Genomic DNA, 141,327 nt, shown 5'->3' on the forward strand with positions numbered 1-141,327 from the left:
TGTGAAGTCATTTGCGAGCCACGCTTTGCTCAACGTTCGGCGAGTTAAGTAATTAAATTGTATCATTGCCGTTTATTCGGTTGTAATGATAGCGTTAAACCGGCATGAGGGTGAAATTTGTTTACTCGGAATTGCTTGACACGCTTTTCTCAACCGAGATATAAAACTTGACGAAGAAATAGCCTTGTATCTGAAACACATCTGGATTAACAATAATTACCAAGTCATTCACAGTATGATTTCGTATAGTATTCTTATGTATTGACTGACAAATATTACAATAAACATTAGATTAGCTATACAAATGCAACAGAATAAATTTCACTAATATTGTTTTTCGTGTTCGTGTTTTGTGTATATGACAGTGTATTATGCCTCGTTCGTTGGGTACCGGTATCTCCCTAACTTACAATTTAGTATCGATATGTATACACATAGTCATACGTAATTTTTGGTTCTCTTCTTTCATACAAAACTGAACACAGTCATTCATCGATGTATAACACGTTAAAATTGCCTATCTCGCATATTATATAGTTTCCTCAAATTTCCATGCTACTTTAAATATGTTATTAGCTCACTATACTTCTTAACGAAACAAGAAATTATGTATAATTTATTGAACGATTCACAGTACATACAGTATATCGCGTAATAATTATTAAATTATATCGTCAGAAATCGCAAAAATGTCACTTTTTATCGAGCAATTTCACTCTACGACTCCATGTATCATTAAATATACAATAATTGTATGAATATTTTCTTAATATCCCCTTAAAGTTTCGCTCGGTTGATAAGACTATTAGCTGGATCGATAAAGTAGAAAATCATTGCGTACGTGTAACTTTACTTAAAATATATTCAATGGTAGATAAACGCATTCTCGATGCTGCGTTTGTAAATGTATCGGTAAAGCATGTCCGATCACTTTATATACAATTATAGAGAGCGAAATATTACAAATGGAAATACACTCTGTACAATATAATATAATAACAACAACAATAACAATAACAACAATGGTAATAATTAAATCGATCAAAACAGAAATTAGATATAATTTCAATAATAATTATAAATCGCTAAGCGTGATGAAATATTATCGAAAGAATAATACCTCAGGTCCGATAATCACTGGATAATGAACTTTTTTAACTCTACCATGCTCGTTACAGCTATTACGTAGGCAGAATCTTAAAATACGATCTCTTAATCTCAGTAGAAACATAAAATAGTATTATTAACGTTATCTCATATTTGGTTCTCACGACCGTCCAACTTCATTCCGGAAGTGCCGGCACGTTATTATTAAATTAGACTATACAATATCATTTAATTATGGTATACATATATATATATTACATCAGTTAGAGATCGATCGGTAAAGCAGAAGTCTTTCGCGATTAACCGAGTGATGAGAGGCAGGGGAAGAACAAATTTTTAGAAACGAATGGTCCACGTATCACAAATGAAACTCGGTGCATCCAAGTATCTACGCCCTTCGAGCTGTTCGTATCTTCGATCTCTGTGCGCCGGCAAGAAAGATCTCTCTTCGCAGTTTCTTCATACTAAATGTCTAATCACATCGACCTCTTTCTTAGATCTCTTGACGGATTTCGCTATCTGGCGGGGACTCCCGTATACTTCAAGTTGACTCCAATACTCCGCCGGCAAGTTTGGTCGCGTACAAATTCAATGCCTTCAAAAACGAAAAACATTCATAATTAATTATAAAAAATAATGTTAAATGATTATACGCCTTATTATTGGAATAAACATAACAAATTCATGGAAACGACGGATGTAATATTGTTACATGCCGAAGCAGTAGTATAATAGTGTATAATATTTTGACGTAATATTTTGTTAGTAAATAGAGAATAGGAATATCGGGACTATTATATCTATACTACCTTGTATATGAAAGCATATTGTTCCTTTGTTTGCACAGCGCCAGCACGATCTCGTCGAATAATGTAAACCACTCGAGGTACATCGACCGTCCTAGTGATCTCGTATTGCCTGATGCCAAGATCGAGGGCTATCAAGGTGCCAGTACGGCCTGTTCCTGGACTGCAATGAACCACAATCGGACCTGGCCCACTTCTCTGTAGTGCTCTGGCCTCCAGAAGAACCGCGATCAATCCTGTCCCGTCGGATTGCTCTCCATTCACCGGCCACAAGTACCAAATGTGATATACCTCTCGGAACGTATTATTTTCTAGATTCTGCAAATATAGCATCACAATTATATATACAAATAGTATAATTTATCTCGTTTTCCGCTTCACTTTAGCAATTGTACGAAACATTATTACAAAATGAATATCTTGCCAAGCTTACCTTCAAGTGAAGCGTAGAAATGGCATATTTCTCCTTAGTCTCTCGTTTCTTCAGAGTCACTTGAAAGTCACCGTAGAGGCGATGGCAATCGGTAACCTCGGACGGTGGAATGTATTCTGTGCACTTCTCAACACCGCTCTCCACGAGATCCGTCAGCATTATAATCACTTTTGATTGTTGCTCCCAAATCATTCGCCAAAAGTCAGTCACGGTTGATTCTATCGGTGCCTGGCAGGCTATGTAACACTTTGTGGCATTCCTTGGCCCCTAAAAATTCATTTAAACTTAAACTAGTGTTATATCGCAAATCGATATTCCAAACAGATATTGAATCGCGTAATGAGGATGATACAATTGTTTCTTTCCTTTTTAGTTTGGTTTTTTATTCGACTTAATAAATACGATTGAATTGATTGTGCAACATACGGTAGCCTTTAAAATTTAAATCAAACTAATAAATATAGAGAAAAATTTATTGGGTATCTGGGTAGCAGCTGATTAATTGGTAAATAGCAGAAACTTCGCTAATATCGGTCGGTTCATATTGAGAGATTAAATTGTTGCATCGATATTTCTTCAGTGCACATGAGACTTAATTAATCAACCCATACAAGAGGACACTGTTCGTTACTCCGTTATTTGCAACTCTGTGCACTGTTTCACGAGAAATAATTCACTGTTGTCGAGCAGAGCTCAACTGAACTCAACTATACCTCCAACATTTCCAAAATGACATAGTGTACCGTAATTCCTTTGTTTCTATCAGCTTTTCCCCCCTTATTATTAGTTTAACGTACCCTCTAAACTAAATTTATTGAATCGCGTGTATGGCTTTCCAATATGATTAATTATTAGAGTACGTTGTGTGATTTATTTGCGCTTTTCACAAATTTAATAAATTCTCTCGATGAAATAAATATTAATTTGGTAAATTATCAAAATTAAAGAGAGTATTCCGAGATTGCAGTGTATTTCTATGATTTACAAAAGGAAGGTAATACAACTGAAGCAAAGTGAAAATCGAAGAGCAGAAACCTATTTCAGATGGGGCCAATGGCTTTTGCCACTTACTCGAACGTAACTGGCGTTGATATATTCCGTCAGTGGATCATTATTCAGTCTTTGGAGTGGTACCCTTGTTTCCGGAAGTGGAACTACGTTGGCGTATCTATTCTTTACCTCTGCCCCTGGCGGAAGTTCATCTATTTTGCCTGAAACTTGCGGGATGCCGGAAAATTCATCGTTGATCGCGTTCATGTCGTTGCAGAATGACGAAAGCCCAGCGAAATTCAGTGGATGGGACGGTATGGCACTCTGAAATGCCCCATAATATTTTTCATTAAAGAATCTCCCCATTCAGCCTTATAATGGCTGGTATACATAATCAGTGTCCAAATATTTTGCTCGTAAGAGCGAATACACAAAGTACTGAATTATTTATTCCAAATTTGCAAGCAATTATTAAATGGACGAAATTGGAATAGTTAATACAGAGTTCGTTTGGTCAAACTATCGTAGTGTGAATTGGCTCTAGAACATCTGTGATAAGCTGCTTCTGGTGCAAACCTTTTTAATAATTGATTACTGCAGCTCCTTTTCTGTCTAAATAACAAAATTTAAAACCTGGATAAAGGAAAGCACTAGCCTTGCCTACAAAGCTTATCATTTATTCACTAGAAATGAATCTTTCACAAACTGAAAAATTCTTTTACCATTAACCTACATAGTAAAAAGGAAAATCTTTGTCATTGTAAAAGAATTTTTACGTTATTCGTATTTTACATGATGTGCCAAAACGTATAAAGCTATTTGTACTCTCCAATCGTTGTTTGGCGAACTTTAAGCGGCTTTAAGATAATTTGCATGGGTGTATAAGCTATATTTAGGCTATTAAAAGTCATATAACCGATTTCTACTTCAATTTTAATGAAGCATATTTCGCAGAAGCAATAAATCTTTCTTCACTTTTAGTTTTAGTGACTCACCAAACTCTTAAAAGTCGGATTGTAAATACCAATGTGGCGACGCCTCATTAAAAAAATCAAAGTTTACAATTAATTAATGTTGGGAATGAAAAAGGAAAAAGAGTAGGAAGTTTTAATAATGTTTGTTTCAGTGGAGATATATAGATAAAGAAAGAAACAGTGAAAGAAGCACTCACCGAATCTTCGAAAGTAGGATTTCCGTAGCTTCTTTTGGAGGATCTCGCGGCTCCTTTGCGTCTTACGCTATTGTAAGCAGAGACACTGTCCAGGCTGTAAGCATCCAAGGACACCGGTCGACAGCGTTCGCCGTAGTTGAACCTCGTTTGTCTTTTTCTCATTATGAACTGCAAACAGTTTTGCCTAAATTAACAAAGGCTCGGAGTTCCTCTTGCATCACGACGAAAAGCGTTCTAGCCTGCTATGTATAATAATTTCTTCCCTACTTTACTCTAAAATTATATTGTCTTTCTCTTTTCTAGTAGTACTTACAGATGCCCTAATCGTCCTCGTGGTTATCTTTGCAGCCACGTTCCGTGCCGAGTACTGCAAGAGTCAATCTCTTTTACGCTCGGAATTGCTTTCGCGCAAAATGTCGAAATAGAAAAAAAAGTAATCGCAAACTACAATGAGGAACGCCCTTGCGATATCAAAAATGATTGCAACTACTGAAATAAATTTGATGGGGAATATTTGAAAAATTGCATGTCGTAAAAAACAAGATCATGACTGTCGAGTGAATTATTCAGGATACTTTCTAGGAACATCTTGGATCGGTATTCGTTTCACGAGTGAAAACAAAGTTTTCGCGATTTATCTAGTTCGGAGAAATTCAATCGTGGTAAATAAAGTGATCTAGGATGTAGAGGAAAGATTACTCCGGCGGGATAGCCAAGTATTTTCAAGATTGCACGTATAGCGATCTCGCATCAATTGCATAAGTCCGAACAAATGCGTGGTGATTTATCTAATTTACAAAAGATACGTGTTGCGCCATGCTCTGGAATTAAACGAAGGTGGACGAAGTTAAGCGGAGTCAAACGAAGTATCGTTGGACCACCAGCCAGCACACTATATATATATAGGAAAATAACGCACGAGTGAGAAGTAAGAAGCACGAAGCAACGGTGATTGCTGGTCAATCTAATCAGCCACTCAAGGACGGTACTGAAAGAAATATTTTCGCTTCTTTAAAAATACAATTCTTCCTCTCTTTTTCCATATTTTCTTCCTCGCGGCAAAGCGCGACTGCTCATTTTCATGTCCCATCAAACATTTTCCATCGGATTCTCAGAAAGAAATAAGTTTTCTTTCCAGCTAAATCATATATCTTGATCGTACTCGGCGCAAGTAAATCGAATTGTTTTGGAATTATACTCTGGCATTCAGTGAAAAAACATAGTCTTTGCTAAAAATCATCTATATTTAATTTCCTTGGAAACAGTGTACGAGTCTTTCCTGTCAATATTCTTCGATTATTGAAATTGTGCGCGCAGAATGTAATTAGCGTATGCCAATTATCTTCGTAATGGAAAAAATAAATCAAGAAAACGTTTTTTTAGCCTTTTGCTTTGCATGTAGATGAAATATTGCGCAACACCTGCCTATAGCTGTAGAAAAATAATTTAATGAATAACGTCGAATTGAAACCTTTGTTCCGCCGGAAAAAAACTGGTATGAAAAAAACGTGCGAGGTTCGTGTGCATTTTTGATGAAAAATAAAGAAGCGATAAAAAATTATACAATCCGTCACGTTGACAGAGGCTGTTTTATTCGTGAGGTACATTATCAAGCCGGACATGGAGCATGCATGAATAATGAAAGAAATGATCGATTACGTACAGTAGTGGCAAATAATGAGTAATTTATGAAGTTGTACTCTAGGACATGGGCAAATATTTCGTTCGCCTTGCAAATGAGACGGAACAATATTTCAGATAGTGTTAATTTTCGTTGACGCGTCCATCGGTATCTCAAATTCGATTGACTCATCAGAAAAGATAAATAAGAACCTAACGTCGCTCTATCGAAGAAAGTGCAATGAAATGTTTTGATTAACTTTTTTATGGCAAAATTTCTTACCAAAAGTCCAACTAGAATAATCAGGCAAACAAATGCCACGGAAGAGATAACGATCACTGCTATTGCGTTTCCGGAATCAGCTTCCTGTACCAAAAGAAAGCTGTGAATCTGTAAAAGGAAAAATTACATTTACTTTAATGAATCTCAATAAGACACTATGCGATTTCATGTAATAAATCTCAATGTCTATGAAATGAATTCGAGCCATTTCAAGGAATCTCTATGAGATTTTCCGTGAAATAGCAATTTTATATTTTTCCTGATTTCTTCGATTGCGTTAACTTACTGTAAATGGGAAGTCTTTAGCGGACACCTTGTTATATAAGCTGGGCAAGATTTTCGTCATGTTTTCATCGAATACACCATTCTCGTTCACGATGTAAATCAAAATTGGAGTAAGCGAAACTTCCATAGGATTCATGGAGCTTTCCGGGCGAGTACAGGGGCTTTGATGAATCACGATCTGTTTCGCTGATATTTGCCTGTAATTAAGAACGAGTTCCGCTCTTTAGATACTCTCGCCTCACCGGTCACTAATTAATCCCGTTAAAGGCAATAGAAAAAAACTTTTTCTATTCCCTTACACGCCTTTAAAGATTTCCAAAATTATATAAATGGCTTTCGAGTTAAATCGATTAAACATAATTCCCAGTAATAATTACTAGAAAGATTGTGAAAGTCGTACCTCGAGACTTCAGCAGACATTAAATCAGCGAGTGATTTTCGAAGATCGGGTAACCTAGGGCAAATCTCGCTCAAGCTGCCCTCGATGACGATTCTAACCACCAATGGCGTCTCTTCTGGCGACAAGGTCACTGGAACTTCCGGCAATTTTTCACTAGTCTCTTCCTTAGGACTGGTAACGCTAGGCACGATTCTCGTCTCTATGGAATTCTTCTCATCGGTCCTCCCACCTAATCCGTTAACGGGACTCCCCGTCGTGGTGCTCGTGTTCAAAATCGGAGCCGGAAAATCGGGCATCGTTGTAATCTCGTCGAGCTCGGTGATTTCCGAAATCGGAAGAGTCGAGGTGGAAATAATCTCGGTAACGGGGTAGGTCGTTGCTTTGTTCGTGGAACGAGTGAAATTCAAGGTGGTTTTACGGTCATCGTCGCTTGACCAATCTGTCAAAGTGGTTTCATCCGTAATAGTCGTTGAGACCGTGGTGGTTTTCTCATCTCTATTCGTAGTCTCGAAAGTTGTCGATTCCGACTTATCAGTCACCATCGTGCTTCCCTCATCCACGTAATCAGTCGTAGTAGTCTCTCGGGCTATCTCAATTTCGGGCTCGATGATTTTCGTCATATTCGCCGACGTTGAACCTCGTTCGGTCGTTCCTACGACGAAATTGCTCGAGGTGGAGTTTGATAAGTTCACGGGAGAGGTCAAGGTCGTTGGTGGATTTTTTAAAATTGCAGCTGTTGAATTATTTAGGTTGGTGACAGTTGTAGTAGGAACCGGCTTTTCCGTTGCTGAACCATTCGAAGAACGGGCCAAGCCAACGAATTCATATTCGATGTTATTTGTTGTTGTGGGGAGTGTCGTTTCGTCAGGATTTAGGATAGTTTCTTCGGTTTTGCTGGTAACGGCGGTTGGTAATCCTTCGGTGGGACTCTCGATCGAAGTTGGTTGAGTGGTGACATTGACGTTGATGGGTGGAACGGTGGTTGCCTCCAAAGGGACCATCATCGAGTATTGAGTGGTCGAGTTGACAATTGCAGAATGTCCTTTTGTCACAGGAAACTCGATAGACGGTTCACTGACGTTGAAAGTCGAACGAATCAACAAAGACCCATCCACGTTGGTTTGAACGTCGATTGGATGAGAATTCGATACTCTCGTTTCCGATTTCAAATCCATCATCGTCGTCTTCCTCATTTCCGGTTTGAACTCCTTCGTCGTGCCAGACTTGGTCGATGCTCCTTCGGCCGAAACTCCCAAAGGGCCTGACGTAACACCTTCTCGACTAGAATTTTCCACCCTCCAACTGATTTCCGTTATTCCGTTTCCGGTTACGTCCACGTTCCCGTCTTTCTTCGCGTTATCCCTCGGTACGTCGTTCTCTATACCGGAAGTTGATTCTTCGTTGAGTTTGACGCCTCCAATTCCCGTATCGTTTCCCGCAGAATTATCCAAAGTGGAAATCCTCGAGGATTTATTGCCAGATCTCTTGTCGTGATTCAATTTCAGCTGCTGTATACTATTCTCTACAACGACCGAAGGTTCCGTCACGACGAATTTTTTCTCCAGTTGTCTCCTGCCAATAGTGTTCTCATAAGCGGAAGCTTCCTCGGTTACAGGATGATCCAAGATTCTCACGGTGGTTTCCGGGAGATTCGAGGTAGATTTCAAGTAAGGATAAGGCTTCTGTTCGATGCTCGTATCGAGCACATATTTTCTCGATAGCTCCCCAGACTTTTCCCCGTCCTCCTTTATCCCGCTCTTGGCATTCGAATCAGAAAATTTATTCACTGCTGAGAACTCTATTGTACGACCTTTCGGCACGGGACTCGTGCTCCCATTGCCATCAATTTTTCCCTCGTCGACCTTGAAACTCGAATCAATCCCGAAATCTTGTTTCTCTTCGTTCGAACATTCATTGGTAGAATTACGCGAGTTTCCAGGTTTTCCCGCTTGCTGATTTTCCAGTTGGTTTTCCGTGCGCGTTTCATTGCGACGCGATTCTTCGAGGACGAGTCTAAGAATGGTGGGGTGAGTGACGCTTTTGAGAACTTCCACGTCCTCCTTCGGATCCTTCAGAGCATTCGCGCTCAAGTTGTTCAAGACCGTCGAGTTCCTCGAAACTCCAGGCTCTTTCTCGTCGAGAGGTTTGAATTGTTGTTTGTAATTCACGTACGTATCTTGGATCAAGGATATACCGTCGTTCCTCGTCCTTTCTTTATCGTATCCACTGTTCAAGTCCTTCACTTCGGACTTTTCACCGAAATCCTCAAGATTCTTCTTCGAATCCCTCTTCAGGCTCGACAAATCTTTTAAATCCTTCTTCTCATCTTCCAGCTCCTCATCCAAATTCTTCCTCCTATTATCTTTATTCCCCTTCTCTATAATTTCCCTCGGCTCAACTGGGACTTTTGCAGCAAATTTCTTCGAGTTTTCCCTTATCCTTCGATCATCCTTGCTCTCCTCTATAACCTCGCCGACTTCCGTAATTCCCTTCATCTTATTTAAATTATCTCCCAGTTCTTCCCTTTTTTTGCTCTCTGTCGGCAATTCCGCATCGCTAATTCCCTTATCTGCAGTTTCGTAGTTCCCTGAAATCTCTTCGCGTGGTACTTTCGTAGCCTCCGTGCTAATCTTGCTGATTCTCGATAATCTCGGAGAGTCCTGGAAAATTATCTCGGTAGTAGCGCTTTTCTCCGGATTTTCATCAGTACTGTCGTTCGCTTTCGTTTTGCTATTGGAATTAAATAGTTTTTCGTTAATTTTGGCTAGAGTTGACCCAATAGGCACGCTCCTCTCCGTGCTGGGAGTTTGACGAGCGTCGATCGATGAACCAATACGAATCTCGTTGGGCTTGTCGACCGTTTCGCGATCGGCTGTTGTGCTGCGCTCAGTTGGAGCCTCAATAATCCTCGTCGTCTCTTTTATCGAGAGAAAATTCGTAGATTCCGATTGGTGGAAAGTCGACGACGGGATCGTCGACGCTTCCAGCGCCGTGGCGAGGCCATTACTAAAAAGCAGCAGTAGTGTACCTGTACAAATATAACGATTTCCAATATTAAACAAATTTTACCCAATTTGCAAAATTTCATTGATTCGATCACAGCTTTAATTAAACGATTATCGCACCTTCATCTATAAGTAACTTTAGCCAAAGTTTCAAAATTTGGTGAATTTTGTTTTACTTATTCATACCTCAATTACACTACGACTATATATATATATATATATATATATATATATATATATAATAAACTCTTTCTAATAATTACAAAGAACGAATCGATGTCAATGACACAGATAGCAAAAAATATCACCGGCCGCCGTATGTACGTCGATTGTACCTTTTCACAATTTTAGTAAAATAAATAGAGAACAATTTTCAAAGCAAACTTTGTTCCGTTCGACGACGATTAATCAAATGTTCTTTTCTGGAATAAGGAAAGATTTTCAGGTATATAGAAGGAGCCTTCGTAATTTTTCATCGTTACGCAAGAGGAGAGGTATTTCTTGTCCGAATATAAATGCATTAAAGATGGCGAGGTAGAGTAGATGAGGCGTTTAATGGATCTAAAAACCGGTTGCTCGGGGGATTACCAGACTGGCTTGGAAAGTATTCAGGAGATTCTACGATACTACACTTGTCGCGGCATCTAGACTAGAATTCTCTGCTGTGGGACTTAGGAGTACACTTGACGACGTGCTGGAACGCGTGACTCTGAATATTTAAGCGACCTCGGAATTATACAGAACATATGCCGTACCTGTGCTGGTCTTATTAATCATTAGGCCGAAGTAATAGAAAGACACCGTAATAACGCATTAGCTTATTGATAATCGATATATTCCTGTTTTCTTAGAGTGAGCTTTTATTCTACTTTATTTATCAAAAAATTCCAATGAATTCTTAACAAAAATTTACCGCATTGATCCTTCGACTCAGGGGTTTCATTGGTATTGATAGAAGATAAAAATTCTTACCTATACATAATCTTGACGCGCTGACAGGTTTTCTCCTTCGCGTCATTTCACCGTTTTAATCTACTCGCCAATCTCCTGTAACAAAGAACGATTCATTCCATATAATATCGCACCGCATTGGGTCCCTCATAAAGGATTCGCTGTATGTATAAACACAAGGGGATCAGGACCAGGTAGATCATAAATGCGCTTGTAGCGCGAATGACTCGGGGCTGCGAGAGTTCACGTTCAATGTAACAGGCTATTAAAGCCCACGTAGAGACTCTCTCGGTCCTCGGATAGAGATTGCACTTGTGCGTATGTGTGCATATATGTACGCATATACGTTCATTTCTGAGGGAAACGCATTCTGGCAAAACGATGGCTAACTATACACGAAATTTCTATGTAAATCTTCTCCGGAGCTCGTTAAATTTAAATGCAAATAGCTGAAAGTGGCGATGGTCGAAACTTTGCTTGCACTTCTAATCGGAGAGTTCCTCGAGACAGTAGGAGATGAAGAGGGGTATTAGGAAACAGGAGACTATTAAAACTCGTAGGCGTAATAACAATAAGTCGTTTCAAGTTCACCTTCAGCTACTCGTTAAACATAAATACATCACACACGAATTCTTTCTTACACTCCTTTTTTACCTCCGCAATATGCATTTTGTAACTCGAGCTTAGAATTGTATTAGTGAAACGAGTATATATAGGTATATATTTCTAAGATATTCTTCTGACATTTGAACGAAAATTATTATCTATAGGAGACGAATAATACGGATGTAATAAAATTTTATGATAACTGGAAAACTCGGCAGTTTAGTAGTACTAGTATTATATTATACGAGTGAAGATTTTACGAGCAAACATTAAATCAATATTATCGAAAAGTTTCGGCTTAATATCGTATAAGCTTTGCCAATTGGGAGTACCAAATCAATAATAATGTGATTGATTTGAAAATCGTAGGTGCGTAATGATAATAAGCCAATTTCAACTTCATTTCCAATGCTTTGTTAAACGTATCCCAACTAGACCTTTCGATCATCGTAATATCCTCACAATTACCGACGCGTATTACGTCAAAGCGTGAGAATACACCCCCTCCCCTCTCCCCATCAAGATCCACCATTAAGTCGTTAAAATTAATTAAGCGATTACCCCGAAGATTGATTTTCATTTCCGCAATTCTCTACGAAAAACCTTTCTCGCCTCAAACCTTATTACATTTAATCTCCGTATTTTACGATACACTAAGTTTTACTAGCAAACTCGCCAAAAAGAAACTCATCTTGTTACGTTAAAAGGCAAAGTATAGATGCTAAAAATCAAAGAGCAGAAATTGCGATAGAAATTATGAGCAATCTTTCTTGTTCCCGTGCTCCACTAATTAATGTTTTATGAAGCGGAGAATATGGGTGTCAAGAATTAATGAAGATTCCTGTTGCAGGCATAATGTACCCCGGATTTTCCTAATGGATCTTTTAGAATTTCATGAGGAAAAGAGAGAATAGGGCTTTAAAATTGTTAGAGATTCTTGTTTCAGGCATGCGAGTTACATAGCGTGTCTCATAATATTTGGTTAAATATGATTTTTCAACATTTTTACGAAGCATGGAAAATGAAAACAACGAATTGTTGAAAATTAATGTAAAGTCGTATACAGAGGTATTACTTCGTTAATTAGTTTTTGAAAATTTTATGAAGCAGGGAAATGCTGATAAATCGGGAGCTTTTCTGATTCTTGTTACGTGCGTCTACAGTCACATATGTATAGAGATCGTAAAACGACGTTCTGCGAACCGTCGGCTGATAACGAGAATGGGAAATTATGGTATTGACGACGAAAGCGCAAACGCATCATTGAGGGCGCTTTAGCGTTTCAAGGGAGTATTCTGCCCCATGTATTCCTGGAAAGGGGCGTCGCATTTTGCCTCTTAATTAATTGTCTTTACTTATCGAGTTTCTGGTGCATGCATCTTTGACTATAGTACCCTTGAAAACATTTCCAATAGCGTCACGAATTGTCTTTGCATCAGGCTACCTTATATACGTTAGATAACTAAATTCTATTAAACACGATTATATTCAATAGAATTAATTCAATGTGTATATATTATTAAGGAAATATTTATGTTGTTTACGATGTCGTTCAAAATACGACAAAACTATGCAGTTTTCCTCTTTAGACTTATACGTGTGGGTATCCCTTCAATCTTCGATTCCCCTTGGATCAAATGCGAGCAGGGTCAAAGGTTAACTAAAGGAAACTGTTATTTGACAAACTGGATTAGAAATCATAAGCGCTACTTAACTCCTATTAGGAACTATCTAATACTTCGATTCTTGCCACCCTTTCTTTTCGCATCCGATTATGTAATTGAAAAAAAAAGGAATAGTTTAGTTATTATTAACATGTTATATTTAATAGAAAAGTCTTAACTATTTTGTGTACAAAAAGAAAAAGAATTTCCCGAAGACAAGAAATTGATCGCAAATGGCTTGTAGGAAGAAGTTTAAAAACATGAAAAATTATTTTAATGTTTATAAGTATAGAAAATTGAACGAAAAATTGTTTACGACTGAAAGACTAACAGTGTTACGAGGACACCGAAATTTTATTCGTCCGAATTAAGATTTTAACCAAGTCTACGAGCTTACGTGAGTAGTATAATAAATAGTATTTACTATCGATATCCGGTTGATTGTTTATTCCAGCAAAAGTAAATGCGGAAGCATTTGCACTATTTGGATGGTACAGTAAATCGGTGTGCAGGTGTAGATACCGACGAGAGAGTGGTTGTGCTGCGTTATGGTTCATTTGAGCGATACTGAGTCGTAGAGATCATTTGGGTATAGGCAGTCATATAAAGTAGAGGTTGACCTCAAGACTCGTCAATTACATTACTTTGAGTAGGCAGCTTCTAAAATGAAGTCTGGTCTCGTGCGACAGTGGTGAGCTAGTCGTGCTTGGAATTTCGTTCTTTGCCTCTCTGTGAAAGTAAATTCTGCCCCAAAAACACCACCGGGACAAGGCTGAACTTGACGATATTTTAATAATATTTATATACGATATAATTTTCTTAATATTTTCCCAGTGACATAAGACCCAATGAAAATTGTGCAGAATCAGATTTACAGTTTTTCATTTTTTCTATCTTTGATGAGTGATGTATTTTAACTAAGGAAAAAATATATTTTTGCGGAGATAAAGAAAGAGACAGATAAAATTAATCAATTGAAGAAACGAATCAATTTTGTTAAAGATTATATTCCTATATATATATGTTATATATTTTTATTCAGTGCAAACTTGAAAATATAACGAACGATGATAGAACCTGATGGCAAAAAGGGGAAAATGTGAAAAGCTTAAAAAGAGAGTTTTCCGGTCAACCATTCATTTTCTTTTGTATTCTTTGTTCCCGTTGATTGGATGCTCCCGTCTCGGCGATAAAAATCTATAAAATTCGAGATGGAACGTTGTCCGGGACTATTTGATTCTACTACCTTTTATAAGTCAAGAATTCTCAAACTGTGCCATAAAAATATTCGATTTAACTACATTTCTGTTGCGCTTTATTCTAAATGAAAATTTCAGCAAAGAAATTTCGAGCATTTTTAAAAGGATTCCAGGATTAATTGCAATGGTATTATTTGGTTATGAATATTAAAAATGACATATATCCAAGAGTTTTCATAAATTAGGCCAATCATATTATTCTAATCAACCATCTGGTAAATGAAATTATCGTGCAATTCAATTGATTATTGGGAGGAGGGAAGAAACGTGTGCTACTTTCTCTCCAATATCCTTTATAAAAAGATGCATTTATTTTCAAGATGGCGTGTCGATATATATATATATATATATATATATATATACACGATTAGCCCATTAGGTGTACATTTACTTCAGTTCTGAATACAGCGGAAGCCTTTAAGCAGTTGCACAATTGCTTCGGGCGAAACTTTTAAAACTTTCTTGACATTTTCAATTAGCTTCTTCAAAAGCTTTCCTTACTAACAACTAATATGTATATATATATATATATATATATATATATATATATGTAAACTTATTTAAGTTTTTATTTGAAAAAAGTTAGCCATTACAGAGCGAGAATCAAGATTAAAACTTTCGTCGATTAAATTCGTCTATTCGTTCTGAGCATTCCTTGACAAGTCACGCATATAATTTTACGCATTTATCCGCTTGATATTTTCGAAAATTTTTAATACAAAATAATTTAACCATGACTGTAATTTTGGAAAAATAGCTGTTCATTAAGGAATAATAATTATAAGAAAGATATATTCACTAAACAGGAATTATTCAGAGTTCAAATAAATCTTCTTTTAATTCATGCAAACGAGAATATTTTTGTTGTTAAAACAAATAACTGATTGAATTGGAGAAAAAATGATTTACGTATTATTCAAGGTAAAATTTATTTAGATTAAATAATATTTTTCTCAGTGTAGAAGAAAGAAACTATTTTTTTCATGTACGCGTTAAAGAGTTTCGTTTGGGAAAAATTTTTGAGCGATTAGAGAACACAGTAGGGTAACAGCTGTTCTCCAGCGTTGTTTCCATTGTTACTAAACAGTTTGGTGTGGTGTGGTATGGTATGGTATAGTTTAGTGTGGCGTGGCGTTTCGCCGGATATTCAGCACACGGCTTTATGCTCCACTAACTTTCCCTGGCGTCTTCGTGTCTCTAGGTGGCCGTAGGCAGCTCGATGACCGAAGGAAAACTCGTCGTCCCTGCCGTTCACTTTACCGGACGTACCATATTTGACTCTTAAAACCGTTTCCCAGCCACAGAGAGTTATCGTACTCATGAACCTGACGAAGAATCTACAAAATTACGGAAGGAATGATAAAAAATGTTCCAGCATTCATTATTTTAAAAGCCACAGTTTATAATATTTAATTGCATTGTCAAACGAAACAAGAGCGTTCTTTCATCAATTGTGTAACGCAGTTCTTTGTTTTTAATGTTCTTGAAACCGCACAGCCACAGTTAGTGTATATACTAATTAATTTCATATTAATGCATTATTTTATATAATGACAAATGGAATTAAGAAACGCAACGACAGACGAATTTGTGGTGTTGTTCGCGTTATTTCGGATTGTCAATCGATTTAATCCCGTCGCTTGACGAGGTTTATTGTGCTCTGTCGCGTCTCTCGTTCAAATCTCCCGGTAATCCGACCATTCCCGTGATTATGTGTCTCGTTACGCAAATTGGGCATCTTCCTGCTCGCTGAGTCCGTGGTTTAACGTGAATCGGATGGAACCATCTGTGAATAATATGAATTCAAGAAAATCGTGCAACGCTAGCACACAGCGTCGGGTATAGAAAGCGTGAAATATGACTAAACTGCTGGAAATCCGACAAAACTTGCAAAATCTGCTGCATACATTGTACGGTTAAGAAGGTTCGATAAAAAAGAAACAAGCAGAAAGTTTCCTGAAGAAATTGACAAAGAAAATTAGATTTCATGTAAAAAGGGATAAAAGAGCAGTGGATTTGTGCGACGTGAAACTTTTCTGTCAGTGTTCGCTCCAACTGTATCTAATTTACAACGGGATTTTCACTTCTTTGCGAAAGCGTAATGTAATATTGTGATAAAGCTTGGATGCAAAAAGAAACAAGCAAAAAAGAGAATTACTGCCACTTTCTCGTTTGCTCGAGAAATCTATTGCATCATGCTTCAAGCATTGTAATAGTTACTTTATTGGCTCAAACGGTTGTTTATCTAGCCAAGTCGCTTCTTCCTTTCATCCAGCCAGGAAGAGCGAGCGTCTTTCACAGTCTTTCAGGTTTCATCGAATTTTATCACTCTGGGTAGGAACTAAAATGCTGAAAAACTTCTTCCTTCCCCACGTGTCTGTTTGAACAGCCGGCTGAACTTGAAAATGACACCTTTATTCCATCGCGCCACTTTTGCCTTGTCGCACAGCGTTGTCCAAGTCGAGAATAAACACCTGTTTACGTAAGTTATAAATGTCGAGACCGACTCTAAAAGTGCTCAGCCGGGACTTTTTAATCGATTGTTTACGTTCTGGAACTTTAAGCTCGCGATTTACTTGCTCGATAAAAATTTATTGTCAAACCAACGATTTATCGTTCCTTCGATGCCGAGTCAATTGTTAGCTCCTAGTCAAACGTTATTTGTATGGAAACTTAATTTCGACAATATTTTCAAGTTGTGTATATATTTTTCTGCATATATGTTTGGATTGCTCGAAGAGGCTCAAGAATGTTTCGAGTAACGATATTTCCTGGGGCTTGAAAGCTCATATGTGCTCGCATATGGGGATTTACCGCTACGTATATACAAACAAGAATAGCGATATTCAACGGCATCGTATGCTTTGCCCGCGCCGTTGAGCTTTCAATGATTTCAGGCGATTATTCCATGAAGAGCATTGCAGCGGAATACCAATGCACCAAGTATGAGTGTCCAATTATCCAATGACGAACCACGCGGCCTTGTCTTGCCTTCCGAACAATGACGTCCCATTAGGCTCTTTGAGTTTGTTTGCCAGCACTCCGACTGGATTGTTCGTGCACGAACTTCTAGCTGTACCAATCAACCGATCGTAATGCGACGTTCAGTTCAGGCATCTTTCACTCACAAATTCTTTTCACCGTCCTTCAACCATACGTCAGGTAAAATCATACTCAGCCATTTATTAGTCTCTCTTCTCATTATTAGTTATTCTGACAATTATGAAAATTAATCCATTTTCTCTCAAAGGTACAAGTATTTACCGTCGAGTCTCTGAATAAGCAGACTAATTAATGAGGAAAGATCCTTTTCATCTTTGACTGAATGAAAGTTAAGGGGAACATAGAGGCATAAATCTGATCCAACAGGAACAAATTTACAGAGAGAGAGAGAGAGAGAGAGAGAGAGAAAGGTGAGGAATGAGATGGCATTGAGAGGATCGTAAAATGAATAAAGAGGAAAAGAGAGAGAGAGAGAGAGAGAGAGAGAGAGAGAGAGCCATCTCCCTTTTCATTAAAGTTTAGTAAACTCGCTTTTCACGTAGACTAGGCATCAGATGGAAGGTCGTAAAAAGGCAAGCATTGCATTGTGTCAAGGAAACAGAAGCTCCTGTCGCGTGAAAACTGTTGCAAAATAGCGTTAAAAGACTGCAAATTACCACCATCGTCTCCCAAATACATAGAAGAAACCAATTGTTTTGGAAATGCCGGGGAAAAAGATTAATCAAAGTGCAAAAGATCTTCACACGAGGCCGAGATTATGAGTCACGCGTACGATTCAGCGATTAATCCACGCGTGATTCTCATTGCGATTATTGTTGATTTCAAAACCGGATTCTCCAAGGAGACCCTGAGACTCCTTAAAAAACTCAATCCTATATCTATATCAGAATCTCTTTTCAAATAAAATTTCCTTATCCTCAATACGTGCCTGCAGAGTGAAGTCATTTTCGTAATTTTTATACTTTTTCATGCAATGTTCACATTTTAAAAATTAATGCCTTCCAGATCGTTCCATTGCGCAGCTCTCACCGGAAATTTGCCCAACCATACTTTTACACGTTATGCTGTCAGCTTTTATATCGTAAAACCCGTGCTAGAGCGAGCCCAAAGTGTTAAATGTCAAATAAATTTTAGATGAAAAAATTTATAAGATTTGATATACATAGAGTGCTTCTTTAAATAGATCGAATTATAAAAGATTATCGTATATATGCAATTGACTCGTAGACGTCCATTGTTTACAAAGAGTCGATCTGAGATCTTATTCATGCTATTACTACGCAGTTCCCATGTTGCTCATCGTTCATCAGACAAGTCTACCTACACTGCCATCTCCGGAATCTCCCAACCATTCATATCTTTATCATGCAAGCACTAGTATACGTATAGTATAGTATACATATACCTTTCTAACTTTTCACTCTTGCCACTCACTTTTTCTATTAATTATCAATTAATTGTACAAAAGAAATATCTTGATAGAAAGAAACAATAAAATGATTGGTGACTCTGAGTCACATTAAAAATTACTCATATTTTCCAAGCAATATTGTGTATATACGTTTCGTGTTCCAGTTTAACATTGCCAATCAGCGTAAAATAAAACTTAAAATGGTAGCATGCCTTTTGTTTGGTTAATGTATCAATCCTGAGGGTTCGAAGCTTCATGATGAATGTCAGATCAGAAAGATTCTCGGAAAGTGGTGATAAAAGACAAGACGATTAAGCTGGATGAGAAATGAAATGGGAAAATTGTGGTTGAAGTTACACAAATTAGCGTGTAATTAAAAAGCTGAGTGAAGGCTAGAAAGGCGGAATTTGGTTTCCCTGTCCTCAAAGTAGAATAGTAATCCAATGGACTTGGATTTAAGAGCTAAAAAACCGGTAGACTTTCGTCAAGGAAATAACGTATATCGCGGTCAGTTTAATGGGGACGAGCAGAGCGAATAATAAAATCATTTAATTACAGCTGAAGATGATTAATGAAAAAAGAATTGTGGGACATGAAAGGCCTGGAAATGCGTCAATTATTTAGTCAGCTGCATTTCCTCTGCAAAATTCCAAACTGTGCACTCTCCATCATTAAACGAAACCAATTGAAAATTTACTCTTCAATAATATCCAATAGGAATTATAAAACATGTTAACATATTTTTTTTACCTAGTAATTATTAAAATTGGTATTTGGGTAAAATTAAATAACCTCGTGGGCGTAAATACTGAACAAATTTTTCTTAAATTTGACTAGATTTTTTCGGGTGTAAATACGAATTTGCTGATGCATTAAGTAATTTTCGTTTGCTAGTCCAGTGACGGGGAGGACGTTGACTCATCCGATCCCACCGCTCGAGATTCGATTTCTCCACGAGTTGTAATTAAACCGGCCTGTAATAACAATGGTCGTAATAACACGGATAGCTGTGACGTAATTAGCAGGCATTGCACTCCAGTCTACGCAAACGTGTGTGCGAGCGTACGCTTGTATATCCTAATGCGTAGGGGAGAGAGATACAAAATACGCACAGACTCTCTCTTTTCGGTAAAACGCAGTGAAAAGCCAAACAATGGGAACAGATGAACGACTCGTGACGAAATATATTACCACGACAATGAAAACTTTCCTCGATCGATTCATCGAAGATAAAGCATCATACTGGTCACCCGGAAGAGCCTGATAACGATAATCATGCGAATTGTTTGGATAAACAAACAATTATAATTTACCATCAATGATAGTAATAAACTCTATACATAAGAGCGAATAAATAATAAAAAAGGAATGTGGTTCTTTGAACATTTTCATGAATTATTTATATATACAAAGTAACGTTGATTAAAATGATGTTTTCTGGAACTGTTCCACCAAAATGATATTGTGCAGTTAACGAAGGTTATTCAGCAATCTCATCGAGTGAATGTGTGCCGAGACAGCCAACGGTTTACCGTGAATGACTTATCAAAATATGCTCGTGTTATGTACACCCCTATACAAAAGAAGGTTTTGAAGAAAATGCTATTGATATTCACCATACATGTAAACCAGTAACATCCGTTTCTATTCTTGAAACTTCTTTACTACTAAACATTACAAATAATTAAAGTAAGCTATCTATACCTTCCAAAGGTTATTTATTATACTCGTGATTCTCTCAAGGTCCATTAATACAAATAAATTATAAATTTCTTTGCATTGCAAATTAGATTTCTGTTATCTTTCTCAGAAGGAAAATTCTTAGGGATATATATAGTACAGTCAACAAATATTTATAATATATTTTAAGAACAAACATTTTATCCCTCTATATTTACGAAAGTTGTGGATATATATATATAATAAGCATTGCCACACACATTTCGGCTATGGTTTCTTGCATTTTTTATTTGATCAGTTCCAATCACATAAACTTGTTCTGGAAGTAAGGTTAATCTTCAAGGTCGGTTTGTCAAATGTCTGAATTCAGTGTGGATTCTGGTGGAGTCTATATAGGGTCTAGACTCTAGGCCATTTGGAGATCTCTTAATAAAAGATAAGCTTCGAGAATTTATCTGCTATCGTCTACATGATACGATAAATTTTTGGCTTATTTCGTATCGAAATTTTTCCAAACTACATAATATTGTTATTTAGTTAAATAATAAACAATAATTCAATACCCTATGTATTAATCAACATGATATAACTACCGTACTGTGTCGAATTGATCGTACATTCCTTTGTTTAGAAAGCAACTACTGTAACTCATGAATATTCTACTGCCGTCAATTCAAGCAAACAAGATTTGCTTTGGATTAATGAATGACACGTTTACAGGCAGTCACTCACAGCTATTATAGACATCTATAAAGAACAACTAAATAATAATTAAGCATTTAACAAACACAGGTATCTAATCAGTCCGTGATAAAATATAAAAATAACAAATAATTATTGGTAAAAAACTTTTTATTTCAACCACAAAACAATAAGTGCTGTCCCATTTACTATGTAGTGCAAAAATTAACAGCTAATAATTATATTAACTTGATGAGGATTTGGTTGCAATTATTTCAAGACCATTGATAAAATTTGTGATTATATGAATTATCGGTGTGATGAGAATAGCCTGTAATTAGGAAGAGAAAGAGAGTCAGGCTTTAAACGAGCAAGTAGATAGGAACAGTCGAGGTGAATCAATTATCAGGTAGGAACGAAGCTACCGCAATTGTATAATTTTCAAGTACACGCGGTAGGAAGGCTTTATCTTATCGACAATGCGATTTATTCTGACGTTCAAGCAGACGCCTGAATCTCGTAAAATCACGTGGGGTAATAACGTACGGCTCCAGGTTTTAACAACCAAATACCAATTGCTATATAATAAGAAACTGCTGACGAGTTAACGTTTTCACTTTTGCTCCCATTGACGGAGACACTTTTTCCAGCGAGAGAAAAAAACATCATACGCTTTACTGCGCGTGCAGAAAATCACGAGGCGAGTACGATTTTAATTGCGAGGAAAGTTTGCTAGTCCTTCGCCAAGTTTTATACTCGTGCTCGATCGAAATTAATTTACCAAAAAGCAGCTATACGTATATATATACAGAGAAATACTGTCAAGAAACGCGGTGTATCTAATTGTTGATTTCTTGCGGCAATCGAAATCACGTGAACGTGCAGGCAGAGCGAACCTTGACGTGGCTGGCATCTCGTTTCAAAGAGTTTTAGCTGAACGATTTGGAGAGAGCAAAAAAGCGCTCGGGAGATTTCAGGCGAAACGAGCAGTAGGAAGCAATCTGTTGGTAGTGTATATATATATATATATATAGCTTGATGATTAAGCGAACGTTCATGGATCTGATTGGATATTGATGGATCCTCGACGAATAGCGATAAGCATTGGCAAATTTGATTGAATACTGATATATTTTTGATGAACAACGGTGAATGCTGGTAGTTACCGACTATATTATTGGATATTGGAGAAGATATCGGTGTGGTTATTGGAAGGGTTCGAGAGGCGTTGCCCCTCTTCCCACCAAGACAAACCGATGGGATAAATAAGTATAGTGCGAGTCACACTATATGTATATGTATATACAATCCCGTTGAACATAGCCAGTCTCCTGACCTGACATTTAATGCCGTTGCGCAAACCGCTGCCCGTTCGTTACTTGCTTTGTTCGGTGAGCGGAGATGCCCCTATTTATCGAGATAAAGAACACACATCTCGTCCCCGAAAGAAGGAATCGTAAATGCTCTGAGCAAAAAATACGAGCTCGCCTTGAATAACTTCTCTCATTTGGCATAAGCGTAAATGTTGAGTGCATATTCCAAGATTATTTGTCTTCTTAATGCAAATTATTACGGTCATCCTTCTTGGATGCTTTTTCATTCATATTTACTGAACATCTCTCTACAAATTTCCTGCATTTTCTTTTATTTACAAACTTCCCAAGCTGAAATAATTAGGATTCTCCGCCTGCGGTACCACGGGCGAGTTGTATATCGTAGTACTCGAAAAGCATGCTACGCGCAGGAAAAATCTCGGAAATGCATCGTTGGATAGTATTTTTATTTAATGACTAGCAGAGTACGTTTAAACTGCATAAAGGTGCAAATTTTCCATTATGCAGCCCACTGCACGAAACGCAACGTCAGAAAATTCCACTTATGGCATTATTGAAACAAATTTACTGCAAAATTAATGATCTCGGGGATTTTTCCAGTTTAAATTTTTTCCAAGACCTTTTTATACGCGAAACACGATTAATTTATAATAAAAGGAAGAATACCCTAGTAGGTGAAAATATAATATTGCACGCAGCTTGATAAATATTATGGGAAGGAAGCTGATGCGACAAGAAAAGTTGCGAGAAATTATTTGAAACGATAGATAAAGGGTATAAAGAAGGTAAATAAAAAATCAACGCGAGCGCAAAGGGAGTGGTTAATTTGCGTTGGCACCAGCGAGTATTCAGGTTCTTTATAATAGCTCGTAGGAAAACGATTAGGGCTTAAAAGGGAGACCGGAATTGGAACGTGGATGGACGGGGATGGGGATACTGTTGTTTCCTTTGATTCAAGCTTCGTTAAACCTTACTAATGTTGAATACACTATAGTATTACACGTTCCGCTTTATGTCTCTCTGTACGTTCCCTGCTAATTTCATTAACGATTCATGTTAGAGATTTTCAGAACAGTAATTATACAGCATTCAGCCCAGAAACTATATGCTAACGGCTTTTAACATCATCATACTTTTGGTTCGTGTTGTATAATAAACGTGGAATATTATTTTCCAAACACACTTGGATAAAAACCAATAGATATATACGTACGCGATACAGTTTCCAATTATTATGTTTCAACGACAAAGGCAATACCTTTTTCATTTAATGTTAAGATCCTGTATATACCGATCGAGAGATAAACGTTGTGTTGCGAAAAAAGGAAAAAAATTGCTTGTCTGGATATCCACTAAAGGGCTCGCGGTGTCAATGACAAAAACCGGTTCTATTTGCAGGGACTGTCAGTACCGGAAGCGATTAAATCCTCTGCTCGACAATGAGACACACAACTCGCTCGTCCCATGAGAGTAAATAGCGCACGGAGGATAAATCTGGATTGGTGCAAAATTGTGGTCCTCTCTCATATGGATAAAATCTATTCCTATGCCTATATGCATAGTATATCCATATGGTAGATTATTATTGACAGCATTATAAACTATTCAGTTGCATATAAACCCTAATCTCATTATATATAATCAATCAGTTTATACACTTTATAAATCTTTGAACATTAATAGAAATCCTAACGAAAAGGCTATAACAAGAAATCTGATATCCATATTACTTCAAGTGTGAAATAAGAGTTTCATAACTCATCTATAGCGCAGCGCATGATTTTCTCGATTATGCATGCGATTTGCGGGAAACAGAAACATGACCTCTCGTTTTTGCAAATTCAACGGTAATACGAGCTGAATTTTTAATTTCAATATAACGCACCAATCGATATAATAATTTTGACGCGATGCAGTACGGCGTATAAAGAATAAGAAACCGTAAAATGACTGTGGTATCGCGCGCGTGTGTTACGTGGACTTTGAGAGTCGCGCGGCGTGACGTGGAAGCATTCGTACGCCGTGGAATGCCAGGGAAAAGGGATTGAAATTGCACGGAACAGAGGAAGAGTCAGCCGTACGAAAATCTCTGAATATCAATAAGGCTAGAAATAAGGCGAAGAAAGTCATAGTGTTTTTTACACCATCACAATGGAATTAAAGAAGTGAAACTAAACTCTGACGAAACGAATATTCAACGAGAATTGGTATAGGTTAAAAATTTCATAAATTTTATAGTAGTTTATCAGAAAACAGCTAATAAGGCGGGTATTTACTTCACCGATGCTAATTCCAAATATTGCACCAAACAAATGAAACGCTCATCTCGAATTCAACGAATATTGAATATCTTTTAAAATGTTTTGTCTCGTTTATTAAAGGAGGAGGAGCGTCGTCAGGGTTTTTCTTGCCGCATTGCGTCCCTTGGCGTATAAATCACGATTTACTATTTGATTTACGAGCTCGATTCTTATTGGTTGAGAGTGGCTTGCCGTGTGATGCGCAAAGTTTTATTTTTATTTTTGATTTACGCGCTTGCCAGACTGTCCGGGCTCCTCGCCGCGACGAAGGAGAAAACTTGGTGCGAAGGAGCAGGAAACGAGGAGCTGACATTCCGTGCATTCTACAGTAGTGACGAGTCATCCACTGTATAGCATAAACGTCGTCTTCCATTCAATGGCGAGAGAGCGTTACTCTATAACTAATGCGAAAACGTTCATAGAGACACGTTTTTCTCTCCTACTTCACGATACAATTGATCCCTCTGCTCTACTGCTATCGTCGTAACCAAATCGACTGACTTAATTTTTTTTAATATTACTATGTCAAAGATAAAAATCAAGTGTTGCAATTTCGAAAAAGGAGGTTATGGACACTCGGCAGTTTTTTTAAATTACCCGTCAATCGAATAGCAAAGATTTATTTGCCCCAATTTGACGAATGATTATATTTTACACACAGAAATTACAAGCTATATGACTAATAAACGTCAATAAGATATTCTCTTTGTTATTTTACGAAAAACAATTTTTCTTAACAAATAACAGCTGTTTCATAAACTGCAATTAATTTATTAATAACTCTGCCAAATTTACTGCCTCAGCAAATCGCGAAGCACGACCTATTATAAGCTCTCATAAAAAGAAAATCGTTTATTATTTTATTTCATGATAAGCATTTTTACTTTGTCCAAGCGATACCCGATGGACAGAAACCTTCAAAATGATCTATTCCGAAATACAGCTAGTAACGATAAGTATGTCAAGTGATAATATTTTCTTACTTTAAAAAATATTACAGTGTTTTCTTAGAAAATAACACTACCGACGTCTGCTGAACTTTTTATTTATGGTGTTTTCTTATACCAGACAAACAAAACAACAAAGAGACAATTTCGCTGAGTGTGTTAAAGCGATCCACGGGGATTAAAACGGTACATCCTGAGCACACCAACACAAGCAACGATGATACAGTCGAGTAAGTACCGTAAGGTATAAGATTTGGGATCCTTTTCATACTGGATGCAAGATTTTTTTCAATACTTTCGTTAATGCAAATAAATTTTTATATTTCCACCTTCCTTTCCTCACTATTTCGACAAACTTTTCCAATAAAGTTATATTTTCTACGGTATAAAAATTTCTAGTCTTCATCGTTGTTTCTATATATATACGAAATTGTATTTACAAGCTCACGAGTGTTTCCTGTTTTGCACAAATTTATGGAAAGGATTGAAAATGGCGAACAAAAACAAGCACTGACCTTCCTTGTCCAGAAAAGGATTTCAGTGGCACAGATCTGATGCAACTCAGATTGGTATCACTTTGAATCATATCAATTTCAAGAGCACATTTTAATTTTAATTTAATAACCTTGAGCTCACGGCCTACATTACTTTTAATGCTGATCAGACATTGCTTCTAATTGCTATCCATATCATGAAACAAATTTATTATGCCAAAAAATTGAACTTTGATTTTCTTTTTTGAAAACAGATATAATGTTATTATTCCAGCAGTATAAGGGATGAAAATTCGTCCGGAAGAGTTTAAATATTTGGAAGACGGGTTGTTCGAATTAAATACAGTAGAGTATCCTTTGGCATCCTTTGAGCTGGTGCGAGGCTTTCAGCTGAGAATCGTTCAGCGTCGGAGCGAAAAAGAGAACTAGCTAGGTGAGTCAGATGTTTCTTTGGAAACTTTCTAACATCATTTGAGCATCCATAAAGCCATGTCTAGGCCTTCTCTCTCGCAATCGTTCAGCAAATCGATACAATGTATTGTCAATTCCACAGAGTATCTGAAATATTCAGATTACAGCCCTATATACAATAATAAATATCCTTTCGCTTTTCCCTCATAATCTAAATCCTTCCTAATTTCAAAATCTTACACGGGAAATCTTCTCGCGAAATGTCATCAGGTTCAAATTAATCACTGTTATTCAATAGTGAATACTTAAAGCAATCTATCATTTTTGTCATTCCAAAGAGAAGTTGAGAATTTTCAAGCATGTAGAAAGTTGAAATTAATTACGCGAAGAGTTCTACAGCATCGTTTTTTTTTTCAATAATCTAAAAATAGATCTGCATTGGAAGAGTGTTTCTAGACAGTCTTTGTCCTAGACGAAGCCCTGTCTAGTTGATCCCTGTTTCACGCGTGGAAGACCATGCGAGACGTTTCAAATTCACTACCGACGCTTTTACAACATTAAATCCAGCAGTTTCATAGAACAAAAAATCAACGTTATCAAAGAAATCACATAAAATTGTGATGTAGCAAATAATCGACTTAAAAGTGTTGCTAAACACATGTATGCAAGTCGATTAACAGCAACACGCAAAGCTTTTTAAGGTATCACGTGTTATTTAATTTACGGAAAAGTGAATATCGAGGTTTTTCTCCAGTAGAGAAATCAACATTTAATTCGGTGAAAAACATTCGTGGAGCTTTAAGGGTGGAGTCGACTATGAAGTAAAACTCGGTCGTCCACTCGAATAGTAATTACATTCGATTCGACTAATCGATGCGTGAACCCTACTCACCGTGTACCGCCTGCCTCTTCGCTCTTCTGCCCTTTCCCACCCCTACCACCATCTCCTGGTCAAAGCTATATTTCCCAGGTGAGGCTGTCCATGCAAGGAAATTCGATATATTACATGCATAGAATTTTCATACCACTATCCCTTTCATTTCACCAAAATTAGTCTTAAGCGAATTTCTGATCTTTTAAACACCAGTGCTTTCACCAGATTTTCCATATCTATGCATTACTCAGAACTGCTATCTGATATTGATGAAAGTGCAAATATTTAATCAATTATGTCCATAATTAAAATTATTCGAAATTCTGATAAACTTTAATGAAATAACGCTGAAGCTTCTTATATATAATTGGCTGTGAAAACCTGTTCAATAATCACTGTTGATTTATACACAGCCAAAATTTGTTTTTGTGTCCAATTACAATTAGTCACAGCAATGCGAAAGGGAACCAATTCCCAATTTTTGTGAAAATGAATGAACAATATCCAGTGCTGTAAAAGTATCAGAAATATTGCATTTTCGTAATAAAATGGCAACGAACGATTCAGTGAAGCAGATAAAAATTTAATAATAAATTTCCCTTGTATTCTAAGATTTCATTTTATAATGACAATTATGTAGAAACTTCGATTATGGGTCGGTCGGGTTTTGCATAACTACGTCTAATTATTCATGCTGGAACTCGATGCGAGGTGTTTCGGCTAAACCAATGTTGATCTCAAAGTGACATTGGGAAAAATTTCCGCATTTGACCCTCGAGCAAGATAATTGCGTAATATTCTCTGCAATTCTAAGCTTTCTTTCTTTTTCTACGGATTCCGGTTTTCAAGTCTAGTTAAGAACTTAGCGAGATATAAAGGCACTGTGATGTTCCAACTTTTTTTGCAAGATAAATTAATCCCTGCTGCTTTGGTTACCGAAAGATTATCTAGCCAGAAAAATCTGAATTCCCTATCATCTATCAAACTTTCAAGCCTTTCTCTCTCCCTAAGATGCAAATTTCACAATCGATTGCTTTGATCTTGCAACTTTATTTTCTAGACTGTTGTAATATGAGAAAACTTGCCCAAAATTTCAAAAATAAAACGATTCTTTAATTACCACTAAATCCTCAAATTTCTTTCATGCAAATAATATAAGCTACTTCTCTCTTATCAGCAGCATTACAAGATATACAATTATAGAATTTTTTAGATTCTTTAAAATACATGAGGTATTACAATCCAAATTCATTAATGTATATTTCATAGGAATATTCCTAGAAAGTAATCGATATAATAATGAACTCCTATAAATTGTGAATTTTTCATGTTTCTTAAAGGAAATATTTGTAAATGTAAAAGAAATTCGATCCTTCGAAACCGTCAAGTTACAAAATTTTGAATAAACTTGCAACAAGATGAGATAGAGAGAAAGAAGTAGAGAAGATGGTGGAAGTTTCTGCTTGACCGCTGTCCACGTGTCCGTTCTATTTGCCCCTTCTCTTTTACGTGTTCCCTATACCCCCTCTTTAAAAATGGCCTCCGGTTGCACTACAGCCTCGAGGCACAACACACGGTACCCATGACGACCAACCTACTCTCACACTTTACTTTTTAATTCTCCATCTATTCTAACACCAAACCACCCCTTTTACCCATATGTCTGCTCGCGCTCGTCCTTTTTCACTCTTTTATCCTATCTAGTCCTTTTCCACTTTTCATTCCCCCTTCTAATGTCTCACGTCTTTGTTTCTCCTACTCTCTCTCTCTCTCTCTACTTCTCTATACTTTTCCACTTAACTACTAGACCGGCATGACGGTCTGACTATAAATTTTTCGGCTCTCTTTCTCCTTAGTATTACTTTCTACGTAGAATATCGCGAGACTATTGACAATTCTCTTGAAAATGAAATGCTGCGGGCTTTTGTCGCGTTATGGTAAACCTCGTTTGTTGTCCAGCTCTTCCCTACATTTTCCAATGTTTTATTTCCCCCTACCCACTGACACTCGTCATTGTTTACCTGTCAAATATTACCTGCTATCGAATTTGCACATAAACTCCGTCAGCCGACCACTTGTCAAGTATGCAAATCCTAAACTTATTTCACTGTTTCCATTATACTCCTCTATAACAATTGAATTAATTTCCTTCATTGAGCAAATTAATATAGAAATAATATCTAATAAAATTTAATCCGTTGACTCAAGCATTTTTCTTCGCTGAAATATAGGTGAAAAATACTTATTTACTGTGTTTGAGTATCATAAGATTATACCTATAATAAGTCTATTCCATATTTGCTACTGATAAAGTCACTAGATCGTAAAAGAAAGATTTGATTATAATTCCAGATGGAACGGAGTAACGATAAGTTTTTGATCTTTGAGTGCTATATTTTCAATTGGAAAATTGATTACATTGGACGAAAGATAAACACAATACAGTTGATTCTTGTCAGGTTTTTCCGAGAATATGGATTTCCACGAAGCAATTTTGCCAATAACTCCAGGTCACTTGGCAAATCGAGCTGGCTTTTTTCCACATTGAGGAGAAAAATGACATTTGCGGTGTGTCACGCCATGTAGTTTCTCGCTTTACATAAAAATAGATTGTTTACCAATTCCGTTAGATTTCATAAGAGAGCAAATCAGTGCCCATTAAATTTCTAGCACCGAGTGATCGCTGGCCTCTCCAAATCCTTGCCACTCCACTTTTATGTATTTTACACATTTGCAATAAGAAATTTGCACTCACATAATAAACAGACGATCGATGATTCTCCTTGACCTTTTGGATGGTTCTTCGCTAACACTATATATTAACACTTTGAAAAATCACATTTTACATTGATCTTATTCGGTTTTTTAATTGGATTAGACGCGCGAAAACTCCTTCACTGCTGGTACCCGTACGCACTTGGAGAAATCCAGCGCTAGACTGAGAACTGACGGACGGAGATCTCCGCTCACTCGAGGCGGCAAATTCCGTGACACAAGCGTTCACCAATAGCGACGCGTTCCTGTAAGAGTTCGCGCATGCGCCATAAATCCTACTCATGCTTCAAACTACGAATCTAAGCCTCCTCCGTGCGCGTACCATTTTTTCATTTCAGATACGTGAAAATCTTGCATTTTTCAAACTATTTTTTTTCCTAGTAAGTTTTATGTTTTATTCTAATAATCATTGTGCTCCCCACAATGTGAGAAATAACTATTATCCGAGGCTTAGTTTTATTTATTGCAATTAATTCGATATATGGATTCGGGTGAATATTACCGGAACTTTTTATTTTTCTGCCACAACACAGAAAATTTCCACTCTCTGAAGCGCCGGAAATTGCGAACTGCAACGGTGATGACCGCTCTCATTGCTATCTTTGAATCCGAAAATTGTCGTCCCGGAACGACGGAAGTAGCAAATTGTGACGATGACAGTTCGTAAGCGATTTCAACTGAAAAACTTTTGCCTTCATTGCCAATTTCTATACCTCCAGATATCATGCCTTTTATCATTCTTATGAGAATCCAACAATCCGGACTTTTTTGGCCCTTGTCAAAACCTTTTATCCTCGTACTCTTCACTTTAACAGTTCGCACGTAGAATTCAAGATCACTTAAAATATAATATGGTACATTTTATAATAGCGTAAATATAAGTGATTTTAGTTAATGAATTTATGCTCTACTTTAATACCACTATTTCGATATAAATAATTCCTAATACCAGATACAGTTTATTCATTTAAATCTATGAGTCAGTCAAAAATCTATTCCGCAGTGCAGCAACGCTTGTGAGTGTGTGTATGTGTTTAACTTGTTCAAGCAGCATCGCGAAACAAACGAATCTTGGCAGAGTAAGATCTAAAACATCATTAGAGTGAGCATAAACATGAAGGTATACGAAACGAGTAAAATGCATATATATATATAGTCTTTGATATTTTAATTAAACTCTTGGATAATTACGAGGGTATTATTCGAGATGGATTTTAGAGTGGAGTGGGAGCAAAGCAAGAGCAATGAAAATTTCCTCGTAAGGTTTAGGCTGAAGCTGGGAATTCTTAGGGCTTCATAGTTCATAGGTGCTTTGAAAATCTTTATTCGTGGTAGTGCCTCATAAATCTTGCAGATCCAATTTCCCGGAGTAGAACGCCCGGGGAACTCGTCTTTTCGAATAAGGAGTGCATATAGAAGGAGAGAGAGAAAAGCTTTCTGGCAGAGTTTAACTCTTGCAAAGCGTGCTTCATGGGTAGATATTCGATCGTTGTCTCCTCTTGGGATTCTGCAGCTCGCTGTTTCCACCTCGATATAAGTTTGACGCCACTAACGCACATCCCGAAACTTCACCGCTATTCAATTTACCTGACTTGCAACAAGATCTACTTTACACCTTGCGGGAACTTGCTTTGCCCATTAACCAAAGTCTCTAACTACATTGATTGTATTTTATCTTAGCGCATACCTATTTATCCTTAATTTTCATTTTTCTGCTCTTCTCAAACCAACAATTCAAAGAAATTTCATTTTTCTTTTGGGGAGTAAGAATTCGTTGGTAAAAAGTAACGGTATTGGAACTACCATCTGTACATTTTTCTGCTAAGATCATAATGATAATCGTGAACAGCTTATGACAGTCTTTGTAATAAAATATTGAACCGCGAAAGAACAATTTTATAGTTATTGCTATGAAATTTTGTTAAAATTAAATAATATGTAAATTTACAACGACAGTCGTAAGTCATATACATATACTTGTCCATGACTGCTGCTACATGCAGTTTTGCATAAATTTTTTTACAGTGGTACTTGAGCTAGAATGGTACGAGGGGCTATAAATAAAATCGTTTATACGCCCCTCGCCGAATTATCGACTACACCGACGATAAGGGCTTTTCGATAACAGAGCATTAACATGCTGCATATGATCCATGATTCATACTTCTCCTGATTAATTATGGTTGAATGCTTTTTATACTAAGTAATTTTTCATTTGCAATGAAAAGCTTGTTTTTAGGTCAATCAGTCGATCAATTTATAAATAATTACAAAAGGCTTGTCGTGTAATTATTTAAATGGTCGATATGGGTAGAGATGCTGTGTATTTTTTAAAATGAAAGTAATTTTTCTTCTTTTAATTTTTAATAACGATGGCGCGTCGGTTTAAAGACCGCTGCTTTTCTCGACCTTGCGACAAGACCGTGGACGGTACAGGGTGCACATACGGGCTGTTGTTAAATGGTCGTTAAGAGCAGGCAAAGAACGGGATCAAGGCTTCTTTATGGATACCGTTGAGATTAGAGAGGCGGAGGCTCGGAGTTTAACCTGTAGATTCCCTTGACACCCGAGCAAACAGGAAAAACGCTTGCTTTTCATCCATTCATTCTAATCTCAAAGAATTTAACAACTTTTTTCGTTAACTTTCCAATATCCAAATCCTACCACTATTCCATTATCGGATGGGATGCAAAGAAATATGGCAGACAGAAGAGCTTCAGGAAGGCGAATAAGCAAAAACACAGTGGAAAATGGTAATTTTCCGATAAGTAGATCAGCGTCAAAGTAAAACTACTAGAATTCCCTGAACTGGATTGAGTTACTTCTAACGAGGTTAGCAAATTACAAGGTTATAATTGAAAACTGGTCCACAATCAATTGATTATGCTGCGTAGAGCTCAGACGTATAAAGAATCGATCGTTTCCCTTGACAAACCTTAATTAAGCTACGATTAATAGAGCGAGTGAAAATGATTTTCCTCATATTTCAGGCATATCTCTAATTTTGAGCAATTTAAACGTTTCTAAAAATTCTCCAGCTATACCATGAATCATTAAGAGCTACGTGACTCTCCCTCTGATTGCATTTTTAAAAATTAATCCTCATCCCTGCGAACATTTCTACCTTCGTCTATTAATATTTCTGTCGTGAAGAAATATCCGAGAAACTGGACTCTTTATGCTAAACTTAAAATTTACAGTCACAAGAATGAGTGGAGGGTGATGAAAATTTTACGTTTTTAATGGATATTCTGACGAAGCAAACTCAAACAAATTATGAACGAGCTTATTATTTTCGTGTCACGAAGAGACAGTAGCGTGTAAAGTAAATATCGTTTAACTAGTCGTAATTGCAGTAGCACCAGTAGCAACGAAGTGTGGAGAATGTTGCAAGATACGCCCCCGGTGTGAATTACAGCGTTCATTCGGACAAACACGTACGATGTCCGTCGTCCGTCACCTCGTGTCAAATTTCCCTATACGACCACGTTTCCCTCTAACAGTTTTCACAACACCAAATCAACCATGGATAGATCCATCGAAAATAGAATGGAAAAATAATTTTGTATAGAATTTTCAATTACAAAGATTCTAAATAATTTTTTCTCCGTCTTTTTTCTTTCAAAAAAAAAAAAAAATGCCATTTTTCCAGCTGAGATAGTATATAAAAGTTGATTTATAGTATGCTTTTATCTCCACGCTTATTTTCTGAACCTTTTACTACTGGCTTTAAAAGAAAACTTTTACATATTTCTGTTGTGTAGATTTTAACACATGGAAAATTTTGTGCATGAGTGAATTCTGCCAGCTTTTATACATTTGTATCAAATTGCAAATGCGTGTTATCTATTGTAGTACAATGCTGTAGCTATATAGGTATTCTATGATGTCGTATAGTGATATCGATCGACCCAGTACATATATGGCCAACTTTAGCAAGAATCAAATATTCAGACATCCATACGGACAGCGAGTGGACTTTGAGATATGTATATACACTGTCCAGCAGGGTTGTTCAACTTTTCAACCGAATTTGAAAAAATGTCCCGTATTTCAACAATATATAATCATATTATAACAGAAATATTTTCGTAACCGTACATTCATTAGACAAATGAAATTGTGTGAATTATTCGGTTAATGATTAAAAGACAAATATAAAACTGTGCTAATAAATGAAAGCATTCTCTTGATAATGCATGTAATAACAGATTATGGGAACAATATGAAAGAAAAAGTAATAGGAGGGCAAAAAGTAAGAGTCTGAATTAATGATATCCGCTTAATACGCGATAGACCGATAATACAGAGGGTACGTAATCATGAGAAAAACTGAGTTACTTGTTCTTATCATAATTCCGAATAAACGCGTGAGAGATTTCTTACCTGTATACAAATGCATCCATTTTACGCAATAGAACAATAAATCTACTTCCTAAAATTAAGGATTATAGATAATATTAAGACTAATAACCATTAATCTTATTAAATTACTTAATAATAAAAGTTGAAAGTTATAACGTTTGTTATTACATCACATTTGTAATATAAATTTGGGAACCAAAGGGAGGTCATTAATTTATAAATTAACAAGAAAATTTATTACATAAGCTATAATGAAGCAGGATTAATATTTTTGTGATTTTACGAGATATTTCAGCCGGATATAATTCAATTAGAGGTACATAATGTGTACAGGAGATTGCACGTACCTACCGCGAAAATATAAAATTAGCGATTTTAAAGTAAATTTTATGTATCGAAGTTTACTTAACAGAAAAGAAAATATTGATTTTTTACATCAACGTTTTTTAAAGAGGTTATTGTAATATAATCAATTAATTAATTATAAAATATTCAAAAACAATTAAAAATCAATAAAAAATAAAATTGTTGGATAGTATAAAACTATCAAATTAACGCGTTTTGGTGCAAGACGACACAAAATTTATCTTCGTTTCGGATTACTGGAAATGATGGAAAACATAAACAGCTTTTTCTTGTCGCATACGTACATGGTTTTCATGTGTGCTTTTTCAGATTCTCCCATTATTCTTTATCTATCTCAACATATTTTATTAATACGAATGTTTAAATGTTGAAAAACATGAACAATTCCAAATTATTTTTCAATCAGCTGTAATTTTAGTTTGATAAATGCGGTTTGTTTTGTACTGAAAATTAAAAACGCGCGGGCGGCATACTAATATTTACATTAGTCTATGAATCCATATAAACAAATTCAATATGGCATACACAATATGGCGACGCTTTTGTAATAAAATGATTAATTTCACTGCTTTCCGATATTTTCAATTACTTCAAAGTGGATACTGATAAATATTATTCAACAATCGGTATTCCTTGTGACTTTCAATTTGAAGGCCTGCAGTTGAATAACACTTCTTTTTGTTGTCAAATTTTAACTGTTTTTAGGCAGTTTTGTATATATCGAATGACGTCCCACCATGTTAGATTCAACGCTTTTAATTTCGCTAATTTCACTTCAGATTATTAATTAGTATGTACAAAAATATGTTATATTTAAAAAAGAATTATTATCTTTGAGAAAATGTACAAAATTGGCCAAAAAACAATTAAAATTTAAAAACGAAAGTAAGTTTCATTTAACTCCAAGCCTTCAAATTGAATGTTACACTTTCCAACAACAAGAATATCAATTTTTTAATAATATTTACCACTATCTACCTTGAAATCATTGAAACTAACGGAACAAAATGAAAAATTACAATTTTCTTACAAATTTGTTATCATTTAGGGTACGTCATATTGAATTTTTTATTTAGCCTTGTGAACTTTAAAGCAAATATTTGTATGCTGCCAGTTTCTAAATTTTAATACCAAACAAACCACATTCTTCAAACTAAAATTACAGCTGATTAAAAATTAATATGAAAATTTTTACGTTTTTCAACATTTAAACGATCATATTGATAAAATATGTTGAGATAGATAAAGAATAATGAGAAAGACTGAAAGAACACACTTCAAAACCATAAGAACATATACGACACACACACACACAAAGATCTTTCTGCTTTCCATAATTTCCAATAACCCAAAAAGAAGATAAAATTTGTGTCGTTTCGTGCAGAAAAGGGCTAATTTGATAGTTTATTAAGAGCTTTAAAATAAAATCATTGAAACATGCTGGCTATGAGTCCTTGATACTTTTGCATTTGGCTGTTGCAATTTCACAGACCTATAATACAAAAGCAACACACGCATTTTCCACTGGTAACATTCACTATAATTTCAATTATCACAAAAATTTTTATGGATATAAACGTTTTTACATTTCACTACACACACTGCGCTTCACTATTATGTCAAATTTTTACAGGAATGAACGCTTTTGAGATCACTAAGCACTACACTTCACTTTTTAATCGTAATGTAAGAGATTTTCTAATTAAAAATTAAGAAAAATGCGAATTTCATTGAGATTATTGAAAAATAATGCTGATGTCGCGCGCTCCCGCGACAAAAGTGAAAAATTCCGGCCACTTTCACTCGCGAGAACAAAATTCGAAAAACAGTCGCGGCGGCCGTTTCGAAAAATGTAAATAAAAATGGCGGAGGGTCGCCGGGTGGGGAGAGAACCTGCACGGGCAAATGCGAAAACGGGAAAGCGTTCATATCCATAAAAATTCGTGTGATAATTGAAATTATAGTGAATGTTACCAGTGGAAAATACGTGTGTTGCTTTGTGTTGTAGGTTTATGAAAGTGTCAAGGACTCTCATAGCCTGTACGTTTCAACGATTTTATTTTAAACCTCTTAACCCTTTAACAGTCTGGTGAAAATGAAGTATTCGTACCAAAAATTTGTTGAAGAAAGAAGTTTTCAGGATTGGTTTAATTTGTCAGTATTGCTATTTCCCGGGTCGATGAATCCAAAACAAATGTTTGATTTTAATAAATATAAATGCATATTGGCTTGTTGATGTGATTTATCCATTTTCACATTTTAAATCAGGATAAAACTATTCCTCGCAAATTTATATCGAATTTTATAAATTTTGACAATAGATTTGGTTTCAGCGAACTTAAAAACCTATAAGTATCCAAGGAAAATTGATTGGAAATGAACTATTGTATTTTTTGTATCATTTCGCATATACGCAACGTGACATAAAAATGGCACGACTGCACGTATCGCCTATATGCGACATAGACTGTTAAGAGGTTAATATATTCTATTTTTATGCTCTATATTCTTTTTAGGCCGATCTTGATTATAATAGATTTTTTTCTTTCAAATTTAAAGCTCGCCTGATTAATCGAGTGGGTGTTTAAGCTTTATGAAAAATATATATAATGCTGTATTACGAAGAAATTCAATAATACACAATTGTTTTTATGTTGTCTCGTACTATTCGCAGCTTTAAATTATATCCTGGAGTTTAATCATACCTATAAATCGCTCTAGCCCGACTACCATTCTCCCCCTAGTTCTATCGATAAAAGTAACAACGAGTTTTCAGTTAAACATCATATACTGCAGCGAATTTCACAACTTTTACGGTGAGGATGTTCCGAGAAAAATGCCATTGGTGCTCGCACTAACCACACGTTGCCTTCACGCTTTTTACACCGGTTTCAGTAAACCATATACTTCCTATTTTTATAAGAGCAGCATAAATATTTATATTGTTAGTGAAAATAAAAGTGAGAAAAAGTATTACAGTTATAATTAATAAGTTACCTTTACTAATATATTACATACAAATTGTTTTATAAAAATATGCACCAACCACCTTACAATACAACGCGACCCCTCACTTCCCCTTCTCTTTGCTTTCTTAATATCGAGCGTATATCTTAAAATAGTGCAAGAAAAATTCTAACTGATTTAATAATAATATTTAATTTATAGATCTTAGATAAAAAACAACAAAACTCTTCATTCCTATAAAATTAAAGCCTAGTATATAGGAGTCTTATCGATAATATAAAAGCAATTTAAAATAATATTAAATTTTGTAAATCTCGACTAGCAATTAGTTATTTTGGTTATTTACTGATAACTTGTTAAAGATAAGAATACTTAATTATCAGGAAGGAATATAATTGCAGCATTGCAGCAAAGCGCATTATCAGAGTTTTAACGTTTTCCAACGAAAATCGATCAACCTCGTTGCAACCAGTATTAAATTGGTAATCAAGTACAAAATATTTCAGCAATTTAAGTCTTCTAAATTTTATGAAATGATTATTAATTGAATGATCGGTTTAAGAAAATTTTTATTAGAACCGTTTAACATTTTTAAAATTTTTATTTTCTACATAAATACATCATGAACATTGTATAGGTATTCATAACGACATTGGCAGTGCAATAAGCGCACAGTACAATGTTTATAAATCCCTCTTATCAAATACACATAAACAATCTTAAGAACAATAATTAAAAATTTGTTGCTTATATGTATATCATTCTTACATGTGCAACTATATTTACATGTATCAGCGACATTTTCATTGTTTCAGGTAATGCTAAAGTAAATTGAACAATGAAAACACTGATATTCAATTAATAAATTGGAATCAAATTAAAACAACGTATTTTCAGGTTCTACTTTAGTGCTAGCACATTTTAGAAACTGCAAAATTATTTAATACGCGCTCTTTTAAAATTATTCACATCACCGCCGAAGAACCGATAGCAATTATATATATATATATTTACAAACTATATGGCAACATTGAAATATACATTTGTTTAACTTGATAAATGCATCGATTGCTCCGGCCACAATTGAAACAACAATTTCTGTTAGGTTGCATCGATCTCTGGTATTAAATATCTATTAATGACTAATTCTGGTAGTTTGATTAACAGAAGCAATTAGTTGCAGGCTCGTTTAAACCTCAATTGACAAACACCAGAATCTGTTTTCTGGATGTACACCCGACGATAATTGACAAAATGACGCTCAAAATTCTCTTTGTTATGGGCGTGTATGGCTAACACTGTAAAAAATACTACGAATAACCTGTGATGAGGTAAAGCACTAGCATAATTGCTGCTGCAAATCAAATTCGAGGTAAGTATAAACTTATTCTATGTAAAATCAAATTATGCTCGCTGTTTTTCTTCTTTTCCTTTTGTACAAAATTCTCGAAAATTCATTTCACTTTGGTTGAGGAAGGCCTTCAACATACGTTATGAAATAGTTACATGATCATTATTCACAAATTTCTGAGACTCCTTAGCTGTTTGTTTTTTTTTGTTTGTTTTTTTTTTTTTATTAATTGATCACTGGGAGAAAAATTTTTTGTTAATAGAGATTATCGTGATTTACTCGATTGTGGCTAACAAATCGTCTCCCTCGATTTTCATTCCCTGGCTGATGTTAAGAGACTTGATTTTTCCTGCCTTTGGTGCTTGGACTACCATCTCCATCTTCATGGCCGATATAACAACCAGCGCTGCACCTTTTTCTACTGTATCACCCTCTTTTACCCTGATATCGATTACAGTTCCTGGCATTGGTGCTCCAACTTGGTTCTTATCACCTTTGTTAGCTTTAGGATGAATGTGCAATTCCTAAAATCACAAAATCATTCGATCAGTTTCTATTTTTCTATGAATTCAATACAGCCAACAGCAATTGTCTATTGAAAGGACAAGCTCACCTTAACCGCTTCTTTGTCCTTGATGAAGACAGACCTAAGCTGACCGTTCATTTCAAAGAAAACTTCTCGTTCTCCGTTAATCGTGAGATCTTCCGCTACGGCTAGAGTTTTGATGCCTAACGTCTTTCCCTTTTCAATAGTAACCTCGAATTCTTCACCGACCTTGGGACCAGTCAAGAATATTCTAGTTTCCAGCTTATCCACGGGACCAAATTGATCCTTGAAATTCAGGAAATCTTTCGTCACTTGAGGATAAAGAGCTGCGGACATCACGTCCTTATCGGTTACGTTTGAGTGAGATTCTTTCAACTGAGCCTTTAGTGAAGTGAAATCGAGTGGTGCGAGACTCTCGCCTGGTCTTCCCTTCACACGTGGCATATCCTTCAGAACTTTGGACCTAGGGACCAAAATGATGGAATATTAGAAATATTCGCTTATTCGTATACAATTATCGAGCAAGACACTTCAGCTCACCTAAATGGTTCCGGAAATCCTCCGTGAGGTTCTCCGATAGCACCTTGGAGGAACTCAACAACGGACTTGGGGAAGGAAAGCTCCTCAGCTTTGTTGAACACGTCCTCGGATGTCAGTTTATTCTGTACCATGAATTGTGCGAGATCTCCGACGACTTTTGAACTAGGCGTGACCTTGATGATATCCCCAAGGAGGGTATTGGCTTCCCTGTAAGCCTTCTTCACGTCTTCGAAGAATTCACCTAGTCCAAGTGAATAAGCCTGGAACTGCAAGTTCGTATATTGTCCTCCGGGAATCTCGTTCAGATAAACATCCGCGTTTCCAGATTTCATCGTGATCGTGCACTCGAACGGAGCGTACAAGGTTCTGGTTTGCTCCCAGTAGGCTGAGTATTCGGAGACATCGCTGAGATTCAACTTCGTGCTATGGGCAGTTCCTAGAAGGATAAATGTGTCCTTTTGAGACATAGCTCTCTATTGTAATTGAACATGATGAAATGATAATAGCATAGTAAGGGATAGAATGTCTGTTTCGTCACATCAAGGTGGAATACCTTCGAGGGAAGCTACAACGGCACCCATGGAGGGTTGGCTAGTCATTCCAGACATGCTGTCCACTGCGACATCAACGACATCGGCTCCACTTTCGGCACAGGCAAGCATAGACGCTACACCAGCACCTGCAGTGTCGTGGGTGTGAATGTGTAGCGGAACATCTGGATGTTTCTGACGAATCGCGTCTATCAAAAGTCTAGCCGCTTTCGGTTTCAACAAGCCAGCCATATCCTTGATGCACAACACGTGGGTTCCTGCTTTTACCAACTCATCTGCCAAATCTGTGTAATACTTGAGGTTGTACTTTGTACGAGTCGGATCACTGACGTCACCAGTGTACGAAATTGCTGCTTCAACAATACCACCGGCCTTTCCAGCAGCATCCATACCTAAAATCATGTAAAATGAATCAAAACAATATAAATGTAGGGTATGTAAGGATTCCGGATACGTATTGTGCAATCTTACCCAATATGAGATTTGGCAAGTAGTTGAGCGAGTCGAAGACCCTGAAGATATCCATTCCGGTTTGCACAGCCAGTTCACAAAACTTGAAGACAACGTTGTCTGGATAGTTAGTGTAGCCCACGGCGTTAGCACCACGGAGCAACATTTGGAAGGGAATATTGGGTATAGCCTTGCGCATATCCTCCAGACGTTCCCAGGGGCACTCGTGAAGGAATCTCAAGGCTACGTCGAATGTCGCTCCTCCCCAATTTTCCATGGAATAGAGCGAGTTGAATTTATGGGCAACGAAGGGTGAAATTAGCAAGAGATCGTGCGAACGAATACGAGTGGCCAAGAGGGATTGATGAGCATCCCTGAATGTTGTGTCCATCAACAATAATCCTTTGTGTTGACGTACTGCCTTTGCAAAAGCTTCTGGACCTGACTCTTTAAATATATGCCGCAGTCCTCTCGGAGGTTCCATGGGATCTGTGAATTTACATTTCTGTAATTCAACTTTTTTCAGAAGATTTCTGCGCATGCCATGATCGGTTAAATTGTTGGACACGTTGATCTTTCATCATTCTACAACGTCTGTACCTCGTATCAAAGGGATACGAATGCATTCACTGTAATCTAATCAACGTATCCACTGGGGAGTGGTTATTGTGTAATTATAGTTACAAAAATCTGAAGCAAGACAAATAATGGGAAATATATGTGTATAATACATGCGGTTTCTGATATCGATTAGTCCTTTCTGGAATTATATATTCATGAGACTCTTTGGATTGCATGGTCATTAAAATAAAAAGCACGACTAAACTATGTGGCATACCTGGTAGATCCAAGTCGCTGGGATCCTCGGCAGCTGCAAGTCTAGCAAAGTCTAAAAGAATTGGCAAACAAAAAATAAAAGCATGCGATAAACAAAGATTCAAAATAAAATCCGAGGGATGTGTCATTTAATTTTCGCGACTATCGTCTTGCTTTCTACAACAGGGAAATAAAATTTATAATCAATATCATCATAGTGGCGCTGCATGAAATTGTACATATAGTGCAAAACTGTGCAAAATGACATGTAAGAAAGTGCAAGTCCCAAAAAGAATTTAGAAATATTTCTAAAGAACAAACTAGCGTTTCCCAAAGTAAGCGCTAAAAAGAAACAGGTTGTGCACCCACAGCTATCAGACCTGATTAGTAAAAATGCCAATTCGGTATTAGGGTACACATTAGGAATCACTTTCCGATTAAACTTCATGCTAGCTGACACCCAAACGCAAATAAAACAACAAAAGAGAAACAGTAACATCGATACGTAAAAATTATTATTCTGGTGAAATTTGGAATAATAATTGTTGAACTTGAGTAAACGAAAAGAATCTGAGGAGCAATTTGAACACGCTGAAGAATACAAATCGTCAACTATAGGTTTTAACATTGTTGAAATAAAGTAGTTGCAAATACCTAAAGCTATCTGTGGTACATGCGGTCGTATTTCCGCTGGTTTTAATATAGTGGCCAACGGGGTGCTTGGTCCGTTCACCAAAACCGTGCCCAAATAACTCAACAGCTTTTGTGCTCTGTTCTGGCTTTGCTGGAATTGGAAGAGCTGCGGATTCTCATCGATAAAATACGTGTCGACGGCTCCGTTCAAAAATTTCTGATTCTCCAAGACGTTCAGTAAAAATGGAATGTTCGTCTTGACACCGCGAACACGGAATTCTCTCAGGGCTCGATTCATTTTTGCGCAGGACGATTGCAGGTCGGCCGCATGAGCGATTACCTAATTGAGACCAATTCTTATGATAAAAGTATTTTTCAAACGTATAAATGTCATATCGTGGAAAAATTAGATTTACTTTAACTAATAGAGAGTCGTAATAGGGAGAAATAATGGCACCAGCAAAAGCGGAAGCACCGTCCAGCCGAATTCCCATACCCTCTCCAGAACGGAAGACTTCGATTCTTCCGGAATCTGGCTGGAAACTTTTCGCTGGATCTTCCGTGGTTACACGACATTGGATAGCGAATCCTTGTGGAATGATATTCTTTTGCGTCAAACCAAGCTCTGGCAAAGTCATACCCTCGGCAATACGGATTTGAGACTGAACCAAATCAATTCTGCAAGACACCAAAACTTGATGAAATATTCGTTAAAATTTATAATCACTGGATACCAAAAAATTCTTCATTACCCAGTAATTTCCTCCGTAACAGTGTGCTCCACCTGCAATCTGGCATTGACTTCAATGAAGTAAAAGTTTCCACTTTCGTCTGCCAAGAATTCAACGGTTCCAGCATTCGAGTAGCCGACGTGGCTAGCCAATTTCACAGCGTAATCAGTCATTTTATTTCTAACCTTGGGATCCAATTTGGGGGCAGGTGCCATTTCAACTACCTATGAGACGAAACGTATGAGCCTGCAGATAAATATACGCCAACATTGGACTTTCGAGATTCGATCGTATCTTTATGGAAACGAACCTTCTGATGACGTCGCTGTACGGAACAATCACGCTCGTACAAGTGAACTACGTTACCGGCCTTATCACCCAATAGTTGAACCTCGATGTGCCTTGGCCTCTCGATGAATTTTTCAATAAACATGGCTCCGTTTCCGAAAGCAGCCGCAGCTTCCGATGAAGCTCTTTCGAACATTTCTTTTACCTCTTCCATCTTTTTCACCACTCTCATACCTATCGAAAAAAAAAAAAAAAATACCAAACGTTTATACATAGAACACGAAAGGAATCATTGGAGCGATATAATTATGATTTTCCGAGCTTACCTCGACCTCCACCTCCATAAGCAGCTTTGAAAATTACTGGAAGGCCATGCTTCATACAGAATTCCACAGCTTCATCCGAGGTTGTTATAGGACCATCGGTTCCTGGCACTATTGGTACTTCAGCCTCTATGGCAGCTTGTCTGGCAGCCACCTGGTTAACAACAATTCGCACGCTGTAGCTCATCATTACTAGTTTCAAAATTTAAATTATTCCTCTAAGGTTACCTTGTCTCCCATTTGTTGAACAACTTTCGGACTTGGACCTATAAACCTGATGCCAGAATCGATAACGGCTTGGGCAAATTCAGATCTTTCCGAGAGAAAACCATAGCCAGGATGAATGGCGTCAACGTCGTTCTCCTTGGCGACTTTGATAATTTCAGGAATATTTAGATACGCTTGAACAGGTGGTAATCCTCTTCCTACTATATAACTCTCGTCAGCTTTTTGTCGGTGCATCTGCATTTTATCCTGCTCGGAATATATAGCGACCGACCGGATGCCCAGTTCCGTACATGCTCGAAAAACTCTTATGGCGATTTCACCTAAAAATTTAATTCGTACCTTAAAAACATATTTTGTATTTGAGAGAAACGAGTCATTCATTCAACATTAGTGGCATCGTTAATTGAGTCGACAATGTTTCAAACATTCATTGATAATTATCGCGTTAACCATGATGATTCTTGTAAATACAAAGCTTAATTGCACACACGCGATTCGTATCGTTTCGTACTTGCAAACTGGTTTCTGATTTCTTCTCGTAGAACGGTCTTTGGTATTGGTTTAGCCAAAGGTCATTCTTATATTCCCTGAATTCTGTGTCATGTGCGAATAAACCGGATGTCTTTGTAAGAGGTCAAGGTTATGATGCAGTATTAGCTCAATAATTATGAAAATAATATTATATAATAAATGAAGACTGAAATGCGTTGGAAAAATGATAAACTTTGCTGATAGTTTGTCAAACAACCGATAGTGTTAAAGTGAAATTGGAGGTTCAGCGACAAGTGGGAAATGGTGGGCCATTGCGATTTGTCCATATTATAGTTAATAGAAGACATTGCGGTAGGTTGTAAAAGTTGCAAGATCTGTTGAGTCATGAAAATCCGAATGAATTTCCAAACGACCGTGAGTGAGGAAACCCGAGTTACGTATAGATAGTTGGTATACTACAGCTTGATCTAGTATTTTCAAAGATTATGACGCGTATCAATGAGATAGAGTGAGAGAGAAGGAGAATGAATTCTTACCTCGATTCGCTACGAGAACTTTCCTGATTGGCTTGTACTGCACATCAGTGCCAAAGGCTCTCGAAGCCACTTTCCGTATTTGCAATGTAGACCTGTGCCTGGTCAAAGCCTTGCTCGCTCTTGTGAAATACATCTTTTAAACGACCTTCGACAAACTGCAGGAAAAAAACTGTTGAATAATCTGCGATTGTTATCCTTGGTCCTCAATTTCAATTTCCTCCAATTATTATTCCTCTCGTTGGTTTTCTTCTCGATGCTTGGTTGTACTCTACGTACGTTTCATGTAATCTATTTCGGTGCTTATGCCAGATTGCTTTGGAAAGATTGTGACACTGCGATACTAGTAGAATTCGCAAATCACTATCGAAGATCCGATACTGATGCCCTTGCAAATCGATTCCTGAAATACAAACAATTATTTCCGTTAGTAAAGAAAAAGTCCTCGTTTATATCTTACTTCACCATCTGACTCCTCTTTTACAATTAATCGATTCAACGTTATCGTTGAAATTTGTTAACGAAACGTTTCGATAAAACGAGTGGCAATATATTCTGTAATTCAATGAATAAATGAAAAGGATTAACACCGATTAGGCGATTCTGATGACTCGTTCTTGTTTCAAAGTTCAAAAGTGTAGATTTTACATTAGATTTATGACAGGAATTGTTTATATGAACGTTGAACCAAACGAATCTATAATTCTTTGATGATTAAGACTTGTGCGTAGTCTAATGAATATGCTTTGCAATTGAACTTATCGAAATTATCGCGGTGTCTGAACGAGCCCCTTTACCGATTACACTATGTGTGGTGTCTGGGCCGAATGATTTGGTACCAACAATCTTGAATAATTGATATTACGTGTCATATCGCAATACTTTTTATCAGAGCTATAATGAAACTTACATATCAATTATTGCTATGAATAAAAATCACTTTTTCCTCTTGCTAAATTTTACACTTTTCCTCAAACTGTGTATATAATCTCTATTATAAATTATTGTATATACAATTCATAATTGACAAAATATACTCTTCACTTGACCCGTAAATAAAATTATACATTTGTTTCATTTACATTCGTAGTGTTTACTCACTGAAACTTACAAGTCAACCGTCCAATATGTTTACGGGGTGTGCGTGTACGAAATTATCAAACATTTCGTCATTGTGATTTCACCATAAATCAACTTAAGCAGTGTGAATTCGATAATATGATAGGAATTACAATTTGTTTTGGTATAGCACCGCAGGGGTCTTACGATTTCCGCGTATCGATAGATATACGCGGAAAAATGTTGACTAAATTTTCACTGCTTTTGATAATACTTTTTGCTTCATTCTCATTTGTTGATTTGGCGAATCCCGCAACTTACGCAACTAGATAGACTTTAAACTTCCATGCAGACTGCGGGTGATTTGCAATTTTATTAGTTGAGACTCTGTGTGTATTACAAGTCAAGGAAAACTTTCCCGAGAAACAATGACCTCTTTCTCAAAATACATTCATTTTTCACTATCCCCGTCATTAAACACTGCACAATACTCGGCCCTGCTCTTCTTTATTCTCCAGTAAAAATTATTACTTTGAACAAAATATTACCCATTTAGCGTTAAAGCGTAATTTAAAGGAAAAAATGTAAAATAGAGAAGCGATAAGAAAATGTATTATGACGATAACTTAAAAATAAATCGATGCATTGGTCAATGACCATTTTCTTAGTAGCAATGACACTAATATAACCTGTTAAACGGATGACGTAATAACGTAAGACTGGAGTAGCCAATAAATAAGAAGCAATAATAACAGTGCTGTAAATTTGCTCATCAATATATTATAACGTCTAAAAACACCAAGAACTTCACTGTTCTCTCCTTGAAGCTTTTAATCGTTTCAATGCATTAATAGAATGATCGATGCTTTATTCCACTAATCTACTGCTTCAATTTCGGACAACGAAAAATTACATCCATGAGAGAAAGAGATGAGTTATAAATTATTACTCGAAGCAGGAATACCTTATTAAAGAGTGAAAATCATCGATAGGCAAAGTAATACGTAAAGGGGTTTTAAAATTGATAAGATTGCAATTCTGCTTGCTTCATCCGAATTAAGTTTACAGCGTTTTTTCTCCAATACACTCTTTACAGCAAAGTGCATCGAGTGATTATTATTTGCAGTGTAACTCGACGCGGATAAGTATATAACGTAAGGAAAAATGTTTTAATAATAAATATTTCTAAATACTCACTAATCGCCCGAACTATTAACCCCTGATCGGATCATATAACAGCGCTGCTTTCCTTCAATTCTTTTAGTAAGAATAAAGCTTAAAAAATAATAGCGCTCTCTCGACGATATAGACAAACTTGTCCCTGATAAGGCGATGCTCGCACCAAATATGTTTTCGCATTTGGCTCTACGCATCAGTTGCGAAAACTATGGCAGGACGATCTAATCCTGATAAAGTCAACAATGACATGAAGCGAATGGGGAAATAATTACGGCTGAAAAGAATGGCAAAAATTTACGCGATCACTTTTGACACCTAACCACATAGCCCGATATACTTGAAGCGGTACAACGAATAAGTTCAAGGCACTGCCTGCAGTCGCGATTAAATAATTGAATGAATTGGATAAATATTGAGCGCGAAGGTGCCTTCCGACGAGTCTCTGGATTGAATAATCATGCTGAAATCAAATGATAAAAATGCGATAAATGTTAGCATCTAAACTAGAGGCTCTAATCTGTCTCACTTTTTCCAACGGTTATTCGAGGGATCAATTAAATTAACATACCTGTGTGAGGCAACAATGGCAATTAAGTAAATCAATTATTGGAAGCTCCAATAATATCCTCGCGCCTAGACATTTGCTTTTCGCAATGAGCAATCTGGAAGATCAGGGGCTTCCGGTTTGCGCCATTAATCACAGCTAGATCTAAAATAGGGGAGGGGAGTCTCGAACGTGTATGTGTGTACCACAACGCAAACCACGTATTTATCGATTGTTTCGCGCAACACCGGCGTTGCCGTACCGAACGATAATTTTAAACTGCTGCACATTTCCTCCTCTTTGCACAATTGTCCTACGAATAACATTTTAATTAAAAGCACGCTTTTAATGACTCAAGTCGATCGATCGGTCTCGAATCCAATGTGGTTTTCCTGCAACACTAATTTATCGCGAACCATTGATAAACTTTGAAATTGCAAATTGGAAAAACGAGCTCTAAGAAACTCAGTGGATAATTTTATTCACTTGAATAATTCTTAGAATCGATAAATGAATTTAAATATAATTGAGCATAATTTAAGATATAGCTCATTCAAATGATTCGAGCCAAATGGAACCTCGAGCATTAGGAGAATGTATACGAACGGAAGGCGTGATGAGTCTCATTTATATGGGATTACGTATCGCTATAGCAGCACGTGCTTTTATCACCTCGTTGTACTCTGTTGTTGAAATACCGTTTTGGTACAAGTGCCATCTGCCGCGGCCGCATAATTTACAGTCCGCGAAACTTGGAAACCTCCGCTGGTCTCGCGAGCCTCGCAAAAACGATAAAAACGTCTTTTACCTCTTATCGGTAATATATGATTTCGTAAAAGCACCTTAGAGTCGTATCGATTTTCCAACTGAGGTCGGAAACATGAAAACTTGCAGTTATTCGAGATAAAAAGTGTAAAAAAAGAACAGTTTATGAATCGTAAGGAATAATCTGAGATTAGAGTAGTAATGTTGTTGGCATTTCGAGAGTGGCTTTGAAATGCGACGAAAATTAAATAGCGGCGATAAATCAGTATTATCGAAGAATAACGAATCAAAGAGATCGAGTGGGCAATAGTTAGAGATTGGACTTTTCTGAAACGCGTGTTCGAATCGGCAAAAAAATATTTACAAGAGGCAAGCACAGGTGTGACGTGTACAGATTGGTCGAAGCACGTGCGTGTTTGCGTAGCGCCCCCGCATGGCTTTTGCGACCCTTACGGCACGGTGCAAAGTGCAAAGTCCGCAAGTGCATTTGACACATTTCTCGCTTGCCTTGCCATGCTGCAGATGGAATCACTGAATCCTGGAGGCCATGGTTTTTGGTTGGCCGGCAGAAATGCCACAGGGAATCATACATGTGCACGGCCGAACAGGTTATGTAAATAATTCTTATTTACGGAATAACGTATACGTCTAGCATGCGGTAATTGGCATCCATCAATGCGATAATACCCTTTTTACGAAACGACATTACCTTTATTCAATCGAACGTTATACCCCACAACAAATCATTATAAACAATTTATCCTTTCAAGAATCGCCTTGAAATAATTGTTCATGGAATATAGGCTTGCGAAAACATCTGCGTGAGCAGAGAAAATACCAGATTCCAGATCATGATGAATTTGTAGTCGGCAAGTGTACCGGGCAAAATTTATTCACGAACGATCGACATTCGTGTCTGTCTCTCGCGTTTCTCAAAATTTGACGAAATACTAGATAAATCGAAGAACTTAACTATCGTGAACATCGCGAGTATTACGTAAAAGTCAAGAGTGCAATTGACGAGAAAGAATCAGTGAAACTGTAAGAATTTTTGATATTATAAAGAAATAACAATCACCGATTGAATCGTCTACGGTCGTGACTCTTAACCTTTGCTCTCCAAGACGGAGAATCATTGGATTTTTCAAAAAATAATTTTACGTAACTGTTTTGCCAAAGTCTGAAAATGAGAATAGCCAATGTGCCAGTTGACAGAATGTTATAATTAGTTGAATTAAAGTATTGTCAAGGTCTTGGCGAAACACGCGTACCGAATGATGGGAGCATCGACTTGACGTGTTAACGAATATTCGTGATATTTCATAGCATAAGATTCGAAGAAAAATTGAGAATGTAGCGAAAATTGCGGCGCGTCGATAATTGCCGAGTCGAGAGAATCTCCTGGTTGTTTATATATCACTGTGAGTTATAGCTCCGTAAACATTCGAGCAGTTACTTGATAAAGAATCGAGGTAGGCAGGCCAAATGGGGATGCGACGAAAAGCGGGCATCCAAGACCGGGCCGGCGGATCGAAGCGAGGCTCAAATGGGCCAAGAGGAAAGAAACAGCGAGATCGAGAGTGAGGAGAGAAAAAATTGGAGCAACTATTTGACGTCACTCGCTTGCTCCAGGTCGGTGCTTCTCTCGGTATTTCTATGGTTCTTTTAATTGAACGATAAGAAGCGCGTTGTCGTCGTTTCATCGTGTTGTACTTACAGTGTCATTCACCGGAGACAAGGTAGGCCAGACCCAGTCCGGCTGAAGTCTAAGCCGTACTAAAGTCTTCGCTCGGTAAACTAAACCGTGCTGGCCTGGCTGGCACACGCGCGCTCGACCTCTACGGAAATAGAGACGAGTGCGATGCGATTGGCGCCCCTGTGACGTGCGCGTTTCAATTTCAGCCTCGACTTCGACTTCGACTTCGACTTCGACTCGACTCGACTCGACTTCGACTCGAACTATAGCTGCTTCCAGAAAAGATACGCCGCGCCTTCTAACATTTCAACGAGAAACCAGAACCTTCTTAACAACGTTATCGACCAACTGCGATCGACGACTGTATAAATTTACTTTAAAAATAATTTGTGTGCCCTTTTTTCGGAAACGGTAATTCAATAATAATGTTAAGTCGGAATGTATTTTTATTATAGAAAAGAATTTCAGCCCCCCCCCCCCTCCCACCCACTGCACACTCTTAATTAGGATGCCCCTAGCTGGTAAACATACCTGCATTTGATAATTCTTTTTTGAAAGATCTCTGCAGTACTCTTGTGTGAAAATTCGTTTTCCTTAAAGCTTTCTTTAAGTAATGATTTGAAGGAAGAGTAGAAAACAGAGGGTTATCACTTTTCTAAACTTTTTATTTAGTTTTTATACACTTATAGGCCATATTTAGGCATGAGCTATATTCCATCTCCGATTTCACTTACAATTTATTGAACTCATTCAATAATACGATCAACGTAGAGCAATCGCCCGATGTGCTCAATGCGTTGGTACCATAAAATCTTATTAATAATAATAATACTAATAGTTACATCGATAATGCTGATACTGATAATGTAATGTTAATAATAATAATAACAATTGTAATAAAGGTAAGAATAATATATGTACAGAATTTTGTTGTCTCCTATCTAAGCTATATAACAGACGCAACGAGCCGCGTAATTGTTATCGTGCAATCAATATCTTGTTCTTCTGCATTTTTTCTTTCGTTCTTTTCTAAAAAATAATAAGCTTTTAATACTCGCTACTGAATCCAATAGTCTACCTCGAGGAAGAAAAGTAATATATGTTCCTGATTACCAGAGCGTCAAACCTAAATTTGAGCTAGGAATTATCACTGGCCATTCTCGCCTTATACAATCCCGACTGAATAAGTTTATCTATATATACAATATAATCGACTATCATTTCTCAGCGCTTATATATCAGATTTATTTATATATTTATATATCCTGTATATATAATATATATTTATATTCATATTTATATACCCTTTTACATAATACTTTTCTATGTATAGGTGAAAGTTAAAAATTAATAAAGATAAAAAAATATAATCTTCAAAATAGAAACTATAACCGTCTTTATTTCCAGCTACAGCACTAGGGTGTTTACAATGTCCAGCTTCCCTATTTTTCGGCTTTTTCTTTCAGAAAAATGCATCGAACATCTTTTTGTACGGAAATTTATGATATCTCTGTATGTGTGAGTGTCGATGGAGACGATGGGACCAATGGAAAACCAGAGAGAGATCCGTCTATCGGCCTCTCATCGAGGATCGGGGCAGGAAATGAAAAGTTAAGCCTTTCGCGAGAGCTCCCAACCCAACGGATGAGCGGAGCGGGCTCTCGATCCAATTCGGTGCAATAACAACGTTCAACAACATCAACAACAACAATAATATAACCAAGATTTATAAGATAGACTGTAATATAGATAGACTTAAACTGTAAACATCTTCTAGCTGAGGAAAGACCGTTATCCTTTTTGCGTAACGGAGTAACGGATATAGGTACTTAACATGAAAAAGTTTGCGCTTCGTAGTAGCAAAAGCTTCTCAATATATTAGTTCGTTATCTTTCCATTCGTGCCTACTCCATTTTTCTATTTTACGGTATATAATTGTATGTGTTTAATTCCCTTGTGCGTCAGGGGACAAATAAAAATATACATATCTAACCGCGCAAAATTCCAATTGAAAATGTAAATAACCCCGTTGGATATTTCATTAGAAAATCTATCGATTACTTATTCTCTTCTATTTCTTCATCGACTGTGAACTATAAGAAAGAAATCTTTGAGTGTCTTTTGCCCTTCCTGGCAGAATTCATCTCGCGCTATCTTTTTTGTGTAATTTTCCTCCTTGTAAAAAAATGTACCTTGGAAAGCTTTTTCGAAGCGCGCAGTTCTTATGTTTTATAACGTCAGAGGTCACTATATGCGATATTTGATAGATTTAGTGTTTATGTTATAAGTACGGATTGTTAATATTGTAGAAATTTTAACAAATAAACGATCCGGTCAAAGAGGCCGTTTCTCTCGCTAATGTTATCCCTAAATTGATCTCCACGAGATTTAGTCAATTGTAAATTTTCGAAAATTAGTCAATTCCTTCGATAATATAGCACTACTTTACCAATTTCGAGCCTTCGTCGATTCTCGGAGAATAGACTCTTTGGCCGATCGCGCGCGTTCCACTTCGCTTGTTTACATCTCTTAATTATATTATTCCATTTACAAACACATTTCTATAAGTTTATATGTATATATATATAAGTATCGTCTGAATTCATAATCCACGTTTAAAGGCATACGGATAACTTGGTACGAAAATCATCTAGTCTTGTTATACTCTTATTTACTTGAAAAGTTATAGCGAAAGCAACGACGTAGTTTGATAATTTCGTTACATTATTGAATACGCTATAATCACATCCAGAAAACGCGATGTACAAGTATAGGTATATCGAGTATAAAGATGTTACCAATTATCGACAAAGTTACAGCTTGATTGAAAAAAGAAACTCTCGAGTAATGTATTTATTGAAAGGATATTCAACGAACGTCCAACCGTTCGAGAGGCGAGAGACTCTCTCAATTATCGCTAAATCGATCGATGGCAAAAATCGACGTTTAATTTGCGCATTTCCACCAAAAAGGAAAATGGCAAAAATTCATTCATTTTGTTAGAATTACAATACGCAATTACCTCGAAATCGATTGTTTTTTATTTTAAATTTGTGCGCGTGTCTCTATATGTGTGTATGAAATAATTACGTTTCCTCTTATCCTCGCACTCTCTAAGATTCTCAATTTAAACTATACTTACACGCATCAAATGCCACAAATTTTTTATACAATGACATATTCCTTTCTCTGCTACCTATATCATTTTATTTCTTTCCTGACGTGCGCGCGTCTTGTGTTTTTTGCGTTTCGCGAATAGTCTCTCTCTCTCTCTCTCTCTCTCTCTCTCTCTCTCTCTCTCTCTCTCTCGTCATCTTTCAATAGCAAAAGACCCATTGATCCAAACGAATTTTATTTTTCTAAGCAAAGAAATATACGTCAGGGTTTTATGAAAGACTACATCATAGAAAGCTTTGGAGACGTAAAATATTATAGAACAGAGTAACCAATTCAATTAATAACTAACTCATAGAATATTTTATGGCAAAAAAGTAATACTTTTAAAATTCAATCGGAATCTCGAAAATGTTATTTTCCCGTGGAAGACAAAGCGTTACTACTGAACATATGTTCTCGTTTTGTTCTTTGTAAGTGTGTTAATCATAAAAAATAGGCAAATCTTACGCACTAAAAATTTCCTGGGACGCGACTACTCCTTTTCCTCCGTCTCAACGCTTCCGACTCCAAGCAAAGTTGATTTGTCTTCCTCCCCCTCCTCCTGGCATTCAACTTCCGGTTCCTCGATGCACTGACGTTGTCTTTTCGCAGCTTTTCTCTGCACGTAGAACATCAGGACCATACTTATACTTGCCAATGCTGCCAGCCCAGCCAAAAGTATGTAAATTGTCATTGGCATCTGAGTGGGCCCCTTTAAAAAATTCACCAAATTGTTTAAACTCGACATTATATCAGACATTTGTCAACGTTATTGATTTATTTGGGAAAATGCAAAGTTTCAAATATCTCCATCTGGGTCGCAAGCGTCATCTATCATTTCGAAGACATTTTAACTATTAATAGTTTACCAATGCACAGTATGTTCCACGAAGACGTGATAAAGTAAATAATTTAACGACTACGCATCTGCAATCGAGCAGCTCGTCTACTCAAATATGTTTAACTAAATTATTTTTGTTATACCAGAGTTGAGAGGATAAAAAGATTTCCGGAAAATATATCTCTTCCAACGCTGTTAAAAAATTCTAAATTAAGGTATACAAGGATACTTTAAATATCTCAGTAGAAAAAAGAGACGTTGAAACGGACACGGTTACTATTTATGAAATCGGATTTATTCTTGACATTCCAACACGATTAAAATAGAGACGATCCGAAGCAAATGTTTTGGGGATTTCGCATGGCTGGAGGCAGCAAATGAAAAGTTGAAAATTGGAAAAAAGAGAAGCAAGAAGAAGAGGATGGAAAAATATTGTCCGAGTAGTCGTGGCGTAGAAATTCAGGGAGGAATAAATGCCCAAGGCAATTGGTACATCTGCTTTTAGATTCACGAGCAAACTTTGCCTATCGATCGGACGGCAGTCTCAGTTTCAAAGTTTCTCACCCTTTGCTGCAGAACGATCAATATTTATACCGAATGGCGTCGATTTATCAAAGAATAATCCGTCGAGAATATTGAGGAGGACTCCAATGGAGATACCTGAAATGCTGTTGCTGCTGCTGCTTACTTACTTTCCATTGAAAATCGGACGTGGGGTCGGTAAAGAACCATTTTTGTGGCCAGGGTTTTATCGTGCCTTCTGGTGTTTTGAAGATCAGTCCCTCCAGGCTGAGCCCGTGTGCAAGAACACTCGTCGTGATGTTTCCTTTCTTATAGGATGCAATGCCTGCCTTCATATACATTTGCGGAATCGTTTCGTTCTCCCTCAATTTCAAGGTGACCCGCGGCATTTTTGCTTTTCTGGATAAACCTGATGGGATCCTCGTGGTCTCTTGCTCCGAGCTACTGAACAGCTTGGAGCTTGACGATGCTACGATCTGCGACGAAGGGTTGGTCGAATCCACGAAATCCGTTCTTCTGCTCGTTAACTCTTCCAAGGTCACCGATGTGGTGTCCATTAAAGTTGATGATAAATCTGAAACCAGTGCTTCGATCGCTCAGGTTCAAGCGCTTCTTAGTCCTATATAAACTGATAAGCGTCTTCTCTATTATAGCTATTACCTTCCGACGTGACGTCAATGATCTTTTCAGGAGCCTCCGCTCTTAAAATGTTTAACGATATCAACGTAGTCTCTTCAAGGTCGTTCCGCCTGGTAGCGTCGGTCATTGACTCGCTGCCAGTCGGCCTATTCCTGCTCCTACCGGCCGCAATATCCTCGCTCCTGGAGGAATTCCTAGCAACCGCACTGTGCCCAATTCTTCCCATGGCCAACATTGTACTGGCGAAAAGGTTATGATCGTTCTGATTCATCAAAAATGGCGTTGCCACGCAAGCAAGAATAATCAGAACCATCAAACTTCCCATCGAGTACTTGACGCATTTTGAGCTTAATTTCCCCGATGTGTGCGGATATCCAAGCGAGGAAAATTGATCTGTCTGGGGCAGAATGGTGTACTGCAGGCTAGCATCACCCTTCCGCACTGTTTTGTACATGGTTCTACCTGCAAACGAGCTTTCGAGTTTACCAGCACCCTCATAGATTTTATCAACAATTTATCGGCAAATTTATTTTATAATAAGCTGACCGGGTTTTCTGCATCTATACTCGCTGAATATCGAAACAATTTCGGCCCTCGATTAAATACAATTCCATAATATCTTTATTAACCGTGGATTTCTATCGCACAAATCGCATTAAACCAATTAGTAATTAACCGACTTGAACATAAAACGAAATTGGTATCAGGATACACGAAGATCTCTATCAAAATCAATTAAAATAAATACGAGCAAGCCATAAAACTATATATATATATATATATATCAATTCAGAAATGTTTCCTTATGCTATAACATCGAATATTAAATACTAACGGATTACCATAAATTTTAGTTTATTAATTCAACGAAATAAACAAATCCAATTTAAGTTTGTGCCAAGTACTGATAGATCAGGTTAGTAAAAGATGCAGTTTAGTTCCAAGTAGTCTATCGAAACATTTATAAATTTATCGGTAGTGTTATAGTCAATGTTGGTAAATAAATATTAAGGTTTATAAATTTGCAATATTTTGACGATGAAAGAAAGTTTTTAATTTTTCTTTCAGTATGAACTCATGTATCTATTCTCCCAAGTCCTGGCTTTTGTTCGCCTCAAGGTACTAAGAAATTTTCATTTTAATTGATTTTGACTACAAATTAATACTTCTTTGCCACGTCAAGACACCACCAACCATCCGTTGATTTACTTGTTTTTATTTATTATATTATAACAAAAGTAACTAAGAAACAAGACACATTTAATGAAGAGATGACAAGAAATGAAGCGAGTATTATTTTCTAACGAATTAGTGGATTTTCAGATAGAACATCGAGGATTCTTACAATGAGTGAAAACAACGCAGAGTGTTTTGTCAATAATCGGAGAAGGGTGAGAATGACCAGGATGAGTCTCGGCTTATCGAGCGTTCAGTGATCAATTAAAGTTGTTACTTACGATATGTGAAAAGTAGAAGAGTCGTGGAAACTTTGCTGACAGCAGGAAGGAAAAAAGTACGTGATAATCCGGGCCAGGCAGAGCCTCGCCTGTGAAGAGAACTGGTTATGTCGGAGAAGTGCGCAGGTGCACCCTTTATGGGTATTAGAATTCTAGGGCGCATGCCCAGCCATCGCTTCCGGTAATAAGGCATCCTTTTGAATGCCTTCTTGGACACGAGATAACATTTGCACATTTCGGGTTCAAGGACGAATATGGAGCCACCGACCATGAACTTCCCTTAGCCAATTATTACAAGTGTTTTGTATATAGAATAAGAGAACTTTTGCGGCCCAAACCCATCATAACTGATCATTTATCCACCTCCCTCCTTTTATTTGACCAAAGGTTAACGTAAAAGAAGAACGTTAGAGCTCATTCGAGAGTTTATTCTGTATTACAAAAATATATATGTATATATATATATATATGTATATATAACTTAACATTATTTGCTTAATTGTGTACCGATGGAAGACTGTTGTGCGTATTCAGGTACTCGTCGAAATAAATGAGTCTATTCGGCATAGAGGCTCGACAAACCGTTGATTCTTTATTGCATCGTTGGCATGGCAGTTGACGAATCGATCGTGGTAGCATCCGCGGATCTCCAGAGTTGAGTTATCGTCTTGGTTTGCGTATGGAAATTAACGCCCTAAAAATGATAAAGGAACGATTTTACATTAATCTTTACAATACACAGCAATATAAAGAGACTTAAAAAATGTATAATCCTTTGCGCATACGTATTTTCCATAAAAGTGGTTATCTCCTAGGAAGGATCCTTTGTTCCCTGTAAAACTGAACATGGGAAGCGGAACTGGAATAGGAACGTTAATTCCAACTTGACCAGCTTCGATTCTGTGGGAGAATGCACGAGCAGCCGCGCCATTGGTAGTAAAGATAGCCGTTCCATTGCCGTAAGGGCTGTTATTAATAATATCTATAGCTTGATCCAAAGTATCGGCAAATATTACCGATAAGACTGGTCCGAAGATTTCTTCGGTATAGCACTTCATGGTGGGCTATAATTTTAATATACATTAATTATTTCTGTAAAGTTTCAAAATGAAAATAAAACACTGCTAGTACAACCCATTATTGATTACCTTGACATTGGTTAATATTGTGGGTCCAACAAAGTTTCCATTTTCAAAACCAGGTACAACGATTCCACGTCCGTCCAATGGCAATCCAGCACCGTCCTTAACACCGGACTCGACCAATTCAATGATCCTTTGCTTGGATCGCGGTGATATTACGGGACCAAGATCAGCTCCTGGTACGTGACCAGCGTTGACCTTCAAGTGTTTAGCAGCTTCGACCAATTCTGGTATCCAGTCTTTGGATTTTCCTACGAAAATCGCCACGGACAGGGCCATGCATCTCTGACCCGCAGCACCGAAAGCAGCTCCAGCTATTTGCGACAGTGTCTTGTTTTTGTTCGCATCCGGCAAAACTACGCAATGGTTCTTCGCGCCCATGTTACATTGTACTCGTTTACCATGTGCGCTGCTTTGTTTGTAAATGTATTTGCCCTGAAAATACCAGAATTTTCTGTAAACTCATTAGCATTATTTTAATATAGTTAAAGTAAAGAGTAAGAAGAGTGTACCGCTTGATCAGAACCAACGAATGAAACAGCTTTAATATCGGGATGCTCGCAAATAAAATCGACCGCTGCGTGTTGGCCGTGAATTACATTCAATAGACCAGGTGGGGCACCAGCCTTGCTGAAGAGGTCCGCGAGTATCATGGATGCTCCAGGTACACGCTCCGATGGTTTCAGTATCGTCGCGTTTCCACAAGCGACTGATATTGGAAACGACCATAGTGGTATCATAGCAGGAAAGTTAAAAGGGCAAATGGACGCTGTTACCCCCAATGGAACTTTGTATGAAATTGTATCCATATCCGTAGCTATGTTACTGGAAGTCTCTCCCATTTGCAAAGTAGGAATCGCCGTGCATGCATCGACCACCTCTAAAAATTCAAATTGCAACACCGTTCGCTCAATCTAACTAAATAAATTCATTAGAAATGTAAACAGTTAAGAAGATATACTCACGCAGCCCCCTCAAAACATCTCCTTCGGCATCAGCCATGGTTTTGCCATTCTCCTGAACGAGATTTTTCGCTATTTCTTTCTGAAAGAATTTTTGGAACCAGTGATTTTCTATTATCGAGAAAACGGTCAATGCAGGAAATTGATTGGAGTTCGGGTGAATGTGAAATGAGCAATTATTATCGTTCGTAGTACTCGTGTGCAAAGCTGTAGTTTAATGGGAAAAGTTTGGCGACTCGTATACGAACCGAGTGTTGCCGAATGAGGGCTTGGTACTTGAGCATTAAATTTTGCCTGGTGAGTATACTGCTGTTCCTCCACGTTTCGTAAGCCTTCTTGGCACTCGATACCGCATGTTCCATCTCATCTTTTGTGGATTTCGGAGTCCTACAGAGCAGCTGATTTGTCGCCGGATCGTGGACTTCCGTAAACTCCGTCGCTTTTGATTCTAAAAGAAGAATTCATTGAAGAAGTCACGTTGATACGTCCTTGCTACATGCGCTTATGTCATGCATTTATTCAATTTTAGACTCTCTCGTATTTGCGTAAAGACCATCTTTGAAGTTAAGCAGCATGCATTGAATATGCATAAAAAGTGGTAAGAGGTCAGCGATTAAAATTCATGATTTTCTGCAGAGGGGGGTAAGGTATGCCTTACCTACAAACTGGCCATCGATATACATTTTTACAGTGGACACTGTCGTGCTGTAGGGTCGTGCGGCCAGCCGCATCTGCAAATTAATTTATCGATGTAATAGGTAAAACAAAAATTTCATCTAACGACAGTTATCGTGCAAATAATATTTTACATTACATGGCGCGATATTTATCGTCCTATATGTCGGGGCAATAAGTTGATCAATCAGTAGAACTCATCTACAAAGTTCAGCTAAGAAAACACTTGAGCTCAGTGTCAAAGTAACAAATATACGATTGGTGGTTGAATCAACATAGCGATAAAGGCATAACGCAACCAATCGTATCGTACCATTTAAATAAACGCCTAGAAATAAAATAATATACGCAGCTAAAATTTAGAGGGCCGATCTGTTCGTTAAACAAAATTTTAAGTAGCACAGTGCGAAATCAATCTTGACGCTTGAATTGACGAAAACACACATGCCTCCTAACACGATAACAGACCATTTAACGATATGGCATTGAAAGAGCTTGTTTAAATTGTTATCACTCGAGGGACTCAGTCAAATCTTGCATATATAGCTCGTATTCCGATAACATTTTTGACATACTTATGTTTATTGTTAAACTTATTAGAATAACTTTTTCATCATTAGTCTCATTCAGCTATATGACATAAAACCATAAATATCCTCGATGAGCAGATTAATTTCCTAGAAGGGAGCAGTACTGATAAAGGACCATTTAAATCGTCTTTTCAAAGCAAACGGTGAATATTTTCACAATCTGAAAAGCGAAGAAAAATCACAGTCAATTTTTCGCGGTTCAATTATTGATTCTACCGAGTTCCACGAACGACCACTAGATAGAGTGCGTTTCCCTAGGATGGAAAAGTGGGAACAGTTCCAAAAACACGTGCAGTTATAACATATTAGTCGTAGATTTGACAGTAGAAGTGCAATTACTGAGAGACGAATGAGTTTCCTATGAAGTTCTCAAGTATATTTCTCTTACCTCGGTTTTCGCGATTTTAGTCAGCAGCGCCATTTTTTCGTGAAACGTTCGATGAAGCCGTCTGTCTGGAACTAAAACGTTTCGTCCAAAAAGCGACCATACATTTAATCATGCAGGTCAATGTTTTCAGCTAGGACATACAAATATTCACAAACTACCTTACTCGACTCTCTCTTTTGTAATTGTATCGCAATCAATGATGACCTCATATAAACTTTTATACACACCTAAACTGTTAAAGTGCTCTCTAACGATGCAAAAAAATATTTAGAAAATATTAAACAAACTTTATAGCTTTTCACTTATCCTATCCTCATTTATTGCATTGGCAAATTTTAATTTAAACGAGCAAAGGTAAATGTTTGGAGTGTATAATACTAGTCTTGGGGAAGATTAAATTATCACACCACCTTTTATTAGATTATTAGATTGACAGGCAAGTATTATGGATAATGCCATCTACTGAGAGCTCTTCAAAGTACATTCGATGCTGCTTTATAAATCAATTCCTAATTAAGTTTCATTAAACAGATACTGCTCGAAAAAGGTTAATTATTTACAAGCATTAAAATTTTGAAAATGAACGATAAATTTAAATACTATACAGATGTAGTAATATTATTGTGAGAAAAATACAGAATTGTGTGATAATATATATTTTAACCTTCGCTCAATTTTAAACGATACGACTCAATTATTTTAGTTTACCCAAAAACGGAGTATAATAATGATGAATACTTTTGCATCTGCATATCTCTCTCTCGTAAAGATAACAATATGCCATAAGCCAACGACTGTAATGGTGCAATCTAACAATTGAAATTTTAATTGCTAAGTCAAGTACGCAAGTTAATGGAGGTCGCAAAAGTCCAACAGAATTTTTAAGTCGACCTCCACATTCAAAAGGTAAACGCCCGCTCGATATTACAATACTCGTATATGTGCAAAAATCTGCAAGAGGAGGAAAGAAATAATACATTGCACGCGTCCAGAGTCGATAAAGTAGAACGTCTCATTGAATTACCAGCGATCGGTGCAAGTGTTGATACGATCTGATGAATTGCAGAATCAATTGCGTCCCTACACAGATGTCTCCACGTTTACATTTATACTATACATACATCTTCTTATAAATTATTCATAAACTTATTAAAAAAAATAATGTAAAATACTTATTTTCAAGATAGAGTCAGTTTGAAGCGTATTTAAAGAATCAATCGGTAGGGATCCATTAAGAATTTTAATTTCAATCGCAATCACTGTATGGGTACAAAGGAGGAGGAGGTAGTCATTATTGCTGACGTTGATTTGCATTCATTGATAATTTGCATAACGTTAATTCGATAAAGCAACGCAGACAAGTTTCATAGCACGGGATTACTAAACGATAACCCGCTAACGACTCTAATTCTTTCATTGACACGGTAATGAAGCATGCAAAGCGCAAATGTTTTCTTAATTCAAAGCTCGAAGCAGTTGCGTGGAATAAAAGGTAAATGACGGAAAAGGAAGGAGGAGTGAAAATTTTGTCCATGTACAAGAGGCATATATTGGAAGAACTAAGAATGTTTAGAACGACGAGTTGAGTTTCTTAGGTTGTGTAAAGATTATGTTATCGTCGTGGCCGGGATATCGTAATGTGTTTTGTAATGCGTTGCCTGTCCAGTTGAATATTAAGCCACTCGTATATATCCAATCGTTCGAGCCTCGACCAGAGATTAAACAGCTCTCAAAAACGCAGAAAACGAATTTCCATCGATCCAATCTTATTTTTTTCCTTTAATATCATCGTTTCATTTCTTCGATAACAACCAATTCCAGCTAACCGTTTTTCACAATCTTATCAGTAATTGCAGAAAATTATCAACGCGAATGATTTCCATGTAGATCCAAATCAACAATGGCTGTTTTTTCACAATATTTTTTTTCTTTAAACGCCTGAAAAAGGTTGTAAAACGAGAGTTATAGAGCTGTACGCAATTTATGGCTTGTCGTCCTAAATATGTGTCGTAGAAATTTGTTAAAAATGAGATGAAACTGGATGGATCGAGGACTGATATCGGAAACAATATCGAGTAGTCTGCATGATGATCCACAATGTCAAGGGGGTAAACAAATATATTTATTGGGGATTGGTAAGAAGCTAGATAAAAATTGTCTTCGACGTGAGTGGGTTCCGTAAAAGAGCGTGATCAGGTCAGATTAGGGAAAAGTGTACAGGGCATCCTGGAGCAGTTTTTGAGTCTGAAAAAAAAAGATTTCGATTCGGTTCCGGGACGATGCCGCGAGGAGATAGCCGAGAAAGTTAGACACCTATCGTAGACAGAGTAGAAAGTTTTTTTTTTTCGTTTTTCTTACGACGCGCTTGTGTGTGCGCGCACACATTGGCGTCCTCGTAGGCAATCCACTTCGCGTAACATCGGCTTAATATTCCACGCGACAGAACGTCCGATTACGAAAGCGAATTGCAAGACACCTGGTAATTCGATAATAATAATGTACGTGAATACTTCGTATAACACAGTTTCGAAATTGCAAAACTGCCGATTCTCGTGGATGCTCTTTGAAAAAAAAAAAAAAAGAAAGAAAGAAACAATCCAATAATCTTCCCAACTATTGATATATACAACCGAGAAAACGCGTTACCAATCGAGTAATGTTTACGATAATAAATTTACGTTCGAGTAAATGTTGGTTTGCCCCACCACTCTTTAACTCTCCTGAAATAATGGTATGCGGGCAATGGGAGGAGTAGGAGGAGAGGAAGAAGCAAATTGTATTTCCATTTTATCTCCGTGGCTTTCACGGGTCTTGCGCGACAATGCTGGTGCAGTTGATAAAACGAGAAATCATCATTTTGCAATGTCGTCAATTTTATTTAACATAACTGCGAGTGATTGGTAACAAAGTTGCGACTGGAATAACAAATATAAGGATATAAGGAATATTATATTTGGCTGATTGGTTAGCTTGAATTTATAAATAAGGAGCAAGTGGGATGCTATCTTTGCTCGGAGGCTTGATAAATAAACGCAGGAGGAATGACATACGAAATATATCAGGCATCTCTCGTGAACAAGATTTGCGCTAACTATTATATACGCCATAAAGGATGGAAGATTCCGAAGAATTTCGGGCAGACTTCCAAATGCAATAAGCGGTGGTAAAGAAGGGCCACTTCGCTTGGAGTTGCATTATTATCAAACCGTGCGAATAGCGCGGAATCCGCAAATGGAGAAATGCATGCTCGAGCCGATCTCGCAGCCACAGCTCGGAATATCTGCATTACGCGCGACTTTGCAAAATACAATAAGCTGCTCACCTGAATTCCACCGTTTGGTCTTTCGGACCCGTTACTAGCGTGTTTTGCGAGACAAAAATAAGCTCGTAGCACGTTTGTTTTCTCAAAAGCTATATAATCGCACGAATTTACGCAATAACAAGTGAGTTATTCTCCAGAGAATAAGGTATACATCTATACCATATACACGAGAAATTGTGAAAATTCTCCGATCGGGTATATTAACGCGCGTTAAAATTGCTTAATAACAAATGATCTTTGAGAAGAGACTCGAGGCGTAAACGACTTCCGCGTGTTTCTCGCATTTTTCTCTTTCTCCTCTATCAGTCCAGTGATTATTGACCTGGCATTAAGCGACCCGGAGGTTTGAAATGTTAATTTTGCGAAGCTTATTTGCAAAGGTTAAGATTTAAAATGATATTACGTGGTTGGCGAGGTTCGTTGAAGCGGCGCGGCATCGGCATTGGGAGGAGGACGTTGCGTTTGAAAATGGTGGTCGTTGATTAGTACCGACAGGCATAAATCGGTTTTACGCGGGGTCAGGCGGACCCCGGAAGAGCGTTCAGGCCGTTCAGGGTCCACTCGTCACGGCTAGCCATATAGCTGTGATTCGCTCGCTCGGTGGATCGAGATAGTCGAGGTCGCCGCGACTCGCCTCGTGTCAGTTAGCCTGTGCAAGAATCGACAACGACTACGACGGCCGATAATAAAAGTCCCAACTCTCTTGGACTAGCTCCCTCTATATCCGTGTCAACCATGCTACGGCCAACGTTCGCTCTTTTTTTCTACGTCAAAAGACTTCCGGCGATGACCTTGAAAGCTCGCGCTTCCCTCTTCCGCATTCTAAAAATATTTATCCGATAGACACACCGGATCGTCGATCCTCATCGGCCTACGCGCGGAATCTACTCTGCGCCATCTCGGAAGTTGGAGAAAATAAATATAGATCCCATCGATCCCCCTGCTCCCACAGTTCACCTACATCTATTTTCGCTCTTCGAAATTCGTCCAAATCACATACTCTCTCTCTCTCTCTCATTGCCGTAAACATGAATAAAAAACACGCTGAAATTTCTCAATTCACAGCCAATAATTTAATTATCGGATTATCCTTATTGCAAAATTACTTCAATTTAAATTTATTGTGTACATATACAAAAGGCGTGACTGCGCACTGTGATATTTTAACGATTAATATATATATATATATGTGGAAAAGAATTATTTTATTATTATAGTCACGGGTTCCCATATAATCATAGAGGAAAAACACTGATTACCGGGAGGAGAAACTTGATTTTCCTATACGAGTATATGAATTTATCGAGCGATTTTCACGACCGACACAGCAACTGCAACGCCCACGAGAGCCTGCGAATTTTTCACTTACGATTTATTACGATTTACAATTGAGGAACTTTTTTTTTCCTCTTACGCGACGCCATGACTTCCGGCCGAGTTAAAGATCTGCAGCGAGGCAATAATAAGGTAACTGGAAGCGAAACGAAGCAAAGTCCCTGTACTAATAGGGCGGAGAAAGCTGAACACCCCAGACCAGACCCGCCCGTGATAAACCACTTTCTTCGCTTACGACGAATTACTATAGAACGCGTTTTCAAACGTTACTTATTCACGTAACCGAGACGAACCGAAAGTATTACGAAGATAATAATAGCGACAAACTAATAAGGTATACAATTAAGTTGCAGGCGAGAATTTTCCTCACACTTATATATATATATACACTGCCGGTCAAAAGTTTAAGACCACTTGAGAAATTTGGCTCAAAAACAGTTACCTCTTTAAATGCCCATAACTTTTCAATGAGAAAAGATAGGAGAAAATTCAAAACACCATAAGAAAGGTGATGAAATTCTACATATGATGGAATTACTTTCATTCGCCAGAAGCTTATAATTTACGAATATCCATTAAATGAAATAGGTGTAAAATTTTTAATTTTTAATTTTTTGTTTCGCAAATTCAACTGCTTCTACCACTTACGAGAATTGTGGTACGTATCTGAAACTTTGGTGACATAAAGCTCAAAGTTTTAGCTTTAATTTGAGCCATCAAACGTAACGATATTCATCGTATTTCCTTATTTTCATAACGTTTTTCTGAGTAATGTCGAGAAAAATTGTTGACCGAAAAACAACTGCCCAAGCATTTAAGACAATTTCAGATCGAAGAATCCGTCGGTATTAACGACTTATTCTACTTATTCCATATTGCACTTTTATTCAATTAAAAGTAATATGATAATTGTAAATCTTCGAATTAATAAAATATATTTGGTTAATTATTACTCTACATTTGTTGATTTAATTTAAAATTGAATAGTGCTTTGTGTTAATTGAATAAAAGTGCAATATGGAATAAGTAGAATAAGTCGTTAATACCGACGGATTCTTCGATCTGAAATTGTCTTGAATGCTTGGGCAGTTGTTTTTCGGTCAAAAATTTTTCTCGACATTACTCAGAAAAACGTTATGAAAATAAGGAAATACGATGAATATCGTTACGTTTGATGGCTCAAATTAAAGCTAAAACTTTGAGCTTTATGTCACCGAAGTTTCAGATACGTACCACAATTCTCGTAAGTGGTAGAAGCAGTTGAATTTGCGAAACAAAAAATTAAAAATTAAAAATTTTACACCTATTTCATTTAATGGATATTCGTAAATTATAAGCTTCTGGCGAATGAAAGTAATTCCATCATATGTAGAATTTCATCACCTTTCTTATGGTGTTTTGAATTTTCTCCTATCTTTTCTCATTGAAAAGTTATGGGCATTTAAAGAGGTAACTGTTTTTGAGCCAAATTTCTCAAGTGGTCTTAAACTTTTGACCGGCAGTGTATATATATATATGAGCAAATCTTTCCATACGCGAGCCTACATAGAATACAACGTAAGATTTCTAATCGACTAGAAATTTGAGAAGAGTAAAAAAGTATAGAGGAGTATAGTAATTTGTAGTGATTTAAGGTGAAATTGGTTTGATCGGTGTAGCGCTGGAACTATGAAATTCTCTGCAGGATGGCGTGCAGGCCGTGCAGCAGAAACGCACGGCGCGGCGCGGCAATGGAATAGCCGTTGTTTGCCCACGCTCGCAGCGACTTTTTCTCCCATGACGTGTCGAGGCTTGATAACTACTCGCCTCTCTCCCCTTGTCCCGTTGCACCCTCGATATATACTCGTATACACACAATCGCACACCTTCCAACTCCAGATGGCTTTCTAGTTTGATCGCTACATTTCACAATGCGGATATGCGAACAAGGATCTCTTTGCCCGGAGCCCCGATATTTCCCTTCGAACTTCACTATCCATTCGTCTTTCATCTTTATTATCTCGCTACAAATTTACCTTAAATCCATTAGGATTCATAACACGCGTAACTCGCTATTTCGAGCACTAGGAAGAAGCTGATATAAACTGTTAGGGTTCATATATATATATATATATATATATGTGTATATAATACGTACGGTAAAAGAGTTTTTTTCAAATACAATCCAACGTCGACCGTTCATCCGTGTACGTTTCTTCTTTCCATTGCAAAGCACAAAGTGTTTGTAAACGAGGCAATGGGAAGCGCGTGAAGCGAGAAGCGAGACCGACTGCAGTAGAGACCTATGGTAGGTTTAATGTTAGATAAGGCTGGATGATACGTCGGAAACGGACCGACGACGTAGAAGCAGAAGAATAACCTAGCGCGGCATAGCGCGGCGGATTCTCCGTTTACATGGCGATTAACGCTCCGCGAGGTTACTGTGCAGAAGCAATTCTCAAAGTCCTGTTCTCGCGATGCTTTAGTCACGGGCCAATGCGCGCGCTGTGCAAACGAGTTATGAAAAACTATCCGCTGGAATATACGGACATGGCTCTGCCTCGTGGAAACCGCCGAGTCGCCCGTTAAAACGCCCATCCAACCGATAATAAATCCTTCCCAAGCTTTTCCCTGCAGCTTTTGCCGTTTTATATCAATTCACCGTTATAAGTCTCCTCCGATTTACGATTTGACCCTGCGCCCCTACCGATGTCCATACCTTTCGCGTTCTCCCCCCATAATTCGACCGATGACTAATTTAATCTTCGAAAGAACAAAAAAAAAAATACTGAAAATCACGTTGACGTCGGGAGAGAAAAAGTTTCCTTTCCGACGATCCCAACCGGTATAGCACGTTCCGCGATGCAAAACTTGGACGTTTCTCGGGACTCTATACACAGGAAACGCCGGTATGGTATATATATATATATATATATAAAATAAGCGAGAACGTGATTCAACGGCGGAAGCGAGCAGTTTGAGCGATAACAAGCCGTGCGTTTCGCTTTTAATAAGATAAAAGAAAACCAAACGCTTTAATGGCTGGAGAAATGCAATTATACAACGGAAAAGTCAATAGTAAAAAATTGCATTTTCTCGTTTTCGCCCTCGTTAAATCGAACGCTCTCTATTGTGTGGAATTATAAAGATTCTTATACGCTACCTCGAGAGAAAAATCGTTGTCTCCTTTGTTTGCTTTATTGACCCTTTCAGTCCTGGCGGTCACATGTGTGCTACGTGGCTCTCCGCAAGGCACACGCGTTGTCATTTATAAAGAACAATTAAAAAATCGTTAGAGCTGAAGTAACACATTCTTCAACGTCTACTGTATACTTAACGTCGTTTGTTACTCCATTGGTAAATAGTGACAATCGAATGACGGTTTTATGTTTTATTCAGTGCTGCAACTATCTTGGCGAGGAAGAGAATTAAGAAGCCAACTTGCGGAGCGTATTTTAATTTAATAATTTATCATTGGTATCCAAATGATTTGTTTACACGCATTAATTATTATTGGCCGTTGCTACCAGCGAGGCGAGTCTTAACTAGAAATTTAATAATTTAGCGAGTGCAAAAGCAACTTCACTCTGACTTTCGCGCGAATCGTGTCGAAAGTTACTCGACGAGTATAGTGTGTAGCGAGGAAACCCACTTTCAATTGTAACGGTGGCCAGACTCTCGCGGGACTTTCCATTTCGACCAAACGTATTGTTTACATTCAGAATTTTCTCAATCTCCCACCCCAGACGTATTCCACCCTCCTCTTAGCAGTTTCTCGAAGCACGAAGCATCCTTCGGCACACGAGATTCTCCCAACTTCCCAACACCGAGGTTGCCTTTTTAGGTTATGTTCGACGACTCGAGGGGATTCCCGCTGATTTTCAACTTTCTCATTTTCCCCGTTGCTTTTTGTTCGTGAGTGTAATTTCGCGAGGCAACGAGAAATCTGAATACGCTGGAGAACTCGAAAGTAAAAGTGACGTGAGTCAGTATACAGCGACGACGATGGGGCGGGAGTCCTTGAACTTTTGCTCGAAAATTGCAGTGCAGCGCTAAACCTGTAAATCGTCGTCAATGAACGTTAAAGTGGTCGCTACAGATGTCGCTGCCTCCGCGACTCTCCAATTTGTAAGGTTAGCGAATCATTTTCGCTATCATCGTCGTGATCGTCACGGTGTCACGCAGTCACCATAGTCGCGACGATTGACCAACGAGCGTAATTGCAGCTTCAACTGCTTAATTACCTTCCCCCCGTGCTATACGCGACGCTCCAGTTAAGATCCATCTCCAACCCTACCGTCGGCCATCTTGAAACTCAACGAAAACCTTTTTTTCCCCGACAATCGGAGACAACGATTCAATTAAGTATCGTCGAGCTGCGTCGTAAATTATGTAAACAGTTTTGTTTCTTACAAACGCGTGAGATTGCTTCGCTGCTTATTCAAAGCCGAGCAATGAAATTGTTATCTATATATGTATATATATATATATATATGTATACAAATGAAAAAAAGGTTAAGGCAAACGAGTGTCTCGTTGTTGTAATTAGGAGAGGGAGAGAGAGCGTTGGACAATATATAGGATGCATTAAGTAATTGGGAGGCGGGTGGGGGGGGGGGGGGGGAGGACGAAGGGCGATGCAGTTGAAAATAGAATTCAAGCGAAACGCTCTCAAGGCCTCGGGCGAGCCGAATTTTCGTGGCCGCGACGCATCCGACATCCGGTTGCTTAATGTTCTCTTCGCTACTCTTTCTGACGCGCGCGTCGCAAAGTCCGGAGCGAGGAGCGCCGACTGGCGAGCACTCAGCAGTGCCGGCCGCCGGCCGCCTCCGATGCGAGAGAAGCGCGTGCGCGACGACGACTTTTGCTTTCGAAAGCTGCGCGCCACTTATCGATAACTTTCCTCTTCTTTGTTATCGACCAATCGACCACACTCTTCTTCTTCTTCTTCTTCTTCTTCGCTTGTCCAAATTACCTCTTCCGAAAACCCAGTAGATTTCTCTTTCTATAAATATCATGCCCAAATATTGTAACGTTATCGCAAAAAGCATTCGATAAATATGCCGTTTCTGGTGAAGTTATCGCGCCAGGCATATTATAAACACTGCATGTAGAAACTTTAAAACATCGACGTTCCCAAGCTTCTTAATTGATTTCAATTCAATTTAAATGTTTATATTTATTAGCCGATGTTTCGTTCGGTGAAGAGCGAAAGCTTTGCGTGATCTTTGAATTAACCGAGTAAAGCATGGTACGATAAATCTGGAGCTGCAAGAGTGTAATATAATGTAACGTTATCGAGCTTCTTAAAATGTCGATAGGAGGAACGGTTGGGGGAAAGCAGATAAAATATGGCGCAATCCTATTGATATTGTGACGGCACGGCGCGCACAGTCGTAGGTGTACAAGTTGCTCATGCCAGTCCCATAATCACCTTTTTCCACTGACACAAAGCTACGTGTCCCATTGTGCTGAGATTAATCGGTTCCAAATGTCCGAAGGCTGAATTTCCTGCAATTTCCAACAGTCTTCTATTACCAATTGCATGCTTATCCTTCTTTATTAATTAACCAACATTGTTCTTTGTAAACAAAGAATTTAAACCCGCGGTTTAAAGACAGAAACGGAAAAGCGCCGGAGGCTGTGTTGTTGCAAAACTATAACGACAAACGCGATATTCGTATTTTCGTGTAAATAATATAGTATTGAAAGAGAGATTTACATGCAGGCATCGCCTCTGCGATAAATCAGAATAATGCGAATGGCTGGATGATCATTTATGCGAAATTTGTGTAATTTATTAAAATGATGCAGGCGAAGAATGATTCGCGTTAAGCTAAGGGGCCAGGGGTAATAAAATATGACAGAGTTTTATCTACGATGGGAATAGAATCGTAAATGCGTAGGTTAAATATGATCGTCTTGAAGTTGTACGGCGAGAGACGTCGAGAAATCCAAGCGTTGATAAGGACGCGTCTTGGAAGCGGCCGATAAGGATCCGTTTCGAATCAGTCTGATAAAGCGCAATCTGCCGCGTAGAATTCACCGAGAGAATTATTTACACTGCCGGAGTAAAGGATTCGCGATAAGCCTTATACCGAGAGAACACTCGCAATTTCTAGTAACATCCCTCTCCTCCGACTCTCTCATTTTATCTCACGTATACATATATATATCCATGCGTATAAGATGATATTTTGCGAAAAGCCTGCAATTTCTCTTATACTTCCTTCCTGTTGCCAAATCGATAAAGAAGCGAATCTAATAGAATAGCACCACGAGTCCCGCGTGTGTATGGAGGAAGAGGAATGTTATTGTTGCTTCTTTTGAAATATTTCTTTATTTTTGGTTAATTACAAGAGTTAATTTAAGGAGCGTAAATATATAAGAGAGAAAACGCGGCTCTAACGGGGTTTTCATGGCGCGAGTTACGGGCCTGCGGCTGCTCGTTGCATCGCGCGAATAGTAGTTGCATGCATGGATATAGTGCGTATAGCGTGCATGCGACCGTGCGCGTGTGGGTGCGTGCAACGCACGTAGGGTTAACAACATTATTTTTCGCTCTCCTTTCCCAACGACTACGCAACGTCTCTGCAAGTTCGCTGCACGCTCGCCAGCGTCGCGCTCTCACAATCAGTATTTTCCGCAGCGACGTACTGAAAAATAACAGAGTCGTCGTCGTGTATAAAATGTGATAACGACTCCCCCGCCCTCTCAATGTGTCTCAGGCCCCGCTGTGATAAACAGCTTTCAGCTTTTCCGCTACGAAGCTTCAAAAATCGCTTTCATCGCTCTTCCTAGAATCCTGTTACGCTCTTGATATATTTCTCGACCGTAGTTCGTTCTCCCGAGCGTCGTAATTTATTCGAAAAAGCTTCGACCGTGAATCAAACTACCGAAGAATTTAACGCGCGCACGATGCTCCTTCGCTCACCTTGACTCGCGCTATCTGCGAGGTTGCTGATATTCTGCGAGAATAATCGTAGACGGGAAGTGAGTCAAAAAAATGGCAAGATTCGGAGGAAAAAAGCGTTAAATTTCAATGACGGTATAGAGGGGTCGAGAAGAGAGGGCGAAACTGAAAGTTTTGTTGCTGGTAAAAGCGTGCTAAGGAAATACGTACGCAAGGTGAAGTGGCCTTTTTTTGTTGGTGCAATCGTTTGATCTAGAAAAAGCAGCCAGGTCATAGTATACGTTGTGTCACGACGTTACGATAAAAATCACACGTTCCGGATGATTAACATAGAAATGAAAATCACGAAATAGTCCCGGATGAGTCCCGATGGGAAACATGAAAAATACATGCTTTTATCCGCGCATCCATCTCGAACACTCCTCCCGAGTAATCACGCTTGAGTTCTATTTTGGTCGTATAACGCGCTGTATACAAGAGTATATATATATTTTAGTATATAAACAATCTGTCCGCTCCCCGATATTCATGTATGGATGGGATTGTAATAAGCACAATGAAAATTTATGGCTGGTAGAGACGCTCGCGCGCACGCGCACGCACAACAACGGCTTTGGAATACAGTAGCGCACATGTGCCGCGATACTGTATATATATATATATGCATATGTATAGATGTGTGTATACCGCGCGGTATATAGCACCATTGTAACCTTGCACGTGATGTTTGTCAGGCTTCGACAATCGTACCGGAATAGGTTTTAGAAATGCTGCTTAGCGATTCATTGGCTCTTAATAATTGCAGTACAGTTTTGCCTTTTGAGGTTAGCTTTTTAAGGTTGAGCGAAGAGGTGGCCGCTGCTCGAAGGATTTATTCGTAGATTAAACTGGCGCTTCCGCTGATGCCTGGCGAATTTCTTGTGATTTACAGCGGCGGGAAGAGAAAATTGCAGTGTTGAAATTTGCGGCGTCACGATTGGTTCTTTGTGCGAGAGGCAAATGGACCGGCATAATTGAATACAGGCGAATGAATGGAGGCGTAAACTGTCTAAAGTTTTCCATGTAACGCGCCATTCCGCGTAGAGCTTTGGAAAATGCTTCTCGGCACTCTCGAAATATCTCAGCTTTGGCCACCTTAACCCTTTGGCTTGACCTGCCAAGGACCGTTCGTGCTCTCTTCCACTCGTTGTATGTAAATCAGCCGCAGTCGTATGACAAAGCACCGGGCAAGCCTAGCTCAAAGCTTGCTATATGTATAACGCAAACTAATATTTAAATATCCCTACGATATTATTTCTGCCATCCAATCAAACCTCGATCCTCTTTCTCTTGCCAATTTCTATGTACATAGAGCATACTCATACGACACGCTATTTAATTTTCACAGTTTAATTAAATTTAACACCAAATATAACCAGATAAATCAATCAGCCCATTTCTCATGCTTCCCTAACATTGATTTATTTTCGTCCAACGATATTATAGAATTTTACAAAAGCTTATCAGACCTGACGTTAATTTGCCAGGCTATTCAAATAATACTACATTTATGCGTATAGCTGGAAGCATTCTTTTCCCGCGCTATAACCGTCGTGTAGTTATACTTGCTATTTACGAACCACTTACGTGTATAAAATATTCCGATAAAATTATCTCGCGTTAACAGAGTGTCACTCGAGTAAAAAGTGTGATGATGGAAGAAGAAGACGGGGCAATAGAGGGAAAAATAGTCAAATTCTTATATATAGTGCCGCTTTTAGACGACAGCGAGAGAGTTTTAAACCGCGAATAGAATTAAATTAGAATCGAGATTTTAATTACCATAAATTATTTGATCAGAGTCTTTATACCCGTTATAATCGAGGGAAAGTGAGTTTTATCAAGCTCGCAACGTATATACATATATATATATATATAATAGTATCAGACACGAGACTTTTGTCGCATAGAACGCTGCGATGAGAGGGATGGGACGTAGAGTTTACGCAGGCACATCTGTTAAACAGCTTGTCCGAGAAATTCCCTCTTATCGATTCTTTAATATTTCTTATCGCCTGTTGTTTAATATGACAAACCTCATTATCTCGTTATTATGTTCGCGCCAAGTTAAATGAACCAATGGAGCTTCAGGGCGCTATATGAAATTATACATTATCCACTGTCTGCCCCATCCTACGCATTATTGTTATTATGATTGCAAGGAATGCAGAGTTTCGCGTTTCGGTAACGCGAACTTGACGAAGCGTACGCGACGCGTCAAGTCGAATCAATGCTTGGTGATAGAAAAAGAGAAGAAACATCACTCGTCCCCTCGCCACACTGCAGCACTGCTGGCACATTCGATTTCCTTCTGAACAAAACTTGCATCTTTCGTTACTTTTCTTTCCAATGGAATTCTTATATCGACCTAAGAATAAAATTTATTGTAATTCGAAGCATTGACTATGTATGTGTGTATAGATATATGCATGTACACGGTATATATATATATATATATATATATATATATATATAGTTTAGAAAGCATGAATGGGAGACGATTAAAAATGGTAGGTTGAGAAAGTGTGGAGAAGCTGAATAAAAGGAGAAGGGGAAGGTTGGGAGAGAGATAGAAAAACAGAGGAGGGGGACAAAGCACGTATGTATATAAGAGTTCACACGCGTGTGTTTCATTAATAGGGTTTATGAAAACACGGTTTGTCCTTGTCGAGTGCATCGCTCCCACTCCGTGTCGCTGTCCTTCTCGCGCACTGGAGGATCTCTCAAAGACCCGAGCTTCCATCTCTCTCACTCCACAGGTTAACATCCACCTCTATCCGCCCACTCGCCTCGTACGGCAAAAGTCTCTCGGTAACTTATTTAACACATTAATCCTACAATACCAGTGATTCTTATTATTACAAACCCTTTGTCCCGTTTAGGGGAATCTTGTTTGTTTCACTGGAGATGAAAGAGGGAGGGGAGGGGGGGGGGGGGGGAAGTTCGAAAAGAGGAGAGACGTGGTTTTCGTATTATTATCCATTCGTCTTTCTCGCTCCTGTGGAAAGCGCGCGCGTTCGAGATCCGTCTCTTTTTATTACACAGTACGCTGGCGCACTCTCAGTTTCACGCCGGTCACTTCCAGTCTCTCGCGGCTCGGTTTTATAGCAAAGAGCAAGAGTATCGCTGTACCTCTTGTTTTCAGCAATCCCGTCCTTACCCCTCGGGATCGGCCACATCGCGTGTGCCGCCCACGCACACGCTTGCAGATTCCCAGACAGGATATGGGCTCTGTCTACCGTAACCTTGCACCGCGGAGTCAAGTGTTACCAACCGCTCTGCTAACTTACCTCCTAACCCAGAAGGTTGAAAAATACGGCCTTGATTAGTCCTACTTGGCATGGGAGGGGGGGGGGGGGGGGAGGCTCTGACTTCAGTATCCCTGACTGGAACAAGCGAATAAAAGGAAGCCAAGCGCGAAACTGATACAAGCTAGAATCTCGGGAACGCCATACACACGCATTTCACTATTCCTATATCGTTGCTCGTAAAACACTCTTCTATCTCTCTCTCTCTCTCTATACATGTAATCCCCTCCTCTACGATCTTTGATCACGCGTGACTCCTATCTCCAGCATTTGCCTCTAGATTTAATGGGATTAGAAATTTCGAAGGACGCGAGTACGTTGGCGATTCGAAGGGAAGGTTAGAATTTATAGAGAAAAATGAGAATTATTGGGAGGAAAGCAATGCAAGGAAAAATTTTGTGGTTGAAGAAAACTGTGAGGGGAGCGTGAAGAGAGAGAGGGGGGGGGGGAGGGAGGAGGTAGGGTGAAAAAGGAGAAAGGAGAAAGGAAAAGTGGGAGAAGAGGAGAAAGAGAGTGTGCGTGCTTGTGATAGAGCGAGAGAGGGAGAGAGAGGGAAGAAACTGGCGGCGAGGAGGAGGGGGGAGGAGGGTGGAGAAGGGCGAGTCAAATGTTAGCGAGTGCACGACGATGGAACGTCTTTGAGAACGAGGAGGGACTTGTATAAGAAAGCAAGATGGCAACTGGTTATCCCTGAGAGCTCCGAGCAACGTTTATTTGTACATTTTTATCTATTTTTCGTGGCCGCCAAAAAACTCAGCGTAACCAGTTCGCTACATGGCTCGTGGCCTGCACTAGAATGATTTTTCTTTCCCAGGGACGAAGTCAACGCTGCGCCCACCGCTATATACAATCACGATTTTTATTGTCACGAGCAAGCATCGATCCCCTGACACGCCACGATTAATCACCAACAATTAACTTGACGCGGTATTAATCATTTCGAGAAATTCTTTCATGCATTTCAGTTTATCGCCGAACGCGATGCGCGAAGAACCACGAGAAATTACAACCGATGTACCGCAGTGTAAAACCTGCTGCTGCTTCCACGATTATGTTTGCCAATTAATAATTGATTCGACAGTTTCTTGTATCTCATATATGTATATATATATATATATATATATACGCGTGCACCTGGCTCCATCCTCCTTGACTATATATATATATTCGTTTCTTGAAATTTAACACGCCTTGTCGAGCCTCGATCTCGTCTCGAAATTTCGAGAGAGCGAACCGAGAGCGCGTAATTCAAAATATATTCCGATATATTATTTATGGTCTAATTGAATATAGAAATTATGTTAATCGAGGAGTAAAACAGATAAGCATTCGTTCGTAGGTAGAACTTTCTAAAAAGAAGAGAAAAATTGAAAAAAAAGAACTTTGGTATTCTTAACACGTTTTTCTAACGCCCGAACTAACCGCCGCGCGAACTTTCACAAATAATATTTGCAATGTGTCATTCGAGTATCGTAAAACGGAAGAAACATCTCACCACGCGTCCAAAATCATTAGCTTCCGCGATTGGTTGTTCTTCTGACTTTTGTAGAATAATATGGGATGTGCACACTCCATAGGTATACTCCCTTATACGTTCGATAACCGCACATGACGTAATGTTGAAACAACCGATCCTCTTTATATTTCGTCTCTGGGACATTTGGTCGACTTGTTTACCCACGTGTGATATTATTACTTGCAATTACGAGTAAACGTAAAGAAAAAACAGAAAGAGAGAGAGAGAGAGAGAGAGAGAGAGAGAGAGCTACGTAGAAACCAAACATTTAAAAAATTTAAATATAAGACGAATGTCCATTTTCTCAATATTATAATCATGTATATATTCAGAAGTATTATTCTATATATCTAAATAACAAGAACATTTTACATTACACGTATATACACGGATTATGAATTTAATCGCACGTAGCTGTTAAAACGAGAAATTAATACGATTTGTTTCAACAGTAAAGTATTCCCAATACAAACATTTCACGTATACATTCCTGAACGTTTTACCACAGCTGTGAAGTATATTTCGATGTAGCTGTTATGTTCTCCTACCGATAAGTGAAGCAGCTGGTATTTCGCGATCGCTATGAAAAGGAGGCAGCAAATCAGAAATTCGATATCGATACGTTTTCGTGCCGTTTGCTCCGTGCCAACAATTTTCTTCATTCTCACGAAACGTGCTACCGAGGGAACGTATGAATCTACCAATTAAAAGCTAATCTATAATTTATTGTTATCTTTACTCGGAATTTCAAGCATAATTAACTTGTTATTCAGGCTGCTCAAGATCGTCCACGACATCGCGTTGCGTACGTACCTATAGTCACTCGATCAGGCTCCGATACACAAATCCCTGAAGATCCAAACTCTATACCTATATATATATATATATATATATATATATATATAACGTAAAGAATCGTGATTCGCCAATGCGGATATAATCGATGTGCGGAATTTTCGCGAAACAAGAAGGTTATAATAAAATTTCTTTCGGTTAATGTATAAAAATGAAAAAAAGAAAGGAATGTTGCAGGAAGTTGGAGGAAATCAGGTGAGAATCCGACGACACTTAACATTGAGAATCGTGCGGCTGATAGATTAACGAAAGAGTCGAGTCCGCGCAGCGTCAGGTCAGAGACTCCGTTCTGGCTGCCAAATTTCTTTACGGAGAATTCCTCGGCTAATTTTAGTCGACGCACGAAATGATAATTGCGTCAATGTTGCGGTCGCCTCTGTACGACGAGCAGCGCGGCTCGCTATATAGTTCCAGTAGTGCGGCTCTTGGACGAAGATCGATCGGGAGGCTATCGATACAGGGTATAGGCGTTAAAACGAAGGAGAAAGGCGAGTAACGTTATTGCGGGTCAAAGATCGTCGACTGTTATTACAAAGAAGACGAGGGACTCTTTGAGAGGAGATTAGCGTGAAAACGTGAAAATGTTTGGTTCTCTTTGGATTCGGTTGCCAAATTTCTTGACGGTATCCTAGCTCCCTTGCTAATTTTAAACCCTCGAGAGTCGCCACGTTGTCTGAATGATGGCCGATGGTATTTAAGTATACCTACGGGTGGGGGAGGGGAGGGGAGAAGCGGAGAGAGAAGCCGAAGGAGAGTAAAAAGAATAAAGGGAGAAGAAAGAGGAGAGTTTCCTCTCCCTTTGCTTGGTTTCTTCGCCCTCGCCAATCTTGCTCGCCCGCTCGCTTGGCTTTTCGAATGTCCACGATCAGCCTCTCTGGCCCGAGGTCGACGACACCGGCAACGACGCTCCGTGACTCGAACCACTCGCAGAAACCGAAAACCGCATCGGTGTTCGCCCGCGGACCGTAAAAATATGCTCGGCCTACCCGATATGTTTTCCAATCGATTTCGAAACCTCAAAACAGCCTCGCTTCACGCCCTTTCCACGCGAGTGTAAACCCTGCTTCTCCAGACCCTCCCCCCTCCCCCTCCAATAAAAATCTCACCGCAACGCGACATTCGCAATCAACCGATCCACCTACAAACTATCGAGAGTCTTCTACCTACCATCCTCTCTCTCTCTCTCTCTCTCTCTCATTTTCATACAAATCACTTTGAGAAGAAAAAAAGGAACAAAAAAACTAAACTCCACACCGAGACTCGATTTTAATAAAGATTCTCCAACCAATCTTCCAAAGTGCAATTTTCTAGGGATTGATTTAGCGATGACGCGGTATTGTTGAGGAAAAGACGTTGGTATTACATATATATATATATATATAGTATAGGCATTGATGAACCGGTCGTATGTACGTACAGCGACAGGGGGCACGGTTGAGCTTGGTGATATCAAATGGTCTCGGGGTATTGATTTCCGGATCGTTAAATCTTTCTACCAGTCGGTTTTGCCGCTAATGAGACGGCAATCGAGAATCCAAATAGAAAACCGCGTTCCTTCGGATATCCCGTGAGTTGTGCTCGCCTCTACTCGACTTTCAACTTACGCCCACGTAGAACAACGAAGCCGGATGTACCAAATCTGTCAAAACCTAACTGGCAGTCATTTTCAAACGAGAATCAGCATTTTCAAGTTCATTATGGCTTGGAAAAGCGAGCAATAACGGAGGCTGCATTCGTTATAAACTGGATTTGACGGGAGTTACCTTAGCAAGTTTTTTTTACGATAGAATAGCATGGCGGAATGAAAAGAAAAAGACTTTCCGCTCGGGTCCCGTTCCGGATCCGTTGCTATAATCAGCAGTATTCTAAACTAGATTCGCCTATTCGTCACTCACAGCTATATATATATATATATACAGAGCGAGGTGCTTTGAATTCATGCAGCCATCCCAGAGTCGGAATATAAAAATTCATTTACCTCCAAGACTTCTCCGAGTGCGATTACAAAAGGAGGACTAAAAACTATAGCTTCCATAAAAAAAAAAAAGAAAAAAAATTGAACACCTCTTGTACTAATTACGCAGATAAATATTCTCTTACGTCCCTGCTCGGCCGAAGCATCCAAAGTGCCTTCCCCTAGCTGTATACGAAGAAACGGTTATGAATTGAAAATGCAAAACGCCTCGATATTAGACATCTCTCATTAGCGAATAATAAAGATTTTATGGATGGATTTGCGGTTGCTGTCCATTTCGCAGCGAGACATTGAAAAGCAGGTAAACGAAGCGCGCGGTTCAGAAATATCAACGGTTAAGTTAGACATTCGCAGACTAGATGGGACAGCTGAGCAGGAGCAAGAGCAGGAGCAGGAGCGTTCAGGGCCGTCAGGCACGAAATGATCGAAAGATAATTCCAGCGATAAAAAGCACAATTTATTAAGTAATTCTAAATGTCAGGCTTTCGCTATTGTAGAAAGCATCGTCCTCGTCATCCGTGTAAACTCGTTATAATCGCGAAATACCAATCTGATTTCCCCACCGATATACAGCGAGTAACGTCGCGTTTTTATATACTGATAAGCCGGATACACGCGTGATTTACAGTTGGCCCGGTCAGACGCAGCGTATAGGTACGCGTTTCTCGAGGAGTTATGAGGTGACGCATTGCGCAATACGAACGGGAGAGTTTGGTTGGTCGGTTAATTTCGAAAAGGGTAAAAAATGCAAATATAGCGAAGAAAATGAGGAAAAGAGAGAGAGAGATAAAAGAGGCTCGATCGTCGTCCATGGAGAGCATGCATCGATGAATGGCCAGGCAGGCAGGCGTGCGTTGTCGTTGTCTTCGAGTGGTTGTTGCGCGCTGTATACACTACCACACTACCCACTCTATTGCCAACAACGTCAAATTTCTCGCTTTTTCCACTGGCTGTCCGAGAGTGAGCGAGCTTCGATAAAAGTGTGTATAGGTGGAATGCAGCCCACGATGCAGTTATATTACAAAGCGGCGCGTGGTGTTGTTAAGCCGGCTTCTTGCCTATCCTTCGAGTTCCGTTTCACTGGCAATCTTATCGACTCCGTGGCAAGGCTGGTCCAGCGAGTCTCTCCGAAGAAAAACTCTCTCGAAGAAAACCGCAATGACGTCAATTCAGTCAATTAAATAAAGTATTATACATGGACGTTAAAGAGAATGGTTTTTGTATGTATATATATATGCATTGGTCGCTTGTACGGAAAATCATTGATTGAGGGGGGGGGGGGGGGGGGTGAGAAAGAGAGGGGAGGGGGTTGGAGGAGGGAAATGAAAAATAACTCAATTATTTTCTAATAATAAAATGTATTAAATAGGTAGTGTATTGTTGGCAATACTTATGAAACTACATTTTTCTTTCGTGGTACATGAGACTTGCGTGTGTGTATGTTGTTTTAACAAACGAAACAAAAAAAAGGATCGTCGGGAGAGGGACGAAGCAGCAGGCGTCCTGGCGAATTTGGCTTGAGCGATAATCCAAAACAAAAGTGTTAAAAAAAAAGTGTCAATTTTGAAAAGAATCGTCGGAAAGGCGCCAAACACGATCAGGTCACGCTCGCCAAGACGAGAGAGGCTCGTCCCTCTCCAGGCACAAGTTTTATCATTCCTGGCTCGCATCGCAAATTAAAAAGAGAAAACCTGGATGCTCTTTTTGTATCACTTTTGTGTGGTCCCACTGTACAGTAGACCGAAGTCGCTCGAAGGCGCGCCGCGAGAATTCAGCTGAGTGGAATCGGCCAGAGGCCGGAAATGCGCTTGGCAAAACTAAACTGAAACGCGTATGCATAATATTGGAAAAACGAAAAGGAAAGCAAAACTAAAAAAACTGGCGCTTTCCGCTAAATCGAATTTAAAGAAACATTTTGTCATCTGGCGAGCGCGCGCGCGCGTCCATCTCAAGCGACTTCCGTTAGACCATCAATTGGCTCTCATTCGCCTCCTCTACAAATTTCATCATTTTTCCTCTTGCAATCACAAGGCACTTGCTTCTTCTCTTTCCTCGAAGAAATTTGCTTTCGTTATCGTTTTTCGTCGGGCGTAGAACGCCCAAACTTATCACATGTAAAAATTAAGTATACACGCATTCTGCGCTAAAAAAAAGAGACGCAATAGGGAAAGGAGGAGGAGGAGGGGGGGAGGTCGGGAGAGGAAAGAGGGGTAAGGGGACACATGGGGGATAGGAAAAGAAAAATTAATAAGGAAGAGGCTGGGAAGAAGAGAGAAGATCATAATTGAACAAAGTAATGGTCGGGGGAAGAAAATTCCCGTGAGAGCCAAGAGATCGACTTGCGCATACATTCGTAATGCTTATTATATCGTATCGCATATAATATATTTATATATATATATATATATGTATATATAATATAGTGTGTTTGTTTGTGTATCTGTGAAGAACGCAGTATAAAATATTGTATAAATATATAAATACTTGATTGAAAAAATAAATATATTAAATTAAAAAAGAGACGTACACGTAAAGTATATTATTTATCATTAATATTATATTTATATAAATATATATATATATATTTACATATATATTTATATAAGCGGTCAAGTCTATAACAGGAGGGTGTGAAATGCACGACCCCCTCGCTCGCGTAGAGACCTTCGTCATGTTCCGAGAATCAAAAGATTAAAAGAGACTATAGAGTGTTCGTACGAGAAGGAATAACCACGCTCGTTCCAAGGGATTAAACGTCCCACACGACGCGTTTTCTCTGCTGAATTTTCACATTTCTCGTGTTCTCGCAAGGACGCGATAAAACTTTAAAAGTTGGGCATCCAACTGTGAAAGGATGCACGAAAGTTTAGGGATAAGAAACAAAAGGTTTTCGCTTCGTAATTTCATCAATGTACTCTTTTACTTCTTTCTTTCTTTCTTTTATTCGAATTTGAGCACGTAGGTCTCTGGGTAAGCGAGTGAGTCGCAGCTGAGGCATTTTCTCAAAGTTTCCCGTCGACCTATCAAGGGTCGCTTATTCGAGCGCGTGGCGTGGACCACCTACCCCGTAACGCCCTGCGTTTCTGCCATAATCCTTTTTTCGCTGGTGCGGAGTGCGCGCATGCACGTGCGAAGAAACCGATAAAACTTTCACTATCTCCCCATTTTTCTCTCCCTGCAAAACCGAACGTTCTCTTTTCTCCCAATGAATGAGTAGTCTACACGCAACCGAGAGACCTATTGGTACAGCGACTTCTCCGCCTGTTATAGCAGAGTTCGCTCTCTTCCTCGAATGTAGAAAAACAAAATAAAAAAAAAACAAAAAAAAAACAAATAAATCTATGCTCTCTTCTCGACATTATCAGACTCGCGTGCACATGCCCATCCCCTAGGGATCTATTTTGTTTTTACGCTCCTCTTCGATTCCACACTCGCCCCCGTTCCCTTCCTCCATCGTTCGTTTCAACAGAGCACAGAAAAGCAGCCCACGCTCGTCTCGCGCATTTTATTATCACTTTCTCTGCCGCTGCAGGAAGCATAGAGTTACCGGAAGCTCCGTAAGAAATAATTAAATAGTCATTAAATAATATATACGATAACTGTATAATATCTATATGCATATGTATTTATATTCATATTTATATTTTTTTTCTTCTCTATATAACATATATATCGATCTATTTAAATATTTATATAGATTGTCTTCTATATAAGGCGTATATAAACAGGTGCGTTGCGTGTACTGTGTTCTCGTGTTCATAAATGTTTACGTGTTCGTGTGTGTGTATGCTCCTACGCGAGCGCGGCGATGGAAACCATGCTTATTAATATTTTTATCCGAGGGAGAGGATGAATGGCTGAACGGCTAGTTTACGGAGCGGTAAAAGAGACACGCGGTGAAATTGATTATCGACGTGACGCGACCGGGACTGGTGGGATTGTTTCCGTGCTTCCACAGAGAAAAAGCGAAATAGTACTCGACCAGTGTGTTCGTGTTTAGAAAAATTTCATTCGTTTCGTCCAATGTGGCTAAAACGTGAAATGGCAACTAAAAAGAATGACTGACTTTGAAGAAGCGCACGAGCGCTCCCACGTGTACGCGTAGAATTAATTTAGTCAATGAGAACTGCTCTATAAGAGGGTATTAATGCGAAAGAGAAGAGAAAACAAAAAATGATGGACCGACCGGATTAATTACAAGGCCATGCTATTTTTCCATTTTTCTCGCGATGAGTGAGAAATTCATGTACGCATCTGACGCGTCGCGCGACGCGCAACTGCTGAATATTTAATCTAATAATATAATATAATATAATAATAATAATAATATTAAGAATATAATATAATAATAATAAAAAGAATAATTAATATTAATAAAAATAATTATATTAATAATAAACTAAATCTATAATAACATCTGCTCTCAAGTATAAATTAAACGAAAACATTTCTTGTTTAGAATAAGAAGTGTATGGTGTGTAGTTTTTATATACAAAATGTAATCGATTTTTTTCAGAAACCACGTCATTTAGGCACTTTCTTTTATTGTATCCTTAAATCGCGAGGTGACGCGGTGCTGAGGTAGAAGCGAGCGTTCTCTTTTCTACGCGAACACAACTTCCTTCCAAAGTAACCTGCGATACTTTTAAGGGTAGATAAATAGGAGAAGCGAAAGGAAAATGTGAGAGAAGGCTTTGGATAACGAAAAATTAAAGAAACAAGAGAAAGAGATTGTTTTTCTGTGTTACCGTATCGAAGGGGAAGGAGGACCACCCGATGCTACGCTGCACGCTCGCTTCCGGCCGACTGTGGCCTTCGGCCACGCCTCCCCTCTACACCTCCGCCATCACCTCATCATCATCATCAAGCTCATTTATACGATTCCGATTATTCTCTCGCGTTATAATAGAATATTTTTAATAATAGTAAATATTTCTATTGCAATAGTTACATATCACATTTTTCGTTTTACGGGAAAGAAGAATAAAGTAATGCGCGAAACTGATGACAAACTTTCTATCTGACTGTTGTCGGCCGTTATAGAAAATCCGTATCGGAGCCGCGTGCCATCCTTTTCTCATGGTTGAAAGGAGGAGCCGGGTGTCGATGGCTCCCGGGGGCTCAAAAGGAGATGGCGAGCGCGAAAGTGAACGCGAAGATGGCGGAGGGCGAGCGTCGATCGGCCAATCTCAGCCTCCCTCCATCACAATTCAGTTCGGAAATCGATGCATTCCGAATTTTCTCGTCGACGATTCAATAGAAAACAGAGAACCTCCTTTGTTTACCTCGCGTCTATCATATTTTATACATAACTCTCTATCTACTTTTTAAGACGCGCACCTCTCAAAATTTTTACACGCACACACCAAACACGATCCCCATCATCACACGCAAACTCTCTCGTCGCAATCACGCGCGCGTGCACACACACACACACACACACATACATACGTGTACATTCATACCCACGTTGGCACTTGCAAATCGTACCACCCTCCTGGTAGCTTTCCCCTCGTTATCCTAATCTCTACATACATCACCCCTCCTCTCTCTCTCTCTCTCTCTCTCTCTCTCTCTCTCTCTCACACACACACACGCAGACACCCACACACTCCGAGGAGTCGCTCGTAAAGAAATCACACACTTTGAATCTTATTCGTTCTAACAAATGGAAGACAATTGGAGTTTCGATTAAAGTTTCAATGGAGCCCGTAACTCCTGATTAATTTAAAGCTCCCCTCGCTCGCTCGCTCGCTCGCTCGTTCGCTCGCACCGACGCGACGTACCCTCTTAATCTGATTCTCGACCACTTAAACTCTAACGCTCGTTATTACCTTTCATATCCCATTCGACGATCTTTCATTCATAATAAGACGCTCGTCGTCATCCTAAACAAGGCATCGAAAAGAAAAACTAGCGTTTTGGAATATTGCAATATTTCACCTGCCCCGGATTGTCACGCGGGATGAACAAACGCGTTACGGGACGAGAGTGACGTGGTAGTAACGACACGATCGAGCGACCAGTCCGAAGGAGATCATAGAAACGTTAATTATAAACACGATTTGGAAGGTTTTCAGCCAACGGTTTGGAACGATTCGGATTGGCGCTCTTTTCTGCTCTGGTACCTCCGGTCGTCCCTCGTCCCGTATCGACCCGATCCGTCCTGTTGTCCCGCGACTAACCGGGCTTTCTTTCGCCTCTGACAACTCATTCTCTCTCTCTCTCTCTCTCTCTCTCTCTCTCTCTCTCTCTCATGCTCCACCACTAACAAACGTAAGTCTACGTATAAAAAGAAAGATATCGGTCCTGGCAGGCAGCGCAGTCGATCACAACTGTACTCACCGGCGATTAAATTAATGATACATCAATAGCGATAATAACGTAACATTATAACTATCATTATTATTATTAGCGATGGTTAATCATGATAATTAAAAGGTGAGGGGAAGCAGGAAGAAAAGAGTAACAAAAAGAGAGAGAGAGAGAGAGAGAGAGAGAGAAGAGGTACGTAGGCTGAGAAAAGGATAGATAGAGAGGAGAGATTAGAAAAAATATCTTATAGTATAAGAACGAGAGTAAGAAGCTTACTGCGTGCTCTAAGTGAAAACGCTTAAATAAGAGAGGGACGATGTATCTCCGTCCGTTTCTTAGTATGTGTATGTGTGAAAAGGGAAAAATGCAATTGAAACGAGTAAAATTCATGGTAAAAGAGATTGATCGGTGGGTGGACCAACGGGGATGGTCTGCCCACTCGCCGATGAACGGCTCGTTCTGTTTGTTAAATGTCTTTTCTACGACTATCACGCGTCTCTCGTATAGTCGGATCGAAATCATCGAGCAACTGGATCGAATGATTAGCACCATGTTTATCTCGTCACTCGAGGCGAAAGCTGGAGGTGGCGGAAAGACTTGGAGCACACACAGCACCAGGGAGAGATGGAAAGAAAATTCTTGCCATCGAAGCGCGAGTGTGCTCGCGACTCTCTCCGATCCGCCTCCCACTCGCCAAGCCGCAGGCCGCCATGAGAAGCGGAAGCTTAGATCTTGAGGTGTTCAAAGTCGCCGATGGTGCTGCTGATCCTATTGAAGACTGGCAGCCTGTCGGAGTTGGGCGAGAGGGGCGACGGTGTCCTCGGAGCGAGCTCGTCCGATCCGATTGGACTGCTGCAGAGACCGTTGTTTCTGGGACTGGGACTCTGTCTGGTTGCCAGGAGGCCGAAGTCCTGGCCGAAGGTGAACGGAGTCGTGGGCAGATTGGCCTGATTGCAGTCGTCGCTGAAGAAACTGGCCATGGAATTGGTGGGCGATTGGCTGAGGCTGGAGGACGGTGAGACCGAGTCCCCCGTGCTGCCCAGCGAGAACGTGGGACTTAGATTCAAGGGTTTGGGTCGAGTTGCTCCGATGACGGAGATGGCAGCTGTCTGATGGTGCGGATGATGGTGCGGATGATGCTGATGATGATGATGTTGCTGCTGCTGCTGCTGCTGGTGATGATGGTGGTGGTGATGATGATGCTGTTGACTGTTCGCCAAGCTCAAAGAGCTCGTCCTCAGCAACGGCGACGGGTTGTAAGCCTGCGGTGCTGCGTTTCCAGTAGCCAGGCTGAGGGAGTTGGCCCTGATGAGCGTGGGGCTAGCCGCTGCTGCCGCCGCGGCTGCTGCTATCTGCGGCGAGGCCGCTATCTGTTCCAGCAGGTTCACGCTGACGTTGCTGTTGTGGTTGTTGACGGTGTTGTTGGCTACTGCCGCCGCTGCGGCCGCCGCCGCTGCGCTCAACAGCGGATTCAGGCCCATTATGTTGGGCTGGGTGGAGCCAAGCTGGGCGCTCACTTTCTGGTTGTGGATGCGAGCCTCCTCGAAATTGTGGATGAAGTGGCAACGCGGTCCGTACGGGCAGAAGCCGATCGTGTGGAAGGTGCGGCAGAGCTCGGTCTTGTATTTCGGATGTCGCGCCAGATTGCGCAACTCGCTGTATCCGTGAGCGAATTGACATTTGTCGCCGTACTTGCAGGCGCCGCTTTCCTCGAACGGTCTGCACAGCTCAGTCTTGTAGCGAGAGGTTGGTTCACTTACACTACGGTCCAGCTTGCGATGCTGTTCGATCAGAGTGGTCACCAACGAGGTGTAGCTGCGCCTTAATGGCGTGTGACCGTTACCATTGCCACCATTTCCACCGTTACTCCCACTGTTGTTGCTCGCCGAAGAATCCTTGCCCTTGGACGAGGCTGAATTCTGCAAATCAAAAATTGGAACGTCGTTACTACAATGCGTACCATATATCGCCACTCCTCTCTTAAATATTCTCAATATCCACTAGCTTCCCAAATAATCTCTTATTCCTAACGTTTCTATCGTCCGTTGGCTTAAGGAAAAAACAAACTTATCGCTGGATACGGTTACGAAATTTTACCGCGCCAATCATATCGAGTCTCGCGTAATTTTAACAATTTCATCATTCGTTCGCTGATAACGCGTGCTATACGCCCGACTTGTTGACGTAATTTCAGCAACGACCGTTACAGAAGCAGCTTCGACCGAAAACGTAAACTTGGCAGAGATTAGCAAACGATTTGCTTTGCGCAATGTCGTGCAGTTAAAAAAGTACTGCGAGCCAATGAGCTCTTTCGAGCAGAGATAAAGGGAAAATGCTTGGGTATCGATAGTCACCGGAAAAAATGTGCTTTATTTTCTCTCAAATGGATGATTGTTAACTATTGTTCATTGTGCAATAGAACCCAGTGGACTGTCGTCGCGCCGAGTAATCCGCTCTGAAATGTAACGAGATCTGCCTGGACGATAAGGTGCTCTACTCACTCGCGTTCGATGGTGGAACGAGCGAGGCTTAAAGGTCTGAAACAAAAGCTAAACGGGACTGGATGGGCTGCGGCCTGCGACTATACGACCGAGGCAGAAAGAAAATCGCTTTGCCAGAGCATCTCCTCGGCAAAGGTCACAGTTTACCTATCTATGAAACTCGAGCTGATTGGTGCTTGGTATAGTTGCGTCTATTCGCAGCTAGATAGGTCTCGATCAGGAGCGTCCGTATACGAAACGCTGAAAATAGGCGTGGAAGGTCGGAGGATCAGGTATAAAATGGCCGAAACGAAAGAAAAAAAGAAGAAGCGAAAGTTGTTGGCAGGTAGAAATTTCAGTCAGTGGTCCAAACTCCACAACACAAGCGCTAGGAATTTCTTAAGGTCTCGAGACTCGGATGGATCTGATACGGTTTGCCTCTCGGTCAGCTAAGCAAGATCCTTTCGAAACAATGGAGGGTACGAACCGTTAAGTGGTAATATATATATATATATATATATAGCTAGGGAAGAAGCAGGTAGAAAAAATAAAATATATAGAATTACCCTAACGAAAAAAAAGAACACATAAATCCAAACTCCTATATATATATATATACGTTTTCCAATCAAATCAATACTGAAAATCATTTAAGAATCGATTAAGAGTGGAAAGTTTGCCGAGTTGGCGAAACAGAGTGAAACTCTCTTGCGTTCTTATTGTTTTTCCTCGAAATCAGCCGCTAATCTCAGTTATTTGCTTTCTTTCGAATATATAAATATAACTGAAAGTATAATCGTTTTGCCGAGCGAACAAAACGATCTTGTTTGGATCGAGCGAGGTATCAAATTCTGGCGCATTGTTACATACTCGCAGTTACGCACGAAAGGGCATTATCGAAGCGTTGCGTATGTCCCATTTCCCGGAATCACGTGTAGTTTCTCCCCACATAACCATGATTACCGCTATCGCTATTATGGCCAAGAGTCGCTGACGCGAATATGTCATTCCCACCCATTACGTTTCATTCAATAGCGAGTTAATACTTTCACGGAAATTACGGATTATTCTGCACACATTCAGCGCTCCTCGCTTACGTAAGAATCTGATAAATTTTGAGAAAAATATTTTCCCGGAGCACACGAAGGAGAAGAGTAATTTTAATGAGAGTTAGTGTATTGTTTGAATTAGATTGCAAAAGTAGTAAATATGAGCAATCGAAAATTTCACGTGGGTCTGGAAATTTCCACGAACACGTGCTCGAGCCTGCGTCTTTGGAGACTCTTGCCCCACTCTGCTCCTCGGATCTCGAGTTGTTTGTTATTGGCTCGTTTCCTCGCTCGCGCAGGTCCAGGCTGCTTCGGACTGGACCGATCGCGCGTGCGCGTCGCAGCTTTCGTGTCCCCGCGCAATTAGCGCTGGCGTCTCTCTACCGTTCTGCTCGCTTTTATCAACGGAGAGCGAGAGACGCCGGTGGTATTGCGCTTGCTGCGAACGCCCAGCATGCCTATGTAAGTGTGTGTGTGTGTGAGAGCAAGTTGGTACAATTCCCGCGCGAAAACACCATTCTTTCCTCTCAGCTCGTTAACCGCGACGCTTTACAGGTTATGTTTGTGCATAATAACGATCGAAAAGAGAGAAGAATCCTTTCGGCAGGAAATAGAGTCGATAATTGCGTTGGTCCTCGTTGTTCTTGAGAAAGCGACGCACTGTCGTTTGTCCGTGGAGAGAGAGAGAGGGGGGGGGGGGGGGAGAGGGAGAGACTGGGGAAGGGCCGCTGAAAGAGCCGATGAACCGCAATCACGTCGTCTTTTTTCACTAGACTCTTTTGATTGGGCTGTAAGTGACGTTGAACGACCGTGTGGCGTTTAAACGAATAAACGATCTCGACGGGACTAAAGGGAACGCGTGAAAGCGATTCACCTAAATAGCAATCAGCTCTCGCACTACCCGGATATGGATCTACGAAAATAGAGAATGTCCGAAACTCTTTCTTTCTTCGTATGATTTTTCGATGACGTCACGCGCACACCCAAGCTAGACTCTGGAGCACGCTACGCACGTCTCTCCTTCACTGTACACGATTCGTGCGATAGAGGGAGGAGGCATTTGCTACGAGGCACATTGTCGAGTTCAACGAATCGTTATTCGATCACCATCAGAGACTCCTCTCGTCACCTTTTTATCATTCAACGGAATAATCGTCGATGGTCGACTCGACTCGACTCGACTCGACTCGACTCGCCTTACCGGCAGTAATTGTAGCTTTTATCTAATGTAAATATCGTTAAAACCCAGTAGCTGGAAATAATAACTATATTCACCTCCCTCCCTGCGACTCGTGGAATAAATTATCAATGCTGCGTCACGCGAGTGACAAAAATAAAAAAAAGTAGCAGCGGTCTTTACAGAAATGGGTGAGTCAGTTTTCATGCTGGATCAACGATTTTCGAAGGTGATACTCTTCTCGGAAATGTTTTCTTCGATTGCATCACACGCTGAGGCGTCTACTACGTAAGCGGGAGATTCGTAGGGAAAGAAATCTGAGAGCGTTAATTGGGAGAATAAACATAGCGAGCTACGATAGTCACTGTATTAACATTAGAAGTACGTAGGAGTAGTTTATTATTCCATCTATCCCATCCTACAGTCTTTCTCTGCGAAATGTACAAGAAAGAGATCCTTCTGTTGAAAATGTTAACGATCAAGCGATGCGATCAATAATTATGCAGTTGTTACTGTTATTAATTAGTTGCCTCATCACCTACCAATTGCAGCCACAGCTCTGCGATTGATTTAATAAACTATTGTTAAACCAACAGGGGGTAAGATTATTTTCGGATTTATATAACTATATGAGAAATTCTGACACAATGCGAGTGGTGGCGAGAGACTTATCGTGGATGAGGAGGGATGGGATACAGCAAGCTTATTTACCGGAGAATAATTTTCGTGGGACGCTTTATAGATTAATAAACAAATCGTTGAGAAAGCAATGGAGCAATCAGTGAGAAGGCGCGAAGAGAGCCAAGGTAAAATATAGTACTCGCAGCAGCTGACGTCAAAGTGTGCGTAGGCGTTTTCAATGGATGTTTTGCCGAGCGACAGGTCGTTACATCGAATGACGACGGAATGATTTAATCTGCCAGTGAATAAAATTGAATGAAAGGTCGACGGTGACCATCGCACCTCTCTTCCCACACGAATCAACAATATTTTGGCGGGAAAATCTTCTCGTCCTGGCGCTCGATCGTTTCGAATACGTTTTACGGAGAGGAAAGCAAGGAGTTAAGCACGTAGAAAGGGAGAATCTATCGATATAAAAGAGAAAGAGATTGGTAGAAGAATAGTAGTTGAGAGAAATTGTGTCACTCCCGAGGAATTATATTAACTCTTCGAGTAGCAGGCTACGATCAAGGATAAGAAAGAATGAACAAGTGCAAAAGCTGCTGCGAGTAATTGGGAGCAATAAAATTGCCGTAGAGTGTGAGAAGATAAGGAATCGAGGAGAAGCTGGTATATTTGATGATACGTGAGAGGTTAAAGGGGAAATTGAATGTACTATGCGGAAAAGCAGAGGGGCAAGAAATACTCGAGTAGTACGTGGCGCCTATTAAAGTGAAACGATGTTGCACGCGCTAATTCTTGCGTAACCGAGACTAAGTATACCGGCTCTTAATTATTCTAATCAACTGCTCGTCCAGCTTTGAAAACGTTATTTGACGCCAACCCTGTTCTTCATAAATAAATCAAAGCACGAAGCAAAACCTTGAAAATTCTTCGAAACCTAGCGCAAATCTCGCCGAGTTTTTAATAAATGGTACACACGCGCGCGAACCGTTGTAGAGCAGATGAGGCTGTGCGCTAATTTTACGACCCTTGGAAAAGAGGTTATTGGTGTAAAAGGGAGAAAAACACGTATGAAATGATCGTTATAATTAAAGCGATACTTTTATGCTGATTGAACGGGAGAAAATAAGTACGATACACGAGGCTTTTATCGGTGCGTTTGAAATAAATCACTAAATTGGTCCAATGGGCTGTGCAATTCAGGGTTCAAATACTGCACCGTCACGAGACACATTGAGCCAATTTGCGAACCGACGCGGCTCGTCCTTCGATATCCAAACGTTCGTCGAGATTAACCTTTGCTTTCGGGGTGAAACCATGCGAGTCAACTTGTTAATTCTCAGTCAACAGGATTTCTCACCTTATGGAAATATATAATCGATTAAATAAACAGACGCGAAATAATGGTGTTAGATTTTGAAATCACGCACACGCGCAAACACACACACATATATATACACGTATCCAACGATCGACTGAGATTTTGGCGCGGTAGTTGAATTTCTTATCGTTTGCACATCTTGCGATGAAACCCCGGATCAGAGATAATGGAAGAAAAATCTCGAGAAAACAATTCCATTGCTTCCATTACCGTAATTACGCGATGTTTGCATGCTTTAAGAGGCTGACTTCTCGACAAGCTAATTAGAAATCTTGCGGAATATTTATCAATGGACCTGCTTGTTTTAATCGACCTTTCAAAGTTGGCAGGAAGGAGTATAGCATGGGGGAACGAACAGGTTAGAATTTGTTGTGTTGGTCTATCGAGTATATAGTTGCCGATTGGGATCAATAAATTATGAGCGACGTCCGGCGCCAAGTTTCTCGCTCTCTCGACCAATGTTGCACGTACGTACGTACGCACGCACGCACGCACGCACTCTCCAGCGTTCTACCGTACTTCAAGTATACGACCGAAGGAGCCAACGGACGTTTCGCTTTCCAGAAGAGCGTGTCGCACCACAACAACTTTTTCTTTTTTTATTCTCCCCCCCCCCCCCACCTCTCTCTCTCTCTCTCTCTCTCTCTTTGTATACTCGGTCCCCTCTTCTCCCTTCCTCTCGAGGAGCCAAGCCAAGAAACGCAGTATAGAAGCAACCTTGGCTTTGTTCAGTGTTGCGCCAAGCTGCCCCCACAACCGGACTTGGACTTGGAAGCACTTGACCCTTCGAGGCATTAATTATCGAATATCCATGCGTGGAAAAACTTCCGTAGTCCCACACGTTTCTTTTTCGTGAGAAAGCCTTCAATTCCTTCTTCGATTAAACGGAAACGCTCCGTCTTCTTACGTAACCGAAAACTTTCTTCCAGCCGTTCGTTCGAGACTCTCCATTTCGTTTCCCCAAAATTCAACGATCGTTACAATACCAAATGTATACTTTTCAAAAAACATTATCCAACCTCCATGAATATTTCATATCCGCGAGAAAATAGAAACGTAAATTTCACGAGTTTCTTAATAAAAGAAGAAACTGAAAGTTCGCGACCCGATGACTGTTTCGTCGGAGCAACTTTCGTTTTCTAAAAGAACGCGTCGAATAAAGCCAGATTCTTCATCGTTAATCAGCGCTGATTCAAACACCAGCCGCGTCATTCATCGGACATAAAAATGCTTGTAAAGTGACGGCACGATATTTCGCACAATGTATTTCTCGTTGGCCGATTTCGGATACGTCATCATCAGGGAAGAAAGAGAAAAGAGCGACAAAAATATATGCGATGTTTCGTTTTCCGGCGCAAAAGAGCGTGTCGCCCTCCTTCTTCCAAGTATATAGCCGGTGCTACTCCAGAAGCAACAGTGGCTCTCTCTCTCTTACACTATACGCTGCTTCCTCAATATCTAATCGAATATTCTTCAAAAAATATTATAATACCCTACACGAATGTTTTCAAATATCTTATGAAAATCGTATAAAAATTTATACTCTCTCCATCCGTGTATTTGTATTCCACGAAAATATCACAAATAAGCAATTTTTGCTTAATAATCGTACCACAAAATATATTATATTATGCGTACATGGTAAAAGAAATTTCTGGAAATATTATAGTTTTATAGGAACAATCGGATGACTGAAATCCGAACGTCGTTTGGACGAGTTTACTGCGCATAAAGAAAGCATAAAGAAGCTCCGTATATTCGCATTGGTTTACTAGAAGCCTCGAAATAGATACTACAGTGCTTTTCCATTTTCTCAAGGCTACCGCGCTGCTTTTATCGAGTATTAAAATATAGAAAAAAAAAAACTGCGCATGCCACGACAACTCTTCCCCCCCCCCCCCAAGCTTGAATAATTGCAAACAATTCGCAGATTCCATTCATAAGATTATATGTTTGATCGCGAAGAAACCAGCGAATTCCTTACTTATGAAAAATATGCAGCAATATTAGTCAGGAGTAGAGCGTGATTCAGGATCAATTACGCGTTTGGCGCTGGAGGAAAAGGCGCGACTAAGGAGAAACGAAGAAGAGATTGGCCGGCAAACATTGGCGCCGTTTTTTCCTTCCTTGCTCTCTATCGATCTTACCGTTATATTCGTGTATTTCCACCGGTAGACAGAGAAGAATGAAAAGTCTCTGACGTTCTGCGAGATGCAGGCAGCAACAACGCTGTTTGGCTAAACGCGACGCATCGCTATACGTTTAGTCAACAACGATCGAAAGAACGCGTCGAGCCGAGGAACGGTTTTTTCCTTTGCTAGATTTACGATTTCTTCTATTTACTTTTGCGGTGGCACGCGAATTACGGAGAGTGGAAAGGTTAAGTGAATTATTTGTCGGGAATCATCATATTGGATAAATGCCGTAGGGAAGTTTGCTCCGTGCGTAAATGAGAGGAAGATACGTCTTTGAGAGTGGAATGGAGGAGTAAAACTGTTAAAATATGTAAATGTACAAGTTGGCTGGTCGTAAAGTACGGTGCTACAGCGGGCACAACGACGCATGTATTCGTATGATTCAGACTCTGGTGCGCCGCGCTGCTGCGTTACCGCGACGCGACCACTTTCTTGCGTGTTCGAGCGAGCAGCACCGCGATACGAGCGAACACAAAGCCTTCCAATAGACCGTGCGCGCGCGCGCGCGCTCGCTCGCGCACCGGTCGACTCGCGAACGAGCGAGCAAGCTTCAAATTCTCTCTCTACACTTTTATTATTCCTTTGTCCAACGCGTAGCGTGTTTCACTCTCGCTTTTTCCCCCTCTAAGCCACAAGCGATGACCTACGACGAACGACCACGACCAAACTTATTAGCAAAACAACGTCTCTTTCTCTTCTTCCCAAGCAATCGCTCGCTTCTCTTCGTTTAGCCACTCTGCCACGTTTCCATTCTCACCACGACAGAATCCTCCAGCCCGTCTTTTTCCCTCTTTACGTTAAATTCAATTATATAATAACCCGGAGTGAATAATATATTATCAATTTTCAGCCAAGCCAAGGAGGATCGTGTCAATATTAATAATAAGCGTTTCTCTCGAGGGTGACACCAAGTGTCGAGCAAAGGACAAATAACGCTGCCCGAGCCAAAAAATCAGCTCGGAAAAGAGGAAAATAAATAAAACGATATATTACGTACACTCGTTGACAATACATTCAGCATAAATATTCTAGTCGCTGCTTCCTAATTAATATACGTTTTTGTGCATCGTCGTCTATTTAAAACTCGAGTCTCCTTCAGGAATAGTACAAAAAATGGATATAAATTACCAACTGTGCGATGGTAACTTATGATTCGGTACACTCAAATAAAACGAGCCGTAAGATTAATGACTGGCATTGTACAGTCCAAAAGATAATTGTTGATTAAAAAAAAGCAGCAAGTCGAAGATTTAAATCTGATAAAACCGTGAATAATTTTATGGCTTTTGAGAAATCTCTAAAAAGATTTTCACGACTCTACTATAAGCAGGGTGAAAAACGTGCAAGTATATTTTTCTAGAGGAGCTATCGATAAAGAGAATGAAAAAAGTTTACAGTATACTTGGAAGTAAGTTCCGTAATATCCGGTGATATAAGAATCACACAAGGGGACTTTTCTTGCTGACAGAAATAAAAAAAAAAAAAGAAATAAAAGAGTGAAATCTTGTTGACGTCGCGTCGGCGCGGGCGTTGCGAGGCTCGTCACGGAGAGCTCAGGCAATTGGCCGAATGAAAAATTGAAATGAGTGAATCACGATTCTTTTTGTGTCGCAAAGGCCAAGTTCATCGGAACCTGCATGAATATGTCATTGAGCGAACGATAGCTTGATTGTGTATACCAACAATCCGTCAAACGTGCAGCAAAATAAAAATCGACTAGTTGGAGAGAGCGAATAGAGTTGACAGAGTTTGGTTAATTGCCTTAAAACAGGTACGAATTCCATCTCATGAACCCCCAAGTGAAAAAATCTTTAACAATAATGCCACTGTGAAACCATACAATTTCAGTTACGAAAAAAAAAAAAAAAAAAAAAAAACTACAGGAAAGAAAAATCTCCTTTAGGATTCTCGACAAATGGAATCGTTCGGCAAGGGGCTATTGTTGTATCACACCTGCCCAAGCTTCAGCATGGAAAAAGCGTAATGCCGAAAGTGGTATTACTAAAATTTGTCGAGATAATTGCACTTTTGGAACGACGGACAACGAAATCTGGGGAAATTGGCAATAAATCAAAGTTTTTGGTGGTTGTGTGTTAGAGAGCAAAGAGCAGAGTGCAGGTTAGCGATGCGTGATTTTTTTTTTTCGGCGAATAGAAGGCAAAAAAGCAAGGTGCACGGCGGAGTCCTCGGAGTAGTAGTAGTTGTACGGATGCTGGTCCATTCACGCGAGAACTGCCTTCTTTTCAGGAATATGGGAAATTTTCGCGAGAGCTTAAAAGGCAAAGGGGCGCCCCATACAAAAGGGGCCATAGCTCTGCATCGCACAAAGACCTCTTTATCTCTCTCTCTCTCACTCGGTCTTTCCCCACTCGATCCTATTCCCCCGCCCCCCTCGTCCCCCCTAAAACCCTATAAACCTTAAGCAACAGGTTCCTACGCCCCTTGCGGCTTCTTGCATTTACCGAGCCGCTTTTTGTTGCCGCTGCTGCAGAGCTCTGAACGCGCGTTGCTCGCCCAGAGGTTTCCTCTTTCAGAAAAATCCAGATAGGAACGATCCTTCGCCGGTCGACTCTTTTCTCTCTCTCTCTTTTTTTACTACCACTATAGCAGCATTTTTCGTCGTGACCCACGCAACGTCCCACCGAAACCTTAAAACTCTGCACGAGCCACGAGAAAATCGCTTGAAAATTTTGCACATTTTTTTCCTTACTTTCATTTATCACATAGTCCAAGCTATCTAACGATACCCTTCCTTTATCTCGTTTTTAGCGTCGAGCTTCAGATAACGCGCAAGTTTTTCCTCGGTTTGCACAGCAAGCCTGAAAACTCTATGTTATAAAAAGCACGAAAGAATCGCATGGATATTTTTTGCATATTTTCTCTCTTCTTCTTTCATTTATCAGCGAGTCAAGTTGTCATCTATCGATACCGTTCGCTTATACAGTCTTTAGCATTGAATTTCAGGCAATGTAGAAGTTTGTCCTCGGTCACGAAAGTCGAAAGTACTTTAATCGAACGAGTTTCGAAATCGCCAGGAGAAACTGCCGAGGAAAGTTGTAAACGAGTGTGGTTAAAAAAACAAGCAAAAGAAAAAATAATAGAGAGAATGTCGAAGGATCGCTGGAACAATGGTGGAGGCTCGAGGATGGGGGATACAAAAATTGTTTATCAGCTGCAAGCTTTTTTTTATTTACACAGACGTGCGAGGTGTAGTACTATGTAGACGTAGTGAATAATAATGTGACGGGAAATGACAAGTGAGCTGTACTACTACTACCAACACTGCTAAGCTACAAAGATTTATACAGGATATCGTACGATCGCACAAACGCAACGATACTCTCGTGTGTATTCGGTTTATGAATGTACAAGTTGCACAGCATACATAAATAAACGAAAAGACGAGTAGGAGGGAAGCTACTGGAAAAAAAGATAGAATAACCCAATGAGACAGAAAAGATTTCTCAGAAAGAACAAACAAAGTGGAGAGAAAACAAATATAATTGGATGCGATAGAATTTCTTGAAATATTCAAAAGAACCTGAAATACGTAGATTACACGATGGTAATTGATTCGTGCTAGAGGTTTATCTGGGGAAAAAATTAATCAAAGGCGACGATAATGATTGGACATTTCTGTCGTAATATCGTTAAAAATATCAGATAAACAGATAAAGTCTGTGCAATTGATCAAAATTGAAAAATTTCCAGAAAATCTTGAATCGTGACTTTGCGATTGTTCGTTCGGAGCAAGAAACAAGTGTTTTAATTTGTCCGATTATTTCCGCTCTGTTCACTTGGAAACTCGAGCCAGAGCTCTAAAGGTTGCGACCGTTTCCGAGTCGGCCGATAATCTGCTCGATTCGTATCGGCGCAAAACTCCCTTTCTCTTTTATACAAATTTCTAGTATATAACGATCGATGCAAAAATGTTCTTTCGTCCGGTTGCGTAGAAGATTCGAGTAAAGACGGAAAAACGCGCGCAGAGTTACTCACCAACTGTTGGTTCATACGAATGCATTCTCACAAACAACGTTTGAAATGGGATGAGAGAAACGACAGCTCCCTCTACATTACATTGTGTCAATTAGAAACCATCGACTGTCACGTTAAAATTAAAATCATGAGAAGCTACGAAGAACCAGAGCGATCGTTGAAAAATACGTGGAATTGATATGAAAGCTACGGTAGAGGAAAGAAATATTTATTGCCGTGACTGAAATCGAGGTAGAATATTATAGAAACAATTAGATGTGATTAAAAGTTGTGAAAAATCCATTGGCCTTGAGGCACCTGGAGTTATTCAGATTAGAGCGAAGCAATCGCTGTAGAATTAATCATAGCTGGCATCATAACCTCTGTTGTTGCCTATCTCTTATTAGTTAGGTAATGTAGCAGACCGTGAAGAGAGTAACCGTAGAGAACACCAACACTAATACGCTAATAGCGTTGCATGGTACCATCATGCACCAGCGCTATTGCCACGACCAGCCATCGAGAGGAATCGCATTGGCAATCATGTAAAAAGTTAGTCGCAGCTCTAAAAGCCACGTGCGAGAGCAGCCATATTTGTTGTCATTCGAAAATTTCCAAACGTACCGAGCATTTGTCCATACTGTCCTTGGACAGTCGTAAATTATGGGAGGAAACGAAGATCCGGGAAAGATCACGATTAAATACATATATATTCAACGAGGAAACAAATCAAAGGCAATATTGTCAGAGTCCTTACGACAGGGTTTATTTACATGATTGGATGGCGTTATCGTTATTGCTTTTTTTTCTTTCTCCAAGTTTCTACCCCGTTCTCCTCTCTCACTCGGTCTTACTCTCACACACACACACACACACACACACACACACTTACGCACGCACATACACGCACAGTTCATACTTGTATCGAGCATTTGTTAATTCCGATGGAATCTGCTTGATTCGCGAACAAACTAGTTTCAACGGAATGGAAGATTGCTTACCTTAAAGATAAGCTCGTTACACTCGAACATTGGGGTGCTCATTACGGCTGTCGACATGTTCCTTCAGTTTTGCACAATAAAAATACACAGGACTATGACTGGACTGTCTGTCTGTCTGTCTGTCTGTCTCTCTCTCTCTCTCTCTCTCTCTCTCTGCCAGCTTCGCAGGTCTCTCCTCGCTGGTCAATCTCTCTTTTCGAGCAAAGACTAAGCAGCGTCAAGCGAAGCGCAAAATAACTTCAGAACACAAAAACTGACACTCCGTCGTAGACTCTCGGTTTACATTGGTGGCACATCCGTGTCAAAGAGCGATGGGCTCGGATCTCCAAAATAAAACCGATCGTTCTCACCGTTAAATTAAAAATTACAATGAAATCTAGACTCTATTTAAGTTAGAATTTAGCTGAGCGAGCGCGTCGTTAAAACATGACACTGTTGTGGTTCGGTTAAAAACAAACAAAAAAAAGAACAATTCGTTGAGTGTCTCGTGTGCTCTCGCGTGAAAAACGAAAGCTCTCGTGTCGACTCCTGGCTGAACTTTTTCAGAGAGATGTGGCTCGCACGGCGCCCGAATCTTGACTAACGAAGGAAACGACGAGCAGATTCCGAAGAGAGACGAGCGTGTAGACTGGAAAGGCGGCACCGGCGCGCGACCAATCAGGGCTCTCCTCGATGTCGCTGCTAACCCATTCATCCCCACCACAGTCGTACGGAGAAAACTTGGCAACGGCGTCCGTCCAGTTCCAAACGCGGCTTACAGCACGCTATACTTACCAACGGAACCCGCGCTTTTCGAACGCTTTATCGTAGTCGCCCTTCCCTAAGCCATTTCTGATTGGTCGACAGTTTCCCTCGTCAACCCCTATTCCCTCTATAAGACTACCCTAAAAACTTGACTCATTCACCATCTTGTACTGTTCATCCCCCCTTCTCTCTAAATTATATCTTATAGCACCCAGTTTGCCAATTTATTTTTTCACTACACTTTTCCGACTTGCTCCAACTTGTCGACTGATATAACTACAGCTTTTATTCCGCTCTTACGACCTCCTTCTCGTATCTCGAATTAGCTTCAATCAGCAAAACAAATTGTTGATCAACAAATTGTAGATAGAACGTGACAAAAATTGTTCCTATCAGTAGATTTTTTTCATCCGATATCACGGGCGCTGTAAATATAGATGCAAAACTGACGCACGCGCTTATAATAGGTCAAAACACGATACATTTATTGCGAATTTTTCCAACAGAAGCAAATATATTACAATAATCAGCATATATACTAATGAATTAATATTAAGGAGTCAAAGGCATGCATGAATGCTACAACATGAATCGTTCGTCTCATTGCTATTGCCGAGTTTATATTTTCGTTAAGTTTATATCAGTAGAATTTTCGTTCAACCCAATAGTCTACCTATATTGTAATACTTACGAAGGCCCAACTCTCCCTTTTATTCATATATTTACTCAATCCGTGCCTCGACTCGTAAAATTGTCTTTGGAAGCTTACTTATATAGAATAAAACGAGTGTGTACTCGCGATAAAAAGAAAAATTTAGTAAAAAATTTCTTCCTCAAAATTCTATAAATAGAAATATTTCGAGAGGAGGAATAAGATTGGCAAAATTCAAACTGTATTTACTGGTTTGAGGGTTAAAAATAAACGCGATTTGAAATGGAAAAGGAAATAAATGTATTTGAGAGTCGAATGACGAGTAAGGTGAGTCGTGGGCGAGTTGTATTCCTCAATTAGACGTTATATCGTATTTGACGAGAAGGAATCTCGTACAAAGAGCCCGCATGTTCCAAACTGATACCTTTGCATTATTACATATAATGTACAGATAGCGTGTGGCCACCATGACGAAAACTGGCTCCCATTAGCCTGTTATATTTAGCAGCATGAGAATCTTTTAAGGGTTGAAAACACCCCCATCCAACTGAAAACCCTCATCTGCCCGTATGTCGGGAGAAATACCGTGGCATCCCCTAATTGCATGGACACAAGTCAGATGTCAGTCGTTCTGCTTTACAGATTCGAACACCGATTTTTCTGAGCCCAAAAATCACAAAGCTGACCACGACGGTTTTTCAAACAACATAAATATTAAGAAGCACATTGTAAACAAATTTTCAAATAATATCGTATACTATATTTTTCACAACCGTTGCATTAAACAGATGGACCAATCGATGCGAGGTTATCAGTATTAAAGCGACGAATTATCAGAATTACCATGCATTCGTCATTAATCCAAATCAAGGGTCGCACGAAGAGGATAAAAAATACGCCAGCTATTTGAACAAACAAAAAAAAAACGGTTTATATTAATCTTGCGGGATCAGCACTGATGGGCACTCAGCGGGTGCATCGATAATAAATTAATCTCCAATCCAAACTCGCGATAAATAATTAACTCGTCTCTTTTGACCTTTTCAGATATATAGCCATACAATATACTGCGTCTTGAGAAAAGCAACGAAAACTTGCCATATTTTTCTCAGGCCTTCCCTGCAGTACTCTCTGACTTTCCCTCGCAAAAAATGGTCCGCAATAAAATAAGAGATAGAGAATAACGCACTCGTTCCATTCCCGAAGACTGAATGACAAAAGCATCTATAAATGTATATAGAATTTGCAGCTAGAGCAACGGTTCTCTATGGGACTCGAAAATATTATGGATAAGGTCTAGACGATTGTCGTGTCTGGCATCGATTTGGTAGGAATCGCGTGATTTGCTGGTATTGGTGCAGACCAATGATAAATGCAAGCCTGAGAGGCAAATGTGCTGCTGGTGCAGCACTATAGCAAGCGTGTGTACGATACGATGCACGCCATGAATACTATAGTTATTGCCAATAAAATCGGAACATGGTCACGCGTATCTTTCACCTTTGTTCGCGCTCGCGGTGCAGAAGAAATGGGGAAAAGGTGGGAGTGCCGTGAAGGATGACGTCACGGTGCACAGCGTGTGACATTTTCAAGATGATTCTTTCTTATTGGAGATCTCTCGGCCGGGTCTCCGAGGAAGACGGGGTAAGAAAAACGTGGGCTGCAAGAAAGGCTGCACGGCCCGGCCCGGGGGCCCCCCGACCGAGAGAGTAAACACTCCGTAGCCAATATAGTCTACGTGTATATATATATATATATATACGCCCATGTACAAGGCGTATATAGCTCCCATAATAAAGCTTTCTCTGCTTGCTTGGCTTCGGCACGCCGCGTCGCCGCCGCGCCACGCAGCCAGAGTACTGCTCGCAAATGTACATCTGCCGGACATTTGGACCGTTGCCGCTCTGCCTCTCTTTATTTTCCCATCCTTTTTCCCTTTCCACTTTGCACTCTCATTGTCATTCGTCGCCATTATTATCCAGCCTAATTTTACAAGCCAGCTAATTTGCTCGTACAAAGAATATTAAAAGGCCAATCGAATTGCTTATCTGCACCAAAAAAATACCGATTAATCCTCTTCTTTGAAATTCGATGTAGGTTATTTAATCCTGTTGTATATTATTGGAGTGTAAATATACAGATCGTGTGCTGCGTGCAACGTGAGTAATTTATATAGACGCGTATGTGTATATATATGTATATAGCAGTGGCAGAGAACAATATCACCGGGCGAGTTCGCACAACGCCTATATAGATATTGCTTTATCGCGTTCCTTTATTTCCTTTTGAAAATAAATATCTGGTCAGTGTCCAGCAACGGTTCTCCGTTAATTTCAGAGGGGTAATAACACAATAGGAGGATGATTTCATGGGAAAGTGCGAGTTTAATGAGAATGGGGGTATTTGACAGTGGTACTATTGTTGTAAAACGTAATTGAGGAATCGAGGAGCAGGTATATGAGGGGCAAGGGGGCAGAGGTTAAAATTTCACGGCAATATTACTGGGCGTTTTTCAAGTGGACCATCAGTTTAGATCGAAGAGATTGCAAATCAATGGATCGTTCTAGGAATCGCAAAGGCCAAGGCAACGACACGCAGCCAGGTATACGTATACATATAGCAACAGGTAAATGCACGCAAGTAAACCGGACACGAGGAGGAGCGAGGTAACTCGTGTAACGCGCCAGCTTAAGGGAAGAGGGAAACTAGCTGGAAAAAGTCGTCGTTATCGAAAGGTTTTCTTCTTTTTGCCAATAGCACTCTCTAATGTCGTGCAGCCCATGTACGTATAAGCATCTGCTGGCCTGCTGCTGCCAAGCAGAAACTGGAAAGCACTCGATGCAAGCCATTTACCTCTATATTTTTCTTCAATACTCGCAATGATTTATACCTCCTTTAATCCATCTTCCCTCATTGAAATCTCCACCCAATCCTATTACCTTTAGAAATCCTACATTTATCTTACGTCGCGCACGAGAAAGAAGAAAGTTTACGACTGAAAGGAGTCGAGAGAATCTCTGCATTGTTTTGGACCAATAATGGCGCGTGTTGTGCGTACACAAGTGCCTTACGTCTTACGTCCTCTCACTTTCTTACTCTCTCGCGAGTTTCAAAGTGCTGGCGCCACGTTGATCGAGAGACTTTCACATCTCGCATTAATTTCGTATTAATAACGCGAGCCTCCCGGTGTTACGTAAGTCCAGATTTTTGCTCGACATCGAGGGCGTGTGCAGCTCGCCACTGTAATTACAGAGATTAAGAAACGAGTGTAATGGTTATAAAAATGTCCTAGTCGATCATTTCTTATGTATCAAACATTCGTCTGGATTTGCAGAGTGCCGATGAGCGTAATAAAATAAGAGGGGAGTAGAGGAATAACATGGGAAGGAAAAGAGAGAATGGAGTGGAAGGCATTGTCGCGCCTATGGGGAAACGCGAGGAGCGCACGCGTATGCGCGTACTCGCACTCACGCATGGGCGCAAAGGGTCACGCACATGCGCGGATAACGCTGGGATAGGAACGAGCGCTCGTCAACCTTCTTGTCCAGAGTGCAATGACTTCGGACGCCTCGCTCGCCAAGTGCGCCTCGTTGCTGAGGCTTTGGCCCGTCGTTGCTGCTGCTGCTGCTGCTGCTTGCTCTCCACGCAAACCGCGCGCACAATACCCCCCCTCCCCCTCCCCTCTCCTTCTCCTCCTCCTCTTCAACGTTCATGTGGCCCCGTCAGACTCCGCCGCTCTAATTGCATCGCCCCCAGTAAGTCTCGCCAATAACACAGATCGCCTCCCGAAACCTTTAACCCCTCGCAAAACCGTAAGCCACTTTTCTTACATCTTCCAATTTCTTACACCTAACGCTCCAGCAATCTTCTCTTACCTAGATTTATTACTATGCTACTATCTCTAATCGATCCTGTGCTGTGAACAATAATCCTTAGCGGCTCCGAAGGATTTATTTGTAATTATACCGGTGGAAACGCTCGGAATTAATAGGATGTTATTGCTCTCTGTATATATATATATATACACGCGTATAGTACGTGTATATGAATGAACCTATTGGGAGTATACAGAGTTCAAAGTCCATACGGGAAGCGGTAGGGGTTATGGGGCTATGGGGTTATCTTGAATAAAGATAATTGCTTGGAATATATAACGGACTCTATCTACTCTACCACAGATTTGATAGAATTCACAATTTCTTTTTTTGCGAGCCTATCAATGTCGAGTTTTTGCTCGAAGGGAATAAAGAGGACTCTGGGTGCAGTTGCAAGCTTCGGTTAAGGCCATTGATGGCAGTCGAGCGTAAGGTCGTGAGTCGTCTCGTGATAAACGGAGACGAAACTATCCTGGCGAGTGACTTTCACCTCATTGACTTTCCCTTTCTCTTCGCTCCGGTAATTCGAGGTAGAACGGCCGCGCTTCCTCGAATCGGAAGCGCCCACAACTAACCTACTTCCGGTGCGCGATGAAAATATATCATTGTCCCACCAATAATGTCCTCCTTCTGAAAATCAGTATTATTATCATCAGTGGCACGCAGTATAACACCCTTATCATTATTTCTGCTCAAGATAAGTCAAGAAATCTTCTCGGCTACCGACCTGACACAGATACTCATCCAATCCAAAGACACACCATCCTTCGAGCAAGAAAATAAGTTTGCCAATAAGAAACGATGAGAAAGCTTCTGTAATCCAATACTTTTCGAAATTTATACATTTTTCTCTTTCTTTTTTTTTGAAATTTTTCCACTATTGATGTTGAAGAACAGAAGAAAGTTTTCTATTATACACGAAATGATTGAATTTATAGCTTTGGGCGATTCTTCAAATACAGCATTAATTTTTGATGAATGGTGTGTGCGTTGGCAAGTCAAAGCATATTGGAGTCTTATCACTTTCGTACTTGAAGTACTTGGATATTTTAAGTCACGAATGATTGGAATGAAAAGAAAGTTGAGAGACAGAAGAGGACAAATTTTTTAAGACAGAAACGAGCAAGCAAATGACAGCTTCCTTCCCTCTCTCTCTCTCTCTCTCTCTCTTGCTCTCTCCGTTGCTGATCGTCCCGGACTTTCGTGGAATTTTCCAAGCCTCGGCAGCTATCAACTCGAATATTATCTATACGCGTGTATACTCGCTTATACGAGCACAGCCACTCGATATGTACGTTTTCTGTAAGGAGTATTTTCTATTGTGAAAATGTTGCTCGGAATATTAGCCGTATGCAGACGCGCAAATGTGCCCATTATTGTTAGTAGAACTCTGTGCATGGGACGCGCAGGGATCTCGACATACATATAATGTCTATCTAATCATTATAATTATTGAGTCTAGGAACGCTTATTCCGTCGCCGGGTAGAGACACGTTGCAATGAAAAAATTTGCTAGCAGCGTATATGCCAGCTGAACGATTCAGTCTCCATACAGCAATGTGTTATATATACTATATATATGTTTACTTGCTGGGCTGGTTCAGCATCGTTGCTGGAAACAGCAGAGGCATAGCTTCTATGAATTCGTTTCGTCATATCTCAGTCCCTGCCTCTCGAGGAAGAGATAACCCCGTCCGTTTCGTGATGGTTCATTCGTAGGAAAGATAAAAGTACCGCTACTGTATCTTGTTATGCATTTATCACTCCGCTACATATTGTGACCCTTTACGGACGGTAAAAATCAAAGCCATCCGTCTGCATTGCAGACATAGCTTTAAACCTTTCATGAACTTTGGCCCCGCCTACCAGCTTATACCGTATAGATGGAGAGAGAGAGAGAGAGATGAAAACGGAAAATCCGAAAGAGTTAAAATGGCATTTTATGGGAGGCCAAAATGGCCCGATGCCAAGGGTCCGTTAAACAATAGAGTATAATTATTAGTACGCTCTAAAAAGGCTTGGGTCTTCATTATAATACCGTACGGCAAGAGGGACTTGGAAAGGGTTGAGTATTTTTTATAACTGTAAAAGGGTTTAAGAGGCAAACATTAAGCGTCCGAAAAGGGTTGAAGTTTTATTGCAGCAATAGTATCGGAGAAATTTGCTGTGCAATATTAAAGTTTAAAATTATACAAAACGTAGGTTGAAAGCAATTTCTAAATGATTATATTATTGCTATTAAAAGAACCTTTCGAGAGTCATGCCTCTCTATGCAGGAGCATCCATTAAAGGGATCTTTAGTGGGGATGAGCTGGGTAGGTCGTAGGTATAGCTGCAGATGAGGTAAATAAGAGGGAATACCTGGACGAGGATGGTACTTTTAAAATTGTATTTACGTTGAAGAAAAAGGGGGAGGGGGATGGAACCTTTAATTGGTAGTATGTATACGTACAAGACGCTACTGGATTATTTTAATCTCTCGGCTCTGTTTTCTCCGCCTTTCGACCACTTCCGGTCCGGAATTAGAAACGCCAAAGAAACGTGATCCCAGCGTGGGCTCGTTTGTTTGACCAAGTGTACGATAACACGGTCCGAACTGTCCAGACTTCACGAATATATAATGTATGAGGTGAAAGAAATCGATAATAAGGAGCTTTAAATGTCAGCCCGGATAAGGCACTGATGCCTATTGATACCGTCAAGTGCAGACATTTCGAGTAAACACTCGCAAGTATACTACAATTATTGATTCTATTAATCTCTAAATTCCTTCTACATTTATTATCTTATCGCACGATTTGCCTTCCTCGAGCTGTATGCTCTATATCTATTTTTTCCATCGTGCCTCGAGAAGCTTCCACTCAAACTTTTCAGGGGACAAAACTGCTGATTTAGATTTTGATTCGCTCGTACATTGACTTTAATCTGGTAAGTAAAGCACTCGTCTATTGTTATATACATATACTACGAACATGTATATATATATATATATATATATCTTACATAAATGATAAATCCAATGGATCTCGATATCTCGCGAAAGGTTTCCGTCGAGCCTTCTTGAGCCTCGCAGGGTTCCTTTTTTACGGTTATTATCGAGGCGATAATTAATTTAGGATCTTTAATATTGTTTGTTAAGGGTTTGCTTTTTTTGGGGGAACCGGATGAAGTGATAAAAATGATGGTACGAAAATTAGCTAGTGGCAGTTGTTGAGCGTAGGTGTGAAGAAGGAAGATGGCCAACGGGTGGGATCAAATACAGCTGCAGCAAGGGGTATTAATTTACGCGAACGGCCGAGACGCGTAGAAAGGAGGACGACGCTTTTCTGCAGCGAGCGTACATATATATACGTACACAATAGTCGATGCTGCTGCTCCTTTGTCTCTCCCCCTTCCACATCGCAAATAAAATTCCCTCCCTTTTCCACAACCTCTGCAAAGCAAATATCGTGGCGAAGGTCAATGATCCAAGTATAATAAAATGTCACTCCTCGTATATATATATATATAAACACAGTGTCGCGATTAACCAGCAATTGACATTGTCAAGGTAATATAAACGACCATTTGGTTGGAAATAGCGTCATCTTCGAGCCCCAAATCATTTCTACGTCAAAAATAAACGCAATACCGCACGAACCACAAATAACTTGATCGCTCGTGGGGTGAAACTCGTGGTTAGAATTTTCGCGGGAGAGTCCAGTGGTGGATGTGCACTGTCGCCAAACGATTTCTGGCTCTCCATGTAAGCACATGTGTCGCTCGGATCGCGTCGCAGCGTGGTGCCCGTTTGACACGGTTCTTCATATTCCGTATTCGGCCATACATATGTAATGTCCCGGTTAACCCATATATTCCTTCGTATGTACACATACGACGCACCACCTTGGCGATTCTTTTTCTGCTCCGAATTCGTCTTGTATATTTGACTTTTTAAGCAGCGAAAGTCTCGCATCGAGAGAGTCTAGCGTGTCAATAAAAAAAGGGATGCGGTTCCGAGCCTTATTATGATTCGATGCCGCATGGCCAGTGACGTAACTCTTTGACAAATAATAGCCTTCTCGAGTAACCCAACCTTTCCGTCTATACTCCACATTTTAAACGATCGAATACCATCATAGCCAGGGCTTGACCAATGCCTTCCATCGACCAGATTTATTTATACTGCTTGTGGTACCACGTCGTTTTTGATTAATTTATTGCCAGAAGAGGCATGTTTTCTTCAACAAGCAAATGCTTCGCGATGGCAAAAATGGAATGGGGAGGGGGTCGTATTACTTAACATCGAGAGTGAAATTGATCAGGTATATATATATTGATGTAGAAATGTTTTTTTTTATTGATATAGTATTGGGATAGTGTGTTACTATTGGTGTGAGGGAGAGAGAAACATAATGGCTCGATAGCAGCTTCTTGACTTGCACGTCGCATAAGAACAAGGCCCCTTACTTGCCTTTCCTTCTTCTTCCTCGCTTTTACACTCACTTTATTCATTATTCCTCTCTTATATTCCTATATATTCGTTCTTCCTTCTATCCTTGCTCCACTTGTTTTTCCATTGTTCACCCCTCCCCCCTTATCTATATACACAACTTTTACTACTCAGAGTCGTACAAGAAAATTGTACCAAATTTTCAGCCTTTTCATTCACGTCGAACTATTTTCTAAAGCGCTACACGATCCGAAAGCTATGCCTTTCGAATTTTACATTGACTTTCTAATTTTGTCAAATCAGCACGTCACTGGACAAATTTGTGCCGCCGACAAACAGCTTGGATCAAAGACTATATATGTTCGAAGTTTCGTTTATATATATATATATATACCAATAGATCAGGTTAAAGCCAAAGGTTTTTATAGAACTTTATGATGTTTTTTTAATCATGCTTTTATGGTATTTTTATGATATCGTAAAAGAATCGGCTCTTATAGCATATATATATATATATACCTGTACGTTTGCCATGGCAGTTTTCGTTTTCCACAGGAATTCGATATTCATTGGCAGCTAGCATTCGCCATAAGTATCCACATCATCTAGCAACTTTTATTTTCCAATGTTGTAAGAAGCCGGCGATAAAATCATAAAGGTCTGGGAAACAATTTATGTTAATGGAGGCCTTCTAACCAAACGCCATTAGACAAATAGGTATCGAAGGAGAATAAAATTGCAAGTGTGTGAATTCATGACGCATCACAAGTGGGCAGTAGTGATTAAAGTTCTGCATATCGGTTTTTACTATTGAAAAGAAGAGCTTTTCTGGAAAAGAAAACACTTGAATGAATTTAAACCTCTGAAATTGATGGTAAAATAATTTTAAATAATCCTTATGCTCCATTTAAACACAAAAGTTTGACGATTATTTGGGACAAAAGCTCCAAGGAAAATTAAAAGAGTACTTGCGCTGTTGTGTTTGAAACGAAGGACGTACGGTAGATTTGACGAAAACACGAGATGAAAATATATAGTACTAGTGTGGTACAGCAGGAAATAGCATGGTCAATTAATACTCGCTGCACGTGAATTATCCGTTGCGCAATCCAAACGTGTTTACGAATGGGCGATCCTCCACTGAAACAGGAAAAAACACCGATGAAAATTAATTTCCTCCGTCTATTATAATCTCATTCAAGATTTCTTGCTTCTAACTTTGTAGCTATTAATAACAGAAACGTATTGAAAGCACGAATTCTACAAGGATTGCCTATCGATAATAATAATTAGCGATCATTAGTAATAATTTAAAATAAACTGAGAATATGTTATTCTTGAGTACAAATATACTGTTGGACTTACAAAACAATTTGTCTAGACGAGGATTAATGTTGGTACACAGCTGGGTTACATACTACAGGGTACGTTTTCACAGGGTCGTTAAGGAAAGTCTTAAAAGTCAATATGTCCTAAGCATAGATAAAGTATGTACTTTCTCCGCTTTTCAGAGAACAGTCAGAGCCTATCGTCACCTGTCAAAGCGGATCCTATATATGCCTCGGTTTCTTCCAATTCCAGTTTTAAACCCCCGTGTCTAATTGCCGAGTAGACGTTTCGTCGTGAGTCCTAGGACGACCTTTCGTCTTGTTTTTTTCGCGAGCCACATGTGAAAATAGGCATGCGGGCCACCCCCGTGAACGACGCAGGTCTTTTAACGGTCTTAGCGTGTCCTTCGTGGGAAAGCTAAAAGCAGCTTGAAAACTTTTGCACCTCTGCTCGGTCTCTCCCGATCCCCTAACATCACCCCCATCCCCCTACCAAAATTACAAGTTAACGTGTAAAAATCCCACCAAACGAGACAGCTTGAAATATCGCGTAAGAGGAGACTCGCTTCCGGTTGCTTTGATATTAATTAGCGAGAAGGAAAACATCTCCGGTCAATACTTTATCCGCAAGGGATACGTATACGGTACATGTGCTCCACATCCCTTGGGACGTTTAGGGCAGCCACAAGGGCGTAGAGCGTCGAAATCGTTCCCTTTTCGACGAAATTCCCGACGAAAATAAATAAACGGCAAAAATAAACTCCTTTTGAGAAGAGAGCAGTGAAAAGCTGTTACTTCACAATATTGGCTTCTGGTATTAAATTATTTAATGGCAAAACGAGGGCTATACCTATATATATATATATATAAGACTTTCTTATAATTCTCCGATGGTCGTTGACAAAAGCCAGAAGCTAGCTCTCTTTCTAAGAAAGTGGGATGTATTGGCGGATGTCTTAATGTTTAATGCCCTGTGAAAATGTGTGAGTATAATGGCGAAGAAAGAGAGCAAACGGAAGGAGAGAGTGATCGGTCGAGGATGGAGTACGCGCGCGCGCGCGGGATCCGAGGGAAATTAAAAATTGAAGCGGTAATTTTCTACGCTCCCTATTGCAACGCTAGGAGAGAAAATTGGCTCTGCTTTCTCAATTAGCCAATAGAGATTTCCACGAAATCTCACAAAACTCGCGGCTATGCGCATGCATCGGAGCGCGCGATGCAGAAACAGGTCTTTAAATAGACCTTATAAACAGACTGTAGATAGAAGTCGAAATTACTTTCACATGCGCGTGCCTCGTTACCATAATCCACTCGTCGTTGCTAAATACTTACCTGATGATTTCATTATTTTTTACACAACCTCGTAAAAAAGTTTAAAGCACAAAAACAAACGCTTTCAACATTATGCAGAAGCAGCTAACTTATCACATTTCGAAGAAATTCTCTCTGTGAAAAATATATTCATTGAATAGGCTGAGATATCTTGCAAGTATATCGAAATGTATGAGATTGTGTGCATGTGGAAGGAAAATAAACGAAATTCTGGAAGGCAAGTATAGCGAATGCTTTTTTGCCGTCCGGCTTTTCAATTCTATCAAGGGTGTGATAATTTTTGGGGGATTTGTATAATGATCGGTATATCGTGAAGAGCGAGTTTTTGCGGAGGGGAATTGTGAAAAGGAAGAGGGAGAGCTGTGAAGGATGGAAAACAGCACCTGCACAGCTTTCATCCCCTTTTCGGGGGGGGGGGGGGGGTGGGCGGGGGCGAGGGTATAGTTCTCGATAGAAAAGGAATTGGAAGGAGGCCAGGAGGGGACACCGTTGCGACGTGTACGCGCAGGAACCTTGAAAAGACCCTCGTTGGGGCCCACCAGTCCCATTTAACGACACACATGGGTCGTATTAAGTGTGCCTGCGACACACACATACACATGTCCCTAACTATAGTTCTTTTTGCTCCTTTCTATGAGACACCTGTAACGTCCCGACCTGGGCCCGACTCGTGAATTTATTTATCCACCCGGTAGAATCCAACCTGCCTCGTGAAATATGTGAATACCCGAACCCCTGTTCTTCCACTCCCCCTCCCATCATCAGCACCAATCTCAACCCTGACGAGACCTCCGCTGATCGACGAGGGCTGCAAACACACCTCTCTCTCTTCCTCTCTCAACGAATGCCTTCCTCCTATCCACACCATTATTTTTCTACAATCTTCAGAAATTTTATCAAATGTATCATTTTAATATTTTATTAAATATTTTCTGCAAACAACACTCCATTACATTTTCAACGAATCAGTACATAAATTGTTATTCTCTCTCTTATCACGCACAAGAGAAGCTTTGCTTTATTTTAATACGAGATAATATTTTACTTGAAATGTAGCAACATTAATATATTTACACGACTCCAACGTGAAAAGTAACACAAGGCTATATATAAATGCAACGATAAATATGCAATAGCTGCATTCTTGTGTCAACTTGCATTTCACGCTTTAAAACCATGTCTCGCACGTATGTACTATCGTCAGGTTTTCTCAGACACCTGTGTACCAAAAAGGCGGACGAGGCAAGAGGGTGGTATAAGGGGAGAGTGATCGAGAGATCCTTTCATTCAGTTTAGCAGGATCGACCTGCATTATAAAATTAATGAATGCTTCTTCCTGCAAGAATAGAGACTGAAAACGAAATTTCTGAGGGGACGAAAATACACCACGGACCTCCCTTATATTCGAGCATGTGTACTGGTCTGACCTTTGTAAACCGAACACCAGTCTACGCAGTCATGCCTCTTGGTACGTATCTGATTCCCTTGATCAAAGAAAATCCTCAAACTTATGTGGGAAGATTTTTGGATTTTCTATAGATATACTTTTCTGATTCGCCTCACCTGTTTCGTAAATCTCTCGCGTTGCTACCGTCTGGTACAACGATTATATCACTGCTATATAAGAAAAATTTCTTTTCTCTTATTTTTTTCTAAATGAAAGAAAAAAAATGCTGGTAAGATATATTATAACTCTTATAAAAATGGCTGTTTACAAAATGATTGGAAAATAGTTTGATAAACGAAACAACTTGCTATCGATCAATCTTAAATTTACCCTGAAAAGATATCGAAAGGGATAAGATATACGTTGGACAAAAATAATATTGATACTTTAGAGCACTTTAGACTAAACTTTGAAATTTCCTCCTCCATTTTTAGTACTTATCTTTTTGGTTATCGAATTCTGTATAAACAGTATAGAGATCATTAACTCAAACAAATGAGAATTTAAATAAATTTTTCTGGTAAAATTGATTCAAAGACAATGAAAAGTCATCATCGAACTTTCCTTTGTACGAAAGATTTTACTTTTACAATATAAAGGAACAAATGTGCATGAATAAATGTATAAAATATGATCCGAACAATGCAAATCCTAGCTTATATACACTCTCCCTGCATTTCCTGCAGAACGCACACATTAGGAGTTTAATATTTAGTGGACGTAGACTCATGGAGGGTTACGACTTGTGATCAAAGATCAGGAAAGAAACCGGTCTGCTTGTTTAATCCGAACTTTTCTAAAATCTGATACACTGTCGTGCACGAAAAGTTATGGATGACTTCTCTTTCCTCGGACAAGCGAGACAGAAACATCTTTCTTCATCTTTTTCTTCACCTTTCTCCCTCTCACCCCCCGGCTCTTTCCATCTTTCTCTGCCACGTCTCCCACTACCGCATCCTCTTCCTCTGTCGAAAGAGTCAAAGAGCACTTTCTCCACCTTGAATTCTCACTCATGATTGCGAGTGTCGAACGCAAACGAAAGTCGGAAGCGAATCGTAGGAGTTTCTAATTTCGACTTGACCTTTTGAAAAGTGGGTTATACATAACGCATTTTTGCAACATTTTGCCAGGTGGTTTTTCTACAATCTGCGTAACAATGATAAATCCTTCAGACAATACATAATCGCTGTTATTTCAATTACATCGTTCAAAAAATAGCCAATGAACTAATCGTTAACAATGACGAATTCAATTATTGGTAAATGATTATTATCCATCTCAACCACACTGAACATCCCGTTACTTGAATAATCTCGCGTCACTGCGTTGATCTTAACTCGATAGGATTTACATATTGTTTACGGAATCGAAATAAACATTATCCGATTAGTTAACATTCAAACTCGTTTTCTCTCCATATATACATTCACTTCGTTTATTCTTATAGCGTTATCCTTTAATACTTCAATGAAAAAATCTAATCTTCCTTACAATCGCATGCGACTATATGTATACGAAACCTGCCATGCAATCACTTTTATTCCACAGCTGTTCGAAGAATGGTACTGAATAATCTGCTTGTTTAAAATGATTACGAAAACTTTTGATTTCTTTTTTATCATTGTTTATGCGATGGATTTAAATAATTTTTTAGGATTATCGTACTATCGATGCTCGGTGGGATACAGCTTTTATAGTAGGATAGAGAAGGTTGGGGGCAGCGTAAAACTTTCGTAGCGATTCTTGCTGAATATCAGCAGTGGAAGGGAAGGAGAAGAAGAAGAAGAAGTAGAAGAGGAAGAGAAGCTTAGAGGTTTGCGTGTTTACGGTCCTCTTAAAGGGGCCCCTGGCCGACCCTCGAAGAGCGACTCGCGGTCCAGCCGCAGCCATATTGAAGGTTTGACCTTGAAGGGATAAAAAACCTCTGACGAAGCCTGCAGGCACTTTCTCTCTCTATCCAATGCCTCTTCCATTCTCCTTCTCCTCGTCTTTTCCCTCTCTTTCTCCCTTACCCTTCTCCTCCATATACCATATACTCATCCTATCCTTTACAGATTCTCCGTCCTTGTTATTTCAAGCTCGTCTTACCGCTTCTTCAATCAGTCACTGCTTTCTTCTCTCTCTCTTTCTTTCTTCGAGCCATCTCCTCTTCTCTATTTTTTGTCTGTATACAACAACACGTCTCTCTCTCTCTCTCTCTCTCTCTCTCTCGTCTCACTCCCACAAACTACTTAACTCTCGATCTCGTTTTCAGCTTCTCTATCTTTCAAACGGAAACTGTTGGCCCTCGTCGTCACTCTCCTTTAATATTTTCTTTATATATTACGTCTGTACGCCCGAGCCCTACCTTCTCTCATCTGCCCCCTCTTATTACGAGAGCCCTCTCTCACTCCTTCCTTCAGATTACGCATAGTCACTATCTCGAGTCTCTTGGGTTTCTTTCCCCTCTCACCGAAATTGCACAGTTTCTCTCCTCCCTCCTATCCCCCTCTTTTTTCTTTCGCTCTTCTCTCTTTCTCCCTCTCTCGTTCTCCGTTACCCTTTAATTCATGATACTTTCCTACTCAGACCATGCCCAACTCAGAGACTTTTTTATGTGAAAAAAAAAGCACGATTCTTTATATATAGACAGGATTATATTATCAATTTCTAAGCAACAAAAAATAGCGTCAAGCTATAGTCTCAAAATGTTGACAAAGAATAGTCAAACATGAACGGAGGATTGATTTCGAAAAGTGCGAGACGTCCATGCACAGTTTTGAAACGCGCGTCTTTCTTTTCTATGAAAAGAAAATTAACAGGGTACACTTTCAGTCACGATTCAACGATGCTTACCATGACCGTCGTAACGTAGGAAATCAGTGTAAACGCTTCGTCGCCTCATTCCCGTACAGTTGGCTCAGGTCAGTAATTATCTAAAGGCGCCTTGTGAATTATCTGAAGAAAGCTAAACACCCCAGGAAAAACCAACAAGGCAAGCGTAGATCAGATAACAATATATGTATAGTAGCTTTCCCGGCAGAACGAAACTTCCTCCTAAATATACTCGAGCAATATGCTCATGTAATTATTGTCAGATTTTGGATCCTCGAACAATAACAAGTGAGCGTCTAAATATTGAGGTTTTAACGGTATTAATATGGAGAAACGCGACGTGTAAACAGGTTGTCAATACAGAGGTTACGGTAACAACAGTCACACTGCGAACATAGGAAAAAGGTGAGAGAGATAGGAAGAGCGCGCGCGAGTTTTTCGGAGAGTAAGCAATGAAAATAAACAAGAGAAGAGTTGTTGATCAATGGAAAAATATACGTAAGCGGGTGAGTAAAAAGAGAATGGATAAGAAGTAAACAAATAAAGGAGGGAGGTATTTGGAGTAGCGAAGGAAAGAAAACATGAACGAAGAAGAGGCGGATGATGGTGGAGGAGGAGGAGGAAGAAGATGGAATGAAAAATATGTATATAGTTGGCTGTTGGCTAGTACAATAGCACTTTGTGTACAGTGCACACCTCTCTCGCACAAGTGTCGCGTGGGATAATGGATTTTCTTGGTCAGTCGATGCAGAAACTACCGGTGCTTGCTTTTAAAAGCACCATCGGCCATGATCATTCTCGTATCTTACTTGATCGACGCCGACCGAGCAAGCTGCTTCGGTTAATACGATTCATTTCAATAAACGATGCATCAATGATCCAGAACTCACGAATTGCTTCGTTAAATTGCTCCATTGCCTATTCTACAATTATTATCCCTTAACGTCACTTACCAATGCAATTGAACCATTCAATCCTCCAAGCTTATTTATTCCTCTACTTCTTGTATAAATTATAAATAAGCGCCTTGGAACATTCTGCAGTCGATTGATTCATCAAAGTTGATATCAATTTGGCGAGAAATTGCGGCGAGACGCGTGTTTAGCTATCGGCCAGTGATTCATTTCTTATTTTTAAGCGTGGGACGAATGTTTTCCCCATTTTTTCATCCAAAGAATATATTTTTAATTCCGTTTAAAATTCAGCGAGCAGCCGATGAGCCAACTGCATTCTTAAAATTCTAAATCCACGATGGTGAATTTGTGGTTATTTTTGGAAAAGAAAAAATTCAATGACATTCTTTCTTCAATGTAAATATTCAAGGTACAAGTTTTAGTTACTTTCAAACGGAAGTAGAAATTGCATGAATCGAGATGTTGACGAAACTATAATGAGAAGAGAGTAAAGTGTTGGGTCACATTGTTAGGTCGAATAACATAATATTATTATACAGGAAAGGTTGGTTTATCTAGCTGTTTAAATGAAAGGTCAAGATCAATTATCGGCTGATACGTTTTTATTTATAACCTTAATCGTCTATAAACTCGAGGCAGTTAGAGAAAGATTTTAAAAACATCTAGGAAAATTCATAAATAAATTGTTTTCCTCGTGGCTGCTAATATTATTCATACTTATTCCGAGAGCAGGCTCATCATTCATGCTTTCCAGACTTATTAAAATTGAGGAAAAAAATGAGGGGTTTTTGAGGTAGTTTCAAACGCACATATCGTCTTCAGCATCTAGAAAAGCAGCCCCTTCAGAATTTTGACACAGGTTAGGGATGGTTTTTGGTCGTTCCTCGATCCGGGGAGAGTCTCGATGCTGGCCCTGAACCTGTGGGAGATTCATTTTTCAAGGGATCTAAGGACCTGCTCGTCCACTCTTACTCCCCTCTTACCTCGTCCTGAACCCCCCCTACCACCAAGCCACTCCTTAATCTTTTCATCTCTTTTTCTCCTCGGCTATCTTCTCTCCCAAGGCTGGCCAAAACCACTTATTATTGTGCTGCCCTTCTCTCTCGTAACTCAAAATTTATAAACACGTGGTTCTACTAGCCAAAGTGCTAATTTCCCGAAATTCCACTAATAATTTTTTACAAATTTACAATCATAATTTAATAGAAAAATATTGGTAATAACATATCATTCTAGATAAGAGATAGCGTATAATTTTATCTTAACCATATCGTATAGAAATATTAACGTTCCTCTTCGGGAATTAAGCTTATGCATCTCTCTCGATCGGAAATCTACAAGCTGAACAAATTAATAGATCGCTACGCGGGAGAATAGTGGACTATCGTATCGAATATATAATGTTATATACATATACGTCCGATTATGCATGGACATTTGAAATTTATCCTTGGTAAGATGTGTTATTGATGACCGGAGAAGTTTTGATTATTTAGCTTATTTCACAATTCAAATTCAAGCGCCAGTTGAAGCATTAGCTTTTTGGGTGAACTGTACCGTGGCGTAATACTGAAAGTTGTTGCTGGGAGTGTACCGCGCTCTCGGTTGTTTACATTTTAACCGGTGGCGGCGTTGCCAAGTGTACGGACCTGTTTCCCGCGCGTCTCATCATACGGATCTTCCATCAATTATCAACTTAATGACACGAATACCAAATTGTTACTCGCGATTCCAATCGATTACCAGTCATCGTGGAAACTTGTGTGCCCCGGGGCCTCGAATTCAACGTCATTCGGTGCACGTAAAACTCTTATTTGCTTTCGCGCGCCAAAATTGCTGCGACTCCCACAGGCCTTGGAGTGATTTTGGATGAGTATCCCACCCATTTTTCGCGAGACTTCAGAATCCGCTTTGAGGACAGCTAAAATAAATTTCGAGTCCTCCTCTCGTAGCAACGCATCCATGATACTCCACGGTTATCTCCAGCCATTAAACTGGATACCCTATTAAAGCCGTTTTTTCCTTCAAACGAGAGGTCCGTATCTCATTGTGCAAACACTCGCTTTTTTGATAAAATTACTTTTTTCATTATCTTCGGGTCTCTCTGAAATTTCGCTCGTATGACACTACTCGTTGAATAAATTTGGCTCCGGTACTGTGATAATGTACTATGCCTATAGCCATCTTTATTAAACCATCCTAACCTATAATACGATTATTGAGCATTGAGTAAGTATATAGTATTTTTTCAATTTAAAGAGTAAAATTCTCTTAATTTTTTTTTTTCATATGTGATGGTATAAACAGTCCTTGTTTTGTATTATTTTATGAAATATAATAAATATTTACTTTTATATAAATTTCGTTTGTATTACTTTTGTTCCCTCAATCAGTTTTCTCCTTTCTCGGATTCCCATGCAAGTTCGCACAGATATATATATTTCGTTGGCATACAAAATGATTTAATTCTTCAGACTCGAGGAGCCGTAGATTTTGCGAGAATAATCGTTTAACACGGGTCTTGGGTCTGAGGAGTTTTTCAAGCGCAGAGTGGATAGTTGGTCGAGCTAGAGATATATCGGGTGAGCGATAAAGGGGGCCCCGTGTAAGCGGGGCCACGCCTGTGTGGGCCCGCAGTCTGTGCCCCGGGACGATAAGGACTTATCGCAACTTAGCTCCCCTTACGCGTACGTTGTCAGTTGCTAGAATTTAATACCCTAGACTCCGTATCAACCCGATACGCTTAATTTACCGTAACGCTCCTATTTTTTTCCGAAGAAACACTGATGATTATTATCGAGTTACATTGGTAAATCCGAAACTTCAAGAATTTCTTAAGAATATCAATATAAATTATTTTTATTGTTTCACCATTTAGGATCAATAGAAGGGTGCATAATTTATTGAAGTTTAGAGAGTTAAACAAAAGGACTCGAAAAGACGGCGCGAAATGACTTATGGTTTCTTTTGAGTGACTTGATTGCTTTGAATGACCATTTTACCCAATGCAATCAACATATGCTCCAAGCATCGCTTTCATTGCGCAACTCTGCAGAATTGTACGTTTATTTAGTATACATTAGTATATTCTTGTTTCTAGCCTCACGTCAACATTACTCAAGGATTTCCGGCATTCAGTGCTCAACATCCGTATATCCCGTATATTGAGCTACATGGTTCATTTTTTTACCACCAATCGGTCATATGCAATACTTATGCTGCTTATTTAAAGAAAAAACAATATAATTGCACTTAAGTTCAAGTTAAAAGTGCAAGGAAGACATATTTGTACCAATACAGTTGTGCATAAATATATAAAACTCTTGCAAATTGATGAAATCGAAGGTTCCATTATAAAGCCGTGGTGTGATGCGACGTGCATAACGAAAACACTGGTTTCCACTTCGTGGCAGGGAAATGGCAAAGTCCGCGCAGGCCACTTTGGTCATGGTTGGTTAAGGTCCTTCGGAAACGGATGAGCAGGACACGCGTCGTGCGATGGCAAAGTGGTTACGTGAGGAAAGCTGGAAGAATGGATCAAGCCCCGTGTCAAGGAAAATCACATTGCTGAAATATACAAAAACGAACCTAGGAAAAGAAAAAAAGTATTTGTAATTCATAGAATTTTCATAATTTTCTTTTCAATATTGTATAATGAATTGATGAAGCGTCATACTCTATAATGAAAAAAAATAAATTTATGATTACATATTATTTTATTTTATTGTCGTACTGTTACTTTACTCGTAGCCCTATTTAGTTTTAGTAGATACCGCTAAAGAAACATGATAGTAACGATAGAACTAATCATATTACGGATTTTGCAGAATATGGCCTGCACGTATAATAAAACGGAGATATGATGAATAATAAAAGAATGAATTTGCGATAACGGGAGTAATAATCTCTGTCGAAATGTTTATTTTGAGAAAGTCGCCAATAGAAAAGAATAAAATATGTAAATAAGATTGTTGCGTTTATCTAACTTTAATCTACGAGTAAACATTAAGACTCCTTTTCCAGTTCCTTTCTTAAATCCGCCGAATCTTATACAAACTATTGTCAGAAAAAAACTTTCCTTGTAGGTTGTATTTATCGGACAGATTTTGTAAAAAATATTATATTTGCTTGAATTATTCTCAAGACATGTTACTTATCACGCAACATAGATAAGACTCGTAATTCATTAACCGGTAAAAAGAAAATACAATGAATGCTTTTTCCTGAACTTTATCGTTATTATAGTACTTTATATAATTTTAATATTTGCCAGTGTTGTGAGAACAAACATGGAGAAATCTAACCTATAAAGATCGATTATTTTGGTAGGCTTTGGAATCCAGTGAAAACAAAAGCTGAGAAATTTTGTAGAGTAGTTGTGTCAGGCTCGCAGTTAGATATTATCTGGATGCTTTGTGAATTTTCCCTGAAGTTTCGCTTTTTATTTCGATCGGACCTACCACTTATAATGTCAGCCTTTGCCATTTTGCTCACCGATCGGCTCTGCTGCCTCTGCTTACCTAACGTATCATTGACGTTCCTCCACCGAACTGATTGCGACACGTTCATTTTTTTCTTCTTTTTTTTTTAACGAAATTAGTTTATTCAAATGCGTTTTGCTTTCTCTTTCGTCGTTCGTACTCCCCTCAATCAAAATATTGCTTCCAAAACGAATGAATGTGCTTAAAGTGATATACGAGCAAATGCTGCAAGATTTATTCGATTCCTCGGTTCAATAGTTTCCTAATCACGCATGAAAACAGTATTCCGGGTACATGATCCTGTTTTGAGAGATTCGGTCGTAGATGGCAGTGTTGATATTTTGCCGTTTCATGCTAAATAATGCAAATAAGGAAAGGATGGGGTCCACGGCCTTATATACGATGGATGATCTTTTAAGTCCGTTTTCACTTTTAGAAAACAAGACATGGAAAATCCACTGTGAATTATCCTTTAGAGACGAGATGACTCTCCCTTACGGAGGATCGGTAAACCTGCTGGGAAGCTTTGGGGATCCTTTGAAAAGTCATTATCCTCTTCATTGTCCTCGGGGTGTCTCGCTCACCTGCGAATGCGTTAAAAGGTTGGTGGAAGGATGGTGTGGAAGGGAGTGGAGATGCAAGGTGCACCATTCAAAAGGAATAATCCAGGGGATATATGAGTTTTCCGGCTGAATTCACGTGGTTTCTTGCTTTCTCTTCCCCGGAGCCTCGGACCTAAACAAACTTACGCGTTCGCGCACTCGATTAGACCCGACTTGTTTGGTTTTCGACCCTTTCCGTCAGCAATAGGATCTCGCGCCTGTTTTTAGAGAAACCAGCTACACTTTCACCCAATATTAAGGCGTTCGGTTCCCGATGACTTATAGGACTTCTCTGTGTGAATTTACTCCCGGTCACGAATTAGATGGTAATTATGACTGCGCCCGCCCTCCATGAAATATTCTTCGACTCGGAGCAAAGTTCAACCGTTCCGGCGTCCTTCTGGAGTGGTTCTCGGGTTCGGAGGGTGTTATGGTTTCGGTCACAGGAAACCGTGAGGATCTTGCGTCCAGACAGCCCCATGCCGAGCAACAAGTGAACCGTCCCTATTCATGTTCTTCAAATTTATGAATATACTCTGCGTTCTCCTGTTTCAACTTTTACCAGTGACTTCGAAAAAAAGAAAAAGAAAAAGAAAAATAAATAAAATAGAAATATAGTAAGAAGTTTATATATAAGTTTTATTGCGCAAATTTGATGTTTTTTGAAGCATCTGCATAGCAATGATCGAACGCATTATCGCGTTTAAATAGTGTATACAGAAGTGTTTAAATTCTGCACTTATATATTTCTCAGCGTAAAGCGGGTGACTGGATCTATATTTGAAGAGTTTCTTAGCATGGGACTAAGACAACGCGTCGTGGGGTGGCTGGCTCATTTTAGAAGAAGATAGGACTCCTCTCGCTCTCGGATAAGAACCGGTTCGAGATAGGTCCGGGGTTTGCTTTAGCAGGTCAAAAAACGTCTTGCCTAAAAGCTGACTGAGTGCCAAAAATAACGATCAGCCATAATCAGGAACTTGAGTTTTCTTGGTGATGTCTAGGCGACCTTTTGCTTTCTCGAAATCCGAACTCCCTGATAGAAGACAGACCACCAGATTCGACTACATCGTACGATCTCGAGTAGCTCTCCTCCCCCGCCCCTCCCTGCTTTCCCTGTCAAGTACTCATTTCCTCTTCGAAGAAGCATCCTCCGTCAATTGTTCCCGCTCTAATCTCACTTTTACTGAATAATTCATAGCTTTTGAAATTTTTTACCCAATCATCGTCAGCCATTTTCGCAATGACGAAATTTTAAATTCTAATTCCTGCCGGCACATTTCCCATTATTTTCTCTTCTTTTCACAGAATTTAAATTTAAATTTAAATTCCATTCATGGTTATTTCTGCAAATAATTATCTTAGATGGTCGGTTGACAGAAGATGTTTTGACGAGTTTTCGTAGCCGAGGAATTTCACGAGTGGGACTTGTGTATTATTTATGAGGATAGGAGGGGGAAGGGTTGAAATTTGAGGTTATCATCTCCGAAGGAAGAATCCCGGGATCTGGTAATTTCAATGGAAGCACAAAGGGGAGCATCGAAAAGTTGGTGGAGGGCCGTGGAGGTGGCGGCAGAACGGCGGCGGCAGCACAGCAGCATCGGCTTTGCGTGGCTTCCGAAGGCGTTTTCTTTTTTTCATCCGCCACCCAAACAAAACTCTTTCGCCTCGTGTTTCTTTTCTTTTGCCTTCGTGACTTCTACCCGGGGCGAAACGAACGGTGTTCTCAACCGCATCGTGAGACCAGCCCGAACCCTTCGGCTCTCTCGCGTGATACCTCCGCTGAATTTCCAGCTGCCAAAAGCATCATCCAAAATCTGCCCAACCATAAGCGTAATTAGCGCGTAACGATACTTGACAGCGGCTCATTATACAATCGGAAACGATGTAAATAAGTGATTAGATGTTTTTACCAAACTCCCAGGATGTTTACAAGACTCCAAAGCCGGCTCTTTATCAATTTAATTCCACTGGCATCTCGTCTCTTCCCTTTTCCAATCGTAACGCCAGATTTAACCTTGGCGGCCAACGTTGCAAATAATTATGAGGCCCGTAACAATGGATAAACGAGTGGAAAATGCATTAGACTCGATTATTACTGCTAATTTTCATCGAGCACTCGTTATAGAAACATCGCCGTATTATGCTATTGAAATCTCTGAAATGATCATTTCATGTTGAAACTCATCTCGTACCTTTCCGTCTTGTTTAAGATTTTCAACGCTTTTACGCGAACCGAATTAATTTCTCCTAAAAATTTGTCTCCGCAAAATCATAAATTTCTTCGAATTTCTAGTATAGGCGAGAACCGGTTTCTTCAAAATTATCCCATTTACGATGAACGGTCAATTAGTCGCTTTCTCGGGAATGCATTAAAGAAAATGTATTGCGCTATATAGTATAGCGGCGCTAAAATAACATGTGGATAATAAATATCTGCTCGAATTTTCTGTTCGTTAACGCCCAGCATAATTTTACGAGAAATTAATCGAAATAATCGATCGACTCTACTAAATCCCTCCTCACCTAACTCTCATCTGAAATGTCAAAATTTTCGCATCTCGATAGCTTTTATTTCTCCCTGACTCGCGGCGTTCAAGTATATTTGCGGAAAAGCGGATCTTTCCCATGACATGGACGAACCATGCCAAAAGATGTGTATAAATATACAACGCTGATTCGTTTTCGTGGACGTTCCACTGACAATGAGCGAAAAAAAATCTTATCCCTCTGCAACTATTTCAGTACGTGAATTTTGGCGCCCTTTCAAGTGGCGTCAACGTTTTAGAATTGCGTAGTTTTTTCCACTCGCCATTTGTTCAAAGCTCTTCATTCCCGTTGTAAAAATGTCGGGGAGGCGAGTTCGTGGGAATTTTTCCAAAATAGACGTACGAGCTTATTTATATAACTCTGACAACATAAAATACATGGGATTAATCGTTGATTATATTAATGCTGAATTATTTTTCACTGCGACTGTCTTTTACATTCCATTTTTTCTCCTTTTGCTGTGTGTGGTATTAAACTCTCGTTGAAAATAGTAGAAAAAATTCAAACTAATTATAAATCCTAAGCAGAGGAAAGTGAATTTATTTGAGCAATTAATCGAGTTAGTGCAATTATGGTGCAAATAGAAGTTATGGAAAGGAAATTATGTGGTTAGGTAATGGAGGTTGTAAAATATCGAAAAAAAAAGAAGAGGGAAACTTGTATTATATATGAGAAAAAAGATAAATCAAGGAGAGTCTAAGGTACGAGCTATGCAAAGCGTTCTACATTATAATCAGCTGCATCGCATTCGTCCTATCCGCAAAGTGGATTCAGCTATGTACCTACGATAATTATAGTAATTATATTCTGACGCGCTGTGTTACGCCACGTTTAACACCAGAGCTGCAAATATTGTCTTTTTTCCCCTCTCAATTCCACTAGATCTGGCTACCTATACTATAATACTGTCTCGTAACGAACTTAGTAAACAACTTCTATATATACATACATATCTATACTAAACGATTATGGTATTTTTGCCCAAAAGGGAGGACTTTTCCCTACAAGTTGGAAAGAGTTTGTATTTAATCTCTCGTAAAAGCGCAACGAGAACCGAGTAAATTTCGTATAGTGCATGGTAATACTGAGAGGGAATATAGCGTTTCTTTGAAAAACAAGCTGCGTGGAGTAGGTAGCAAGCTGCGAAGTCCTTTACGGTTTTGGTCCACCCACGTGCGAGAGAGCTAATTTTATTGTCGACTCGCCAGAGGCTTTGGCTGAATCGAGCACGCACCTTTAACCCCTTGGACTGTACATTGAAGTGTAAATACGATAACCTTTGACGCGTGACGCTACTGCCTCCAATATACATTTGCACAAGCGGGTGTGCGCGTGTATAATCGTAAGAAGCAAACAAAATTTTCCCAGGCAAAATGAATGAAAGTGAGTAAAAGCTGCAGAAGAGACGTTTTGAAAAATCGCAAAGTTTTTATGTTTGTGCGAAAGAAGAATTTAGCTAGAATCGAGGCGCACAGGAAACGCGAGGACCACCGCGGGGCCGAGCTCGATTTTACGTGTTGCCCGTTCATCGAGGAACAAAGGAGGATCCGTTTTGCCCCATGGTCACGTGGTCTGGTACTTTCCGCGTTTGGCGTGTAGCGTGAGCGTGCCAAGCACGCGTGCGTTAAAATACGAGTAGCACACACGACCGCCGCGCCTCCACGTGGCTTGCCCTTCTCTATCCCCCCCCCCCCCCCAACACTCCCTCCATCTCTTCCACTCTCTCTAGATATCTCTAAAAAAATCTCTCCAAACCCCAAACATTATCCAACAAAGCAGTATTTTGCCTTTTTCTTAAAAACCTTCGGCCCCTCCCAATTTGAATCTTTCTCCTCGAGTTGATACACCTCGAACGCAGAAACAAAGGTTCGGATATTTTTACGAGTCTATTTCAATTGGGAAATAACCCCGATCAAACTGTAAAAATAATTTTCCAAATCTTCCTAATTCGAAGCACGTGTAAGATTGTTATTAATAGATCATGTTTATTGGTCCTAGACCACGTGGCGAGCTTTGGCAGAAATCGGCCAACCCGCTCGTTTCAGCAGCGGGACAAAGGAAGCGACCGCGGAGGGGCTCGTAATAGAACGCTGCAGGAAAGTGTGCGAAATTTGTTGAGTTTTCGTTCGATAAGCTTCTGCACATTCCGTATACCGCTGCTATATACCATATTATATACAAGCTGTAGAATTAGCCATTGGAGCTTTGCTATAAATTCAAAGAAACGCCATGATCATCGTTGCTAACTCTAGCACGTTTTCAGCTTTATAACTATTCTTGTGCTATCCCGGGAAGTCGTCTATTTATGGACTCCCTTATCGCCATTCGACGACTTTATAGCACGTGCGATTCGTCGTCCGCTTTGCTAAAGGCGATGAACATGTCACCGTCGCCAATGTAATTGCTGTTTGCTCTTCCAAGAAAATTCATCGGCTTCGCGCATTTTTATCTACCCCTATGCCAACCAATGAGCCTGGCTTTTCACGCCTCGATTCCAAAAATTCTCCAATCCATCGTTATATAGACGCGGCAACAGTTGTACCGATTAATCTTCCGTCAGAGTCCCGCAGGGAACGTTTAATTGGCTGCATGATCAAGAAATGGTGGATTTAATTACACTGTCCTTAATTATTAGAAGGTAAGCGTACACGTATTTGGAATATTGAGAAACGAGCAAATCCTTCGTTGGCTCCAATGAATGGAGTTGCGAGACGCACAAGTGATTCCTTGTCTCTCCTTCGACTGTCCCCAAGATGCGGGGTCGCTCGCGAGCGCGCTATTAGAGAACAACCTTCATGAATATCTTCCTTTCATACCGATGGACGCTGAAATACCACAAAAAAGTACAACATCCACCCTGCCCCGGGGGGGGGGGGGGGGAGTGGGTGGGGAGGAAGAGGCAGATTATCGATATTCTCTTCGACCATTCCAACAGAACCAGGAATAAGGCTGAAAACGGACTTCCGTTACGCGTTATTTTGGCCCTCGTAAAAAAAAGGAAAAAATTCTAGCGTCACAAATTCGCTTTTATCTTTCGTATTTCCCGCTAACGAGTACCGAAAAAGAGTAAGAAGGGCTGCTGGGGCTAAAAAGGGAGCACAGAAACCTCTCGGATTGAAAGCAGAATACCCTTCTTCTATCTATATCTTTTTTATTAGTCATCTCCAGAGATTTACAAGAAATGTTTTTTGACAAAGAAAATTCGTCCCCTTTTCAAATCCTCCCTCATGCACATAAAAACTCTTCTGGTGCAATTTACGACTCGTCCATTGTTTAAGTCGATTCTCGCATTCCCTCAACTTTATAGCATATATTTACAAGAAAAAAGTAAAAATCAAGCGTGCAATGTGTCCAAAAGAATTTTTTTTACAGCCAAGAAAGAACTCTTTGATGTTTCTTTGTTTGAAGCTTGGTGAAACATAATATTTATAAGTTTTGTTGTTTTTGGAACGAGCGTGGAAAGGGTTTAAGGGGAGCTTGCTGAGGGACATGAGCGTGAAACATGGCGAGCACGTGTGCAGCGTATTGGACAATGCGAATGGCAGCGCTGGGGCCCTTGCTTCCGTCTCATTGTGGCTTCCGCGCAAAACTTTCCAGCGGAAAAACCTCGAGTGGCGAGCAAGAAGAATAAAAAGCAGTTTAGGAACACGTGTTTCGGTAGGTGGAAACGATTGGGATGCTGGCAAGGTTAGCGCGCGGGGCAAGGACGGAGGCTAGACTATATGTATAGGAGCTATATACTATATATACATACAGTCTATATAGATCTATATACATATACACTGCAGAAGCACGTGGTAAAGCAAGACCCGCACGTGACAATAGAAAAACAAGATCGATTTCCCATTTCGAGGCTGTGCGATTTGATTTGGTCATTCTCGCTTACGACAAAGTCGATGTCAAGGAACTATCCTATATATATATATATATATATATAATATGCTATCACCTCTCCGTCACTCATAACCTCTCTTTACCCTCGCGATCAACGAGACCCACCGGTATACCCCTTCACTTTTTCCGATGACTGTACATCAGGCTTCTTGGAATTACGCGGATCTCCTACATAGGAGTCTGCTGTGCACATGCGTCCCGTACAACTGTGTGTGAGAGCGTACGTGAGCTCGGGTCCGAGCCATCGGCTATCTCCGCCAGTGTCTCTCAGACACCAGATGCTGGCCCTGCATCCCCACTCTCTTCGGCATATCCTTCACCATCCTTCACGAACGCAGCGGAAAGCTTTTTTATCCTCGCACCGCCATTTTCTTTGCCGATTGCCAAACTTGCCCAGCCTCTTCTTTCACTCTCCTTCTCTATTTTTAATCGATAAACAGCTTTGATCTCAAACCGTTTCGAGCCCGGCCATCGAGAGACTCCAATATTTTATCCTTCCCCCTTTCGATCGGTAATTAAATTTCTACCCGATTTGCATGTTTCACCCATTTGTTCACGGTTCCCGAATATCATTGCTTTTGTTGGAGAGGAATATTTTGCTTTCAAGTACCCAAAAACTCTTGATCAATTCTCGAGGTGACTCGTCTCTCGCTAGTTGGCCGCCATATTCGTTACAGTGGCGTCCCGCAGAATGAATTTTGATTATTCGTCAGAGGCAGAATGATTATAGTATGGTAAACATATATAAATACTGTAACTTTATTAGAATATCCGTTTCAGCGTATTTTTTAGCGTATAGGCAGTTGCTTTAGGTTTAGGCGAATTTTTAAATATTTCACAAAAGCATTATATTTGAATTTTGTACTATGTAATAAATTACAATTCCACTCGACTGTTTCAGAGACTGTCACTTCCGATACATAGTCTGCCCACGTATGGAGTTGAAGAAAACCAGTTCATACTTATTAGCTATTCAATTCGTACCCATCTTAAAACGTTGCTCCTATAATGTGACCATTGATCCTCTCTGAATTACATTCTGCTGCAACATTTTCTTGTAATCTCTATATTGTTCCCTCAACATTATTCATCCTTTTAAATATATGAACATATACGAAGAGCTGTTTTATACATTGAATTGGTTACATCCTTTATTTTTATAAGTTTCATCTGATAAATTAATAGGATCGCTACAGGGTTAATTAATCATTTTAAGCGAGTGTCGCCAATCACTGTGACGAAATTTCGAGCCGCCTCAATGCGAGGAGTTTAAAGTCTGTTCGGTGGCTCTGTTAACGAAGTTTCTTTCGCACTTTCATCCTCGCTCATTGCGCAAGCCTCTTGGCTGGGTAAATTGCGAGAATCATCAGGCGACACCGCATTCTTCTTACTGCAAACTCCATTAGATTTAAAAATTTCTTCGATGAATTATGAGCCATAAAGTTATATTCTAAACTTTTCCATTGGAAGTTTATTCGTTTAATTTTATTCAACTGCCCTATGTAAGAGTATCCCCCGTTTTCCTATTAATCCGAAGAGTATATATGTGTGTGTGTGTGTGTGTGTATGGTTTCAAGATATCACACGTGCTTCTTTGAAAGAGATTGCTAATGAAGGGATTACGAAATAGAACTCACCGTGGGCCTTCATTAAAGATTACCGATAATTACCGTGTATTTCATGATTTTCATGCGCCTAACCGCAAGTACCTATTTTCATGCGCGCCATTTGAAATTCAAGCTTCCGCTATATTGATCGTCATGCCAATTAAGTCAAAAGTTAACGCGGACGTTGAACCTTCGGTTCTAGTATAAATCCCCCGAGAAAATATGTCATGCTCCTAAGTCGAATAATTTTACATTTTCAATAGACTAGTTTCTTGGATTCTACGTTAAAAACAAGATTTTCGAAGGTTCGAAGCTTCAATCCTTTTTAGGACGCATAATAGGAATCCTAAATGTTGTTCACTCGAAAAGAGAGCCAAAGAAACACTTATCACGAACCGTAATGCGAGAAAGTTCATTTATTTCCCATACGGCACACCTGACTCTAATTAAAGTTTATTAATAATTCTTTAATTCTCGTGAGTTCATCGCGGCTGCTTTGAATAACAAATGTACGTTTGAGTTTGATTTCAGCACGACAAAATTTATTTACATATTGCACACCTGTCGGTAAATTATGTTGCTGCCGAAGGTAATTCGGAGAATATTAGTCGCTTTTTAAAGAACCCGAATTCTCCCCTACAGCATGCACCAAAAAGAAATCAACAATTTTTCTCTTCCCATTATTAAAGCTTTATCGTACCGGAGAAAGGGTTATCCGGATTTCCGGGGTTATCTCGAAATGAATTTAAATTAAGTCTAGCAAATCGAACGATACTCCGGAGTTTGATTGCATTTTTCTCGCTCCCCTGCTCTACGTGCACCACTACTATTGCTTATACATGTCATATATTATATATTTATATATATACTTATACTATATATCTATTCTCGTATATTGGATAAGCGTAATGTCGTCATTGGGCCCCTCACTGTGCTTGTCTCGACGTTAATTAAACGATTTTAATGCGCGTAATTATTTCTCGAAGATAACGGCGATATTCCAGCGAAGCTTGTCCACGATAACCGAAGAGTGTGACGCGCATTTTTCGCGGCCCGGACTTACACGTTATATATATATATATATATATATATATATATATTACCTGTTTTATCGGCTTATTCGCTTTTTTACCGACCCAACGTGTCTTTTTCATTGGGTTATCCGAGAGAGTAGTGAACGACAACGACGTCGACGTATTTTAAGCAGAGGAGCACGTTGCTGTTGGAAAAAGAAAGAGAGCAAAGAAGCCATGACCTCTGAGGCCGAACGATAACTTTTCACCGAGTCGACAGAAAAAATCCACTGTCTTTATCTTACCAGCCTGCGTCAATTCGTGTTATCTGCTTTCCAGAACTAGCAGCCATTATAATTCTACGATGACGTTACTGATGAATGACGGTTTATCGGCTCTTTTTCTTTGGCATCCAATTTCTCCCCAGGCACACGCTATTCACACACTGCTAATAACGTACTCTCTAAACTTTGCTTCTTGACTGTAAAAAATAGAAACAGTTCTAATTCTCAATACAGACAAAAGGTTTGTTGTTTTATTCTAATGCTTTTTAAATATTTGATTTCAGACATGCACAGGCCCTCGGCAATAAAATAATACCGCATCTCTCGCCATCTTGCTTCCGAATAGTCATACGATATTTGACTTTCCCTATACGCAAATCTTTCCATTCCCTCCCATATTTTGTTTCATTGTTTGCCGAAGTACGATACTCTTCGCATTGTCGTGGATAGTGCGGTAAAGTATTTTCTTACCATTTTTTGCGGACGGCTCACCTCTTAGTACGAATTATAATGACTGTTATTACATCCTCTGTAATAAAAGTCAAAGTACAGCTGATGGACTTTTCGAAGTTTTATACGATTAAAGAAGGCCAGCTTGAAAGAAGTCTGCGAATATTTAGTTTGAACAGACACTTGGGTTACTCGTACGCTTTTGCTTTGATTAAAATTTAATATGAAAAATCCTGCTTTTATGAATTTGTACTTTCACCCAATCCCAAACCGAGACACCCCAACTCATCTATTTGTATACGGGGATAAAGATCCATTAAGCAGTTAGCTTTTCTACAGCTGTCTATGGTTTGTGCGTGTTTATTTGTACCGACCCTTCGGGGTGAAGAAACAAATTAATGTCTGATAATTTCGGTCATCAAGATGACATCATCCACGACGCCAATGAGGGTTGCTGCGTTACGACAAGAAGGGACCAGTTGACCCCACTCATTGTTTCTAATCCCACAATAAATTGAGGCAGCTGTACTGGCAATTGATACAAATTTACGTACAGTCCATCTCATAAGGCGACTATCTTACGGTCGATTCCATCCTCCATAACCGTTCAAAGTTCATTTCATCTTGATTGCTCGATAAATTCTTAATGTTCTCTCGTTAAACAATTTTCAAAGTAAATTCATCATTGCACTTGAAAAGAAATTCTCGATCAAAGACCCTGCTCATTCTTATGGAAATCAATGCAACGAGAATAATTTTTGGTATTGTCATTGGAAATTTTAAAAGTCCAAAGTCGATCGATATATTTTTCCCTAAGAAAAGGATGGAAACTTTCTTAAAAGGACGAGGAACATCTGGAATCCTTTAAACGACAATGCGGACCGATTTTTTCCGCACTTTGGAATGACACAGGGACCACGCTTTGTCTTCCCCTGCCTGGACCATGATGAATTAAGAAGAATTTTTTTCCACTCGAACCGACCAGATGGAAGCCAGCAAGAAAACTCACCGTGAGATAAATTATCTCGTAAAGAAAACCCTACAGGTATAATGGTCCTATTGGATTATTCCGCTTTCTTTTCGTATATATGTATTATACTTTGTACAATATACTATATATGTATATATATGTTGTATTTAATGTTATTGTATTGCAAAATAGTGTGGAAAACTTTTTGCAGGACGATAGCCATATTTGACCAATATTAAAAAGAAAGGGAGAGTTTTTTCGAGTAGCGATTAAAGTTTACATTAAAGACACTTGTTGGTGCGAGAACGTCGCAGTGTCTGGCACGTAGAGAACTACGGGAACACATGTATTTACAATGGCTATTACATATGCGAGGGACGGAATGCCACAGCTCCTTTCCTCCTTTTCCTTTCTCCCTGGTCTGCTCCTTTTTTATTATTACTACTACTATTTCTCGTTTCTTGCTTCAACTGACTTCAAGTTGACATCGTCGTCACGTAGCAGACTTCCTACAGCGCCTGCGTGCCTCCTTGAATACCTAACATCCCCCTCGACACGTACCCCTCACGCATATATACCGTACACACACCTATATTATATATAGGACTTTGACTATTTATCTCCTGGATTTTTCTTGGCTGCCGATCGAGGAACGTGCTTGCCACGAGGATACGCTCGACTCCAGCAATTTATTGCAGCGTAACGATAATAAAATCTTTTTCCATCCGATGCCAATCCTCGTAGATCATTGCGTTTAACCAGCCAGGAATTTTCCATTTCAATTATACATATATTCACTTTTCTGGTTTTACCACTCTTTCTCGACTCGATCAAATCAATTGAAGCAACCTCTTTTAAAATCGACCAAGTGCGCGGTATTATATTTCTTCTCGGTGCAAATTAAAACATCGACGACCATTTCGAATTCAAATCGACCAGATTTCAGTGTTTTCGATCCGTTGACACTGCAAATATCTATAGGTTATGATACAGGATCGCGTAATTTTCATTTAAAGCGATATTTGATACTGGTATGGGCCTCGACAAATTCGACCCTGATATAACGTTACAACCAGTAGGTACTTTCCCACTGACAGGTGAGCCTTTTCACCAAATTTACATTTTCTCATACTGCCCGAAGAAAATAATATAAAAATCGCAATAAATTGGCGTTCGTATTGAGAACTCGTGTATCATATAGGGTTCTAACACAATAGCTTTGGAAATATTAAAAAATGTAATCGACAAATTAGACAATAATATAATATCGACATACAGGTGTTTGATTATTTCTATTATTCGTTGAATAGAATGATAAAACAGTCGAGGAATTAGCGTGAATGGCATAGCGAATAATAGAAGAATAGAATTGGGTAGTACAGACTCTGGCGCGCGAGGTCAGCATGGATGCAGTGAATCATTAATGGTTATGTACCTGTGTACCGGGATGTTGGAACGCACACAAACGTAAGAATAATGGCTGGTGGGGCCACGTGTATGTATAGGCGCGCCTGCAGAGACTGCAGAGAGAGAGAGAGAGAGAGAGAGAGAGCATACATATAGTCTCGTGTGCGTACGAATTCAGAATTAAGCGCACGCACGTGAGATATCGTAGCAAGATAATTTTCAAGGGCGTTATAAAATGCTGGCCCGCCGAAAATTAAAACGCCGGTGTACAAACGCGTGTCGTGTGCCAAGCCGCCAAATTTCGCATTATACCCACGTTCCCTTTCTTCTCGCCATTTCCCACGAGGAATTTCATTTCCATCAAGTATATATCTCAAACGAATTTCCATACATAATATAATAAATTACATTGCTTCGTCTGAAATTATTATACTCGACCCAGTTTGTAATCTTGGCTAAATTCTGATGATGGTTTTCGTGCTTTTCTGGATAACTGATCTAGCCTAAAAATGAAATTCACGCGCGCGGGAGTACAGAGAGGAGAAGAAGGAGAGAGAATTATGAGGTGAAACTGCGGTGGCGTTGCTGAAACGCAACTCGATAAACAAATATTGAACAGGGAGAGAGACGCGAGTAATAATAAAACTGACCGAGCGCAAAAAGCTAACACGCTCGAGGGACCGAGAGTCGAAATAAACCGGCGTCCGGCGTCGATCGTCTCGATTGGAGTTTGCTGCCAAACGCATTTGTATCTTGAAAAACAAGCTGGTCTAAGCTATACGTGTAATCCGTGCGAATGTGTGTGCAGCATTATACGTATTTGTCTCATTCCCACGAATGTTTATTCGCGGGCCAATTTACATACACATATACTATTTTATACAGAGACGTGCGTTCTCTTCGATTCTCCCGCCCAAGACGAGTGTCTCCATTCACTCTTGCCATTCTAGCCTCGCCATACACTCGTCTCATACACTTCTATGCATATGTATCCACCGCTCCACTGTGTGCATGCATATATACGCATGCATTTGCACGCGAAACACGTCACGAAACCGCAAATTTACTCTCTGCTACGACTGTACCAACACGTCGAGAAAAGTACCACGGCCTTTGAATGCTGACAGAGGTACAGTCTCATGGATAAGTTTCTCTCTCTCCCTCCCCCCCCCCCCCCCCCCTCCTTACCTCCACCTCTCAAAAAGCAAACTCGCACCTGATATTTTTCTCCCATTCTACCATTTATTTCCGTCCACGAACTAAATGCTTAATTACTTCTATCAGCATTTGCAATACACACGACCTAACATTAATCAGCTCGTTTATTTCTATCAGACACTATACTTATCGAAAATGATCATTTCTTTGCTATAATTTTATATAACCTGATTCATTTATAGCTGTGATTATATTCGTTGATATATACTGATCAAAATTATTCAATGTATGTGGCTTTATTATAAAGATACAGATATATGGCCAGGTGTTTTTTAGTCCTTTAATGAGTGATTACCGAAGCACAATGTATCCGTGTTTTAATAATCGTCGTTATAGCTGCGGTAAATAATTGTAAAAAATTTGGTTTCAAGGCAAATTTTGATCAAACGTCGAAAAGAAGGAATTGCCATTTCGAAAGGTTGGAGACTGGAGAGTCGAACGAAGCTTACTCTCTCGCTCGCATTCATATTCTTAAACAGGACGTCCTGCGTGTTCCACAGCGACAGATACAGGCGAGAGCCAGTCGAAGGAGAGGTAAAATGGAAGGAGAGACGCATCGTCGGTCGTACGGACTGCGGTCAGTGCATCGTGCATCGACTGTGTGCTACTCGAAAGGACTACAAATGAACTTGCTTTTTTTCACCATTCCTCATCATAGACAACCACTCTCTCTGTCTCCCTCATCCGTCCTTTCGCACACACTAATCTCCTTCGCAATACGTATAATATATAAATATCACTACGACCACATTTTCAATTAGGTAAGAAAACACGAAAAATTTTAATAAACCAGAAATAATTGCATCCATTTTGCAATTTTTTGGTCTGAAAAAGACGCAAGTACGTGTGGTATAGATTCCTCGGGAGTAACTGGGTTTATTATTATACTATTGCATTTGGTACCCTTGATTTGTTCATCTTGCACTAGTATAGGATTAGTCTCGAGTGCTTTTAAGAGTGACCGACGTTTAATATCGAGTGCTCGGAGCCGTTGATGAAAGGCAGCTTGGTTGCTCCCACGCCAAATCTTACGTTGATTCATCAGGTTTTTTGCTCCCGAATCTAATCCCATTTACGAATTATTTTTGGCCATCCTTGACATTCAAAGTTCAGACGAAAGGTCACCGAGATAATTTTACTACGACCTCTTCTTTTTTCCTCTAGGATTTTCGTGATGGAAAGTTTTGCACTCGTAATCTCCATGACGTTTTAACGTAAATATAGTAGTAGCCAGACAGGATCAGCAAGATGTCCGCAATAAATTTTTCACATCTTTTTTTTCGGCGCTACTATAAATGTAACGTACCGTAATAAGCTTAAAAATGAAAATTAAAGAGAAAGAATTAAATATTACATAATGTTTTTTAAAGTTTCTTCTAGCTGTTGCACGTATTATAAGCAGGCCAATAAGGTACATTAAAGGCAATAGAGAATTTGAAATATATATCTTAAACCGATTTATTATTTAATTTCGAAAATAAATTCAGTCATTTATCAGCGTTATTATCAAGGGATAATTTATTTACAAAAAGTTATATGATTACAAGTTAGAAAAGATTAAAATCTTGCAGGAAAACTATTGAAAAAGTGGAATTGTAAAGTTTGGCTTCTGAACGTTTGAAATATTAAAAAATGATATCACGTTAGTATTGTATATATATATACTTTTAGTTATAATTTTATTTTGTCCCTTTTCTCGTATTGGATGATTGCTGAGCTGTTCGATGAGTTCTAAGAATAGCTTTCGCATTTGCAATCGCGACACAAGTAAAATGGCTGGGCGTAAACTTTCCGCCATTGTGAATTACAAGAAGGCCTTCCCTGGAAAAGGAACATGCGCCTTGTAAAATTTTCCGCCATTGTAGCCATCAAAGGTCAAAGGCTACCTTCGTTAAAAGCAAGATTACGTTGTCTTTTGTTTCTTATACAATTATATTTATAACCTCGTAATAATTGAAAATTGCTATCTCATTTGTCGTTGATAGATATTATGTAGCTCTACATTATTCATGTAAATAATTGCCCGAGATAATATATATATATATATAAATTTTAGGCGACTGTGATTCTTTCAGCTTTTGCATTGCGTATTTTATTAAATATTCGAGAGTTGCCGCTGTTTGCGACAGTTTTTGTACTTTTGTCGCAATTGCGTGATTCGTGCTTGAGAGTGCATGAGGGGAAATGGAGAAAGAATGGAACTAATGCAAGGCGGAAAGGAAGAAACGGAATAGAGTTGATTAGAGAGAAAGAGAGAGGAACAGATGAAAGGGGGAAGGGATGTGTAAAACGCAATTGGAGGAAAGGCAAACGTAAGTTAAGAAACTGTTGGGGAATCCAAGGAGAACTGGAGTGTTGTACAGTTGAAAATGCTTATTAAAGCGGATCCGGCTGTTTACTTAATCATGCTCGCCAAGCACATACACGCATATTGCATCGAATCGTGTCTGCGTAATGACATGCGGCCACCAGATATGTATAAATAAATAACTGTGATTGATAAATAAACCAGTCCAGCGCGGAAACTGAAACTGGTCGATGATGTTTCCAGAGGGCGTCCCAAGGGTCATCAAGTAAAAATCCATTACTCGCCTCTCTATTTTTTAACACATCGCGCTGTGTAATCTTGTACACACAATTTCGACATCGAGAAAACTTGAAATTTTTACAGAGATTTAAAAATAAATTCTAAATACTTCGAAGGTAACCAAGTTTCAATAAAATATATATGCAGTATCATCAATTGCCGATGATTTGTGTTTCAATCAGATCGTAATAAGATTTATCCCTTCGACGACGGGCAATGGCCATTTTGGTCCAATCAGATATAAATGTGTCACGCGTGTAAAGCTTTAATTTTTGAACGATGATTAATAATTGATGACCATAAAGAGATGACCGTACCGAATGAATTTACCCTGTTGATTACCGTTTCAAGTTGGGTGTCGTTTTTATATTATGACGCGCTGGAACAACATCGAGACGAATTAAAAATTCAAGGCTCTCTCAATTCCTACGGCGAGTGGTAAGAATCGAGTTTGACCTTGCCAGAGAATGATCAAAATCTCTTTATTTATTCTGCTCCGATCGAGGGTTAATTGCGAATAAAATCGACTATATTGAAATGCATACACACACACACACAAGCTTCGTTCTTTCGCCACTCGTAACTCAGAATTCGATCATATTTTCTCTCGCAAAATAGATTTAAGTTTTTAACTTTAAAATTGGTTTTAACAAGTTTTTTCTAAAATCAGCCAGGTGAAATGAATAATAAGAAGCAGTCGAAAAAAGAACTACTCAAGCGCGATAAAAAATATAAATTTAGAGGCTTTCTGGTTTTATTTCACGGTCGCAGTTTAAGTTTTGACGAATGTGATTAGGAATAAGGAGGGAGTAGTATTTTGATGTTCGAAGCCAAGTTGGTTTTGCAAAAAAGGACTGGAAGCTGGCGAGGATCCGGGGAAGGGGAGAATTGACGAGGAACTCGTTTTACGACCACCTCGCCTCCTTCCTTCCCCCTTTTCTCTTTTTTTCGTCGCACTTTATCTTACCTTTCGTTACGCCGGACATTTTCGCTGCTAACCTTCCTCCCATTGGCTACCGCCTTCGCTCCCCCTCCAAACTTATTATTACACAGATTTTACCAAGTATATAATAATCGTAGAGATTGGATGATTTTCTTTATAACTCGGAGCCTAGAGGATGATAAACTGTACGAGCTAGTAAGAAAGATGCGGGTAAAATGGGTATCTGGAAAAAAAAAAAAAATCAGTTGGAGCAGAGTTTGCGGTAAAATCCGAGGATTCCCAGGATTATCATTGACATCGGTAAAGTTTGACGTTCGACGTGGGAAGGGAAGGATGCAGACGCGTGCTGCGTCGCTGCGTTTCTCGACTTCCCATGATTAGCGCCCGCATCCAATCGAGAGTCCCATTCCGAGCGAAGCTAAAAGTCCCGAGTGACACGGGTCGGCCCTGGGTCACGGGTTTCCTTAATACGGGCCCCTCAATTGGCAGAAATAAAATTGTTCAAAAGCAACGGCCGCTATACTACTATATACGTATATGTACAATGCGTATACCCTCTCGTCTACAATTCTCTCCCCCATCACTCTATACGCTCATTACTGCCGTCGCAATTACCACAACTAACCCCATGCAAAACTCTCCCGTCATAACGTTTCCTCTTCCCATGAAAGCGGCTCTCCTCTAACAGAATACAGAAATTCACTCGCTGCTCAAATAATTGAGAAGAAAATATTTTCCAATGACGTAAAAGTAGAAATCGTATAGATATATATTGCTGAAAAGTGAGTTCCCGGTGCACCTTTCAACTGTTTTTCTATTAACATCGTGTGCGAAACTATACGAATGACAGAGTGAAAGTGCAACTGGATTCACTTCCGATCGGAGACAGGAAAGGATGAATAAATTTCTGCGAGATCAGAGACTAAAGGATCGGTAAGGTGAAACGTCGTTGGGATCACAAATGGAAGGCTCCGCAGAGCTAGGCGAGGAAGGATCATGAAATGCATTTTTAAATAATGGATTCCTCGAGTGGAAAATATTGTCTCTTGATAAGGGAGTGT

At 39.5% G+C, this 141,327-nt stretch overlaps 5 protein-coding genes across 15 annotated transcripts; all 5 read right to left on the bottom strand.

The window, feature by feature from the left end:
• Positions 1 to 239: 239 nt before the first annotated feature.
• On the bottom strand, positions 240 to 30,640 carry LOC136773536 (uncharacterized). 3 transcript variants are annotated; one of them, XM_066727279.1, is made up of 11 exons: positions 30,471 to 30,640; positions 11,073 to 11,147; positions 7,096 to 10,123; positions 6,697 to 6,892; positions 6,411 to 6,518; positions 4,821 to 4,874; positions 4,508 to 4,675; positions 3,418 to 3,660; positions 2,347 to 2,613; positions 1,917 to 2,231; positions 240 to 1,702 (listed from the first exon to the last, which is right to left on the bottom strand). In XM_066727279.1, exons 2-11 carry the CDS (start codon positions 11,116 to 11,118, stop codon positions 1,649 to 1,651), a joined length of 4,479 nt encoding a protein of 1,492 aa, XP_066583376.1. In that variant the 5' UTR covers positions 11,119 to 11,147; positions 30,471 to 30,640; the 3' UTR covers positions 240 to 1,648. The 3 variants fall into 3 exon arrangements, with proteins under 3 accessions (XP_066583376.1, XP_066583377.1, XP_066583378.1); XM_066727280.1 differs by lacking the exon at positions 4,821 to 4,874; XM_066727281.1 differs by lacking the exons at positions 240 to 1,702; positions 1,917 to 2,231; positions 2,347 to 2,613 and adding an exon at positions 4,332 to 4,374 and having other exon boundaries at positions 3,521 to 3,660.
• An 8,973-nt stretch (positions 30,641 to 39,613) lies between these two features.
• PCB (Pyruvate carboxylase) lies at positions 39,614 to 51,083 on the bottom strand. Of its 2 annotated transcripts, XM_066727204.1 has the most exons (14): positions 50,936 to 51,083; positions 45,675 to 46,074; positions 44,647 to 44,966; positions 44,422 to 44,572; positions 44,118 to 44,329; positions 43,829 to 44,031; positions 43,493 to 43,754; positions 43,098 to 43,416; positions 42,466 to 42,516; positions 41,649 to 42,116; positions 41,180 to 41,569; positions 40,627 to 41,062; positions 40,153 to 40,549; positions 39,614 to 40,063 (listed from the first exon to the last, which is right to left on the bottom strand). In XM_066727204.1, the coding sequence occupies exons 2-14, from the start codon at positions 45,805 to 45,807 to the stop codon at positions 39,815 to 39,817; spliced, it is 3,591 nt and encodes a 1,196-aa protein (XP_066583301.1). In that variant the 5' UTR covers positions 45,808 to 46,074; positions 50,936 to 51,083; the 3' UTR covers positions 39,614 to 39,814. The 2 variants fall into 2 exon arrangements, with proteins under 2 accessions (XP_066583301.1, XP_066583302.1); XM_066727205.1 differs by lacking the exon at positions 42,466 to 42,516.
• A 482-nt stretch (positions 51,084 to 51,565) lies between these two features.
• Positions 51,566 to 57,854, bottom strand: LOC136773475 (uncharacterized). 2 transcript variants are annotated; one of them, XM_066727182.1, is made up of 4 exons: positions 57,530 to 57,854; positions 56,094 to 56,534; positions 55,604 to 56,007; positions 51,566 to 54,782 (listed from the first exon to the last, which is right to left on the bottom strand). In XM_066727182.1, the coding sequence occupies exons 1-4, from the start codon at positions 57,798 to 57,800 to the stop codon at positions 54,564 to 54,566; spliced, it is 1,335 nt and encodes a 444-aa protein (XP_066583279.1). In that variant the 5' UTR covers positions 57,801 to 57,854; the 3' UTR covers positions 51,566 to 54,563. The 2 variants fall into 2 exon arrangements, with proteins under 2 accessions (XP_066583279.1, XP_066583278.1); XM_066727181.1 differs by having other exon boundaries at positions 55,604 to 56,019.
• An 82-nt stretch (positions 57,855 to 57,936) lies between these two features.
• Positions 57,937 to 69,467, bottom strand: LOC136773472 (probable methylmalonate-semialdehyde/malonate-semialdehyde dehydrogenase [acylating], mitochondrial). 7 transcript variants are annotated; one of them, XM_066727174.1, is made up of 9 exons: positions 61,450 to 61,716; positions 61,287 to 61,357; positions 60,292 to 60,364; positions 59,882 to 60,081; positions 59,637 to 59,715; positions 59,184 to 59,551; positions 58,678 to 59,106; positions 58,315 to 58,593; positions 57,937 to 58,223 (listed from the first exon to the last, which is right to left on the bottom strand). In XM_066727174.1, the coding sequence occupies exons 1-9, from the start codon at positions 61,493 to 61,495 to the stop codon at positions 58,122 to 58,124; spliced, it is 1,647 nt and encodes a 548-aa protein (XP_066583271.1). In that variant the 5' UTR covers positions 61,496 to 61,716; the 3' UTR covers positions 57,937 to 58,121. The 7 variants fall into 7 exon arrangements, with proteins under 7 accessions (XP_066583271.1, XP_066583275.1, XP_066583276.1 ...); XM_066727178.1 differs by having other exon boundaries at positions 61,287 to 61,416; positions 61,514 to 61,715; XM_066727179.1 differs by having other exon boundaries at positions 61,445 to 61,715.
• Positions 69,468 to 81,866: 12,399 nt separating this feature from the next.
• On the bottom strand, positions 81,867 to 101,372 carry LOC136773457 (mRNA decay activator protein ZFP36L2-like). The gene is made up of 2 exons (XM_066727152.1): positions 100,726 to 101,372; positions 81,867 to 88,762 (listed from the first exon to the last, which is right to left on the bottom strand). The coding sequence occupies exons 1-2, from the start codon at positions 100,780 to 100,782 to the stop codon at positions 87,569 to 87,571; spliced, it is 1,251 nt and encodes a 416-aa protein (XP_066583249.1). The 5' UTR covers positions 100,783 to 101,372; the 3' UTR covers positions 81,867 to 87,568.
• Positions 101,373 to 141,327: the final 39,955 nt, after the last annotated feature.

This window comes from Prorops nasuta, unplaced genomic scaffold (genome assembly GCF_024137725.1).
Source record: "Prorops nasuta isolate Cenicafe-Biocafe unplaced genomic scaffold, Cenicafe_Pnas_1.2 PNAS00005, whole genome shotgun sequence".
In the NCBI taxonomy this organism is placed as follows: Eukaryota; Metazoa; Arthropoda; class Insecta; order Hymenoptera; family Bethylidae; genus Prorops; species Prorops nasuta.

What these genes read in the sequence shown, in the direction of transcription:
- PCB (XM_066727204.1), bottom strand. Translation starts at nt 45,807, where the DNA reads ATGTATTTCACAAGAGCGAGCAAGGCTTTGACCAGGCACAGGTCTACA. An exon ending in TTCAACAAATGGGAGACAAG is followed by an intron (nt 44,573 to 44,646) that starts GTAACCTTAGAG and finishes GTTGTTAACCAG; the next exon opens with GTGGCTGCCAGACAAGCTGC. An exon ending in TACAGCGACGTCATCAGAAG is followed by an intron (nt 44,032 to 44,117) that starts GTTCGTTTCCAT and finishes TTCGTCTCATAG; the next exon opens with GTAGTTGAAATGGCACCTGC.
- LOC136773475 (XM_066727181.1), bottom strand. Translation starts at nt 57,800, where the DNA reads ATGGTCGGTGGCTCCATATTCGTCCTTGAACCCGAAATGTGCAAATGT. An exon ending in TCTTCTACTTTTCACATATC is followed by an intron (nt 56,535 to 57,529) that starts GTAAGTAACAAC and finishes GCTCGTTTGCAG; the next exon opens with GTAGAACCATGTACAAAACA. An exon ending in CATTGACGTCACGTCGGAAG is followed by an intron (nt 56,020 to 56,093) that starts GTAATAGCTATA and finishes GAGCGATCGAAG; the next exon opens with CACTGGTTTCAGATTTATCA.
- LOC136773536 (XM_066727279.1), bottom strand. Translation starts at nt 11,118, where the DNA reads ATGACGCGAAGGAGAAAACCTGTCAGCGCGTCAAGATTATGTATAG. An exon ending in TTATTCTAGTTGGACTTTTG is followed by an intron (nt 4,875 to 6,410) that starts GTAAGAAATTTT and finishes TGACTCTTGCAG; the next exon opens with TACTCGGCACGGAACGTGGC. An exon ending in AATATGCTTTCATATACAAG is followed by an intron (nt 1,703 to 1,916) that starts GTAGTATAGATA and finishes TCGTTTTTGAAG; the next exon opens with GCATTGAATTTGTACGCGAC.
- LOC136773457 (XM_066727152.1), bottom strand. Translation starts at nt 100,782, where the DNA reads ATGTCGACAGCCGTAATGAGCACCCCAATGTTCGAGTGTAACGAGCTT. An exon ending in GTAACGAGCTTATCTTTAAG is followed by an intron (nt 88,763 to 100,725) that starts GTAAGCAATCTT and finishes TTTGATTTGCAG; the next exon opens with AATTCAGCCTCGTCCAAGGG.
- LOC136773472 (XM_066727174.1), bottom strand. Translation starts at nt 61,495, where the DNA reads ATGAGGTCATCATTGATTGCGATACAATTACAAAAGAGAGAGTCGA. An exon ending in AGATGTTTTGAGGGGGCTGC is followed by an intron (nt 59,552 to 59,636) that starts GTGAGTATATCT and finishes TTGAATTTTTAG; the next exon opens with AGGTGGTCGATGCATGCACG. An exon ending in TCGTTGGTTCTGATCAAGCG is followed by an intron (nt 59,107 to 59,183) that starts GTACACTCTTCT and finishes TGGTATTTTCAG; the next exon opens with GGCAAATACATTTACAAACA.